This window comes from Peromyscus maniculatus, chromosome 3, assembly GCF_049852395.1.
Source record: "Peromyscus maniculatus bairdii isolate BWxNUB_F1_BW_parent chromosome 3, HU_Pman_BW_mat_3.1, whole genome shotgun sequence".
Classification (NCBI taxonomy): domain Eukaryota; kingdom Metazoa; phylum Chordata; class Mammalia; order Rodentia; family Cricetidae; genus Peromyscus; species Peromyscus maniculatus.
The window spans coordinates 86,953,310-87,092,341 of NC_134854.1; the positions used below are offsets into that span (position 1 = coordinate 86,953,310).

A 139,032-nucleotide genomic window follows, 5' to 3' on the forward strand; every position below is an offset into this window, starting at 1 on the left:
TGAATTAACAATAACGTTGTTGGAGAGAAATTAGATGTATCATGGCAAGACCTTTGGTACATCACATAATTGATAAAAGACGTGAGTGATTCTGGGGCAAAATAGCGGCTTCATCAATGATCCTGCAGGGCAGGAGATGGATGTCACAGACACAAGAAAACATCAAGAGCAAAAAACCAGTAGCTAGGCTTGCAAAGATGGTTCAGTGAGGAAACTGCCTGCCAGGTGAGCTTGAAGACCTGAATTCAGGTTCCCAGAACCCACTTAAAAAGATGGCTGCGGTGGTGCCTATCTGTCATGCCAGTGTGAGGAAGGCAAAGACAGGCAGATCCTCAGAGGCCTCTGCCTAGCCAGTCTAGCCAATCAGTGAGCACAGATTCAGTGAAAGACCCCATCTCTAAAGATAAGATGTGGAGCAATGGAGGAACATACCCAATAACAACCTCTGACCCTTGCATGCACAGACAGGCATGTGCATGCAACACATGCATACACATTACACACACACACACACACACACACACACACACACAAATAAATAGATTTTAAAAATAAAAACTATTGTACAATCATTGAGTGTACAGTGAGCAGTATGGTCTAAGCACAGTGTGGTCACTAATGTGTTGGTTTTGTAACTCGCTAGTTAACAAAGCAGAAACTTGACTAGTTGCATTTTTCAGTACTTCAAGATTATATATTAGGGAAGTCCAGCTTGAATGCACGAAGAGTTATAAGAGATTTGGTACGCAATCCTGCCTTTATTTTTGCAGTTTATTTAGCATTCACAAGCAATTTTTAAATTTTACTTATTTTTTAATTGCCATACAAAGTAACAACAGGTTTCTTTATGGCATTTTCACTCACAATTTTTTTTTGCTTAACACTTCTGTACCTCCAACACAACTGCTCTTGCACAAATCATCGTCTTTGAGGTGGTGGGATGACCAACGGCTGCTACCCAGGCCCATAACCTGGGATATGAGTTAGCTCATCCCAACATGTACCCCATCTATGACCTGTTGGAGCGGGTGAAGGGGACAAATCTACAGATCCCCCAAAGCAGGGTCTCCATGACACAGGACAACAACAGGATATCCAAGAGGAGCCCCGGTAAGAGCCCGTTATCAGTGGGTGGCACAGCAGAAGTCAGAGGCCTCAAGCCAGACCAATGACTTGTGGCAATGAACACTTGCAAGTAAAGATGAATGGGCTAAAGGGTAAACTGTGGGACTCAACGGCCACACTACAGCTTCCTCGACAAGATTCTTCTATCTCTCTTTTGTTGGTTTTTTGTTTTTGTTTCTGTTTCTTTGTTTTGTTTTGGGAAGAAGGTTGCAAGGGCAGAGGGCAGACGTGAGGCGACAGGGAGATAAGTGGGATCAGAATGCATGATGTGAAATCCACAAAGAATCAATAAAAGTTAAAAAAAAATCATTTTCTGTGTCCAGCTTGGTTATTTCATTTAAGATCTGTTTCAAGTATTAAAAATGTGTAATGAGGTAAACATGTCTTAAATTACATTGTATAATAAGTGAAGGAGTTATAATCAAAGATAGTTGCAGTGTGTTCCTAGTGCCAGATGGGCCTCTGACTCAGAAATTCTTGGCTGGTGTTTTCTCTGCCTGTCTGCTAGTCTTCATACCACCCAAGAGAAATCCAGTAAGTTCATGATCACCCAGTGAAGGGATCAAGTCAAGTCTGAGTGAATGTGTATTGTTTGACAAGGGCATGGCCATGTCAAAGATCCCAAGGCCTCACACCCATGGGAGTGGCAGAGCCTTCTCATGGTAAAGCTCAGAGAGACAGCAAAGCCCTCCTCTGTTCCAAGTGGGAATGCCGAGTGTGTGCAGAAGATGTCAGTGGTAGCTTTCTCCCAGTTTTCTGTCCAGATGTCTGCATCCTGAAGACTGCTCTCCTGCAGAGACTTCTCCTACCAAGATTAGCTAAATATGCCTTCTTGTTTACCTGTATATACCAACACTGTTGCCCTGTTTATCTGTATGCAATAGCCCTGCCTCCCTGCTCACTTAATAAAATAAACACTCTTAGCTTCCAGGTACTGCAGCTTCTCCATTAAAGAGCATCATCCACCAGATCCCAGCTTTTCATTCTCTCACGACCTCTCGTCAGCATTCTGGGTACGCAAGGACGAGACAATCCAGCTAGATGGATTCTGTGCTTTGTTTCCTCTGTGAAGATTTTTTGAGGAGACTGTTTCAGTACAATTGTTTGTCTTGGGCCTCAAGGTTACCCTAACCTGGGATTTAGTGGAGATGAAGTCTGCAGGTTTTCTTTCCATACGCGCCATTTTCAAGATTTCCCAGAATCCAAACAATGTGATGTAATGCCTATGACATCTTTTTTGCGGTTTCATTTATAATGTAAAATTAGTGTTAAAACAAGCATACTTTTATTTTAAACTTAAAATGAGATATCACCCATACAATGTGCAACTACAGAAGTATAAAAATGAAGAGCTAGGTGTCTGGGCCTCAAAGAGCAGTTGACTGACTGGCTAGGTTGTTTGCCTCTCTGGGCTTCTGTTGCCTCCTTTGGCAACTGGGGGGTGGTAGAGTTCTTGATGCCTTGGTTAAACTAATAGCATCTTTAAAGGCTTTGTTACAAGCTTATTTATTAATTCATGTTTAAAACCTCATCTTCTAGAACCGCCACAGTAGGCCTTCTTGCCCCTCCTTGTCAGGTGCCTCTGGCTTTGCTCCTCAGTGACTGTGACGAATTTTGCAACATCTCTGGGGCATCCTACAAAGAAGAGAGGCAGTTGCAAAATTTTGCATAACTAGGGAGGAAAAAAGCCACACTAGTTGGTGGTCCAGTTCCTACAGCAGTCCCCAGAGGCATCTGCTTTCATCTAGTAACTGGCTGCCATGGTGGTAACAGATGACTTTGAAACAGCTGTCAGGAGCTCAAAACAAAAAGCCACCCTCCCACACTGTGTCTAGGTAGCTCGCCAATAGCTGAAGTGAGTCCTTCCCAGAGATCTGGGACAATCAGACTTTGGGGGCTTGTTGTTATAATTCAACAGAAATTCAAAAAATGCAGACAAGTTGCCCTCGTGTTCCTCACAGCCCCAACTCCCTACATTTTCTAAAGGGATCATGGAAAGTACTCGTTTCCAGAGGCATTTTAAATGTGTTAATTGCCTGCAGGAATTGGCTTTCAAAATATACAGGAGTCTTCCAGTTCTTTGAATTCAAGTGTCTGGTACGTACCATCTGAGGCACCATGCTGCCTGTGCAACTTTTGACACAGTTTGGGTTACTAAGTTGCAATTAATATTTAATAGAAAAAAAATAAGGACAAAAAATCGTGTCTTTTAGTGGTAACATCACTAATTCTTCTGTTATTCTAAAAGTCATGGAAATAATTACTAACTCCCATTGAATAAAATCTGGAGTAAGTGGCATTTTAGGAAAAAAGGCCTTGGTGGTACCGGGTGGTTAGGCACTCCTGGACAGCTTGTCCCTACAGTGTGGCTAGTTGAATTGCAAATATGTCAGCCTTTCAGCTTCAACAGTTTATGCTTTTCATGTTGGAATGCCCAGCCTTCTTCTCTTTGTTACAGAACAATTTCTCTCTGTCATCAGAATCTTCCTTAGCTGAAAGGTTGAGTCTTTGCTTACACTCAGTGCTTTACCCTTTCGCTGAAGCAGGCAGAGGCATGCTTGTGGTCTATTTTCTCATGACTAACAGCACTGAAAATAAGACATGAGACTAAAATCACGGCTTTTGATGGAAAACGCATTTAGCACTTAACAGGTGGCTTTCTCTCTGAGACTCATAGACTCTTCTTCCCACGAGACACAGCTGAACTTTGTATCCTTTGCATTTATATATTTTGTCTTTTAGATTCCACGTCGACACCTCACAAATGAGAAACATAACGAGACACTGGTAACCATCACCCACCAATGTGAAGATTATGAAAGGTAACAGCAGCGTTTGACTTAGAGCTTACATGCTCTGATGGAAATATTCTGCTTTTAGCGTTTCTGTTTTCAATAATGGTGTGTCTGTTAAGAACTCTGCAGAGTCTGCTGGATGGAAGAGAATGAGGTGGATAAGAGGAAAGAAAGGTGGTGGGTACAAGCATGAACCATTTAAGATTTTATCTTATTATCTTCTTCTTCATCATTGTCATCATTATGAAACAGGGAGAGGGACACAGACAACACACACACACACACACACACACACACACACACACACACACACACACACAGAATGCTGCATGCCAAGGCATGTGTAGGAAGGTCAGAGGACAACTTTGAAGACTCACTTACCTCCTTCCCCTGGTGGGCAGGGGTCAGACTCTAGCCATGCAGTGTGCACAGCGAGTGCTTTCACCTGCTGAGCTCTCTCACTGGCTCCTGATGTGCATGACCTGAGCCCGGTTCCTTTCATTGCTATCCAAGAGGCCAGAAGCACGGTGGGCCATGGAAACTTTGATTTTTAAAGTATTTGGTGAAGTTCCATAGAGAAGCGTTTGTGCTGGAAATGATTTCTCATTATTTGTCCAGATTTTGCCTAGGGAAGCAACTCTTCCACTAATAAGGTGAAGAAGTGTCTGTTCTCCATCAACTGATTTGCTTACTCTTTAGCTCAGGTTCGGGGTGAGAAGTCGGCTGCCTCCCTTCCTCAACTGCACCCTTCATCCAATCAGTCTTTAAAGGACTTTCTCCCATCTCCTTCTAGTCACTGTCCCAGTGACTAACTCTCACTTCTCACTTGGCACCTTTTATGTGCTGGATGCAGTGCTAGCGTTAGCTGCTCTCAGGAGGCCGAGACACAGCCTTGCTGCCAGCTGCTTACAAGCAAAAACTGAAAATCTACCTGCACAATGAATTATAATATGTGATTAAATATTTTCCCTCATAAAAATGGCACAGTACTGGATGTAGTGGTGCACACCCGTAGTCCTAGCACACAAAAGACAGAAGAAGGGGAATCTTTCCAGTGTAGACCAGCCTGGTTCTGGCAAGGTTTCTACACTTAAGGATAGACATGTATGTAGAGGTGTGTGACACACAGTGGTAAGGCGAGTTGAGCAGGGGTGTCAGGGTCAGGAAACAGGACATTTGAACTTGTTCATCTTTATGTGAAGTAAAGGGTAGCTCAGATGAGGTCCCATGGAGAAGCTGAATAGCTAAGGATTTAGTCTATAGACGAATATCTCTCTGTTCCTGGAGACTCCTTTTTATAATACCTTTCTTTTAAACAAACAGTCTAGACTTGATTTCATCTATCATTCTGGGTGTGTGGAGGTCAGAAGACAGTTTTATGAGTCTGTTCTCTCATTTACACCTTCTGTCGATTCTAGGGATTGAACTAGGTTGTCCAGCTTAGCACTCAGCACCTGTACCTGTTGAGGGAGCAGGTCAGGCCTTTAATACCTTAAAAGTGAGAGATATTTAAAAACTTACTAAACCTCAGGTGCTTAACGTTGGTTTTCAACAGGAGACATTCTTTCAGATTCTGAGTTTGTGAACAAACTGTTTCCAATAGGAAGATCATGGGTGTGGCCAGGGGCTCTTGTTAAAAAGCTTGCACAGGGACCTGATGGCAGGAGAGTCAGCCAACAATGTGGACAAGTGATTCATGTAAAGAGCAGTAGTGTCGATTAGCAGCAGTGCTCACACTACCCCACATATGCACAGACTGGACCATTTGTGCTCTCCTGTCTTCAAGAGACAACACATGCTGATATTTTACCATTAAACATTTACTTTATATATGTTTTAATTACAGCAATTACTGTTATATGATTCAAGCAGAGGGGGTAATCCTAAAAGCAAAAGCTTGAAATAAAAATGAAGTTTCCAGCAACCTTAGTCAGTGGCTGCCTTCTTCTAGAGAGGTACTCAATAGTCTACATGGACATTTGCTTCTCATCTATTTTTGATGATCCTGGAGTCTTGTATATGTGCTTATAAATAGTGTACGTTAATTAATTATATGAATTATATAGAAATAAAATGTGTAAGACAGTTGTATGCTCTGAATTTTTTGTTAATAAGCTTTTTAAAAAAATATATCACAATATTGATTTCTCCTATTCCTCTAAACTATTTAAATTCAGTGTCTTTTATAAGTATATTAACTTCAATTGCAGAAAATTTAGTATTTTGGTATGGACTATTTATCATTCTATAACAGTGATGTGTGTGTCTTGCCTCCTTGGTAAGACTTTATCTACCTCAAGGGAAAGAGTCCCCATGCAACAACCAAGCTACAATAAGTTTTAACGAAATATAGTAAGATGTGCAGTAGTCTGCGGATTAGTCATACTACAACCTCTGACATTAGCAAAGAAAGAATGAGTGGAGTAAGAACCGCGAGGGGCACACATGTCCTGGCACTTGGGAGCTAGAGGCAGAAGGTCCAGGAGTTAAAGGACAATGTAACAAGTTTGAGATCGGCAGAGGCAAGATGAGACCTTGTTTCAAAAAAGACAAACAAAATGAAAGAATGAACAGGGTAAGAGAGATGGAAGTGGGAAAATGGAGATACCCAGCGTTTGAACAAAGAAGTGGAAGATATTCCTGCCCTATCCCTTCTTGGTATAATCTTCAGAGCATCAGCCTATGGCCTTAAGAATAAAATGAATCCAAGTTCTCAGACTGCTCCTTTTTATGTGGCATTAAATTGACTTGCTATAGCCATCCTCCAAGCTGCTGTTAAGGTGCTATCCAGCATATTAATACTTAACCTGTTTACCCTGCCTGAAAGCCACACGGATGCCAAGTTTGCATCATTTTCATACAGTGTTGAAACTCTTTCTTTCTGAGAAGAAGAGATAAGAGTGGGCCCGTTTTAGGTTATTTCTAAAATGTGCAGATAACTGGCAGGTTAACCTGTGTTGTGTGTGTGGCCAGAGGTTCAGAAAGAGGGAAGAGGGGGTGAGGCATATGCTGCAGTTGTATCTCTGTCCTGGTGGAACTGGAAGCTGGAAGGACAAGGTGAAATGAGAACAGAGAAAGTAGCCCAGGGAGTTACTGGATCAGCCATCTCTCACTGCTTCTGAACTAAGTCCTTTTGCATAGAAATGTTTCCCGTCTACAAGAGCAAAACTCAATGCCCTTGAAGTTTTAGGGTTCATATATCAAGCTACCTTTTAAAGGAAAAGCAAGGATGAGGTAGAAGCAGCCTTGATATTCTCCTCTCTCTCTCTCTCTCTCTCTCTCTCTCTCTCTCTCTCTCTCTCTCTCCCCCTCTCTCTCCCTCTCTTGTTTTCCATGTTTTGTTTTGTTTTCAAGATAGGGTTTCTCTGTGTAACAGCCCTGGCTGTCCTGGAGCTCACTTTGTAGACCAGGCTGGCCTCGTCCTCACAGAGATCCACCTGTCTCTGCTTCCCGAGTGCTGGGATTAAAGGCGGGCATCACCATGCCCAGTTTGCATGATCCACAGTGTTTTTTAAGTGGACTCACACAGCATGCCAAGATCCTGGAGTAGGGGCTTCGTTTAATTTTTGTAAAGAAGACATTTCTCTGATTTTTGCCGTGACATTTATTTTTAATATTTTAAACAGATTGTGCATTCCGAAAATTACAGTTAGAGCCTGGCAAGGAAACTCTAATGATTCATCTTAGTCTAAAGCAGAGCTCATCTCAGAAGAAGGAGGTGAATGTCAGTTCTTGTGAATTGCCTGGCCTTGAACTCATGCCCTATAGCAGTCTTTGGCCCATATTATACACAATTAATACCAGCTATTCATGGAGCAAACCCTGTCTTCTGGTAGCAATATACTTGTTTTCAGAAACCCTTAACGGAGCTCTTCTTTCTGCACATCCAAAGCATTCAAGTATCTTTTTTGCAAAACATTGGTGTACTTTAAGAAAATTAAACAATGGGATGTTTTTTTTTTCTCCATGTGAATAGCATACTCCCTTCCAGATGCAGTGTTTAGCAGCCAAACAGCTGCTATCTATTTAAAAAAAAAAGTCTCTTAAAGCTCCATTTATTTGCTCATAAAGGGAAGAGAAGTGTAAGTACGTTTATGGGGTGACAGGCAGATGTTTGGGTTGGAGCAGGACAATGGTGGTGGTAATCAAAAAACTAAAATGATCTCTTTTATGGCATTGTAAGCAAATATTTTGGCCTCTTTGTTTTTAACTCTCTCCTTTCTTGGTTAAAGATTTAACTACTATGGACAGGCAGAGTAAAGGGGCTTCTAAATAGGTATTTCCTCTACTGCAGAAAAGTGAATTCTGTTTTATGTAGAGGAAAAAATCTCTTTTGAAGAGCTGAGTAAATACTTTCATGATGTAAGGAACATGATTGATCGTAATTGTTTTACAAATTGTACTAATTTTATTTGCTATAGAAATGTGTCAGTTTTTTGGAAATTATATTTTTTTCCAAAACAGTAAACAAACATCAATCCCACTGGATTTCTGACATCAGTTTAATAAGTTCTTTTTCTTTCCAAACTAAGAAAGACATGTTTCAACCATGTGCTTATGTGCAACATAACACATGAAATTCATCTTTAGTTGGTGGAGAGATTCACAGACATGGGGCTGGGGAGCCATGTGTTTTTAGGAGGATTCTGTAAAGCTCACTGTAGAAATGTTTTCTGTGCAGTTCATCTGTTTCTGAGGCCTCACTTGTATGGAAAGCCCAAGCAGCTATCAGTGATGTATCTTTGTACAGATTTTAATAATTTGTGCTTGCTCAAATTTTGGACCCAGTGCGCCAATCACTTGTAAAACGAATACCGTCATCCAGGAAGTATTTGGGGGATGTTATTGGAAAATATAGAGCTTTCCCAATAATCAACTCACTATGAACCTAGAAAGGAGCCTCACTGCCTCTTCTAATTACAGAATTTTGTGTGTCTGGAGACTGGAGACTACACAGTTTCTCTCTCTCTCTCTCTCTCTCTCTCTCTCTCTCTCTCTCTCTCTCTCTCTCTCTCTCTCTCTCCCTCTCTCTCTCCCTCCCTCCCTCCCTCCTTCCCTTCCTTTCCCCTCTCTTCTTTCAGCAACTCTGAGTCATCTCCTTTTGTGTAAGGTTTCAGAATTTATGCTGAATTGTCTCCTCCAACCTGATAAATACACAGACCCTCTAGGGTGAAAACACTCCTTCTCTGTGGCTTGAATCCGAGGCAGTTCAAAACCAATCAGCACAATGAAAGACACTGTAGAAGCAAAATTCCAATTTTCAGGGTGTGTTAGAAACAGGAAATTCAGAACTCACCCATTTTCTGACAGGAAGCTGTGTGAACACACTGAAGAAAGAGCAGGTAGAGCAATGAAACGGACTTCGGAAAACTCAGTTTGCTTTTGGTTTGGACAAGTTCCTTTTTTGAAAATTTAGCACCCTGAGGGGACCAGGTTCCCTTCTCTGGGGGCTTCTTTCAGTAAACTCACAAAAGCCTCTGCTCAAACATGGCTTTACCATGGAGACCAGGAAATTATACGGAGAAGTCTTTTGAAATACATTTTTTCTTCCCTTTCAGAAATGTTTGCCACTTGCTAGATTCCTATTGGCATAGACTGTAGGTGACATCGTGTATTCCAGTGTTCTCTCCCATTATACAGGTGTGCAATGATTCAAATCGTGCGTCCATTCATTTCCAAGCCAACCTAATTAGAGACATTTTTCTTATTCACATCTAGGAAATTTTTCTAAATCAAAGATAATTTTTGTTTTTCAAACCCATTTATTCTCATTGTTCTTATCATTAAAATTTCTTTAATCTTTTAATAGTTACAGATCTGTGTTTTTAATTGTCACAGAAAATGCTAGCATGTGAAAAACAAACTTTATTTTGAGATGCAAACTGATTGTTGATTTGTCCTTTGGCTTCATTTTTCTCCCTACTGTTTCACTATTTTAAAAACAGCAGTAAGCTAAACTCTCACACATAAATCACAAATTAAATATAAACATCACCAGTAAAACTCAGAGACATTTTATACCCCATAGCATCATGATTACTAACTGGAATTGGACACCCTTGAGTGCTATTATTCCCAATCACACGGTATGTTAGTATAAGGTTGTGCACCATACGGACATTAACAAATTTAAAGTAGCTACACAGAAAGGGGCTCTTTGGTCTACGATTCTTCATCATTTCCCATCACATCCATGTGGTACCTGTTGCTTGGTTAGCTGCTCACAGGAAAGCACCTAATTGCAATGAGTGAGGGATAAATGATAAGTGGCCTGCATTCGAGGTTTCTCTGAATGTACAAATTATGACATTGCCATCTTCTTATTCTTGTTGTCTTCTACTTTTAGAAGTAGTTTTTATTTTTCTAATAATAAAATCAGGATATGGCTTACATCAGTTATTTCTGTGTGCACCAATTCTAAGAAGTGCTGCATATATGCAGAAGCATTAAATGGTTGTGAAATATAGACAACAAGAAGAAAAAAACAAAACACAACACAATGTGTTTAATCCCTCATCCAAGTTAACTTGTAATAGAATATTTTGGGTGTCTTGTTTGTTTACAATGAGATCATCAGAGATGATATTTACTCTGCTTCTCTTGTTTTTGGTCGAACTTGCCAGGCCCTTCTCCTAGAACCATCGCCCTGCTTGACCCTGGCACAGTGAAATCACTGCAGTCCCTCTTCTTAGGATGTCACAGTGACTTTCTGCTCACCCATATTTGCTCCTGAAAGCAAGCATTGTACTAGCTCCTTTTCCATTATTCCTAACTTTCAACATTCAAATCAGGGTCCAATTAAAAAGGAAATTACAAATTTGTTAACATAACTTAGGCATCACAAATTTAGAATAAACAATTTGTGTAAAGATTTAAAAAGAAAATAATGGGTATGGGCCAGAGAGAAGGCTCAGTGGGGAAACCCAGTTGTCACCAAGCTGGACAACTTGGGCTTGCTCCCCAGGACCCACAATGTGGAAGGAGAGAAACATCTCCTCCAAGTTCTCCTTTAAGCTCCACATTCAAACTGTGGCACATGCACAAGCACCACATGTATACACATACACAAAAGCACACACACTGTAAATACACACAATAAAAATTATTTTTAAAAAATGGGTGCATGATAAAATGATTACATCTGAATTCTTCTTTCAAATATTTTTGATTTTATATGTATGAATGTTCACTCTGCATTTATGTGCATGCACCACATGCACACCTGGTGCCTACCAAGTTCTGAAGAAGACATAGATTCTCTGGAACAAGTGTTAGAGATGGTTATAAGCAGCAATGTGGGTGCTGGGAATTGAACCCAGGTCTTCTGTAAGAGCAGCAAGTGTTCTTCACCATTGAGCCATCTCTCCAGCCCCAAATCTCTTTCTAAAAGACAAGTTATGAAAATTTGCCAATTAAGTATTTACTTGAAGAGTATCCAGTCATACGGTTCTATGGATATTTTTGTAACCATCAGCTTGTTTTGAGAAATTTAGCCTGAATTTAGTCATTTAACACTAGAACCAACAATGTAACAAACATATGAAATCTTTGGGTACATTCATTTTTATTTTTTCAGGGTGAATTCCTAACAGTGGAATTGTTGAGTGAAAGCATTAATGAATTTAAGGAGTTTGATAGGCAGTTCCCAATATACGTTTTTTTAGCAAAATGTAACACATAAAACCATCTCTATAGAATACTATTTTCCCTACATTGTTTTTTGCTATAAACATTGTTCCCTATTGAATCAAGTAATTCAATTATCATTTTTTTCTAGTAATTGTACTATTTAACATCAGAGTTAAGAAATGACCTTCTACTGAAGTTGGTTGATATGATGGTCTGTTTTGGTTCTGAACTCCACTGAATCAAGAAGGCACAGATATTAGTACAACACACTTCTTGGACACATGAAGAGAGGAACTACCATGATTATGGTTGACACCACCCAATGGGTTCCTGGCAGCTGGCATGGACTCACTCTTCCTCTTCTCCCTGTCCTCCCCTTTTCTAACTATTAACTCCTTCCTGTCAGCCATAACAGCACTCTGTGCTGCAGACTCCACCATGGTAGACTAAAGCTTCTGAAACTCGGAAGAAAACTGAATCCCCCCTCCCATCTGTTGTTTATGCCATATTTGTTACATTAACAGGAAGGGGTGACTAACACTGCTTTCTACATGTCCCCTCACCAAGTAAAAATAATGTCTGCCAGGTTTTCTCTTGGCCCATCTCATTGCTCACCGTCCACCCACCCCTGCTCAACTCCCCAACTCCTTGAGCTCCGCTCTCTCCAGTCTGGGCTGGCACTCTATGGCTTGAAATGTAGCCCTTTTGCCCAGAATTTTTTTTCACCACCACAGGATTCACAACATTGGGTTGTTTTCTGGCTGTTCAATTTTGTGTTCTTTTCTGCTGAAGATGCAAAGCTATCTAAAGTGAAGGAAGAAAATTCAGACCACTGTAGTTGTCTGTGTAGAGGTTGTGACCCTTCACTCCCTCCCCAATCCTCTTCCGAGCCTCTTTTCTCTGACCCAAAGGCTCTGACGTCCACTTCTCTGGCCTATCTACTCTTGGGTAGACTATCGAGCAGTGTTGTGTGTGGGTTCTATCTTACGGAATGGAGCTTAACTAAAATTAGATACTGGGTGGTTACTCCCACAACCTTTGTGCCACTATTGCAACAGCACATCTTGCAGGCAGGTCACTCTTACAGATTGAGTGATTTGTAGCTGGATTAGTGTGCCTTTCTCCTTTGGTAGCATGCAGAGCACCTTCCAGCATGGAATACTAGTCTATGGGGGTAAAGATTCTAAGGTCAGCACCAGTTTGACTTCTCTATGCTCAACCAGTTGTATACATGTTGTCTTCAGCATAAATGTACTACATTGTCTTTACTCAGTCATTCATTGACATACATCTAGGTTGTTTCCAATTTCTGGTCATTATGAACAAATAGGCAATGAACATGGCTAAGCAAGTGTCTCTGTAGTTGAAGGATCCTTTGGGATTATGCCCAAGAGTGGTATAGCAGAATATTGAAGTAGATCAATTCCCATCTTTCTGAGGAATGATCACACTGATTTCCATAGTGACTGTACAAGTTTGCACTCTCACCAGCAACAGGTGAGTGTTCTTCTTATATCTTCACCAGCATGTTTTTTCTTTTGCTTTACTGATCTTGACCATTCTGGCTGGTATAAGGTGAAATCTCAAGGTAGTTTGGATTTGCATTTCCCTGATGGTTAAGGATGTTGAGCATTTCTTTAGGTGTTTCTCAAGGATTTGTTTCCTTTTTTTGAGAATTCTGTTTAGATCTGTACCCCATTTTCAACTAGGATATTTGGTTTTTTGATGTCTACTTTTTTGGCCAGCACCATTTGTTGAAGATGCTGTCTTTCTTTGTGTGCATTTCTGGCTTCTCAATAAAAAATTGGATGGCTTTGGATGTGTGGAAGGTGTGTGTATTTCTGGGTCTTCAATTCTATTCCATTGATTAGCATGCCTGTTTTTGTGCCAACTATATTTTTATTTTTATAGCCTGGTAGTACAATTTGAGGTCAGGGATGATGGTACCTCCCACAGTTCTTTTTTCATTCAGGAGTCTTTTAGCTGTCCTGGGTTTTTTTTGTGTTTCCATGTGAAGCTAAAAATTGTCTTTCCAACCTCAGTGAAGAGTTGTGTTGGAATTTTGATGGGGATTGCATTGAATCTATAGATTGCTTTTGGTAGGATGGCCATTTTTAATATATTCATCTTCCTAATCCATGAGCATGGGAGATCTTTCCATCTTCTGATATCTTCTTCAGTTTCGTTTTTCAGTGTTTTAAGCAAGATAATTTATTGAGGAAGAATAAATAGCTAACTCTTGAATGTCCCTATTTCAGAATGCTGGGTCCTTTCTTCCTGAAGGCCATTATATCATTATGCATTGCCACCAGAATCCAGTGATTTGCTCCTTTTTCCAATCTGGAAATCAGCAGAACCTGCTGTGACAATATTCCTAAACCTAGCTTTCTTGGTTTGGGATTGAAAATTAAAGTATTCTGCTTCTTCACTCAGCCATAAAATTGATGTTTCCATCAAATCCCTGACCTTGGGGCTCAGAAAAGATGGCAAAAGAGGAGGCAGAAAAAGTATAAGAGCCAGAATGGATGGAGGAATTAAAGCCTTCTAAACACAACCGGGCTGGCGCACACATGAACTCACAGCGACTGAGGCCGCGTGCACAGGGCCTGCACAGGTTGGTACCAGATGGGAGCCTAGAGCTGAGTGAAGTGGACCCATGCACCCATCCCTAACCCAGAGATCATCTCCAGCTGATGACCTTTTGCAAATAAAACAGTTTTCTCCAAGGGAGTCTCACGGGGCAAACAAAGTACTCTAAAGGGTGGTCCCGTCCCCAAGCCTGGCAGTAGATAACCAACCCAAAATGATCTCAATGGCATCTTTGGAGGTTGTTTGTCTCACAGTTTTAAGTCAGGGCAGATTTGGTTTTGTTTGTTTGTTTCTTTTCTAACTTACAGGTCCTGTGCACATACACTGTGCCTTCCAGCTTTGGGTTTTCATGAGATTTCTGTGTGAGCAAACATGTGTGTCTCTGCACCAATGTGTGTTTCCTGTTGTGCTTGGACTTTTTTTCTTGTTTGGTTGTTGTGGCATATTCTGATTTGTTTGGTTTTTCTTTATCTTATTTTATTATTTATTTCTTAGATGCCTGTTTGTTTTCTAATGAGAGACAGAAAGAATATGGATCCAGGTGGGAGGGAAGGTGGGGAGGAACTGAGAGAAGAAAGGGGAGGGGAAACCATCATCAGAATATATTGTATGAAAAAAAATCTATTTTCAATAAAAGAAAAAAAAGACAGCTCCTCACATAAAATAAATGAACATATCCAGCTCACAAGCATATGAATTTGGTTTTATATTTAATAAATGGTGAAATGATTGTGTGTGCAGTAAATAAATAAATCAAATCAAATACTCTGTTGCTGTTTCTAAGGCCAGACAAATGCTGCCCTAGTGCCTTGTGATGGTATTTGGAGACAGGGTCCTCTGGGGGATGATGAACCTCTCTGTGCTCCATCTTCTCAGCCCTGATGAGATAGTAGCCATCCTCAAGCTCAGAGTAGAGGCATTCAGATAACAAGGCTGCAGAGTACGAAGTGGCATTCAATTTCCCTCTCTTTTATTTACTAACAGTGTAATTTATTAGTGGTGGTAAAAATCTCACCAGAGCTCTTTCAGCAGAGCTGACACCATAGCTCTTATTTGTTAACAAGTGATGAGCACTCACTACCTCAGTGATACCACTTAGAAACAGTACTGTGGTTAAGAGTGTGGTTTATTGAGTCAGACTGTCTGAGTTCAAATCATGTTTTTTAGGTAAGTCATTTAATCTCTCAAAAAATCTTTTTTTTTTTTATTTTTCCTGGTAGATCTAATAATAGTTGTTAGGATTAAATGAGGAATACATTCACAGGCCCTGCTCTGAAGTAAGTATTCAGTCACCATGCGGGTGTCCTCAAAACAACTAGTCGAGGTCACCATGTAGAGCATGGCTCACTGGAAAGCATTTCACATTTCAACCAGTTTCTTTTAGAAGCAGTCATGTAAAAGTAGATGCTGCTGGATACATTACCAGAAAGTACTTATGAGAAGAATATATTGTTAAAAAATGTATCTAAGGGAAATATATAGTTAAAAAATATTCATGGGAAACTTCATAAACATTTTCTGGGTAGGTGAATATAATAGTAATTCCACAGGGCATCAGGGAAACCCTTCTGTGATAGCTCCCATCCTTCATTGGCTGGGTGTGCAGAACTCACCTACAGCACCCCACCATTGCCACCTCCTCTGGACTCACCATTCCTTCTCTGGATAATGCTGCTTGCTGGATTCATGTAAGCCACTTACATATCAGTGTCCTCCTCCTCCTCCTCTTCCTCCTCCTCCTCTCTCTGTCTCTGTCTCTGTCTCTGTCTCTGTCTCTGTCTCTCTCCTTCTCTCTCTCTCTCTCCCTCTCCTGTCAAACGTGGGCTTTTGTTTTGTACCACTTCTCCAAAGTAACCAGGCATCCGACAGTTCAGTCCATTATCAGCTGCCAAGTGTAGGTTTAAGTGGGGCTCCCTCAAATTTGATCATTTCCTAGAACAGTTTGCTAACTTAGGAAGGCACTTATGTTTTCAAATTTATTATAAAAGATAGAGCCCCGACGTACACAGATGTCTACAGCAATGAGTGGGAGGCAATGGACCGGGGAGGGCTTTCCTGCCCTTCCTGAACCACCCTAATCTATCTGTGTGTTGTCAACAGGGAGGATCTGCTGGAGATTGTGGGTTAGGGAGACATACTCATTCTCCAGGAGTAGGTGTGCTCTTACTGGTTACCAGACCTCATCCTGAAGCTTTGAGTAGACTCCACAGAGTCACTTCATTACCATAAACCAAGGTGTGTTTCAGAGGGACTATTTATAAACAATAAAGGACAGGAAATCTCACTTGTCCAAAGATCTTTGTGCTGGGCCAGAGACAAAGACCAGTCAAATCTCTGATTATATTAAGTTTTGGTCCCCTTCTCTAAATTGTCCTCTCTTTTGTGCCCCAAGTCTTCAAGTTTACTCTTGCTTTTATTCCCAACACCTTCCCTTAGTGTTAGAACAGCTAAACAAAACACTTTAAAGATTACCAAAATGATGAAGTCACACAGTGTACAATTTTAAACAATTTTTTAATTTTAAATTATGTGTAGGCAAATATGCCACAGGAATATGCAGAGGTCAAAAGAGTCAGTTCTCTCATTAACCTTTACGTAGGTTTCATGAATCAAACTCAGGTCACTGGTCTTGCATGGCATGATTTTAAATTTTTATATATATATAATACACAGTGTGTGTGTAGCCAATCATTTCCTCCATTAACATTTAACTGTTATACTTTATTCCATAATACAGACTGATATCTAGCAAACTTCAATAAAATCCACTTAAAAGGAGTCCTTGCCCCCTCCTGGACTTGTTAATTTTCCCTTTGATTCAAGAATTTCTCTAAGCAAAGGTTAATGAGCTCTTCATGAGTTAAAACACGTTGCTGATCTGTCTTTTGCACTTTTGAGATTTTGCTGGGTTCTTAACAGTTCTTTATACTTCTGAATAATTCTCTGAACACCCCAGATCACTTCTTTTTCAATCTCCAGTATTAACATCAGCAACAAATACAAACAAAATGAAAAGCAACCCAAATACGTCTCCATTTTCACAAACACTGCTGTAGGAGCATCTTTCCCCCTGCCTGACCACCTCTTTTTCTTGGTTTTAGCTTTTTGCTCTTTTCAGTTGATGCTTAGATGTATAGTTTGTTTTTTTTAATATAAAGGCCAACAAGGAACGTTCATGAACACAAAGTTGCATAGCTCTGCACCCTAAAGAGTTTTCTACAAGAAGTCTTGGGTTGTGCCATATTTAACATTTCAACAACTTGAAATAAATTTGTGCATAAAAAGTGAGAACTTGGGCTGGACACAGAGGTTAAGAGCACTGGCTGCTCTTCCAGAGGTCCTTAGTTCAGTTCCCAGCAACCACATGGTGGCTCACAACCACCTATAATGAGATCTTGTGCCCCCTTCTGGCATGCACGCATACATGCATGCAGAATACCATATACATAATAAATAAATAAATCTTAAAAAAAATGAGTGAGCACCAATATATAAGTGATATATATCTATGATAAGACACCCGTGACAGGATAGGTATGGTGGAGCCTGATGCTCTGCAAACTAAGACAGGATGGTCAAGATTTTGAAGAAGAAGAAAAGGACCTCATGTATTCTGCAAGCATCTGTATGGACACATATCCATGTACACACTTATTTGTATGAACACAGAGAACAATCTGACAATGTCCTCAGGATACTGCACATCATAGTCCAGTAGGAACTGAAGGAAGAGCAAACATGGTTTCTTTCTTTCTTTTTTCTTTCTTTTTTTTTTTTTTTTTTTTTTTTTTTTTGGTTTTTCGAGACAGGGTTTCTCTGTGTAGCTTTGCACCTTTTCTGGGACTCACTTGGTAGCCCAGGCTGGCCTTGAACTCACAGAGATCTGCCTGGCTCTGCCTCCTGAGTGCTGGGATTAAAGGTGTACACCACCACCGCCCGGCGGTTTCTGTCTTTTCTAATGTTTGTATTTGTATGATGTGAAAATACCCAGTAGTGTAAAACCAAGGGTCTAGGAAGAGATGTAGCTCAATGACAGAGCCTACCATGTATAAGACTCTGAATTGGTGGCATTGGGAAATCCTTATATAAATAAAGCAAAAATAAAACAGGCTACCATATAAAAAATATGGGATCCAGTAAGTAAATAAATAAGCCAATGTAGCAGAGTGGATTACCTAGATTTTTTTTTATGCCAGTGTCAATAAAATGTGGCATTTAAGATCAACAGCATGATTTCAACACTGGAATCGATGTAAGTTGTTCATTTAACTTACGCATGAGCAAAATGAGATTTTCATGCACTCAGTGGGTTCTTTCAATACAAATGTTAAATAAGTAAATGTATGTGCTAATATGACATGGATTTATGAGCTGAAAGACTTTGTAAACCACAGCTGGCTAGTGGCAGAGGTGTGTCTAGAGTCCAGCTCTTCCAGTTGCATTCTGGGACTCTCTCCATGTTGGCACATGCTCTCCATGAAACACAGATGGGCATACACAGACTCGGCTCTCATTTGCCTGAGCTAATGGTGAACAAGTATGATCATGTCTCTGTTTTAGAAATGCTAATAATACAGAATAATACTTAGAAAGTGAATGCAAACACATGAGACACAAAATACTGGGTATTGATGGGACATGCCACTGTGGAACCCCCGCAGCTGCAGGAAGCCACCCGGATGGAGCAGCCTCGGGGGGTCTTTGTGACATCATTGCAGCATCAACTTCAGTTTGGTCACCAAAGTTGCTCCCTGGTGGAACATCTGCCTGGCAGGGGGTTCTGGACTTTCCTCACACCTCAAAACTTTCTTTCCTGCCCCCTACTCATCGACACTCATCATTAGAGCCCATTCACAAGTCAGCCTTAGTTACTAAAGCCGCCGGATTTCCCCTTGACCTTCAACTCCCACTCTCTCCCCCAACACCAGGTTGCACTTTTACTTGCAGCCAGTCTCTTATCACAGAGTGACCTTTGCTTTTACTCTAAGCTAGCAGATCAAAGAGTCAGTTTCCCTCCGTGACACTGCCCTTCTGGCTCAGTGACTGTCCAGTTTGTGCTCAGATCGGGGTCTCAGGAGAGCAGCTGAAGTGGCCAGTGAGGCCAGGGAGCCAGACATCTACTGGGGGGGGAGGGGAAGCAGTATGCTCTCTGAGGATGTTAAAAACAAACAAAAATCCCGTGGAAAAACGGATGGGAAGGTAACGGCTGGCGAATGACTCCCTGATCTTTAAACCACAACCGGCAGTCAGCCACTGCTCTTGGAAATGAAGTGTTCCACCAAGGAAACAGGGCGTAGTGTAATCAGCAGGCTATGGGCGGTTGGTTACCTAATGCTCCCAGGGAAACTGCTGGCCTGGGCATGTGCTGGGCCCCTTCATACACGCACAGATTCTGGAGACTCGGCAGCTGCCAACTGCCACAGCTCTGTGTAAAGTTGAAAAACGCTGCTCAGAAGTGTGGAAAACCCCGCAGCCTGGCGAGTTCTAACTAGGTACAGTTTTGAGAAACTGGGTCTAAATAAGGAGTAGTGAGGGCCTTCCTATAAAGTTTTTTGAGAAATCTTAGATTGTTAATATTCTACTTAGTTCAAGATTATGCAAAAAAAGACTCTGATTCTTGTAGTGCCTTCTTTGCAAAAAAGTCTTCCACGGTTGGTAAAGCCGTCGTTCTGCATCCTGCTGGTGTGGTTGCTGTCCCTGGTTTGGGTGGTAACAAAGGTAGGGGAACTTCAGGAGGATATCTCTGTCCTTTGGGGGACAGGAAAGGAACCAAGTAAAAGTGGTCACATCATCCTATCTTACAAACAGAATCAAACAGAATAAATGCCAAATGTCACCCCAACTGTGACAATGTCCATTAAAGTGGCCATGCACCATCCCCTGGGCCTCACTGGCCTGCCTAGCCAGCTCTTTTTTCCCTGGGCAGGAACACCACTCAAAGGTTCTGGGCTTGACAAGCAAACAAAACAAAACAACAAAAAAAACAAAAAATCTCCACCATCACCCTTCAAGCCAGGTGTGGGTCAGCAATCTCTAAGGTAGACGAGCCACCTGATACATCACCTGCTGTGATGTCACCTCACAGCTTCCTGAACCTCAGTGTTTCCCTTAGGGTACCACAAGGATGCTCTGCCTGACACATTGTGATTCAAGGTGTATGTATGAGCATCTTCTCTTCTTTGGAGCACTGCTTTCTGGCTGCTGCAGCTTGACACCCAAAATCAGTTCCAGTTGAGTGCAGGGGAATTGAAGGAGATAAGAATCAGTTCAGTGAGAAACTTAATCTCCTTATCTTGTCAGGGGTTAAAATCTATAACTGCTGGTTACCAATTGTCTTTCCCTCTTCCATCTCCTGAGCTATGCTTACATCCAGGGCCTTCTGGGTGTCGGCTTTTCCTGTGTATCCACTGAGCCACCCAGAGATCCTTCTAGGCGACCCTGGGGTATTCCCAAGCCACAAGAGTAGCAAGAATCTTTTCTGACAGGCCCCGTGCTGACTCCTTACTTGTTTTCTGGGACAGGCTGCCCTTAAATTCCTGTCCCCTCTCCCTGCCTCTCCAGTGCTGGGGTTACAAGCATGGGCCACTGTGCCCAGGTCACTTTTTGTTTGAACCATGTGTAATTCTCTTTGAGGCCAGCTACAGCCCTCCAGGTTGTTCAAGTCTGGCTTGCTCCAGAATTTCTCTTTCTCTTAAGCTGTTTTGCAACTTTGCATCTCTGGCTTTCAGCAAGGACCCAGCAGATCTACTTACAGATTTATACTTAATTTAAATCTCTTTGGTTATTCTCTTCAACACTTTGTCCTTTAAAAAAAAAATCAAGTTTAAACACCCGAGGACCATGTCAATTTTTTGAGGCATAGTACTGTAGATGTGGTCACTTGAAACATTCGCTTTTCACAATTTTGTCGATACAAACCATCTCTGAAACTACTTAAATTTTCAAGTATAAACTGTATTTTTGTTTGTTTGTTTGTTTTAAATCTTTAGGACAATTTCACCAGAGATTAGATTTGAAAGGAATAACCTTGGGGCAGGAGTGCTGTAAACCTCAGCTTCCACCGAGCAGTAGAAGATGAAGGGAGGGAGAAAAGGGATGCTTTTGAGTTAGGCTAGCAGCATTGGAGGTCCGCAAGCAGCCACATAGCACAAGGCTACTGTGATGCCAGAGGGGAATGGGATGTGCTTTCAAGAAAGAGTCGGAAAGCCTCATGTGTTGGGGAAAGCATGCTTAGAAAATAGATACAAAGAAGAGAAGAGAAAGTTGTGCAGAAAAGTAGGTAGACTCACAAAGCTTCATGTCCATGGCCTCATAAGCAACTGAGTGGAAGCTGGGATTTCTAAGAAGAAAAGTACATCCTCTCACTAAACACCTAGCCATTCTTTCTATTGGTTTTAACATGCTATTTTTAAAGGGCTATACTAATTGTGTGAGTGAGTATGTGTGTGCTTCCATGCATGCATGTGTATGTGTGTGTGTGTGTGTGTGTGTGTGTGTATGTGTGTGTGTGTGTGTGTGTGTATGCACATTTAGGTGCATATATTACCCTGGCACACCTGTCATAGGACAACTTTGGGGAGTCAACTCTCTCCTTCCATTTGAGTGGAGTCCAGGTGACCTTTCAGGATGAGTTATCCTCCTGGCCCTATGTTAAAAATGGTCAATTTTTAACTCAAGACAATCAGCCTTCCTTATCTTTGTCCTCCGCCTTAACTAGGACTTCCAAACCATGTTTATTACAGAACTCAATTATAGTTTCACTCACTACAAGATTGTTTGGAGGCAGGATGGAGCTGTGGGTTTTGTTGGTCTTAACACAGACCTCAGAATGTGTGTTCTACAATCCTGGGTTTTTTGTTTGGTTTGGTTCCGTTTGGTTGATGTGTTAGCCTAACCACCAAGAAGTCTCTGGCCCATCACTGTTGAGTAACTATTTGCAGGATGGATGATAACATCTAATCCTAATTTTTCAAAAAAAGTTTTTTCTCTCTGCATTGTTATGATTGTTCATTTTGGATGTCTTTTAAATTCTTTGTAACTGAGAGTCTAGGCCCATCAGTTTTGGGTTAAACTTTCTAAAGGTAATTCTTTACAGTGAAGGTCGTGTGCCACTTTTTAGCCAATTATTATGTTTATTCACTTTCTTATATTCTTTTTGCTTTAACATTTGATTCAAAACGGTTAAAGATGTCACTGTGCATCTTTCTATTTTAACTGAAAAAAATAAACCTGAATGAAACTTGTCCTACCCCAGATCCTTGCCACATATTCACACTTACTCAGAAATGTGGTTATTACCCAGTATCCTTTACTTCTCTTCTAGAATCTATTTTTTAAATAGATTTTTTTATATACTCAATATTTACATTTTGTTCTTTCCTTTTTTTTATTTTCTTTCTTTTATGTGTGTGTGTGTGTGTGTGTGTGTGTAGATATCTAGGTATGAAATGCAATGCTTTGTGCATGGTAACAAAGCACCTACTCCTGGACTCCCAGCTCAGAAATTTAAATGGTCTTTGCTTGGACTGGACCCTCAGTGAGGGTCTGACATCTGTGTCATTAAACAAGGTTTTCCTTACAGAAGCTACAGTAAGACATTCTGCTGCCCTGCGATAAGGTCTTTGATTTCTTACCTAGGTCTCCTTATTTACCAGAACCACACAGCCAAGCCTTTCCCCCCACTAGCCCTTGAACATAGCCTCGAATTCCTCTGGATTCTTGGGTGAGTCCCAGTGTTTTGTCTGTGTTTAGCTTTCTAATGAGGTTAAGGATAGATCCACTGTGTGCTTAGCTTGGACCTGTGTTCTTTGGAGTACCTCAGTCCTAACGCTGAAGCCGCAAAACAGGTTTAAGAGCCATCTGCCTGAAGATTTTGAGGTGGTTTCTGTATCGCCCTGGCAGTAGATCGCTGTTTTCCAAATGATTTTCACTTGTCATTCGTATCTTTAAAAAAGTGCATTGTCTTCTTAAGTTAACTCTCATGTGAATAAAATCTATTGGTGTTTGTTCCCAAATGCCTTGAACTAAACATTTATCCTAATCAGCAGTCCATTTCATATAGTGATTTCTCAAGGGGAATCTGAATAAAATGGGAAATTTTTAAGATGAAATTTCTTACTTACAAAAGAAAAATCTTTCCATGGTCTGGTGATGCATTAATTAGAAAAAGTAAAATATAAGACATTATCCAAATTCCCAAGTTTTGAAGAAAAAAATATAAACATAGAAAATGGGGCTGGTGAGATATCTCAATACATAAAACCTCTTGCCACCAAGTCTGACCACCCAAGTTCCTTGCATCCATGGGACCCATTTGCTGGGAAAAGAGAAGAGAGCACATCCAGACACAGGTTAATTCTTTTTATAGCCTTAGTTCTAGGTAATTTGTTAACTATTGTCAGCCATCTACAAGCACCAATTTGAAATTTATTTTTTTCACATCATTACTTGTAGATGCAAAATCTGTAACAGTAAATAGAGGAATGCGTGCCTTCATTCTACACATAGAAAATGCATCGTTAGTTCCTATGTGGAATGCTGTGGCTTCGACCTTGCCTTGGGCAGGTGACTGAATCTGTGGACTTCAGCTTCCTCACCTGTAAGATGGGAGGTGGTCCTGACTTCCAGAGGCCTCCCAGGTTCCCTTGGTTTAGGTTGAAGCTCTGGGCCTTGCACATGCTAGACAAGCTGCTCCTCAACGCTATTTCCCTTACCCCATCCCCATTTTAAACAATAGATTATCTGGCCTGAGTAGATTATTCTGGAAATTACGGTTACATGAAGCTCCTCTATCTTTTAAAATATTCAAAATGCTTCAATTTTAGAACTATTTCTTTCAAAATTTGTGTAGTTACAGTTCCACAAACATGAAACTGGCCTTTATATCAAGCCTAGGAAAATTAATGAAGAAAAGCAATTAGTTTTACAGCAAGTATTTTCTTTGCTAATTCTTCATGTGAAACACATTTGATAATTGTCATATGTAAACAATATCTTAACATTCCATGAAAGTTAAAGAGGACTCTGTTTGGGCATTCTGTTTAGGAGTGAACAATCCATTCGCTTTAGTCAGAAATGAGTAGAAAATATTGTTTGGGCAGCTTTTGCATAAAAACAACACTGTACTAAATATCCACTTATGTGATGCTCTCTGGTGTGTAAAGTCATAATGTTTATATTTTAATAAAAAGTATAATTAAAAAATAATTTTATGCACATTTCTTTTATCTAGACTTCATTAAAATAATAAAGATATATGCAATCAATTCTGAAAGTTAATGGGCCATACACAAAGAGGATTTATAGAAAGTTTGTTGAGTTAAAACAAATCGTTACTCATTTCCTTTTTTTCTCATGAACATGGAGCCTGGTGTGTATTTCAAGGGTAGGCTTCTGTGAGAGGAGTTCCATGGAGAGGTCCACAGGGAGGTGAAAACCTTCCAGTTCTGAGTTTTTGTTTATGTTGAGTATTTTACAATTTGGAATTCAAATATCACAATGGGAATATTCCTTTCATTTTCTGGAATATTTGGTGCTCATCAGTACAAAGTGACTTAGTGATGGTCCTTTATTTGTTTAGTTTAGTTTGCATTAACTTCACAAATCCCAGAGAAAACTCTCTAAGTGATAGTGTAGGGAAACTGCTGGACTATACCAACCTGTGGGTAAAAAGGTTTATTGGGGATCAAACCACCAAGGCCATTTATGAAGGGCAGAGAGAAGAGCAAATGGCACAAAAGTAAGCATATTTTATATGACAGCCAGCAAGGTTGGGGATCTGAGCTGATTGATATAGACTGTTGACCAGGAACTATCTGACCTTTGGCAAAAGGTTAAGGGGGTTCCTGAAAGATTAAGGGTGGTTTCTGGCAAGCAGAAACCCATCTTAGGGGATCTGCTTTTCTGTAAACCCACTTTTTAAGGCTTGTTTACCCGACAATAATTGTTCTGAATACCTGTCGAATTTCTTCTGTTTAGGACAATGTCGTCAGCATTGCATTTTTTTTTTTGAGGTAAGGGGGCAGCTTTGGACCTAATAATTCAGCCTTTTGTTGGTAAGGGATGATGAGTCTTCTGGCTGCTTCTTGGTGATGGGGGTCTTGAGAAGAGTGGAGTCTGGAATGCCTGTCCAAAACAGGGGATAAAGCTGGCAGGTTATGGTAAGAAAACTAAGGAAATTCCATCTGAAGCATCTGGTTTACTGACCTTTGGGTAATTTCAACAAGAAAAGACAAAGAACAACCATTATGAGAAGGATAGCAACCAGTGGGCCAGGGAGGCAATAGAAACCAGGGCCTCACAGAGGACCATAGCAAGAATTCCAAGTTGGAGTCAGATCTTGTAGGGCGTAGTTTGCAAGACAGTTCTTTTTCACTTCAGATTGGTTCATATTGGCTTTCAGCAAGTCCAGGGCTTGCCAGTTCTGCAGGGTCACCAGTGGCTAGGGAGATGAGTCTGATTTGGAGCAGATTCAAGGTCATAGTTGATTCCTGCATGGTGTATGTCAGCTGAGTGGAAATCTGCTGGGACAGAAGGTAAGCTAAAGAGTAGCTCACCTGCTACTTCCAGGTCTGTGTCTTTGCCTGGGAAGTCTGGAAGATAAAGAGAACACACATCCAACAGGAGGGGAGAAAGGGGTCTATTTGATCCATGACAGATGGATCCAAGTCACAATCCTTAAGAGCTTGCATGAATTTTTTAAGGTGACAAAAGAGATGTTTTAGAAATGTTAGTATGACCACTGTCTGTAATCTGCACTGGAATCCTTATTGTAGAAAAAGCAGTTAGTAAGTGCCTATAGAGAACTTGAGCAGACTTATACCTTTGAGCCATAGCAAAATAAATCCTGAAATTATTGCCTTTGTCAGCATTCTATTGCTGTAATGAGACACCACAAACATGGAACTGTTGTAAAGGAAAAGCATTTAATTGGGGATCACTTACAGTTCCAGAGGTTTAGTCCATTGTTTTCATGGAGGGAAGCATGGTGGCACACAGGCAGACACCATGTATGTATGTTAAATTGCTCTGATTGGTCAATAAATAAAACACTGATTGGCCAGTGGCTAGGCAAGAAGTATAGGCGGGACTAACAGAGAGGAGAATTGAGGGAACAGAAAGACTGGGAGAGACACTCCCAGCCGCCGCCATGACAAGCCGCATGTGAAGACACCGGTAAGCCATGAGCCACATGGCAAGGTATAGATTTATGGAAATGGATTAATTTAAGCTATAAGAACAGTTAGCAAGAGGCCTGCCACGGCCATACAGTTTGTAAGCAATATAAGTCTCTGTGTTTACTTGGTTGGGTCTGAGCAGCTGTGGGACTGGCAGGTGACAGAGATTTGTCCTGACTGTGGGCAAGGCAGGAAAACTCTAGCAACATAAACCTTATTCATCAAATATTTGTTGTTCCTTATATAGAAGATTTTTTTTAGAAACCTGGTGTCGAACACAGTTAACAAAGACATAAGCCATCAGACATACATCTCTAAGTCAGTCTCTTTTATCCTGAGCAGACCATTATCACTTTAGGAACTTATGAACCTTAATCATCATGTATGTGCTGTTTTTAAGTCCTATTTTCCATAAACCTTGTTTGTGGTTTTATCTTCACCTGTTATTTTTCACTTTCAGGGCAAAAACCATCATACAAAAATCCATCCTAATCTAAAATATCTTGGAGGCCTGCTGTTGCCTCCTTAATTTAGGGAAATAAAATAAAATAAACTATCTTGGAGGCCTGCTGTTGCCTCCTCAGTCTAAAAAAATGAAACACATAAGCAGAGACCACAGGACTGATTATTTTATGGATGCTGCCATAGTTAGTTCACACCATGTAATCAATCAACTTAACCAAAAGGGCAAAAAGTCTCATGTTACGCCCCTCTCTATCCTTAGTAAAGATTACTGCCAGCCACACGGTTACTTCCATTCTGATGAGGCCATCAGCTAAGATGTCAGGAAGCCACATGGTTGCTACTTACCCAAGGTGAGCCCATCAGGTGCACACACTCCTGCCTTCCAATGTCTATTTTCCTAAACAAGAGTTGAATCCATGTTGCATACAAGCATGCTGTAACAGAGTGAGATTACCTGTGTATAAATTTTTAAACTATCAACCCTTTCTGTTACAAGTGTTAAGATTAACTTTCTGTTACAGATTTTACAGATATTTTAAATCACATCCAATAAATTTACAAATACTGAGATAAAGAGTTTATACAATGGTTTTACAAATTCTGAGATTAAAGCATTTATACTTAGGCAGAAGTTTTTAGAGATATAAGAGAGGGTTTATTCAGAGAGGTAAACATCTGTGATTGCATTTTGTCATTTTTAAAGATAGTAATGAAAAACCACAGAAAGGAGTGTGAGATAAGCAGTAGTGATTTCTATTGGGAACAGATTATTTTGTAGCTGTTTTTAAGCATATCATATCTTCCTGGGCTGTCCTCATCTGCTCTCCTTCTCCTTGTCACAGAGTCAGATGGATAGCCTCATACAGGACAGCGATTTTGGAGGGAACTTTTAAACAAGCATCTGTGGGTCTGGATAGAGCAGGCCACAACCCAACTCCACAGCCAGCTTTTCTAAAGAGAACAGTGTATGACAAATTCCACATATTGTCAGAATCTCTATAAGATCAGGAGGGCAAAGAAGGCTTAAAGATGCAAGATTTTTAAGAGTGGGAGAAGAGAAAGTTTAGCGATAGAAGATTTTCAAGAGTGGGGAGAAAAGGAAATTTAGAGATGGAAGATTTTCAAGAGTGGGGAGAAGAGGAAGTTTAGAGATGGGAGTTTTTTAATCATTTGCTTGTGTGGTGACAGAAGTTGTCACAATTTGTGAGAATGTGGCAATGGGTGTGCCATTTTCTGGCCATTGAGACAGATTACCGAGTTTGTACTGAGGCCAAGCTGTTTGCAGTAAGGCAGTGAGGCTTAGTGGAATCTTTTGAGACTGAGGAGGAAAAGAGATTGGAAAAGGCAGGGAAGGAATCACGACTCTAATTCTTAATGGAAAGAACTTTTTTTTTTTTTTTTTTTTTTTTGGTTTTTCGAGACAGGGTTTCTCTGCGTAGCTTTGCGCCTTTCCTGGAGCTCACTTGGTAGCCCAGGCTGGCCTCGAACTCACAGAGATCCGCCTGGCTCTGCCTCCCGAGTGCTGGGATTAAAGGCGTGCGCCACCACCGCCCGGCAGAACTTTTTTTTTTTTTAAAGGCCTGTGCCACCACCACCTGGCAGGAACGGAAAGAATCTGTGGCTAGAAACAGAGCAAGCTCCAGGAGGGAGACATCGGAGGCAGGAATGGAGACAACAATTTCCAGAAGAGCAAAGAGGAGGTGGGAGAGACTTAGGAAAGGCCCGCAGGACTCCTGCCCAGAGGATTCTAATAACAGGAAATGAGACACGGGAGGAAAAGGAAAAGTGCCGTGATGACAGCCTCAATTCCAGGATGTCCGCAAAGAGAAAGAGACCTCTGAGAAAGATGTCTAGGATCAGTAGAGAGGTACCCCTCCTCCTCAGAATAGGGTGCCCATGAGGCATAGAGAAACTACCTGACACACAACTTCTGTAGCAATAGTAGTAGGTTCCAGGAACCAAGAGAAAGAGAGAAACGGGCTCCAGTGAGCCAGAGAGAGAGAGAGAGAGAGAGAGAGAGAGAGAGAGAGAGAGAGAGAGAGAGAGAGAGAGAGAGAGAGAGAGAGAGAGAGAGAGAGAGAGAGAGAGAGAGAGAGAGAGAGAGAGAGAAGGCAGCTACAAAGTGGTGCTTAGCAGAGTAGATGAGGAAGTACAAGTGGTTAGAGCAGGTGGAGAAATGGCCGAAGAGGCGCTGTGGGAGGTGGGAGGCAGCAGAAAAAACTGATTCAGACCCAGGAGGGTCTAAAATGGGCAGTTTGGTTTAGCTATGAGGGACAGGGCTTTTGGGAGGAACCCAATGTCCCTCCCAGGTTTGGGGCACCAAGTATCAGCAATGGTGCAGAGAAACAAGTTCCCTCTGTGGGTAAAAAGAAAGGTTTATTGGGCATCAAACTGCCAAGGCCATGGGAGGGGGTAGGGCATGGCAGAGAAAAGAACAACGTGATAGAAAAGCAGGCAGATTTTATATGACAATAAGCAGGGTGGGGATCTGAGCTGATACTGGCTGTCCAGACTGACCTCTGCGGGGATGTTAAGGGAGGGTCCTGGAGGATTAAGGTTGGTTCCTGGCAAACAGGAACCAGCCTTAGGAGATCTGCTTTTCTAGTAAACAGACACCCAATTACAGGCTTTTTTTACTGGATAACTATCCTTCTGTCTAGGACAATGTCACCAACTCTGCCATCTTTGGGGGATGGGGCTTTGGACCTAAGGGCTGCCATCTTAATTCCTACTACCTAATGATCTATTTCATCTTTACAACATGGCTCCTACATTGAACATAGGATAGTTTAAGTATTAATTAGAACTTTTTAGAAGTTTAGTGTTCTTAAGGATAATAGTTTGACTTTTAAAATAACTCCAAACTTAAGATAGAATTTTAAAGAATTATACAATTTTTTTTTTTAAATTCAGTCACTTGGATGTAAGTTATTTCTGGATGGTTTTCTGTGTGGTTCCTACACGCAACAACCTCTTCTAATAGGACCACAAGAGAACCATTAAATCAGAAGATGAACACTGACACAAAACTACCTCATTCAAGTTTTACCAATTCCCCTGTCAATCCTTCATTCCAACAGGACTAGAAAGGACTCAGTCTAGGCTCCAGCCTGACATTTACTGTTCCCTGTTTTTTTTCTGTCTTGTACTCTGTGAGAGTTCTTTGCTCTTTCCTTGGAATTCATGACTGAACTTACAGAACATTACAAATTAATGCCCTGTAGAAATTCTCTCAGCTTCTCTGCACTTATATTTTCCCATAATATATCCTGGTTTTAATTATTAGCAGAAATACTGTGGATATAAGCTATTTTAATGTGTTCTATTATCTTATTATAATTTGGAATTTTCTGATGATGTTTGACTATCATTTGTATAAGCTGCAGCTATGTACCAAGATTCTCATTTGCACATTCCTGTGTGCATGAGTCTGTGCATGTGTGTGTATATGTGTGTGCATGCACATGCATATATATGTCTGTGTGTGTGAGTATGTGTACAAGCATGTGTGAGTGTGCATGTGTGTGCATGCACATGTGTGTGCACACTTGAGTGTGTATAGGATAAGAGGCTAGCATCAGATATCTTCCTCAGATACTTTCTACCCTATTTTTGACAGAATCTCTCTTAAATTGGTCAGCAGTGAGCTTCAGGGATCCTGCCACCAGCCCTCCAGGGGCAGAATTGCAGGCTCTTTCCATATCTGGCCTTTTCGGTTTTTTCTTCATGTGAGGGCTGGGGATCGAACTTGGGTCTTCATGCTTGCATGGCAAGTGCTATACTGACTGAGCCGTCTCCCCAGCTTCAAGAGTCTCTAAGTTATTCTTTAGTATTGACTTTAATACCAAATAATTTTTTGATCAGGATATAATGAAATTATACAAACATCCCCTTCTTCATAAAAAATTGTTATTGGCGTAGATTAATAGTTTATTTGCTGATTATAGTGCCCTTGCTTGTGCTGTGGACTGAACCCTGGCACTGAGCACATGTTAAGTAGACACTCTACCACTGAGCTACTCTCAAGCCCTAAACTGTGACTTTATTTTTGTTTACTTTGATGTTGAAAGTACGCAAGCAGTTCTTGAAAGAGGATTCCCTGTTTTCTAGAACAAAAAGAAATCCTAAGTTCATAAATTTCATATCCATATGAAGATGGTGAAGAGAAGAATATCGATCCCTACAGTCTAGGTTTACATATGTGACAATTCTTTTAATCTCAGGTAGCATCTCCCTTCCCTTTTGTCATGCTATTAAGAGAAAGCCCCTGTGTTAGAGATGGAAAAAGTTACAGAATATGCTCAATCAAATCATCCCTGGATGCTACTTCATGAGGGGTAATTCTATACATTTATCAAGACCTGTTGAAAGGTTCCATGGAGCACATAGGAAGACAACTGCTTTATAATTCTGCTGTACACAATATCCAACATGGGTTGTGATTGCAAAGATACTTCCTTTTTTTTTTTTTCAAAAGAGAGGTGCTTTCTTTGGTTGTCCAGCTACTAAAATCGTGGCAATTTAAAGATTAGCATGGTCTCTGTACAAAGCAGAAATGCTAATTCATGATATTTGAACCAAAATATTTTTATTAAAACTTTAAAAATGGATTAAAATTAATGAGCCACAATTTTTATTCACATGTAAAGCACACCTTCTGCCCCTCCATCTATCATCCCTCCATCCTTCAACAAAATGTTGGGAGTTAAAATTCAAGATGAAAACCTCAAGGAACCAAAGTCAACAATGATTTCTAAATGAACTAGATGCAGAGCGCCCTCTAGAGACACCAATAAATTAGTACAGTATTTCCAACTCGAATGAGCCAGGTAGAGATGAAAGACCAGACAGCAAAGGCAGCCAGAGTGAATCTGCTCTAGTCTGGCTTCTCTGTGTTGGTGGTTCTTCTAAACATAGCCACAAGAAGTTTGCCCTGTGCATGTGATAACAGAAGAATGATCTGGTATATCTAAAAATGTAGGAAATATACGTAAGAATCCAGCCAAGAATGCTGGAGGGCAATAACAATGTTCACATCCTGGTCACCTGGACATTAATGTCAGAAATGAAAGGCAATTTTAGAGCATTATTTACATTATTAAAAACATATCACATTGGAGAAAGCTTTGGAAACATTTCTTCTTGCCTAAGAACAATACTACTTTACAAATTATCTGAGGGTCATCCTGGGACTGGGCCAGTAAAGGTGATTGCCAACAGGCTTGCCTGATGGCATCCTGTGGCCCACATGGTGAAAAGAACTGACCCCCATAAATAAATAAATGTAAAACTAAAAAAAAAAGCCTTTAAAGACTCTATGCTTTTTCTTCTCCTGCTTTTCAAGCCACAACTCTTAATGTTTTCATTAGCATGGTAACTAGAACATTAAGACTTAATAACTTAAAGCACCACATGCAATTCCTTTGTTGACTAATTAATTTTTCCTTGAAAAGCCAAGAACATATGTAAGTATCAATCATACTGTTTTGTGACAATGTTCTTGAGGAGCTGTGGATGAAAATCTACTCATCCCAGATAGGGACCCACAACAAACAAAAGGAAGGGTACCATCAAAGTCCAACTTGGTGAGCCAATTAATTTATTAGGGTTTCATACAGGAGTTCAAGTAAGGCTTCACATCCAAAAGCAAGAATTATTCACATAACTGCATCATCAAAATTCCAGCATGGATGACAGGTCATGGGAGCTGGAACCCTGAAGCACATAGCACAATTTGCAGGCAATTCTAGATGTGAAAGTGTCTCTTCCTGGCTATTTAGTTGGTCTGAGCCTCTTTCTAGGCAGTCCCACTGGTCTCAGAGAATCTTCACATTCCTCGATGAGTATAACCTCAGAGAGGGAGAAGCCCAGTGAATCTAGTCAGCTTCAGGGACTTCTTGAAACCTTTAACTTGTTTTCCTTCTGCGTTTTGATGAGCTTCCCTCCAAGACAATGTTTTATCTCGGATGAAACTGTTAAAAAACATATACTAGTAAAAACTATCATGTAGAACTTTAAGACTTGATAGCATCTATTGGGCCACACTTCTCTGTCTAGGTTATCTACTCCTGGTCTTGGAGCAACAGGAAGCATTTCCATTAAAAAAGAATCTACTGCCGGCCAGCGGTGGCACATGCCTTTAATCCCAGCACTTGTGAGGCAGAGGCAAGCAGATCTCTGTGAGTTGGAGGCCAGCCTGGCCTACAGAACAAGACCCAGACAGGCACCAAAACTACATGGAGAAACCCTGTCTCGAAAAAACCTAAAAAGAAAAGAAACTACTGCCAATTTTTCCTTGTTACATACTTCAATCTTGGTTTTCTAGAATCTTTCCTTTGAAAACAAAGCTTGTAACACAAGACAAAAGCTCAAATTGTGACTCTAGCAGTGAATGGGCAGGACATGTGTACACTGAAGGAGGAAAGCAATAACTCTGAATCCTTGTCCTGGCTTTACTATCTGCCCTTTGCTCTGCTGAGACTGGCTTCTCTGTCACTTAGGAGATGAACTAAGAGGTCTTCTGGTGACTTCCAGAAATGTGGTTTTCTGTTGTTTGTTTTTTCTCTTTTGGGGGGCCTGCCGCATAGCTCCCAAATAAATTATTCACAGAGGCTTATTCTTAATTATGAATGCCTAGCCTTAGCTTGGCTTGTTTTTTGACAGTTTTTGTTAACTTTAATTAACCCATCTGTCTTTTGCCTCTGGGCTTTTACCTTTCTCTATTTCTGTACACCTTTCTTTCTTACTCCATTGCTGGTTGTTTAGCTGGGTGGCTGGCCCCTGATGTCCTCTTCCTTCTCTCACTCCTTTTTTTTCCCTTTTGGTTTCTTTAAGACAGGGTTTCTCTGTGTAGCTTTGCCCCTTTCCTGGAACTCACTCTGTAGCCCAGGCTGGCCTTAAACTCACAGAGATCCACCTGCCTCTGCCTCCCGAGTGCTGGGATTAAGGGTATATGACACCACCACCTGGCTTCACTCTTTCTTCTTTCCTCTCCCAGATTTCTCTTTCTATTAATTCTTTCTGTCTGCCAGCCTCACCCATAGTTTCTCCTGCCTTGCTATTGGCCATTCAGCTCTTGATTAAACCATCAGGTGTTCTAAACAGGCAAAGTAACACAGCTTCACAGTTAAACAAATGCAACATAAACAAAATAACACCCCTTAAAATAATATTCCCCATCAGTTTTCTGTTTTGTTTATTGAGTGTTGTTATTTTCTCCAGAAATTTACCTACATGCCAGTGCTAATTAAACAGCTATATCACGTGACCACGAAACCAAGTCCTCTTGTTTGAGTTGTGTGCTCACTGTACACCACCAAGGCCAGCAAGAAAGAAGCAGGTGCCCAGTGGTGTTAACATACAATGTGCAAGAAGCTGAAAGCATGACTCAGGCACAGGCTAAAACGGACATCTGCCCAGGGTTTTATTCAACTCATGAATAAACAAGATATCCTGTAGGTGGAATTTTCTCATTGGAACTGCTGTCTCTGAGAATAACCACACAGAGACTTACTATTAATTATAAATGCTCGGCCAATAACCCAGGTTTATTTTTAGCTAGTTCTTATAACTTAAATCAGCTCATTTCCATTCATCTATGTGCTGACCTGAGGCTCCCATGTTGCTTCTTCAGCATCTGGTGGCTGACTTCCAAGATTCTGCCCTTCTTCTTCCCGGCATCCTCCTGCCCCCCAAATCCTGCCTAGCTGCCAGCCAATCAGCTTTTTATTAACAATGAGAGAAACACATCTTCACAGTGTAAAGAAGAATTATTCCATAGCAGTATCCCAAAAGATAAGGCAGTTCAGTCACAGAGAACTTGAAGAATTGCATGTATGTATTATCAACTAATAAGGAAATGCTAAAATAAAAGTGTTAGGTTAGACACAAAGCTTCCCTTAAGCAATAAACCATAGTATTTAAGAGTTTTTTCTACCAGAAATGATTCTACAGGTTAGCAATGGCTTGGCTCTGAGCAACTCATAAAATTTAAATAATTAAATGACCCTGGGTGAGCGTTGTAAACAATGGCATTGAAGCCAGTCATTTGGGGGCTTTGAATGTTTTGAAGTGTTTCTACTGGAAACCTTTGCACTAATTATGAAAGCACAAGAACTCCGACTATTCCTGGCAGTTACTCATCCCTCTCCCCGTCCTCTCTGGTGGTCCACTGTGCTCCAGGGTGGATAGTCCTCTGTGGAGAAACAGCTCACACAATCATATAGAAGTGAGGGGAAGCTTGTTCTCAAAAGTTCGTTGTCCAATTGGCTTAGCATACTGTCCTCACTTGTCTCCACTAATTTCTATAACTATGTGATGAAATTTTGCTTTAAGGTGGTCATGAGTGTGTGTGGTGTTTGTGTTGGGGGAGGGAGGAATTTCTATGCACATTTATATCAAAGTTACAACGACAACCTGAGGTCCATTCTTCAGGCATCATCCATCTTTTTTTTCTAACATATTCTCTCACCAATCTGGGGCTCAGCAAGTTGACTAAGACAGCTGGGTAGAGAGCCCCAGGACTCCACATGGCTTTGCCCTCCTAGTGCTGAGACTGTGTTTGGTGTGATGTGGCTTTGAAGTTCTGGGGGACAAATTCAGATCCCAGGAAAACACTTAAAGACTGAGCTGTCTCCCCAGCTTCTCTGTTTTTTGTTTTGTTTTATACCCCACTGCAAACCACAGTTCATTGTGTTATAATAAGGATGTAACTATGTGGACACAATTCATTAGCAACCAAAAAAGAAAACAGGCATCTCCCAAGGTTAACAATTTCTGCCCCAGTTGTCAGGATCATTACTCTATAGAAAAGAAGCAAGTCTGCATTTCTCTTGGTTTTAGGGAGCATTGAAATTCCTAAAACATAAGGGATTATGATAATTAAAAGCAAAGTGCAAAATATTTTCACCTACTTAGTTCTTACATTGATTAGATAATATTATTAAAAATGTGTTAATATTCTTACAAAATCTGAATATGTTTTCTTATATCCAACAAGGCCACTAAACATTTTATTATATCTTATGCCAAATTGAATTTTTGTGCTTTTAAAGAAAGAACAGGAAAGAGAGACTAGAAGACAAAGTCAGGAAGGCAGTGAGGAACCAGACCTTTTCAGGACATGGACCTCAGAGTGGGTCTTCTCAAGGGATCTCCCTGCCTGTGGTCTCAACACTCAGAACCATGTTTTTCTACCAAAGGTTGTAATACCAGGAAGTAGGGTGGCCTCTAGGCAGGCAAGTCCGGATCACAATATAGGTCTGAAAGCAACCCGGAGGGACTGGCCTTCTGTGTCCTTCAGTCCTGCTTCTTCTTAGGAGCCTGATGAAGCTGAAGGTTGTAGGGTAGTTTCTGTGGTGGTTGTGATATTCGGTTGACTGATTTGAGAGACACCTGGGGGACTACCAAAGCATCGCTCTGGGCATGTCTGCAAGCAAAGATCTGCCCTCAGTCACCATCCAAAGGACTGGGGGCCCGACGGCCTGGCAGGCAAAACAGGAGGACAATTGCTGGCAGAGCCATTGTTTGTTCTGCTGCCCAGCCCTCACAAGACTCATCTTTACTGCCATGTTAGCCCCCCCCCCCCCCAACACCCATCCCAAAGCAACTGATCCAGCCGGCCCTGGACAGAAACCTCTGGGACACTGAACAGAAACACATCTTTCCCCTTATCATTGTTCCTCTCGGGTATTTGTTAGGGACAAAACGCCAACATGGTTACTGAAGGGGTTTTAGGAGCTCTCTTAGAGGAGTATGGGAGCCTTGAAGGGAGATTCAAACTCTGCACTGTACTTATTCAATCTTTCTGGCTATGGAAGGTGCTCAGTGGCCCAAGCAATTCTCTTTTGCAGCAGGGTGCTGCAGGGTGTATGTGACGGTGTAGGGTACAGGCATTGCACAGCCTGCGAGGAACATGAAAAGAAATGTGATCATCAAGTTACATTATTTATTGATTTTTTTTTGCTACAAATAACAAAAAACGGGCAAAATTAGCTTTGTTGTTTAAAAAAAGAGAGATCATTAATTCTAGACATGGAGCAGTAAGGTCAGTTGCTTACTTTGGGTCTAATAATTATGAGCAAAGGCAAATCTTATCATAAGCCTAGATGTTACTGCTTCCTCCTGGGAGCTACTCACAAAAAAAGCACAGGTAGAGCACACAGCCCAAGCAGCCACTGCCATGCAGATATACTGATAGGCCTTCCATCTCTGTGTTTATTTTATTTGGAGACAATTTAGAACTCCTTCTTAATCTATGGGGCTCAAAGTCTCTCTCTCTCTCTCTCTCTCTCTCTCTCTCTCTCTCTCTCTCTCTCTCTCTCTGTGTGTGTGTGTGTGTAGAAATACCACAGTTAATGTGATTTTTTTTTGAGTTGTGTTTTAATGAGAAGCTTTTTCTTTCATGCCAACACAAATGGGAAAGAATACTGATCTTGTGGGCTGGAACAGTGTCTCAGCCTGGAAAGGTTAGGCTCACAACCAAATAGACAAGAATACTGGGCTTGCACTGAAGGGCATGCTAAACCCTCAGTGCCATCAGTGACTGGCCACTGGATGGAGCACAGCTCACAATGGTGCTCTGCAGAATGAAACAGAATTAGATTCTCCTTACAGTAGCTTCAATATACTCCTCAGCTATGAAGTGGCCTTTCCCTTGGGTGGGATTTGTTGTCAGGTTGACTGAAGATATTCAGAGAAAAAATAGTTAAGAGAGGCTACAGAATGGAAATAATATTTCTGGAATTTCACAGTCATTGTGTATAGTGTCCCTAACAAATCCTTTCTTTGGCTCCTGAGATGCTAATTAAATGTACATTATACTATAATTCTATCATATTAACTTTTCCAGATTTGTTGCTTTTAGGTTTCATTGATTTTTTTATTACCTATGTTACATTTTACTAATTCTCTCCTCAAACTGTATTCATTTAATCTTTAAAAATTTAGTTCATATGCTTCTTCGGAGGTCTTGTCTGGGGAGATGACTCAGAGGGTAACGTACTTGCCACAGAATCATGAGAATCTAAGTTTGAACCCACATACAGCCAGTCATAGTAGTATACATCTGTAATCCCAGAAGCCCCAAGGCAAGATAGGAGGAGGAAATGATAGTCCCAGAAGCTTGAGTGACAAAGAGCTCGTCTCAGACAAGGTGGAGGGGAAGACCTAACTAATACCACCAGCCTCCTTATGCCTGCTGTGACATGTGCACATGCATATCATACAAACTCACACACACACACACACACACACACACACACACACACACACACACACACACAGTTAATAGGTCGTCCTATAGATACAATTTTGTCCTACAAGAGTTACCGGGTGTGATTTTACAGAGCAAGACAATATCCTCAAGTTATGAACTCAATGAACTCAAGTTAACATAGCTAAAATGCAGGTAACAATGACTGTGAGTACAGCATTTCGTTTTTCTTATTGCTAAAGAAAGATTGCAGAGAGTCACCCTACACAAATGCCATCTTCCTATCCTCTGCAAGCTCGCTGCATCCTTGGATAATTTTAATCAACTTTGTCCCATGTGACTTTCCTGCTTTCTCCTTGCCAGATGTGAGAGCATGGAGCTCGATGACAAAATCCGGGATCTGATAGCTGGCACCCCAGAGGCCACATCCAGTCACAGAAATGGCCACTCTCCAAAGGTAAGGAGCTATTTTCTTTCTAGTTTATCTCAACACGCACTCAACAATTTGTTCACCCAAATCATTTATGGTCAGCCATGAACTTCTTTGATACCTGAGAAGGGAGTGTGAACCTGCACAAACCTTATCTTCCAGTCCGTATAAGGCCCCTGAGAAGGGGAGCCTGAAGCATCAGGGGGAGCCTGGAGCAGCAAGGGGGAGCCTGAAGTGGAGCACCATGGCTTCCAGGAGAGTAAGAAGGACACCAACTACTAGAAAGAACACTGAATACAGCAAAGCCACCTTTGGAGAATGTGACCCAGTTGGTTAAAATCAGCACAATTCACGCCCATGTTTGTTTGCTGTTGATTTTATTTCCCTCTGCATTGCTTTAATGGTGGGGGTGTGGGAGCACTTTACCGATGAAAGGAATTATTTCAGCTTTTAATTTCCTTGTCTTTGAAGATGTTTGTTGCTGTAGTTATACTCTCCTTTAGGCCACCAGCTCACAAATAACAACAAAGAGACTTATTAATTATGAAAGCTTGGCCTTAGCTTAGGCTTTTACCCCAGCTAGCTCTTATAACTTAAATTTACATTTATATTAATCTACATTCTGTCATGTGACTTGCTTACCTCTCCTCTGTACCATATGTCTAAATTCTTCAGTGTCTCCTGGCATCTCCACTCACCTAAATTCATCTCTTTCTCTCTGTCCCCAGAAATCCCCACTATCCTCTCCTGCTTAGCTATTGGCCATTCAGCTCTTTATTAAACCAATCAGAAGGTGCCATGACAAAGACACATCTTCACAGTGTACAAAAAGATTATCCCACAACAGCACTGCTATGTAAATAGAGAACACTTAAGGTTAAACTTGAACTGAGGATGCGGTGGACAGCTTTCCAGGAATGCATCATAAAACACCAGGAGCTGTACAGCTCTGGATAATCCACAGTTAGAACCCACCTCTAGCAATCATTTATAAGATCCAATGTGAGTACTTTTGCACTTATGGCTGATGTTGAAAGCTAAACACCTTAGATTTTATTAAAAAAAATAATTTCAGTCTGTATCAGTAATTAATAATTTTGGGGAAAGTATTTATGGATTAGCAGAGAGAAGACTATCAAACTCAGAGACAAATATTTACTGTAGAGCAAATGGGGACTGGATGCCCCTAAGAAAACATTTACTATCATAGATAATTTACAACCATGAATTCACATTCTTAAGTGACCCCTGTGAAAGGATTGTTCCTGCCCCCCAAAGGATTGTGACCCACAGATTGAGAACCACTGGGTGTGACCTTGCCCTTGTGACTGTTATAGCTTGAAGTCCTTAGTGACAGCTGTCCCTCCTACTACTCCCTCCTACTATTCCCTCCCTGTCTCTCTCTTTAATCTTCCTGTTCCAGTCTCCCCCTCCTAGGCTCTCCATGGCTGTATATTCTATATCTTCCTTGGGTGATCCTTTCCCCTACCCCTAGTCTCTTACTCTATACCTAACTTCTGTGGTTATATTGATTGTAGCATGCCTACTGAAGGCATAAAAGCTAACATGTAAGAGAATACACATACACATACACACACACACACACACACACACACACACAATTTGTCATTTTGAGTATAGATTACCTCACTATATGTGATTTTTTTTAGGTCCATGTACATCCCTGTGAATTCTGTGATTTTTTTTAAACAGTTGAGTAATGTTTCATTTTTGGAAACATACTTCATTATCATTTCTATTGAAGGGCATCTAGGTTGTTTCCATATTCTCACTGTTATGAATTGAGCAGCAATGAACATGGTTGAGTAAGTATCTCTGAAGAAAAATGGAGAGTCTTTTCATTAAATGCCCAAGAGGGATATAGCTGGATCTTGAAGTAGACAGATTTCCAGCTTCCTCGGTGACTGCCATACTGATTTTCATTTCCTGTTCAGAATGTCTTTTCCTGTGTCAGTGAGTTCAAGACTACTCCCTACTTGCTTTTCTATCAGATTTAGTACATCTGGCCTTATGCTGAGGTCCTTGATATATATATGGAATTGAGTATTGTGCACAGTGATAAGTATGGCTCTGTTTGGATTCTTCTACTTGTAGCCATCCAGTTTGACCAGTACCACTCATTGAAGGTGCTGCCTTTCCTCCCTATGTATTTCTGTCTTCTTTGCAAACAATTGCATGCCATTAAGCTTGTAGGTTTAAGTTTGAGTGTTCAATTCCTTTGGTCAATATTTTTGTTCTTATACCATTATCATAGCTGTTTTTATTACTATAGCTCTGTAAGACAATTTGAGATGAGGGATGGTGATAACCCTAGCAGTTCAGGATTGTTTTAGCTATCTTGGGTTTTTGTGTTTCCATATGAAACTGAAAATTGGTCTTTCGAGTTCTGTGAAGAATTGTGTTACAATTTTGTGGCTGATTGTATTGAATCTGTAGATAGCCTTTGGCAGGATGACCATTTTCACTCTATTAATTCCACTCATCTATGATCATGGCAGATCTTTCCATTTTCTGATATCTTCTTCAATGTCTTTAAGTTTTTATTATTCATTTGCTTGGTTAGAGTTAACCTAAGATTTTTTTTTTTCAGACTGTTGTGGTAGGTATATTGTTTCCCTGCTTTCTTTCTCAGCCTGTTTATCATTGGTATATAGGAGGGCTACTGATTATTGTGTGTTAATTTTGTATCTGGCTACATTAAAGAATGTGTTTATTAGCTATAGAAGTTTCCTGGTGGAGTCTTTAGGCTCCTTTATGTAGAATATCATACTTTCTGCATAAAAAGAGATTTCAACTTCCTTTCTTATTTTCATTCTCTTGATCTCCTTTGTTTAATTGCTTTAGCTAACACTTAAAAGTACTATATTGAATAAGATAGAGAAAGTGGAATGCTTGGTCTTATTTCTGAATTTAGTGGAAATACTTGAGTTTCTATCTCTTTATGTTGATGTTATCTGTGGGCTTTTGGTAAACTGTCTCTATTATTTTGAAGTATAACCCTTGTATCTCTAGTATCTCCAAGACTTTTAACATGAAGGGGTGTTGGATCTTGCCAAAGGCTTTTTCGTCATCTAATGAGATGACCTGTGTTTTTTGTCTTTCAGTCTGTTTATATCAATTTACTTTACAATTTCATCCCTGCATCTCTGGCGTGAAGCCTATTTGATCATGGTGGATGATGTATTTCATGTTTTCTTAGATTCAGTTTGTACTTTATTTAGAATTTTTGCGTCTATGTTCATTAGGGAACGTGCTCAGTAATTTTCTTTCTCTGTTGGATCTTTCTGCAGTTTAAGTATCAGGGTATTTGTGGTCTCATAAAAAGAATTGGGAAATGTTCCTTCTGTTTCTATTTTGTAGCATAATTTGAGAAGCATTTGTGTTATTTCATCTTTGAAGGTATAGTAGAATTCTTCCCTGAGTCCATTTGGCCCTGGCCTGTATTTGGTTAGGAAACTTTTAATTACTGCTTCTATTTTACAAAAGGTCATGAGTCTGTTTAAATTGCTTATCTAATCTTGGCTTAACTTTGGTAGATGCTATATATCAAGAAATTTATCTATTTATTTTAGGTTTTATAGTTTGCTGGAATACAGATTTTTAAAATATGTCCTTATGATTCTCTAAATTCCTTAGATGTCTGTAGCTAGAGTTTTCCTGCCTTGCCCACAGCCAGGACAAATCTTTGTCACCCACCAGTCCCACAGCCGCTCAGATCCAACCAAGTAAACACAGAGACTTATATTGCTTACAAACTGTACGGCCATGGCAGGCCTCTTGCTAACTGTTCTTAGAGCTTAAATTAATCCATTTCCACAAATCTATACCCTGCCACGTGGCTCGTGCCTTACTGGCATCTTCACATGTTGCTTGTCCTGGTGGCAGCTGGCAGTGACTCCTTCTGCCTTCCTGTTCTTTCTTTTCTCCTCTGTTAGTCCCACCTATACTTCCTGCCTAGCCACTGGCCAATCAGTGTTTTATTTATTGACCAATCAGAGCAACACATTTGCCATACAGAACATCCCACAGCAGATGTCTGCTGTTATGCTCCCATTTTGTCTCTAATTTTATTAATTTGGAGCTACTCTGTCTTTTAGTTAATTTGGCTGAGTTTGGCAATCTTACTAATTTTCTAAAAACACCAACTCCGTGTTTCATTGGTTCTTTGCATTGTTTTTGTTGCCATTTCTATTTTATTGATTTCAGCTCTGACTTTGATTATTTCTTGCTATCTACTATTTTAAGATGTTAAAATTTTGTTTTGTTTGAGAGATTTCAGATATACCATCAAATTGCTATTATGAGATCTCACCATGGTTTTTTTGTTTTGTTTTGTATTGCTATGATCTTGCCTTGTAGAACCACCTCCATTGTGTCCCATTAGTTGCGGTATGTTGTGTTTTCATTTTCAATCAATGCTAAAATGTTTTTATTTTTTTTATTAATTTTGTCTTGACTCATTTTTGATTCAGTAGTAAGTTGTTCAGTTGCGATGAGCTTATATACTTTCTGTTGTTGATGATATCCAGCTTTAAGATGTGGTGGTCAAATGGGATGGAGTGTGTTACTTCAATTTGCTTGTATCTGTTGAGACTTGCTTTGTGTCCAAGTATGTGGTTAAGTTTGGAGAAAGTTTCATGAGCAGCTGAGAAGAAAGTATATTGCTTTGTGTTTGGGTGAAATATTCTGTAAATTTCTGCTGGGTTCACTTCATTTATGTATTTTACTACAGCATTTCTGTTTAGTTTATGTCTCTCTGTATACACTGTATACAAGTCAATGTGTTATTTTAGCTGTCATAGTGTTTCTTTTATAAACTTGTATACCCTATGCTTGGTGTATAAATGTTTAGAATCACAATATCCTCTTGTGAATTTTTCCTTTGATGAGTATGTAGTGTCCCTTCATATTTTCTTCTGATTAATTTTCATTTGAAGTTTATTTTGTCAGATATTGAAATGGCTACACAGGCTTGCTTCTTAGGTCCATTTGCTTGGAATATATTTTTCTATTCTTTTACACTGAGGTGATGTCTATCCTTGATGTTAAGGTGTGTTTTTTGAATGCAGCAGAAAGATAAATCCTTCTTTTCTAATATAATGTTAATCTATACCTTTTTGTTGGGTGAATTGAGACCACTAATGGTGAGAACTATGAATGAACAGTGTTTATTTGTTCCTATTATTTTGTTGTTATGGTGTGGGTTTTTTTTCTGCTCTTCTGATTTGCTGATCTGGGATTATTGTGTAGTGCTTATATTTTCTTAGGTGTGACCAACCTCTTCATATTCAACTTTCTCTTGCAATGCCTTCTGTAGAAATGGATTTGTAGTTAGATACTGCTTCAAGTTGGTTTTATTGTGGAATGTTTTTCTTTCTCCATTACTATGATTTATAGTTTTGCTGTGTATAGTAATCTGGGCTTGTGTCTGTGGTCTCTTAGAGTCTGTAGAACATCTTCCCTGGCCCTTCTGGATTTTAGAGTTGCCACTGAGAAGTTAGACGTCAATCTAATGTAACTCCATTTATATGTTACTTGGTCTTTTTCACTTATGGCTTCTAATATTCTTTCTTTGTTCTGTATGTTTCATGTTTTAATTATCATGTGCATGGGGAATGTCTTTTCTGGTCCAGTCTATTTGGTGTTCTCTTTGTTTCTTTAGGTTAGATAATTTTTCTTCTATAATTTTGTTGAAAATATTTTCTGTGCCTTTGACCTGGGTTTCTTCTCCTTCCTCTATTCTATTATTCATATCTGAGGACTTTTCATAGTGTCCCAGATTTTCTGGATATTCTGTGCTCAGATTTTTATTAGATTTAACACTTTCTTTGAGTGTGCTAACCATTTCTTCTGGCTTGTCTTCAGTGCCTGAGATTTTTTCTTTCATGTCTTGTCTGTTGGTGAGTCTTACATCTGAGGTTTTCGTTTGACTTCCTATATTCTTCATTTCTTAATTTGAGTTTCCTTTGGAGATTCTGTTTCTACTTTAAGGTCTTGGACTGTTTTCATTATTTCATTCCACTCTTTGTGTTTTCACAGACTTCATGAAGTGATCCATTCATATCCTCTTTAAAGTATTTGATAATATTCATTGTGATATATTATACTTTTATGTGATTCTAAACAACCTACTTTTAAAAGCATATTACCAGCCAGTGAGATGGTTCAGTGGGTAAAGATGTGTGTCAACAAGCCTGATGACTTGAGTTTGATCTCTGGGACCAGCATAGTAGGAGGAAAGAACAACTCCTTCAAGTTATCCTCTGATACTCGCCATGACGTTTATGCACAAAATGTGTGTACACATCCTCAATGTAGATTTTCCTAAATGGTGACAGCAATAAACAGCTTGTTCATTGACATGGGTCATAGTAGGGTGAGATTAAGAATAAACTATGCTGAGAATTTTCTTACAAATCATTTTCAAAACCCCCAGGACAGACTAAAGTACAGTGTACCCATGATCATGTTTTTGTGTGTGTGACAAATGACTGAGAGAATTTTTAAAAAAGGAAGATCTGTTTGTCGCAGTTTTTGAGCATCACTTTTTCTGAGCTGCTATGAGACAGAACAGCATAGCAGGAGGGCACAGAAGAACAACGCTACTTTCCTGGTGGCGGTTAGGAAGAAGAAAGCTTTGGGGAGGTAGCCAGGGGCAAGGGTATCTTTCCAGGGTATGTACCTACTGTATAACCCACTTCTTCCAGATAGGCTCCATGCCCTCATTTCCAGCATGCCCTAATAATGCTGTCATGTTGTGAATATATCCAAGAATTAATCCATCCATCACTTAAATCAGAGTTCCCAGGACCCAATCACTTCCAAAGCCCATCAGTTTTTAGCATATGAGACTTGGGGAGAGCACTTCATACCCAAACCATCCCACTCACAGAACCAGTCTCCCTGTTCTCACATGGAAGTTGCCATGTGATCTTTCTTATTTCTGTCTCCTCTGTCTGCTAATGGTTTTCACACATATACCCCTTACTGAGATGCTTGCTTTCTGAAGCACTGGCAGGTAACCTTTCTTGCACCAGGCATTCTTAGGGTAGGATATGTCCTCTGAAGTCTCAAAGGCAACTGCACTCTATGGCTTCGACCTTTGAGGGTGGGGGGCATTTTTCTCAACATTTTCTCAACATACAGGCTTCTCATGCTATCTTTTACTTTTAGTATTTCCCAGAGAGGTACATCATCACATTCTAATAGCTTCTTATTGTCTGGGTCCTGGGTGCTCTCTAGGTAGTAACCATTCTGAGCTAGCAATTTGCAAAGCATTTTTTTCTACATTCGCCCACTTAATCCTTACCCCTGTCCAGATGAGGCACAGGTTCTACAATGTCAGCTCAGGCTGGTGTCAAGAGTGACCCCAGCCTCTTTTGAGCAGCTTCTCCTCCTCCTGGCCACCTCGCCACACATGGTTCAACCAGTACGCCCCTCCCTCTCTCTCAGAACAACACAGCCTTGGAAATCTTCATTTTTCGCCCACTAGACTGTCCTCTGAATGTGTCTTCAAATATTTGATTCTTTGAGTCAACAGCTCAGTCTCCAGTGGAAGTGGCTGAACTGTGGTTTATGCAGAAACACGCAGAAGGAGGCAATCCTCCACTCAGAACAAAACAAACACTTTCACACTCTTACTGTGATAACGACAGAATGGAAAATATAAGAAAATTTCCATTCAAATAAGATTAGGAGTGGGCCAGTTGCCTGGGGGCTGTGGAAGGCAGCTCTAGTTCTCCTTTGACTGGAGTCATCGTTAGAACAGTAGGCAGGCTCTTTGTGCAGGAGCTGAAAATGCATTTATGACTTGATGAGGTTGGAAGGTACTGGAATGGAAGAGATATAATTGAATGAAAGTTTCTGAGACAAGTGCAAAGTTCTCCTTTTCCTCAGCTTCTATTGCCAAGAATAAATAAAGAGAGTGGAGAACTGCAAGAGAAATGAGCAGACTGACTCATTGTGTGGAGGAAATGGGAAGGTGGTGAGAAGGAGGCAAGGAACTGTATCAGAATGAAAATGGGCTGTAATATTATAAGAGAGCCTCTGAGGTACATTGCTGCTAGATGTAGGTCACCTTCAGGGAAAAGGAAAACAATTGCCTAAGTGAGAATCAAGCATCATTTCTGTGTAGAAATTATACCTGAGGTACCTCAGAAGGCCAAGAGATTATGTGTAGAAATTATCAGTTATAAAAGCCCATTTAAAGGCATACAAGGCACATAGGATCCTGAAAATAATTTTTATAAAAATAATTTTTATAAAATAATTTGGGAACTTAACTTTCAACTGATTGAGCCCTTAGAGCAGAAAGAATTCCCCTTAATTTTATTGTAGTCATTATACTCGCATCTTCTCTGGGACAGGTAATGACTTCATTAGGCAAATTTGTACTGGTGCTCTTTTCCATGGAAGGATTCCTTACTATAGTTAGGCTAAGTGTTAGTTCAGGACAATTGCACACAAAAGTCATGTTTATTGCCAGATTCCATGCAGAACTTCATCCTAACGTTACTTAATGTTAAGTTCTTGATCTGTTTGGCTTTGCCACATCTAGAACTCTCCTTAGAGACTCCAAACCTGACCTGGAATTTAGATTTTAACACCTCAATAAGCCCTCTTTCTTAAATAAGCCTTCTTATTTCCAGGTTCACTGAGAACCACTTTATAATGAGTTTGGGAAAGTTATTAGAAAAACAAATCGGGTCACACTGAGGAATGTGCATCGTGTGCTAACATCCACTTCTACCTGGAAATGAATTTTAAGACAGTTTCTACCTCATTTTGCACCCCTAGAGAGCATTTGACAAGGTCTATGAAATACATATGTAACATTTTCTGTGGGATTTTGGGATAAATAGCAAAAAGTCTCATAAATAATTCTTTTTATTTAATGAGGAAAACAAGTACACTAATTACTTTTTAAAGTACATATATGGACCAGAGAGATGGCTCAGGTAGCTTGCTGCCAAGGTAAACAAGGAGTTCAAACCCTGGGACCCGCGTGGTGAAAAGAGTGAACCAATGTCTGCAACTGTCTCTTGACCTTCTCTGACCTCCACACATGTGCTATGTCAAACCCACAAATGAATAAATGTAGCAAAAAAATTTTAGAGACCATTTTCATTTATTATTAAGCAGATGTTGGCAAATGTTAGCATATCTCATTCTAGCATATTCAAAGATTTTCCTTTGATTTTGATATAAAATTCCCTTGATGTGCAGAAAAGCTCCTTGGGTTCTTCCTGGTTTTAGTCTTCACTCTAAACCTCTAATACAAATACTTTGTCTTGTACATACACATTTTCAGTGCTTTTATAATGATAGTTAAAACAATGTCTGATTGTTGGCACAGTTTTGAAGGTTTAATTCAGACTCCTTGTGTAATGTTTTATTGTGGAAAGTTTCAAATGCACATAGAAGTCAAAAAGCATTGTATGGTGTGCAATGATATTCCCACTAACTGAATCTGCCATTAACACTTTAATCTACTTACTCATCAAGTATATACATATCTACCATTTTGCTTTCAACCATCAATCAATGTCTGTTTTTGAGTTATTTTCAAACAAATTGAACAGAAGATTTTAGCCTTTCCAACATCAACAAAATTCATTTCAGAACTTTGTTCATGTATCATTCTCTTACAGGAAAGCCTCGCTTGCCTCTGCTTCTCAGAACACAATAGGATCCAGGGATAAGCACAGTTCTGCTTTGCTGGATGGAGCTGATTTTTCCTCCTTTTTAGACTAAGATCTGCTTAACTAGTCTTAAAGCAAATGACAGTGCTTACTGAGCAAAGAGACCTAGTTACAGAGAATGGTGAGCAGTATGTGCAGTGAAGAGTCATCAGTCTATAGGTCAACATATTGCTTCAGCTCCTAAGATCTTATGAAGTTCTGTGCAGTGAGGGATCGTTACTGGATATCATGGTACTGCCTTTGAAAGATCTCACATAGATCCGGTCACTTATAATGTTTACTCATTCAATCTCAAGCAAGATTAAGGAAGATATTTTAAGGATTTATATTGATCTAAAACTGAGGTGTGGAAGGACAGGTGTTCATTTACAAGTGGAATGTATACATTAAGGCAGAATAGCTCCATAAAGATGGGTTGAAATTCCTACTTGACCACCTCTGGTTTGCTGGTAAAACATCCAACTTTATGTGTCTTTGGATCCTACAGTGTTCTAAGAAGCAGAGACAAGCTAGGACTTCTGTAAGAGGCTGATACAGGGACAGATCCATTTCTGGGGACACTACTCTGTACCCTGAAGGTTTTATGCTGTTTCAGTGTCTAAACAATAAATACCAACCCCCTCTTCAAGAGGATTGCATATGGGGAGCAAGTAAGTAAACCATGATGCTAAGTGATAGGGTGGATGAGTCATACAATACCTTGAGAGCACAATGGAGTACGTAGCCAGCTCTGCTGCTCTGGAGGAGAGAGGCTTTTGCTAAGTTGTGGAATTCTGAGAGACATTTAAACAGGGAGGTTTCATAGACTACAGACTAGTCAATGAAAGTTAGCTATTTTTTCTCTGTATAAAGTGCAACAAAAACTACAAGTGTATAATCAAAACATGGAAACTCTGTTCCCATATTACATGAGAAAATTGTTACAGATTTTCCCAGTCAGAAGAGTTATCATCGAGAAAACAGGAGAGAACAAATTCTGGCAAGAGTGCTAGGAAAAGGAAGCCTTATTCACTACAACTGGAAGTGGAAATCGGAAGAGACACTGAAAATCAGTGTGAGGGTTCCTCAGAAAAGTAAAAAAGAGAATGAAATATGATCTAGCTATACCATTGCTAGGTAATAACTCAACATACCTCAGACACACTTGCTCAGCCATGTTTATTACTACCCTGTTTACAATGGCTAACAAATGGAACCACCATCCATCAACAGCTACAAGGAAAAAGAAACTATGTATATACACAATAGAATTTTATGTACCCTGCTGTGGAATAATCCTTCTGTACACTTGTGAATACATGTTGCTATGATTGGTTTAATAAACAAGCTGACTGGCCAATATCTGAACAGGATAAAGTTAGGCAGGAAAGCCAAACTGAGAATACTGGGTTGAGGAAGGGCAGAGTCAGAAGAGTCACAAGGAGACATAGTGAGAAGCAAGATGGACATGCCGTACTGAGAAAAGGTACCAAGCTGCCAGGCAGAGCATAGATAAATATGGGTTAATTTAAATGTAAGAGTTAGCTAATAACAAGCCTGAGCTATCAGCTGAGCATTTACAATTAATATAAGCCTCTGTGTAGTAATTTGGAAGCAGCTGCCAGGATAGGAAAACCCTGCCTACAGTATTCACAAAGAAAAATATCATCATGTCATTCTGGGGGAAATGGGTGATCTGGAAACCATCATGTTAAACAAAATTGGCCAAACTCAGACACATACCTCTCATTTTACTTAATTTGCAGGTTCTAGTTTCAGGTCTTTATATGATTGTGTATTTTTGTATGTGAATTCCCACGTATGTGTAGAGTGTAAATCTTGAAAGCATAAAAGGAAAGAAGAGATCTTAATAGATAAAGGAGAGAGACAAGGGGATGGAGTATATGTGATGTGGAGGTAGAGAGAGAGAGCTATTTGTAGAGGATAAAGAGGATCAGAAAGTAGAGGAATGGAGTATGGGGGAGAACACCGGAAGAGGATGATGAATAACAATAAGTTAAAGTAACTTAGATGGATTAAAATGTCCTAAGGAAACATTATTACATATAGTAACTTAAAATTTTAATATATACATATACATGTATATATAAATATGAGTTCTGCTTTCACTCCAAGTCAGGGATGTCACTGGGGCACAGATGAGGAACAGGAACATTAAAGTCTCACAGTAGCTACTGTTCTGATATGGTGGGGTGGGGGAGTGCAGGGGTGGGGGGGTGCAGGACGGTAATCAGGACAGGCCTTAGGGTCTTTCAGTACAATGATGGCTTGCTCTTAGTCCAAAGACTCGAAGCATCTTAGACAAAGCAACATCACTAGTGACTAATGGGACTATCAAGTGACGGAGCCAGGGATTGGTCACTGTTGTACAACATCTCCAAAGCATTCCTATGAATAAAACCAGGGGGCAACTGTGCAAGCCCTCATCCTGAGCAAATTATGAAAAGGTCTATTTATTTCATTGCCACTTGTCAGTCATCAGTCATCAAACTGGGGATTCTCTAGGTTTTGTGGAAATGGAAAGCTCTTGTTTGGGGTCAGTCTAAAAAATGTTCATAGATGCTGAATACAGGCACTGAGATCCAAAGAGGAGTTAAAGATGATTCCAAGATTTTTGGCCTGGGAGAACAAGATTTCATTAACCGCAATGGGGGAAAAGGGTCTCATAGGTGTAGACACATGGAAACAAAGGGGACTCTGTAACGTCCCCTACAGAGATGACAAGATGGCTATTAGCATGGGGTGTTGGAGTTGGTGATTGAGTTCTTGATCAACTGGTTCTTAAAATTTTTGATTGGCATAGGATGCTACATATTTTAAATATTACTTTTGCCAGGACCTATTAACTTGTGTGCAGCTGCCCATCTTTCCCATTTAATACACATTGTACATCTGCAGGCTTTTTTTTATACTAGAAATCCACTTTGATCATATAATTGCTATGTTTGAGGCTCTTTGACAGAAGGTCAAAAGTACTTACTCTGAAATTGGAAGTATTACATAGTTTCTATTGCTAGACTTACATGCATGAACCCTCCTCTAGTCAAAAATGGGCTTTTTAGACACTCTGTGCATGGCTCTGGCCATCTCTGTAGTGTTTATTAAGCTGTCCTTTTATTGCACGACCTCTCAGCTTTCACCATCTGTACAATCCTGGACATCGGGTCCTTCCATGACTATTAATAGTGGGGAAGGGGCAACCACTGTTCTGAGCTGTCACTTGCTTTAATGGCATTAGCACTTTGGTGGCTTCCACTTACAGTCCAGTTTACATATGTGTATCATACCCAAGTTGCATAAATTCATGTACATATACTTGTAAATATCTGTAGACACGCACACACATTACAATGTCATTACAAGCAGGGATTTTTTTTTCTTTTTTGCTTACTTTCTTCAGAACTCATTAATTTCCAAGAGCATAGTGAGTGATACACAAATTATGGATGGCCGTTTTCATTTCTCATGTCATCTGCTTCATTGGCCCAAACATCATATTGTGATCATTACCCAAGGATTTATTTGTGCTATCACAGCCATTGTAGAAAAAAGATGCTACCACTATCCCGTTGCATAATGTTGGAGTTGAGCCTCGAACTGCTGAAACAACTTGCCCCATTACAGGTCATGAGGGATAGAGCTGAGGTATGAAGCCAGACAACCTAACACCACAACTGGAACGTTTGTCCCTTCCGGCTCCTCTCCCCTATGGAGATAGTGCACATGCTTCAGCATCCACACATATGGGTTCAGAAAGCAGGGGGTGGGGATTGGGGGTGGGGGGGTGGGGGGTGGGGAGGTGTTAAAAGAAGTCTGTTCCTTTGGCCTGTCAAAGAAGGCCTCCAGGCATCAGTAGACACGAGAGCTTTCTTCTCAGGCTAATTGTGAGAGAATTACTGTCAATACCAATGAGAGCTGCAGATTAGTGGCTGGTAATTCCTGAGGTTAATTTTCTCCTACCTAAGATATTATTGTAGCAATTTCACGATTGACGAATCTTTAAAATTGCTTTGGAAACATGGAGGTGACACTCAAGTTTCTCTGAAAGTCACCTCAGTGGGTGAAACTTCTCATGAAAGAAATGGTGACTGGAAGCCACACCTAGGAGTGGGTAGAGCCAAGGCCTTGAGGCCTGAGGAGCAAAATCCTCTCTTTTCATTTCTGGAGCAGGCCTACTGAAATTCCTGTTTTCTTCTACAAAAGTTGTTTATTCGTACGAATTGGGACTGATAACTCAGTTTGCTATTGATCTGTACAGCAGAAGAGATGGAGGAGTCGTGATGAGAACTGCAAGGCTGTAGGATTTGGCATGATAAATGCCATCATACCTCATGCAAGGAGCATGCATATGCATCAGGATGCCATGGCAGGGAAGACCTCAGGGACAGAAATGCAAAGGATAACATTTGAAGAAAATGTTTGTAGTGGTATTGTGTTCCCCAAAATATTGTGCACTCTAATAAACTTATCTGGGGGCCGAGAACAGGACAGCCACAATATTAAACATAGAGGATAGGCAGTGGTAGCACACACCTTTAATCCCAGCATTCCAGAGGCAGAAATCCCTCTGGATCTCTGAGTTCAAGGCCACATTGGAAACAGCCAGGCATGGTGACACATGCCTTTAATCCCAAGAAGTGAGCCTTTAATCCCAGGGAGTGATGGTAGAAGGCAGAAAGATATATAAGGCGTAGAGACCAGAAACTAGAAGATTTTGGCTGGTTAAGCATTTGGTTGGTTAAGCTTTTAGGTTTTGAGCAGCAGTTCAGCTGAGAGCCATTCGGATGAGTACTCAGAGGCTTCCAGTCTGAGGAAACAGGATTAGCTGAGGAATTGGCAAGGTGAGGTAGCTGTGGCTTGTTCTGCTTCTCTGATCTTCCAGCATTCACCCCAATACCTGGCTCCAGGTTCGTTCTTATTAATAAGACTCTTTAAGATTCCTGCTACAAATGTTAGTGGGTTAATGTTGCTGCATCTACTAACTAGTATGACCTAACACAGAAAAGCATAAAGAACGTTTAACCACATGCCTCTTACTCTCTGAGTATGTGTGTGTGTGTGTGTGTGTGGGGTTGTGGGGGTCAGGGTGTATGCATGTGTGTTAGAATAAAATTACTTTTATATTAAGGATATTCTGTATTTTTGATGAGCATGTCTTGGTGTGGATAACATTCAGTATCTGTTTCTATCCTCTAAATTGAGCAAGTGCCATAACTTTTACCTTTAGAACCCTGCAGGAACACGTTGAATCCCACGTACATTTTTGGATATTGCTCTAAGGCAACACACTCTCCTTCACCCATTTTCAAAACAGATTCCCCAAATAGCAGGAGGTAAACAAATATGCTTATAGAAATCCACAAATTTAGAGTGTAGTATAGTGGATATTCACCAGTTTGCTCATTTAGCAAGATATGTTGAATATGACAAGGGCAGTATGCATGCAGACATGAATACGGGAACAAAGAAATGCACAACTAAGGTGTTTGGTGAAGTGCTGCCTCTGGTTGGGAAGAAAAAAAAAGATAAACTCAGAGGGCAAGGGAGGCATTGGCTAGGTTTTGTGTTCACCAGTTAGATGGGAGGCGTTATGAAAGGGCAAGTTCTGTATTGGCAGAAATAATAAGCTTGCTCTCAGACTTTATAAATACTAACTTTTCATAGACTGAGTTCAAAATTTTCACCAAGGCACTTGTTTACATCTTTAAATCTATTTTTCTCCAATGTTTTGTTCTGTCTTAATTAAGGATCACAAGGCAAAGGAGAGAATGCCTCATTTCAGGATGTAGAGGTCACCCAGTATGGTGAAACATGGAGTAGAGTAGGGAAGGTGAGAGATAGATGGAAAAGAAGAATGGTCAGACCTTGGACACGCATCGCGTTTCCACAGTTTTTTGCTTTAGCCTACCTGTATGTGGGTTTCTCCATGGAAGGCTCCAGTCACATGCCTCAACCTAAAGAAGTCTCCCTTTTCCTTTCAGCAACTCATTCTTTTCTTGTTTCTATTCCAGAAATTACAGTCCAAAGCACATCTCCAGTATCTCCATCTCCACAGCCCTTTCTGTGGCACACTTCTTGCACCACTAGCTGAAAGGTCTGTAACAAGGCAGGAGTCCACCAATTAAGACAGAACAAAACATTGGAGAAAAATAGATTTAAAGATGTAAACAAGTGCCTTGGTGAAAATTTTGAACTCAGTCTATGAAAAGTTAGTATTTATAAAGTCTGAGAGCAAGCTTATTATTTCTGCCAATACAGAACACTTAATGTGCAAGCAACACACATTTTATTTTGTAATGGATTATTTTCTCCCTGTGTTTCTGTAACAGCAGCACTCACAGGTCAATGTGACTCACAGTGCCCTCCCTACACAGCTCAGCTCACATTTCGAAGACATTGCCAGTAAATCACACTGTAGGAAACAAGAAATCAAGCTGTTAAAAAGCAACGGTGACTTAACTGCTCCGGAAAATACAGTCGATTTATGACAGTTAGGCCACTGAAGAAAAGCTAGGTTTGCCCCGGGTACTCTGAGGGTAGGAACTTCCTCCTGCAGTGGGAGAAAATGCCAGAAAGGAAGAAGCACAATTTACATACACAGCAAGTCTAACCTGCCTCAAATCTTAGTCACAGCCTGCCTACTTGAGACACCCTGGGAAATCCCTGTTACATGGAAGCCAATAAAAGTTAAATCACATTGCTCCTCTTACATCCTTGTTCTGTGTGATTTGCATAGAGTCACTTCTGCTAATGAGAACTTGGTATTTTCTATCCTGAGTTAACAGAGACATAGGTTTTTCAGGGTTGGAACGTTCTCATCCTAAAAGGTACCACAAGAGTTTTTCTTTTTCTCTTTTTCCTTCTGCCTTACAAGACTCTCCGAAAATCAGCTGGCTCATCTTCCCAGGACATGGCTGCACGGAGCGGGTCAGGAGCTTATACAGAGCATGCGCAGGTAAGAACGTGTCAGGATGAGGTGGCCACCCAGAACCAAGAACACAACAGTAGACAGTATGATGATTAAAGAGCAGTGGTAGCTGAACCTCCTTCTTCAACTAGGACCTGCTCTGTATTTTAACCAGTGTTATTTGACATATGAAAGATCACTGGCGACCATTGCACTGCCTTTGAACTCACTGAGCCGGGCTGCTTCTACTGGATGAGAGAAACAGCTGCACAGATTCCTTTCGCTGTGCTGTGTGCTTTCTATTTCGTTCTTGTGTAGAAGAGCTCAGTTCCATGTAAAATTTAATAGGAATACTGTAAACATGTGGTTAGAAATAGAACATTTAGCAGTGAATGACTTAAAAGATTAATATATTCAACTAATGCTATAATTTTGTTCAGTTACTACAATAACATTCACTATTTCAATGAATTAATTATACTTTCTTAATGTTTTGCTATATTTCTATTGCTTTATATTGAATGTGTGCACACATGTGTGCCACAGAGCAACTGTGGAGGCAGAGGACTACCTGCCAGAGTCAGTCCTCTCCTTCTACTGTGTGGGTCCTAGGGAACAAACCTAGTTATTTGTCTTGGTGGCCTGTCCTATTACCCACTGAGTGAACTTGCTGGATTTTTAAAAAATTCTTTTTAAAGAGATAACTGAGACATAATGAGAAACTAAGTGGAATTCATTTATTCCTCTAGATATTTAATTTGCTCTGTTACAACTTGAATGTCTTAGCAATTGACTAGGATGTTTTGGTAGAGGAAGAAATATCCAGACATTTTCAACACAGACTGCATTTCACAGAAAATAATAATAATGAGTTGCTTAGAAGGAATAATTGTTTCATAAGTAGGCCCTTTATAGAACCCAGTGACTAAATATCTTTGTATGTACTGTGATATATGGTGTCTTTGCTAGCAAGCAAAATGAAAAACAAATGCACACAAAAACTCATGAAAATTCGAATTCCTTTATGTTTGATTGACTCGGCTTGGTTTTATCACATGTATCCAGGGCATACAAACCACGGCACAATGCTGATTAATCTCTCTAGAAATATGTGCTGATACATTTCTTCCTCATACTCTTCCTAGCCATTGTGTTCTTTATTATCTCTTCTCAATGCCTTCTGTCAATATTACTGTTTCAGAATCTTGTAAGACAGTACTCTATGGTTACAAGTAGATTTCCTTAGATATCAAGTACAGAAATCTTACTTATAAAATAAAAATCCAGAATCAATGTGTTTTATATATATGTTTTTTTTTTTTTTTTTTTTTTTTTTTTTTTTTTTTGCGTAGAGAAAATTACCCGGGGGTTATAGTATGCAAGCAAGACCATGTAAATGTTTCCTACTCACAATTTTTGTATCACAAATAGAAGAATTTTAGGGGATCTAAAGTTCACATTTCCAAGCGTGATGTTGGATGTTAGGAAACTTATCATTAGTGGGAATTGTGATGCCCTCTGACTGGAACAGTGCTCAGAGTGCTTCACACTTCCAGGGTTCCCCTCTGATGTTGTCACCCTGTTGGGGAGAACCACAAGTTTAGAATCAACTTCAGGGCACCTCTGCCTCTCGAAGTTCAGAACATGATGGATAAGATGGATTTATAGGACTTTCCAGGTCGAGGCCACTTCATGGCTTTATCAGTTCTGATCCAGAATGGGTCTGGTTTCTTAGAACCATCCCCCACAACAGAAAGTTCAGTTAGAATGCCTGGCATTGCTGCCACTTAGGTTTTGATGTCACGCTTCGGGTTTAGCTAAATGCTTCCCAAGGTAATGAGCTAGTGTATCACCCTGTTTCTTGACCAACAGAAGACTGTCCTTAAAATGTGGTCTGTTGAGAACCCAACTCTAAATTAAGAGACATTTAAAAACAAGAACAGCATCTAGTCTGTGTAAGATGTTATCAAACCCTGAAATATTGAGACATAAGTTAGAAAACTAGTTTTATAAATTGTTTCCAATGGAAAAAGTCCTTGAAATCCCCAAGTGATTACCCAACAGTCACTTCCTCTGACCACTTTCGGTGAAGACCAGTAAGTCTGGACAATGTTTCTTAGTTGTTTATGAATGGCTTTCAGGGTTGTGGTTCATGGTAACTATTGTGCCTGAAACTAAGCATAGAATTCAGGACCGCCTTGATCACCCCATTCATTGAATTACTTAATGAGTTGGATGGGATGTACATAGACTACTGAGTTACAGCAAGGAAGCAGTCTTTTCTGTGAGCTTTCCTGGAGGTCATCCATTTGCTAGATGGTGGGCAGTTTCTAGAACTTTAACCTCTTCTTTGAATAATTATCTCAGTCCCTGTGGGAAAAGTAACTGAAGACAAAGGTTATTAGTTCTCATTATGCTATAATTTATTATTAATCTAAACTGGTATTCTAGTGCCCTGCCCAAAAAGGCTGGCTAAAATACATAAGGCCGGATAATCTCTACCCACTTCTATAACATACTTGTGCCATGGCCATTGAGGTAGTAAATTTATTTGTAATTTGTAACCAATTTGATGCATTTTAGCTGTATGTATTAGTCTTGCTCATTTACAATTTATTAGTGAATTGTTTTAGTAATTAATTAAAATAAACGATTAAGTAGATAGTATATCAGGCTGGTCCAACAGCTTGTCACTGTGATGAGAACTTTGTCAAACTCAGGGCCTTGTGCCCACTAAGCATAGGCTGTATCACAAGACACATATCTCCAACCCCCATATCAAATATGTTTTACAAAACACAAAATTTGGCTAGATGCATGATGTGTTTGAAGAACAGAATCTCTTCTCTTTATTTTGTAGGCTGCTTAATCTCAGTCTTTTTTTTTTTTTCTTTAATTAAAGTGTGCTCCATCAAGAAGACAGGACTTGACAAGTTCTCTTGAACAAAAGATAAGGCACTTAGAAAAACAGAGGCAAGAGGTAATGTAGAAATATTGGATAAAGTCACATAGCCATGTATTAAGCCTGAGAATAAAACAAGATATCCTTAATTTCTTTTATCTCTGTCCTTAAATCACAGTATTTATCTCTAGAGTACTGAACCACACTATTTTAAGAGAAAAAGCTCTTAGAAATCATGGTTTGTGCGATGATGAATGAAAAAGTGTTGATGTCATAAATGTGGTAATCATAACCCTACTTCCCCAGTTGTTGCTATTTCTACCACTTGCATCTGGAAGCTTACCACCTATGACCTTGCAAACTGACTTATGATGGGATTTGAGCTGTTACAAGCTTATGGTCAGTGAATTTAAGTTCAGTGACTTTCTGTGTTGAGCACCTAAATGACTGTGGGTTATAGAACACTGTCTAATAGGCTGGAGAGATAGTTCAGTAATTAAGATACTTGTTGCTGTTGCAGTAGACCCAAGTTCAGTTCCCGGCACCCACATGATGGTTTATAACTATGTGTAACTCCAGTTTCAGGGGGGTCCTATATCTTCTGTGACCTCTAAGAGCAACAAGCACACATGTGGTTCACATACATGAAGGCCAAATATTCAAACAAATACAATAAAAATTAAAAATTGATCTTAGAAAAGCACACTGCCTTAGACAGAAGATGATTTCTAAAATGCTGCTGGGAATTAGCAGATGCTGTTAACTGTACTGTGTTCTGCCTCTAATGGGTGTGAGGACTCCTTCCTCTTCTTGACAGAGGAGGTGAAGAGCAAAGTAGATGCATCCCACATTGGGTCCATTTGCTGCCTCCTTCTGAACATTTCATCCTCCTTGTTTTCCTCCGCAGCACCTTCTTCTCTTTGATGGTGGGTAATACTGTGTCTGGGAAAATCACTAAACTCTTGCAGAATAGCCTCTCTATGTCATAGTCCTACATAGCAATGGACCGACTATTTTCATAGACTATTATACACCTGAATACTAAGTAACTAAGAGTTTCCACCTGAGTTCCACCACAAACATAATCTAATGACTGTCACTCTGGATTAGGATTTTGTTGTTGTTGTTGTTTTGTTTTGTTTTGCATTTAAGTAGAAGTTTTGTATTTTTTTTTGACACGGTGACTACTCTCTTGATATCTACCTCATGCTGCTAATTGTTAAGATTTTTTTTTCAACACAGAATTGTGAACCTCTCTTACAAGAAAGAGAAATACAGACCAGGATGTTATTTATTCCTTCTGGCTAGCAGAGAGTTTTAAATGTATTTCTAACTGTCTGATGACAAAAACCATTACTCCTGAAAATCCACAGGTTCAGGAAGATTTTATTGTCCCTTCATCCAGGAAGAATTAAAAGTTTATCTATAGGATGTAAAGATGGCTCAGTGGTTAAGAGCACTGGTTGTTCTTCCAGGGGATTCAAGTTCAATTCTCAGCACCCACATGGTGGCTTATAACAGCCATTACAGTTCTGCTCCAGGCCCAAGATGCCTGACACCCTCGCACAGATGTGTATGCAAGCAATACACATACAAATAAATAAATTATAAGAAACAAAGCAAGTAAATAGTAAAATTAAATTTAAAAAATGTCTACATCTCAAAGCATGCCACTACAAGCAAATGACTTCCAATTAATAGAGTTTAAACTTCAAGATAAATTCTTCAAAAAAGCTGTCATAAAAAATGCATTTATTAGCCATATTAAACAAACAGGAAAAATATGGAAAGAGAGCACTCCTATAATAATAATTCTTACAAAAATAAATACTTACAAAGTTTTATCAGTTCCTGGTTGAACTAAACAAAGATGAAAACTAAAATAAGTAAGACAAGTTGAAATTTTCTAATAAATGCCTCAGCTGACTTGTTAAGCCGTGATTTGACACTTAGTAATTGTTTATTCAAGAGCCAGTTATGAAAATATGAAAATGTGTCCATCTAAATTGCCAGCTGTAGAGCTGTGGGGGACACAGCCCAGCACTGCTACCTGCAGCTTGAGGTATCCCCTTAGCTTGTAGGGACCACCACTCAGAGGAAACCAGATCTTTGACTTCACCACAGAAAAGAATTTCTGGATGAGCCAGTATGAACTGGAGTCTATCACAAAGGAAGTTAGACTTAGAAGGGGTTAGTAGGAAGTGAAGCTCTCAGGGAAAGAATAAGGTACACTCCAGAGTGTGGGTATGGGCTCCTCACAAGAGAGCTGTGCTTACTCTCCTAGTGGTAGCCATTGCATACTATTTTGGTGACTCAAGTTACAACTCACAGAGCTGCATAGATTCCTTCCCTCTCCATCTTGTTTTGAAAAGAGAGGCTACAAGATGGCGCTCGAGGTGCCCCGGATGGACTGTCCTGTGATAAAATTAAACAGTAGATCATAAGGTTTGCACAGAAAATGCTAAGGCATGCACTGTAGTGTAAACGGGGTTTCTAGGGAGATTACAGCTGGGAACAGAGAAGAGCCATTCACACTCAGGCCTCGAGCATGGTTCATGGCTGTTGTAGCAATCTAACTTGAAACCTCTCTCTATAAAAGGAAGTTTGTCTTTATACAGACTTCTTACAGTTAACGGTGGAGGTCTTGACTTAGCCTGGCTGATGAGAAAGAGGCTTCCACCAGACTATGGGGTGAGAGGTTCCTCTCCCACCCATGTCCTCACAATTCTCTTTCTAGCCTGCCTCAAAACCATCTCCATCCAACCAGAACTTACAAGAGTGCTGCCTCCATCCATGGCTTCTAAAAATCTCATTAAGTTCAAACAGTGATCTCTCATTTCCTAAACTTCCAAATGGGGGGAAAGCTTTTGTCGAATCACCAAATTTTAATAATTTCAGCTCCTGGAAGTCAATCAACAATGGGACCAACAATTCCGAAATATGAAACAGTTATATGAAAGAAAGGTAGGAAACTCTTCATTTGGGGTTTTCTTTAATCCCGGTAGGGTCAAAGAGATTTTTGTGGATCCCTAACTTCTGGCAAATGAGGGACCGAGTTCTATCATCTTGATTTGCCTCTTGGTACTGAGGGTGGATGCAATGTCAGTCTGTTGCTGGAAATGTAGCCTTGGTTCAGTCCAAGCGTTCCAGTGAGTGCTCCCAGCTCTGCGTTGTTGCTGAGGCTGAGGTCGGATTAAGGGAAAGTCTTCTAGATAATCAGCTATCTTCCATCCAGTGGTGACAGTCAGAGTGGAAGGGAAATGCCTCCTCCTGCTTCCTTTAAAGCACACGCCTGTGGAGAAGCTTTTTAGACACAAAGGAACCTTTTTGGGGGCAAGTTTGTAATAGATTCATGTTGTTGTTGTTTGAAAGTACTCCACTTTCAAAAAGACAGAAGAGAGAAAGTAAGTTCCCCTAAATAATTCAGAATGAAGAAAACTGACCACAGTAACGCAACAGCGCTTGCATTTTCTTCCTCATTTGATGCTCAGAAGAATTTAATTTGGAAGCAGGAAGATCGTGACCCACGGCAGCAGTCTGGCTACCTTGTTCTGTCCATCCTGAACCAGTCCCTGGCTCCAAATTTTAACGACAATGTCCCCAGAAAGAATGTTTTTGCAGCTTCCCAGACTGGCCAGTGAATCCAGAGAAGAGAACAAGTGCAATTGTCAAATTGGAGGAACAGCCATGTCTAAGGCTCTAGCGCAAGACTCTATTTTGATTAGAGGAGGAACAGCAGATACCCCAGCCTGGTGGGTTTGCCCTTTGTAGAGGTCTATACCCACTTCCTGACCACCTGCGGCTTTGTCTTGCCCTGGCCTACTAGAGGCCAGGCACAAAGAGCCCTGCACTCTCTGCTCTGGCTCCTCCATTCTTTGGAAGTAGAGGCGGTTTGGAGAAAGAAGGGGAGAGAGCAAGACGCCATTTGGGAGTAAAGTGTGTGCTTTTTTTGTGTAGAGCAAACCCCCTTTAACACGAAAACATGCTGATGTGTTTTAGGGAAGAACTTTTCCTTGGGAGATTTCCTGAACAGGTGGGGTGGGGATCCCCTGTTCTCAAGTGCACTGGGCTAGATCGTGGTGTGATTGTCTGCAATTATCTCCTGAACCCCTAAGGTCCTGGAGCTGAAAACGAAACTGGCAGCCACAGAAGACATGCACATCCTAGAGAAGAAACAGAAACAAAGCGTGACAGAGGGCGACAGGCAGCTAGAGGTGGGTAGCCCGCGACTGGCCTCTAATTGAGCAATTTAGGATGGTGAGAAACAGCTCCTCTCTAAGGAACCACCGCAGGCTCAGTGCGCTGGGTGGGTGAGGGGGGGGGGGGCTGTGCGCTTGCCTTCAGTGACCTGGAAATTAGAGGCCTGCTGATTGGGTGAGAACCTTCCAGGGCTTTGCAGCCTCTCCTGTGACTCCCTTTTATTGTTAATGACAAAGTCTCAGGAAATCTCCCACGAGTGTCACCTCTCTTACCCAGAATTGGCTACTGACTCCAGGCTGGCCTTGAGCCTGCTCTTCTCCAGTCTAAGTGTCCCAAGTGCTGGCATGGCAGAAGTACTTCACCACATCTGGGTACACAGAACACTTAAAAAACCACTTCACACTCATTATCTCATTCAGTATCTGGAGCCTAGCCTTGAACAGGTCGGTCCTAAGAACACGGAGACCTGAACCCCGGCTCCAGGCTGAAAGGATGAGTAGGGATGGGTTATTTTATTTTATTTTTGATGCAGGCTTTTCCCTCAGTTGTTAGACTTTATGAAGTATATAAAAGTTATGCTAAATTCTAATGACAGCTCTCTGAAGACATAGTAAGAATAAAAACAAGTATATGTATTCTCATGGGAAGTCTGGCCACTACCGTTGTGAGGTACTGGCAATGTATTTAAACATGCTGGAGTCTGACAATACTGTTAACAGAGCTTCTAGGGTGGGAGTCTGGGTCCTGGTATCCCTGACAGGCAGGGCTTAGCCACTATCCTCAATAGGCAAATTAAAGAGACAGTCATGAAAAGCAGATGAAGGAGATTTCGTCTGTGTACTCACATTGGGAAGACCAATAAAGAGGCCCAGTGACTTCCAAGGTCACCTTCAGGGTCCTGACATGAGGCTGAGTTTTAAATAGAGGTGAAGAGGGGTCCACTACTAAGCAGTCCTGGTTAGGGCATGGTTCTTACCAGATACTGTCATGTCCTGCTTCAGTCTGCCCTGCAAGATGGTCTGACAAAATTGTCAGCACCCCACAAAATCTCTTTGGCTAGCACCAGGCTTCATTTCCAGCATGAGATTCTTGGGGAAATCCCAAATCCTTGGGGGCATTATCTCAGTAGTCTGACAGTCAACCAGGAGGGCAAGAGTGCCTCCCTGAGTGTCTTCGCTCCTGCCAGGAGCAATACCTCCCAGACCATAGCCCAGGTTTGCTCACCTTGCTGAGGTTACTGTCAGGGTGAACCAGGAAATGGTTGTGACAAGTCCCTTTCTGCCATGAAGCACACACTCACTTCCTTCTCCAGCTACACCCTAGCTTGGAATTTCAGTAACATTTTCCTCATGCACTTGGGAGCATTTTCTAGATGTAATATAATAATATTCTTTTAACCTCTGCTAAATTAGAAAGTGATTGACTCATCTAAGTGCGTAGGGTCAGCCTACGAAAGTAAGTGGTAATGAGATGTTTTCACTTTCCAAGAAAATAAATTGCCTAAAATTGATTTCTTAAATTTAATAACTATATTGGAATGTGACTAGAATAGCATTTGAATCCCTGTATTAGCTACTTTTGATCTTGAGCTATCTATAGTCTGCAGTATTTATTTTTCTAGACTGGATTCTCATTAAGGATCCAATTTACTCTATCAGATTTTGCTATCTTCTGTATAAAATGAAGACCTGAGAGACATGAATTAGGACTTTTAGTTGTTTGAAATGGTGAATTTCTTGGAGACTGAGACACCAAGGCATGATGGCAGCTAGAAGGCTAGATTTCTGCCTTTTAATGGTAGTTGGGACAATGCTGTGCTCTGAATATTTATCTATAGTGAAGGTCCTTATTGGTCTAAAATTTATTGCTCTTGTCCTGGCACAAAATGGTGCAGGGGACCTTGAGCTATTTAGGACCAGGTTATTTCAGTGACTTCTTTCTTCTTTTCCTTTCTCGGCCTTTTAAATGTTTATAACCAGTCCCCTAGGAACAGGAAGTAGGTTGTTCTGCAGACCCACTGACATGAGTATTGAATGTGAGGATTAAGGTTTTAATTCCCCCCCTCCCCCTGGATCACCACAGTATCATTAAGTTTTGATAAAGGAAAATCCGTTCAGTAACCCTGTCCTCCAGGAATATTGCTTAAAAAATGTTAGAGAAAACCTCACAGGTCCTATTTGCTTAGTTTGGGGAATGACTGTCTGCTAGAAACAGCCAGTCTTTAAGGATTTCTGTCTTATCTTTCCCTTGGTAATTTTTGATCTGGGCCATGTTTTCTTGTCTCTTTCTTCATAAGGAGAAGGAAAGCCTAAGGGAAGAGTTGCAAGCGCTGAAGAGGGAGAATAAGCTGTTGAAGGAAAACAATGCTCTCGAGAGTAGGAAGAAAGAACATTATGCATGTGAAATTAAACGACTCAACAAGGTACCAGAGCAGGTGAAGCATGGGGGTAAACTGATAGCCGAGGCAGCAACTGAATCCTGCTGGGTCACAACAGAATGGAGGCCACAGTGTGCCTCTTTTGCATCTCGTGAGGACACTCTCTCAGGTTTACACAGAGCTCCTAGCCACAGCCTGCGGCTGGCCACATTTGGCTAGGACACTTTAGGGAATTTATGTCCTTGCAAAGGACTGTGAAAAGGAGAAATGAAGAGAAATTATAGACGTCAGTAAGAATTTTTTCATTTTTTTAAGAACCACGTAATGGCACTGGGTGTTTGTGAACAATAACGTATCTCTTGGTCAACCACAAAAGCTTCCTGAGGAAGCAAGCTGTTCTTTAAAGTGATGGCTTTGGAGCTGGGTGTGATGCATGCATGATGCATAGAAGCATGCTCAAGGCTGAGATGTCTATTGTCTGGGGAGTGAGCCTGAACCCACTGTGAGTAGGAACTGGTAACAGAAAGAGGCAAGGCTTTTGGGGCACACACATGGCTTTGTAGACAAGCTCAGAGGAGAAACTAAATTGTTGTAAAAGGATGATGATAAGTGTGTGAATGTGTGCATATGTTTCTGTGTGTGTATGTGTGTGTGTATATATATATGTGTGTGTGTGTGTGTGTATGTGTGTGTCTAAGTATATATGTGGGTATGTGGGTATTGTGGGTATGCATCTATGTGTAGGTATGTATGTATATATATGTGTATGTGTATATGTGTGATATGCGCATGTATGTAGTGTACATATGTATATGTGTATGTGGGCATATGTTTATGTATATATGTGTATATGTATATGTGTGAGTTGATTAATAAACTAATGTAATATTTTGGAAAATGAGAACAATAGTTCAGCACAAAAATGTAAACCCAATACTATTGTTTTCCCAGAGCTAAGCTAAGAGTAAATACAGGCATGTTGAAATATATGAATGAGTTGAGATCTATATCACCCAATTAGGGATTTCAAGACCAAAGTAACAGAAATGATCTTCTACAGCAAAAGAGAACAGCTGACAGGCTTCAAAATATGCTCAGTCCTGTAACGTTGGACTGCATGCCAGCTCATGCTCAGAGGTGCTAATAAAGACCCCGGGTGAGATGTGTGCTGGTATCATTGACAGAATGCTTACAAAGTAGATTCAGCATCAGGTCTGCTTGTAGCACAAGTCTATCTTTATATGCACCATGTGTAGGAACTGCCCTCAGATTCCAGAAGATGCCACTAGATCTCCTGAAGCCAGAGTTACAGGTGATTGGGAACAGCCTGATGTGAGTACTGGGAACTAGACCTCAGGACTCTTAAGAGTTTAGATGCTCGGATTTTGTGATGAATCCTTTTCTTTTTTATTATTGTAATGAATATGGAGATATTTCTAGTATCCCTCAGAGCACAACCTTGGGGCCAATCTTTAGCTACCTGCTAACCCATTCACTCAGCAGCGATACAAGGTTAAAAAATGAGAACAGGAACAGACAGTAACACGAGTAATTAAAATGACCTTTTCAAATGTATGCTTGTACTCACTCAGTTCCTTTGTTTGGAATAAAATACCCAAGGATTTCTGCCAATATCAAGTTCTTACAGAAATAAGATACTTGTTGGATACTTAACCAGAGTGAGAACTGAGACTAGTCAGCTGGTGCTATCCTGCCCAACATTGGCTTGTCTGCCACCTCACCATTTTGGGAATGGATGGATTGTTTAGTGTGTCAAAACTGATAGTGAAAATGACTTGACTAATCTACAACAAGTTCAAGGAAGTTGGAAAGCACCAACAAATGCTGATTCAACTCACATTTCATTCATGACTCATTTTAAAATTTCCTGAATAGCATTGAGGGGTAAACCAGGAAATTAAAAATATGGTATCTGCAGAAGTAGTCTAGTTGTAGGGACTTGGCATTTCATTAGCACATTTGATCATAGTCATTCATTCATGTCACCCTCTCTGGATTCTCTCTGTGATCGTTGACACAGCTTATATTATGCACAACTTTTCTGATTTTCCTTGAACTATGTAGCTTGTACATATTACAAAAGGACTAAGTGCCATTTCTGTTTCGCACTAGTAAGGCTCCCCAACACCATCATAAATAAACAAGTGAATTAAGATAAAAACCACCTTACTTCACGACTTGGTTCTTTCTCTAATTTTCTCCTGGAAGAAGAAACAAAGATCTTTCTCCTGCACAGTTCTGAAATTTACACTCCTATCAGGCTAGGTGGTATGTGTAGATTCCAAGACACATAAGTAGGAAATTCAAGTGTGTTCAAGACTACAAGCTGGCTTTCCCTTTCTGCCTTTATGACCATACTGTGTGGTAGTGGAGGGAGTGCACTGTCACTGAGATCATCCATCAGCCTCACTAAGTTTTGTAAGCTTTTCACAGAGGATGTGAATTCATAGACCTCTGAGAGGAACCTTTTCTATGTCTAGAGTCCTCATTTGACTGATGAGTAAGCTGTCAAATGGTGGTGCGGAGGAACTCATGGATGAGAGTGCCTATCACAATGTTGAAAATCATTTTTATTAAGCTCGTCATGAATTGTAAGTCTCCAAACAAGAGTGCATAATCCAAGTATGAACATAAAGCACTACAGGCTGGTGATAAATGATGAGAATTCACTAGCAATGAAAAGTTTCTCTTTGCCTCCTCATGCCATGGTGAAATCATAAAGTTATAGCACATATCATCACATATAGTCATGAGTAAATAAATGTTTTGGTAAAGCATAAATATGGCTGGCTAGGTCAGGGAATAGAGTGCTGGAAAATGACAGAACAGAAGAGAAAACAGCAGAGTCTGGAGGCAGTGGCTGTACAAATGATCAAGTGATAAGGATTTCCTTGGAGATATGGAGTGGTTATATAGCAGTGTTCTTGGATCCCCACTAGACCTGTGGATTCAGAATCTCTGGAGAGAGTGCCCAGGGAGGATATGTCTGCTTTCTTTGATACCCCAAAGGTTGAGTAACACTAAGGTCCTTGTAAACCTCCTATCAACAATGTGCTTCATTTTTAATATAGGCTCTTCAGGATGCCTTGACAATTGGGAGCTCTTCTCTTTCTGAGGGCTCAAGGAAATGTAAAGGCAGGTGCAGCCATGCAGAGATGAGGCCAAAGGTGGAAAGTCACAAGCAGCAGGTAAGAGGCTGAGGCAGAGGCGGGAAGTGGTATGATCATGGGGAGAGCATAGGCTCACTGCCTGTGTGCCTTTGGACATGTTTGCATGTCTTTCGATTAAAAAGGTAGTAAAGGTTTTCTGACTTAGAGTTATTCAGTTTTAAAACTTTATAGGAAATATGGAGATGGATTATTTCAGCTCCACTGTTCATAGAAGAATTCACAAAAGAGGGGATTGAATTTCACATGGTGAAGGGGCTTTACCCAGGATCACTTAGTCAACAGAGTGGCAACTGCATTACCCCGTGTGAAATTCTGTCCGCAATGAGTCTCGAGAGTCTCATGTAGATATGCTATATTTCTACAACACTATTATCTCAAACTCTGGACCTTTTCAGAGAATGGTAGCAGTAGGACTATTCCATTGTAGCTGTTGGTCTCTGGCTGGCTGAGTAGTAAGTGAAGTCCGTTAAATGGCCTTTATTTGTATGTGTGTGTGCAAACACATATGTCACATGGTTTCTGTGGAAATCAGAGGAGGACATTCAGGAGTTGGTTCTCTCCTTCCACTGTGTGGGTCTTGGGCATTAAACTCAGTTCTTCAGGCTTAGAGGCAGACCTTTTACCTACTGAGTCATCCTGCAGGTCCCAGCTAGTGTAGTCTGAAAAAGAATCCCTCTCTTTCTCTGATGTACTCACTGGCAACCAGACTAGCTAGATGACCGACAGTTCGCTGATAGATAGCAGCTTCGTCCTCCCACTGCCTCAGCCTCTCTCCAGCTCACCAAGTGAACTTCATTACTGCAGCATAGGAAATAGACTATCTGCAAATTAAACTGTAAGGTTTGATCTTCTTTCCCAGCAAGGAAAAGTATCTGGGTAAATAGTTTAGTTCAGGTTTGACGCAGACAATGGCGGGTATACATTGGTTCATAACAGCAAAGAGGAAACTGAAACCCATCTCCTCTGTATCGCTAATGTCTTTAATTTTCATTTTAACCATCATGGAGTGCCACATGAAATACATGTGGTGTATGGAATTCTGTGGCTTCACTTAGGAGTTATTGCCAGTTAGTTCTGTTTTAGAACTTGAAATAGTGTTCAGACATTAAAGTCCTTCATAGATATGGTTGACTTACTCCACCACAACAGTGCCTGAATTTGGCCAGTGGTCCACGATCGAAGATAGAACAAAATAATAAGTAAAGACAAGTTTTAAAAACTATCCATGTTGGCTTGGTCCTGTCTTAACTGGGTGTACAAGGATTTGCTGACTCCTCATGGGAGGCCTTGGAGGAGGAGATGGGGGTGCGCTGGGGGAGGGGAGCAGGAGGAGGGATGAGAGGGGGATCCATGGTTGGTATGTAAAATTAATAATTTTTTTTAATAAAAAAAAACTAGCCATGCTTCTTTACATCTGAGCTCCAAATGTGTGCTCAATAATAAAGATTTGTAGACTGGCTTTCCACACAACCAAAGATAAAATTATAATCATAGGAATCTCTATATACACCATTAGGGAACATTCATGAACAGAGATTAAGAAAGCTTTAGGTCGAAAAAAACACAGATAGTACCTTCTTTTAAAAAATAATTTAAATACCTAAGAGGGAAAATAAGTTCTCAGTCCCTGTTGGAAAGACTGAACTCTCAGGTGTAGGTTAGAACAAAGAACCTTTGGCAAACATATGTGTGTTCTTTTTTTAATTTCTTTTTTTTAAAACCTCAAGTCCTTTTGAATTCTAGTGATTAACACTTGGTATTTTAAGAGGTTATTACTGGGGGTGAAATCATCTCCATACATTCTTATAAGGAGATAGAAACTACTAGAAATTCCTTTTACCTTAAGTGTATTAAAGAATTACCCAAGACACTGGGTCCCAGACTATTTATGAAATAAGAATTCTTCTGATCTTTTTCTTATAATATTTGTCTTGGTAGAATTGAGAGTTTAACTGCCTACTATGCAAACACAGGCAAATTGTTTTGAAGCCTTTTTCTTAGAAGGGTTGTGCTGGAATGTGTCTGCCTTACAATGCATACATATTTATAAATGCCATGAACATGACCAGTGAAATCCCAGGTTTTCCTCAGTGGATTTCCAGAGTTAATGGAACTGGTGCACTTCCAAGGAAGCAGGTTTCATGAAGAGTATATTAAATGCAAGCAAGTCAAGTGCAATAGAATATATTAAAAGCAGACTAAGTAAACTACTGTGATGAGAAAATACTGACGTTAATTAAAGAAAATGTAGCTAACATCATGTTTTTATTAATTTTGAAGTTAACATACACTGTAAAGGATTTCATTATATTTTCATAAATATATTCATCTGCCCCTCCTTTGCCTGTCTCCCTTTTCCTGGTGTTCTTCCTCCTCAGATGCTTCATTGCTCTCAGATGCTTTCCTGCTCTCAGATGTTTCCCTGTTTCCCTGCTCTCAGATGCTTCCCTGCTCTCAGATGCTTCCCTCCTCTCAGATGCTTCCCTCTTCTCAGATGTTTCCCTGCTCTCAGATGCTTCCCTGCTCTCAGATGCTTCCCTGCTCTCAGATGCTTCCCTGCTCTCAGATGCTTCCCTGCTCTCAGATGCTTCTCTGCTCTCAGATGCTTCTCTGCTCTCAGAAGCTTCCCTGCTCTCAGATACTTCCCTGCTCTCAGATTTTTCCCTGCTCTCAGATGCTTCCCTGCTCTCAGATGCTTCCTTTCTCTTATGTCCCGTGCATTCATCCCATATGCTTTCTACCTCTGTCCTTTCTCCTTTAAGATTTCTCTCCATCCTTTCATGACTTCCTTTTAATTTTAATATCTTAAACACACACACACACACACACACACACACACACACACACACACACACACACCTTAAGTAATTTGATTTATACTTAAATAGCCAGAGCTTTTTCCTTGGAAGCTGTGTTATGCCTCCAGTGAAGAGGGAATTGGTGTGAGACCTGCTATGATGGCCATTTAGCTTCAAAACTTTTCAGTCTTGCAAGAATTAATCATTCTTTCCTTAATTCACAGTAGATTGTGAGTTAAATGTTGCTTTCTTGACTTTTTTTCCAGTACTGACATGAAATTCCCAATTTTACATGTGAATTATTTTGGCAGAACCATTTATAAGAATTTAGAAATTATTTTATGCAATAAAGAAAAAAATTAAGTTAAAAGGGATCAAAATATAATTAGATAATTTTGTGAAAATCATTTATTCATTCTAATAAGTAACATAACAATGGGTGAAAAGTTCTAATTGTTCTTAGTGAACAAATTACTCTCTCATTTATTTCTTACATAGGAAGCTTCTTTAATTCTTTTTGTTCAAGCACGAATTATTTTATTTCCTACCATATTTCATTCCTACTATATTAAATTCAGATTGGTGATAACTCAGTGTTGAGGTTTGGCAAGGTACTTTCTGTTACAGAGCTCTGGTCCAGTCAAGAATATATATCCATCTGTTTAACATTATGGAGAATGATCCACTATTAAATTTTATTCACATGACATCTATAATTTTTATTCATGTCAATAAAACAATTAGTTGTCTAAGAACAATATAGCATAATTGTGTTTGTAAGCAAAGAAACATCCTCAGATCAAATATCTTAATTCTATCAGAATTTTTTTCAAACTATGACAGCCTAACATTTTTAATGTCTCTTTCATTGTTGTAAAACAGTAATAGAATTTATTTAAAAAGAAGCGCAGGAGACAACTTGGTCTTGTTACATGTATTGACAGGGACATGTGACCATACTTTATAGGGATGTGGAGCATGGGGTGTAGGATGTCAATGATTTGAGTAACAAATCAAAAACATCTTCTTCTGGGTGTGTCAGATATGGAAAGATCCCAGGCTGTTGACTTTGAAAGATGAAGTTGGACCTTAAATAGTAAAAGGACATAAAGCAAAGCAGTGTGACTCTGAATGGCATACCTTATCTATCATATGGTGCAGAGAGGCCTGGTGAGGCTGCTGATGGTACAGAAGGTGCAAAGAGCAGTGGCGGTCCTGTGATAACACATACCATACTTCTCAACAGAGAGAGAGAGAGGATTTCAGTGTCAGGCTGACCAACTCCCATTTCATTTAGCAAGCAGTCGAAGTTTCTGGATTTATATCCAAATAGCTTTACCAAGACAGAATGATATGACCTGACAAATTTGTTTAACAACTTAAAGTTATATGACTTTCTAACTTGCACTTGGGAATTTCAAGATAGAGTCAACATATCACAAGCAGGGGCAGTCCCTTTCTGTTGGCATTACTGCTAGCGACACACCCACCCTTGGGCTTCTGAGTGAGCAGTTTATTCATAGCTGGGTCAAAACCTCCTGAGTAATATCTTTTTTCAGTAGATAAAATCTTGTCAGATGGAGAAAGAAAAACCAGAAAAGCAAGCAACTAAAATGGATGCCTTGGCCCATACATAAGGCCTCTTGTCTTTCATCCACAGGGTTTTCCCCACATTTCCCATGGTGCCAATGAAATCTTTTTCTAGTAATGCAGTAGATGGTCCAGAACCATCCACATTTTCACTAGTCCTAAAAATGTCAGTGAATAGATAGTACTTAGGAATTACAGAGATCATGGAACCCATGTGCTTCTCGGAGTATATCACAGGCACACAGGATGTGTCAGTATGTTCTACAGAGGTCGTGGAAACCATGTGCTTCTCAGAGTGTATCACAGGTACACAGGATGTGTCAGTATGTTCTACAGAGATCATGAAACCCGTATGCTTCTCAGAGTGTATCACAGGTACACAGGATGTGTCAGAATATGTTTTAGCAAATGCAGATTCCTTCACAAACCCACAAGCACCTGAGAAAGTCAATTCTTAGGTGATTCTCTCAGTCACTGGCACAGTGCAGACTGGAAAGCTGCATCAAGGACTTTGTCCCTAGAGAACAGAATGTCTTCCTGTCACTGAGGCATCCTGCTCTACTGATTTTCTAAAACAGACTTTATTTCTCTTCATTACTAATTTCCTTCCTGGAATCTCACTCCATCATCTCTGTCTATATAGTTTGCCTTTAGGAAGTCCCCTCTATGGAAAGAACTGACAAACAAAGCCATCTGCGTGTACTTCTCAAGTGTTTCCAATTTCCTTAATGAAAGTGCCGTCTTGGGTAAGACTTACTTCATGAGACACTTCTATCATACCTAAGTTTTTATTGACATTTATTGTTTTGACCAAGCATTATGCTAGATTAGGCTAGGCCTTCAAATGCAAACAAAGGCTGGTTGTATATAGCAAGTGTCAGTGTGACTTCTCAGTTTTACCTTCTTGCAGTAAACTGACACTATTGCTCTCCCCAGATGTGTCTCCCAGTCTGTAACTGTGGCCTAGTTTTCCATCTGCAGAACCAATGGGTACCAAAAAATCCCAGGGCCAGTACAGCATCCATGGGAGAAGGCAGTGAATAAGGATTCCTCTTCCAACATAGGAATATATAGGAATCTCTTTTGGTAGAAGTGATGTGCATCTCTGAAATTAGAGCATCTCTTTCACATAACCTCTGATTTGCAGTGTTCCCCTGGTCCATGTCCACTATAATTATCCTTGGAACACTGAATGCACAGGACATATAGATATAAATAGATTAAGTAAAAGATAACACATTGAGCTCTAATTTCTTAAACAAATGTATTTTATATGGGCCATTCTTAATTATCACACACGATACCATCCAAAATACATTTTTTTTTTACATATAAGATGAACAAAGTAAATATAGCCAAACCAAACAACTGTGATGTTCCCTTCAGTTATAAACTGGTATTGAAATACTATGAATATTTCTAGGTACATGCAAAAGAGTTTTGACCTTTTCCAGTTAAAACGATTGTCTCTTGGAAGATCCAAGACAGTAGCTCACTAAAATTCTTTGCAGGTGTGTTTGCCAGGACAGCTGAGTTATTATTTGTAAGTGGAATTGATTTGGACCATCAACCTAAGTCAGTACCAGAGTGTTCTTGCTGTCCTTCTGAGGAACAATATTCCCCACCCCTATGATCACTGTATTTGATTCTACTCTGCTTTGTCAGCATGGACAGAGTCTTCATCCATGTGGAATGGTCACACATTCTCTGCATCTTGGGATGACCAGACAACTCTCCCTGCCTAGAGGTTTTATGAACAATGTCTGTAACCATGCCCCATCTCTGATATTGAAGTAGGGTTTTCCTAGCAAAGCACTTAGAGAATTAATTTCTCCTGGTTGCCTGGAACCCTGGTAGTTTTGTATTGGAGTATAACTAAAATCTTTCTCTTGTGGGAGCAGATGATGTCTGTCTCTTTTTGGACCTGCTTTGGACCTTCCCTGATGTGGTCAGTTGCTAGTCGAATCTACTCCCTCTCTTTGTTACCCGCTCTCCTGCTCCTCAGTCTTCACCAGAAACACTTCTGGGCCTTTTCAACCTCAGCCATGATTATTTTAAAACTTTCCTTTCAAGGAGGTAGAAGTAAATTAAATTTGTGGGAAACATAAGGAAAAAGAGTTAGCCCTACAGTTCGGGAAATCAGATACTCTTGTGAAATACAAGGTACAAAAATAATTCAACTTTATGTAGGACTAGAAATGGTTGGCTGCTGCTGTCAAACCTTCATTAACAGGAAGAAGGAAGAAATTCATGTCCTATGGTGTAGTAAACTTATCCTGTCAATTAGAAGAGGCAAGGAATTCCAGATCATAAAATCATCACCAAAAAAGGCCAATATTTGATTAAGGCAATGTAAAGGCTTACATTTTAAATAGTATTCTGTTGGATGAAATCAGTGTAACAAATCCTCAAGGTGAGTTTTAAAAGATTAATTCACCTTTCTTTATATCTAAGCCTGAATTAAATCACATCTAACAATGTTGGTAAGATTACACTTTATTACCTTCTTTTGGCAGCTCTTCTAGAGTATAAAGCTAGGGAGTACACCACTTATCCTATGTGTTACTTGAGACATCTAAAAATAAATGAGAAGATAAAGAAACAGAGCTGATCTCATTTCCTCTTGTAGCTCTTTCATGGACCAAGGAAGCTAAGAGCCTAGGTGCCTGAGCGGTGAGGGAGGTTAGACTGCAGGGGAGGCAGCCTTTTTGGTAACTGAACTAAATAAACAAGGATGGTTGAGCTTTTCTGCTACTTTTTGTATTTGCTATTCACTACAAATTGCTGTTGTGGCAGCCTTGCAAATTCTCCAAATTGGCTAATTTTCCTTGCATTATATTTAGGAGAGAATTAAATAATTGTGCCCAAGCCTGCATTATCTGTGGGAGAATGGGAAAAAGGAAGCAGAGTGAGAGTGAGCAGAAAGCTAGACCAATTCTAGGGACTGGAAGAGCTGGTGATCCTTCATTTCAAGAATTAAATACAAAGACAGTGGCTTGCAATTTTCTTGGCAGTTTCAGACAATAAGTGTCTTGCTGCGATGACACAAAATGACCAATAGCAACTTAGAAGGAAAAGGTTTATTTGGTTTACTTATTCTGAATCACGGTCCATTGAGGAAAGCCAAGGTAGGAACTCAAACTGGTCAGGAACCTGGAAGCAGAAGCTGATTCAGAGGCCATGGGGAATTGCTCCTTCATGGCTTACTCCTGGTGGCTTGCTCAGCCTGCTTTCTTACAGAACCCAGGACTACCAGCCCAGGGTGGCACTGCCCACAATGTGTTAATTAAAATGCCCTACAGGCTTGCCTACAGCTAGATCTTATGCAAGCATTTTCTCAATGGAGGTTCCCTCCTCTTAGATGACTATAGCTTGTGTCAAGTTGATATAAAACTAGCCAACACAATAAGGTATCATTTATTCAATGCAGCTGGTTTATTCCCTGATAATCAACATTTAAGTCCAAACTTAGGAAAGTTTAAGTAAGAAAAAAGTCTAATCCATCTAGTGCAACTGCTGTGTAATGTAGAGACCACCTTCCGCAGAGCCTCAGCATGAGGGAAGCTTTGTCCTGCTTGGCCTCCTGAACTTCTCTTCACTGCCTTCCCAAGATACCTGTACCTTCTTTTGCAATCCATTAGAAAATATTAAATTTGTATTTTGTCCCTGGCTTTCTTATTTTCTATAAGTGAAGGTTTTAAAAATAGTATTTATTGACAGCAATCTGTTTTATTTAATTTGCAGGAGATAGTAAGTTTTTAAAAGTGTTTATAGTTCTTCAGAGATCCAAACACATCATTTCAAGACAGAGAGAGGGAGAGAGAAAGAAAACAGAGAGAGAGGAAAGGGATGTTTTGGATACTGTCTGTTGCTATCATAAAACATTGACTGAAATCAGCTTGGGGAAGAAAGGGTTTATTTGGCTTACACATTTGCATCACAGTTCATCATTGGAGGAAGTCATAGGAGGAGTACAAGGCAGGAACCTGGAGGCAGGAACTAAAGCTGAGACCATGAAGGAATGCTGCTTGCTCCTTCCAGCTTGCACAGCCTACATTCTTATACATCTGCCCAGGGGTGGCACTGTGCACAATAATTTAGGCCTTCCCACATCAGTTATCAGTGCCCCATAGATATGCTTACAGGTCACTCTGACAGAAACAATGCCTCAGTTGAGTTTCCCTCTTACCCTGTGATTCTACTTTATGTCAAGTTGACAAAACTTAACCAAGACAGGAAAGAGAGAGGTTGGAGGAGGGAAGAAAGAAAAGAGAAGAGAAGAAAGCAAGAGAGGGGAAGAGGGAAAGAAGGGAGGGGGAGGAGGAAAGGGACAGAAAATGTACATCTTCCAAGTCACTTGAACTCAAGCCAGCCATGTGCAGAAGAGCTGAGGTAAAGGGGTGAGATGAGGAAGATCGGCAAAGGTGTATCAAAATGACTCTTTTTGTATGTTGACTGCATCATGAAATGCACAGAGTATAATTATATCTTAATGTGTCACAATGAGTTTTTTGAAGTCTGTATTTCTGTAAGAGTGCTTTATATTTCCCCACAGCCAGAGTATCAGTGGAATGTCCTTAACCAGCTTCCTCCACATGTACAGCACAAGGCACATGGTAAGACCACAGCTTTAATGGCCATTCCTTCATGTTTACATACAAATGGGATCTTTAGGGGAATGCCTACTCCGTATCCAGCTGTACTAGGGAAGGACTTCCTGTGAAGTTCTGTCACACACATAACTCTAATTTGGTGGTCTGGAGTGAACTCCTTCAGACAATGTTAAAATGCCAAAAGAAATGCATGTCTCAATTCTCTCTTCTGCTCCTATTACAGACTCAGAGTCAGAGACTTAGAAATGAAAACTTTAAGTAAAGCCATATATAGTAACATCAACAACACCCTGATTGTACCCCCAAGGACAGAAGCAAACCCACACAGCCCAGGAGGATTCCAGACAGACTGTTCATTTTGTTGGCCTCATGTAGACCAATAGCTTCAAACCCACTCTGTAGCTAAGGATGAGCTTGAACTCCTGATCCTGCTATGGTGTCCTAAGAGCCAGGATTACAGGTGTGCATCACCAAGCCCAGTGAACAGTGGGTTTCCAGGAGTGGGTAGTATGAACTGAGTTATGGTTAGAGTCCCTCTTTCATTCTCATACACTTAAAGCCTTCTATGACACACACTGACTCCACCTTGTTCATTTTGAGATGCGATTTTTTTCTAGAAACCTCAAGATAAGCTCTGTAGCTTCAACTTGTACTTGAAATGTTATCACATTTGTTAATTCAAAGCTGAGACGATTTTAGTTTTTAACATGTTCCACCCCTCAAGCTCTGCTATCTGCAGTGCACATAGCTCCTCTCTTGGCCCAGCATCAATCCATGTCCACAGGTCTCTGTGGCAAGTATCCCACGTTCCTGGCATCTCCAGTATCGTAGAGTCTCTATGGCCACCTTTGCTCTACCTTCACAGCTTCACACAATGGTCTTTGAAGACCTCCTTGCAGGGACTTGGATCTTGCTACACATTGCCTGGCTTCAGCTGCTGTCTGAAACCATGGAATGGAACAGGACTCCATGACGCTTTGTCTTTCATGAACCTTGTCTTTCATGCCACTAACCCAACACCACATGGATGACATTGCCAAGCTCTGCTGCCATCATTAGATATAACCTGGGATGCTTGGAGCACAGTTGCATCAGCTTCTGTGCTCTGAGCCTGGGAAAGCTCTCTCCTGAGCTTCCACCTCTGAGGAACAGGAAACTCTCTCAGGTGCTTTCTTAGTCCAGGCTTTCTCTTTTTGTGTAAATTTGAATTTTTATGAATTGGAGCCTTTAACAAGTGGGTCTTATCTTGAAGTCACATTTTACATTGTTCCAGTGCCGAGTGCCATCTTTCTTCTCAGTGGAGCTGCTCTACTGAACGAGTGTAGGTGCTTTATTGTCTGCACTCTGTGTGAAACTGTAAGCTCACTCACATTCCTTCCTCAACCAAAGAAATCAGTCCATTGTCTATAAATACAAGTTCTCAGGACACAGCTAGAATGTAGTCATAGTCATGTTCTTTGTCAAAACATCACATGAATGCCTCCTAATCCTTTTCTTTTCTCTCTCTTTTTTTTTCCAAGACAGGGTTTCTCTGTATAGCTTCTGTGCCTTTCCTAGAACTCACTCTGTAGCCCAGGCTGGCCTCGAACTCACAGAGATCCACCTGCCTATGCCTCTCGCGTGCTGGGATTAAAGGCATGCGCCACCACCGCCTGGCTAGTCCTTTTCTAATAGAGCCCTCATTCTCCATTGAGATCTCATTGTCTTCATTTTTCTTAGCATTTTTGTTTCCCAAGATCCCAGCAAAATGGCCACCAAGCTCTCCTCCAGGATTCTAGGGCTTTTGTAGTCCAGAGCACCAAACTATTGTCTGTTTCAGTGATAACGCAGTTCCAGAGACCCAAGAACTGCATTCTTACGTTTACACAGGAATCCCCCGACTTCTCTTGTAGGTACTAATTTTTGTCTAATTTCTCTTCTGTTGTGATAAATGCTCTGACAAAAGCAATGAAAAAGGAAGGGTTTATTTGAGCTCACAGTTTGAAGTTAAACTGTGTAGTTATGGAGAAGTCACAGTGGCTGCAGTATGGGATAACTTCTCATGTTGCATCCAGTCAATAAGCAGAGATAGAAATGACAGGCATGTGCCCCCTCAGGTCCCTCTTCCACTTTAGTACAGGATCCCATCTAGGGAATGGTGTCTCTCACAGTGGGCAGTTCTTTCTGTCTCAATTAATGTAATCAAAGCAATCTCCACAGGCGTACCTGGAGGCTTTTCTCCCAGGTGACTCAAGACTTTGTCAGTTTGACAATGCTGATCACCATACAGCAGCCCGAGAGTAGTAAAGGCCATAGGTAACATTAGTATGACAAAGAAACATAAAAAGTGGGAATTCTATGATAAAGTATCCAGATATTTTTCAGACAACTAACTCGACTTTCATTTTGCTTTGCTTTCTACTACAGATAGATTATAATACAACCAGCAAGGTTTTGGGCTCCTTCCATAATGGAGAAATTTATTTGAAGGACATATTGTTAACCAGGACCATTGCATAAGGTCTGCAGTTTTGAAATCCAGTGAATTGCTACATGATACAATTTTCCACTTTCTATTGGTCTTCAATGAAAATAAGCTATTATTTCCATGTGCTACAGTTTTAGTCACTAGAAAATACAATACAATACAATTCTCTATAGAGAATTCACTAATTAGTCACTTATAAATCACTACTGCAGTCCTCTTAAACCAATGTTATGGAAAATAATAGTCACATAAAGTGTGAATTAGTTAATTATATTCATAACTTAAATAAAATAAATTAAATTAAATTTATCATCAGTCAAATAAGATCTATTGACATATCTGCCTAAGAAAATGTAGTGAGCTTTGTGATGTATAAACTTGTAACATAACAACAGTAGCTACAAGAATAACATTATAATCAAGAGAAATACTTGCAATATACCAACTCCAGTAGTTTTATAACTGTTTATTTTAATCTTCTGAGCAATACTATAACATAAATTTGTTTTATGACATATGTAAGGAAATGAGCTGCAGAGAATTTTAGTAACATTTAAATTTCACAGGGCAATTTAGCACAATTTAGCACTAAAAATTTAGATTCTTTTATACACAGGATTGCAAACCTTGGGATTTCAATTTCAATCAACAGTGTCTTTGAAAGCCTACTCCCATCTCTATATTAGATATGTGAAAAATGAGAATGTGGGCTCTTATTTGGATAATGTTTAATTCTCAAGAATTTCATCTTCCTATGACTCACAGCATGCATTATAGCTTTCTCTAAAATTTTTCATTATAATTAAAAAGTAATAAACTCATTCTATAAACAACACAATTGCTCCAAAGGAGGGGATAAAACCACTATGTAACACAAATAGAAGGTACTGTATTTTCTTCATCTGATATTTAGACTATCACAGGTAAAAGACATAGTACTGTATATAATTACTAATGAACGTATCATTACCTAACCAGTGCATGAAAGGCCTGGCAGAACCTCGCAGGGTAGCTGCTGTTGAAGCCTGTCATTCTCTGTCCCCACACAGCCCTGTCACTGACTTTGGCTGGATACAGCAGGAGGATGAGTATCTGTGGGTTACTAAATAAGTTCCTTACTTGGAATTAACTGCTTGTGTTCCTGCTGCCCCCTGTCTACTCTGTAATTGTTTCAGAACTCACGTTAGGCTGTATTCAGGAAGTCTCTGAATTCGTCCTCATCACAATGATTCCTATGTGGTCATTAGCTTTACCAGTGCATCTTGCTGTGCTTTGGTTTATCTGACTGAGAGTCCCTTTAGGTCTGTAGTTTTAACACAGTTGTTTAGAATTTTCACATAACATAGCCGGGCAGTGGTGGCGCATGCCTTTAATCCCAGCACTTGGGAGGCAGAGCCAGGCGGATCTCTGTGAGTTCGAGGCCAGCCTGGGCTACCAAGTGAGTCCCAGGAAAGGCACAAAGCTACACAGAGAAACCCTGTCTCGAAAAACAAACAAACAAACAAACAAACAAACAAACAAACAAAACTCAAGCATAAAATAACCTAAAAATATTGCCGGGCGGTGGTGGCGCACGCCTTTAATCCCAGCACTCGGGAGGCAGAGGCAGGCGAATCTCTGTGAGTTCGAGGCCAGCCTGGGCTACCAAGTGAGTTCCAGGAAAGGCGCAAAGCTACACAGAGAAACCCTGTCTCGAAAAAAACCAAAAAAAAAAAAAAAAGAATTTTCACATAACAGCTTAATGGTAATGACTACTAAGAAAGCATAGGTTTAAATTTTTGATTATACATTGTCTTAGCTTTGCTCCTATTGCTGTGATAAAAGACCCTGACAAAAGCAACATAAAGGAAAAAGGAGTTATTTGGCTCACAGTTCTGCTTACAGTTCCCAGAACAATGGATTAATCTCTCTCTTTCATTCTCTCCAGGACCCAGCCTATGAAATGGTACTGTTCACATTCAGAGTGGCTCTTCTCACCTCAGTTAACCTAAATATGAAAATCTCTCACTGGCATGCCTACAGCCCAGCCTAATCTAGACAGTTCATTCTAGATTGTGTTAAATGACAATTAAAACTGGTCATCACATGCATCTGATTGTTTACTGATAGTAGTCCTTGTTTTAGTATCTGACTAACAAATTTATCTACTATTCAAGAACATAGCATGTTTAGATTGGAAATACTAGGAATAAAGTGAAGGAAGGGAAATTGAGTAAAAAAATTTTGATATTAGATTCTCTTTCTGATAATATGTAAACAAAAGTTACTTCTTAGAATTCATGTATATATTTTTTTAAAGTAGTTTACTTCTGTGGTCAGGAATGGCTCCTAGAAGTGTGACTATTTTTTATTTTTTATTTCTTTTTCTTAACTAATGTGTAGCTATATGTGAGGTACAGAGTGGTATTTCAGCACACATGTGGTTCACACTGATCAATCAGAATGGTTAGCACTCTGTCTACTCACCATTTCTCAGGATCTAGAATCCTTGAGATCTTCTAACTCCTCATAAGATATAAGAGGTTGCTGTGTGCTCTAGTCACCCACAGTTCTGTGTTTTGATATTCACTATCCACCTTCCTGTATTCTCCCCAATGCTAGCCATCCTTCTTAGCATCTAGTGATTACTAACATCCTCTCTTCTGTTTTGAGATAAAAGACTTTAGCTTTCATATGTAAAAGAGAACATCTGACATTTGTCTTTTTGTGTCTGGCTCATTTCACTTACCATAACCTTCAGTTCTATCCATTTGGATGTAGATGACAGGGTTTTGTTTTGTTATGATTGAATAATATTTTATCATGTACATAACCCACATTTCTTTATCCATTTGCCCATTAATAGATGCATAGTGTCTTAGTTAGGTTTTTATTGCTGTGAATAGATATCATGACCATGGCAACTCTTATAAAAAAAACATTAATTGGGGTGGCTTGCTTACAGTTTCAGAGGTTCAGTCCATTATCATCATGTCAGGGAGCATGCAGGCAGATGTGGTGCTGTAGGAATAGCTGAGAGTCCTCAGTCTTGTAGGCAACAGGAAGTTGACTGACACATTGGGCAGTATCTGAGCATAACAAACCTCAAAGTCCACCCCTACAGTGACACACTTCATCCCAAAAGGCCATACCTAGTCCAACAAAGCTGCACTGCCTAGTAGTGCCACTCCTATGAGAGTATGGGGGTCAATTACATTCAAATTACCAGATTCTACTCCTTGGCCCTCCTATAAAGTTATAACAGTATCATCATGCCAAATGAATTCAGTCCAACTTCAAAAGTCCCCATAGTCTAAAACAGTCCCAAACTTGTTTCAAAGTCTGTTCTGAGACTCATGCAATCTCTTAACTGTAATCCCCGTTAAAATTAAAATAAAAAAAGCAGATCACATATTTCCAACATAAAATGGCACAGAATAGACATTACCTTTACAAAACATAGGAAAGGGATTATAGCAAGGAAATATTGGACCAAAGCAAGACTGAAAATCAGCTGGGGAAACTCCAAACCCTGCATCTCCAATTCCTTTCAGCTTCGTTGACTGCAACCCCTTGGGCTGGTTTCACTCCCTGTTAGCAGCATTTCCTGACAGATATCCCAAGACTCTGGCATCTCTAATATCTTGGGGTCTCCAAGGCAATCCAGTCTTCAACTTCACAGCTTCACACAATGGCCTCACTGAGCCTCCATTCAGGGATATCCCTGTTACATGTCTGGCCTCAGTGGTTTTATTCCATATTCCCCTTTTTTTCCATCCTTAACTCTAAAGCCAGAGCCATGTGGCTGATGGTGCCAAGTTCTGATGCTTACTGGGGGCTGGATCATGGCCCCCTTGTTCAATTATATCTTCACTGGCTTTCTTTTACCCTTTACTGCCTAGGCTTAACTGTCCTTTAACTTGCTCTGTAGACCAGGCTTGCCTCAGACATCTGCCAGCTTCTCTTTTCCCAGTGCAGGGTTAAAGGTGTGCCCCACCAAACCTGGCTCTAAGCTTTTCTTTAGTTCCTTTTCAAATTTAGTAGGATCTTGCCCTGGGTCACCACTCTCTTTATTCCATTTATTGATCTGTTTATCCCCTTGAACACGACTTAACTCCATTCCACTTCCTAGTACTCTTTTTCTCCTCAAAATTTACATTTTGTAATTTACCCTGCTCAGCTTGCTCCTTTTCGTTATAAATCTTCATTAGAGTTAACACTAATAACCACACAACTATACTAGGTTGTTTTGAGATTTCTTCTGCCAACAGAGTTAATCTAAAACTCTTCACTTAAACCACAGGCAGACTCTTCAGACAAGGGCAAATGGCAGCCACTTTCTTCACCAAAATATCACAAGAACAATCTCTAGGCAATATACTAAAATTCTCTGAAAACTCTTGAGGTAACCCCCGACAGTTCATCAAATCATACTCAGCACCACTGTCTTCCATACTCCTACTAATATGGCCCACTATGCAATGCTTAAAGCAGTGAACTGCTTCCCTAACCCAAACTCCCAAAGTTCATATTACTCCAAACAAAATCACGGTCAGACCTATCATAGGAATACCCCAGTCCCTAGTACCAACTTCTGTCTTAGTTAGATTTTCATTGCTGTGAAGAGATATCATAACCATGGTAACTCTTATAAGGAAAACATTTAATTGAGGGGCCTTGCATATAGTTTCAGAGGTTCAGTCCATTATCATCATGGCAGGGAACATGGCAGCATACAGGCAGATGTGCTGCAGGAGTAGCTAAAAGTCCTACATCTTGCATGCAACAGGAAGTTGACTGGCTGGTATCTTATCCTGAGCATAAGAAACCTTAAAGCTCACTCTCACAGTGACACACTTCCTCTAACAAGGCCACACCCACTCCAACAAAGCCACACCTCCCAATAGTACCATTCTCTATACAATTGTGGGGACCAAGTACATTTAAACTACCACACATAGCTTGAATCCATGGTTTTGCTACTGAGGTGTCTTTTTAATACACTCTTTTCTTCCCTAGGTATATTTCTACATGTCTGAACATTTTACCTTGTGTTAGATCTACAAAAAATGTGGATATTTTGTGTGCCATCAATTGGCATGTGTAACTTAAAGATCAGAAAATACTGTTGCTCTTAGTTTCCTGTTTCTTTTTTTTAATTTCTGATTAATGGAAGTAATAAAAGTAATAATTTTTATCACAGTATCTTCCATTGTAATTATTCCTGTTATGAGAACTAAAGCTAAATGATAGGGTTTTTTAATACCTTCAATATTTATATAGAAATAACATCATACATCTTATTTTGTTCATTTTTATAAACAAGGCTACATTTAAAATTCTATTTTTAAAGTTAGCATAAAAGATAATGGGTTTCACTGTGGCATTTTTAAACATAGGTTTCATTGTCTTTTGTTCTTATTTGTTCCCCTCCCTCATCCTGACCTGTCTTCTGGTCCTCTCTTCTGCTTGCTTATCACATGTATCTATTGGCCTCTCTTCCCCATCCCATTAGGATTTCCTCCTTCCCTTCTGATGACTACAGATTTACTGGAAATGCCTTTGTTATATTGAAGTATATTCTTTCTATTGTTACTGTCTTTGGGACTTTTATCATAGAAGGGACATTAACTTTGGTTAAATGTATTTTTTTAGGTGACATGAGAATATTGTGTGATCTGTCTTGAAGTTTCTTTACCCTAATTGACTTGTGTGTATGGAACCAGCCCTGCGTCTCTGGGATGAAGCCTGTTTGCTCATGGTGTATGATCTTCTTAACGTTATTGAATTCACAACAATGTATTAAGGATTTGTGCATCAATGTTCATGAAGGAAGTATGAGCACAATTTATGCTTCTCTTTTGTCCTTATTCTGTTTGGATATTGGGGTAATATGGGCTTCACCAAATGACTTTGATAGTGTTCCTTCCCTTCTTGTTTGTCTATCAGTGTGGGGAATACTAGTGCTAGTTCTTTCTTAAATGTTTTGTAGAATTTGCCATCAATCCATCTAGTCCTGTATTTTTCTTTATAAGTAGATCTTTTATTCCTTCTTCAAACCTGTCATTTGTCTGGATCTTCTTAAGTTTTTAAAATATGTTCTTGAAATCACTTTGGTATCTCATATGTGTCAAGGAATTTATCCATTTTTTTTCTAGAGTCCTCTGCTTTTTAATTTTTTTTTTTTTGTGTGTGTAATGTTTTTTTCTATGTTTTTTCCTAATGATCCCCTGGATTTCACTGGCATCTGTTGTCATATCCCCCCTTTGAAGTATGATTTTATTGATTTAGATCTTCTCTCTGTTTCTTTTGTTTAGTTTGTGTAGGGTTTTGTCTTGCTTCCCTTCTGTAGCTTGATATATTAATTTTCATTCTTTGCTTCTCAGTCTGTGGTGTTCTTACCAGAAAGCTGTGTCTCTTGGAGACAACAGATGATTGGATCTAGTTTTCTCTTCCAGTCATCCAGACTGGGTCTCTTGATTGGTGAGGTGAGACTATTTGCATTTAAGATTTCATTCAGAGATATTTGCCAATTTCTTCAATTTTGTGGTTGTTTCTGCCTGGCTGGATTACTGTTTGATCTGTTCCTTCTGTCTGTCTGTATCAAGGGTTGGTTCGCTGTGTGGGATGTGATGAATTTCCTGTTAGTTCTCCTTTGTTTAGTTACTCCTGTCATGACATTTATTCTTTCATATGCTGTCATTGTTGAGGAGACTTGTGTTTGTGCTTCCAAGGCTTCCTGAGGGTTTAATCACCCTGATGGAAAGACGCAGCTGTGAATGTCAAGCAGACTGCTGGGCTTCAGAATTTCCAGGTTCTATAGCAGTAATCAGAAATAGATGTCTCCAGGGGTTGCCTGACCTCAGTCTCAGGACTGTCAGACTGCAGGGTTATTGACATTCATGAGATCTGCTCCTGGCAGCCCACAGCAGAGCTGGGTACTCTAGCCTTGGCATCATCTGTCCTCTAGCGTTTCACAGCTGCTTTCAGAGGCTGTCCATTGCCCTGTGGCAAATTAAATTCAGGTTTCTGGGGTCTTGTGATTTTTTCCCCCTGTGTTAATGTCACCAGGGCAGCTGTTTTAAACAATAGGTCCTTGCTGTAGATGGCACATGACCCCTGTCCTCCAAGCCATACTGAGTGACAAAATGAGATTCCTACACATTGCAGAGACCTCTGTCTCACCAGAACCCACAACTGGCTTTGAGGCTGTTGAGGCCCATGGCTTGCCCTGAGAACAGGACTGCCACTGTCTTTCCGAAGAGCTCTCCTGGCTGACCTTTTGGAGGAGACTTCTGCCTCCCTGCTTGGGGGAGCCACATAGTTGGAGCTGTGGTTGGCTTGGCTTCTTCTCTGGATAATACTTTCATTTTCTTTCTACTTTAAAAATATTCTATCACTACCTTTGTGAACTTCCAACTCTCTGTTTTTGAAGAGAGTCTTTTTTTCTTTCTTCTCATTCTGATTCCTTCCCTTCACCGGGTCACATAGAGATGCCTGTAAGGCTACCATCTTACCTGGAAATGCTTCACACACATTGTAAAAGGTAAACAAGTGATGGATGGTGAAATTTCAATACAAGCAGAATTTTTTAAATAATCAATGTCAGGTTCAAGAGTAAAGAGAGAGTTGCACACTGTACGTAAATTATAAATTACATTTAGAAATTGTTACAGTCCATTCTTTACCTCGATAGGGAACATCGCTGGGAAGAGCGGATTTAAAATGCTCTTTTTAAGCCAGTTCTCTGCCTCAGCATGAGCCTAGCTCCTTGCCCACAGGTACCCTTTTCCCTTCTCTCTAGGCTACTGTGGGCTTCAAGACAGCACAGCTGGCACATTCTGATTCCTCCCTACCTCCTTTACCACTCCACAGACAGTGTCTCCTGCAGTACCCCTAGTTCTGCAGAGACTGAGGGTATCCTGAAGAAGATTTAGGGGCATTTGAACAGGGTCTTTGGGGTCCACATTTGTGAACCAGGAACTTTTGTTTGGGTGGAAAAAATGCTCTCACAGTGAGGAAGGCTAATTGTATCTGGAGCAGGGATGGAGCTGAATACCACCTGGCATAACCCTCCAGTCAACTAACTTCCAGCCTTGAGCTCATCCATTGTCTGTGGTTAGTTTGAATGCTTTGGAGACACATTGAAGTCAATGAACATTCCCAAAGCATTGGAGAATTGCCTGCTTCCTCTCTGAACATCACAAAACAACGAGCTTTTTCATGTGTTGAAATCCACAGATGTTAATGAGCGACAGCTTCCGTTTACAAAGGTGATTTTACAAAGCAGATTTCCATCTCCTTTCATGTGCTTTGGGGGTGGGATGGGGAATTGCTTTCATATTTCCAGAATGACTCTGGCATAACAGAGTTAGTCCATCTTGAAAACATGCTGCTTGTTTGTTTTCTTCAAATGTCAGAGAGCTCTGGCTGGCTGCATAGCATGCCTGGCCCTGGAGTGCACTGTCAACTTCTCTTGTGGTGCGGAGTGGGAGTTTGCTTAATGACTTAGAAGGTTATGAAATAAGGACTTGTGACAATGTGCTAGAAGTAGAAAAGACCAGTGCCTAAACATCATAGTTGACCATTTCTACCACTCTGAACACCGGCTAGACTTGTTTTGTAGGAATGGAAATACACAGACCAAAAACTAGTTGGTTTCAGAGAGCAGAAACATTCTTCCTAGTGGTTTCAAATCAGGGTGTTGACAAGGTCATGATCCCTCAAAAAAACTCTGTAAGGGAGGTTCCTGCCTTGCCTCTTTCAACTTCTGGTAGTTCCAGGTATTCTGAACATGAATTGCTTTGCTCATCATTGTAACGAAATATCTAACAAAAAGCAACACAAGAGAGGAAGGGTTTATTTGGGCTTAGAGTTTGAGCCACCCCAGCAGGGAACACGTGGTCTCAGGAGCAAGAGCAGCTGGTTTTACTGAGCCAGCAGTGAGCAAGCGGGATAAGATGAATGCTGGTGTTCCACTCACTCTCTGTTTTATTCGGTGCAGAACCCAAGTCCATGGATGGCCCTTGCCCACATTCAGTTATATCTTTCCAGCTCAATTATACCTTTCTAGAAACACCCTCACAGACATGTCCAAGGGATTGCCTCTCAGGTGAAGAAAAGTAAACATTATAAACAGCCATCACGGGTCAGCTCAGCTCCTATTTGTACCTTCCTTTTACATGACCATCTTCCTCTGTGTTCATACCCAAAACTCCCTTTTACCTGAAATACATTGGTTCTGCTGAGTGGCAGGTAACCCTGAGGAGAGCTACCTTATCACCGCCCAGTCCCATATGCAAAGACGTATTTCCAAACTTTGGGAATTAAACGTCTCTTCTCCAGGGTACAATTCAATCCATAATACTGACCACATGGCAAACATTATTTTAGGTGCTTTGTGTATACATATAATACTTCATCAAAGCTTTATAGCAAGCCTGTTAAGTAGCATGAATCCTAATTGGTCTTAATGAAAACCAAAGCCAGATATCAGGGTAAATGCTGAAAGATCAGAGAAGCAGAGCAGCCAGACGCTTGAGTTCTTACCTCTACCAAATCCTCAGCCAGAAAGAGCTCTCAGCTCCTGTCTCCTCCCACCTTATATTTTTCTCTCCACCCAGCCATATCACCTCCCTAGTGCTGAGATTAAGGCATGAGATCCTAAATGCTGGGATCAAAGGTGTGTGCCACCACTGCCTGGCTCTGTTTCTATTTTAGACTGGATCAATCTTGTGTAGCCCAGGGTGGCCTTGAACTCACAGAGATCCATCTGCTTCTGCCTTTGCCTCTGCCTCTGCCTCCTGAGTGCTGGGATTAAAGGTATGTGCTACCATTGCCTGGTCTCTATGGCTAACTAGTGGCTGGCTTTGCCCTCTGACCTTCAGATAAGCTTTATTTGTTAGAGCATACACAAAATATCACCACAACTGTCCATGTTTTATAAATGTGGAGATTTGAAGCACAGAAAGATAACATAACTTGTTAACATGCATACAGCTTGTTATTGTCTAGGGCATAGGAAAGTCTAGGTAGCCTGACAGCAAATCCCACATTAGGACTACCAAGAAATATGGACTATCCTGAACTAATAGTAGGTAAAATAAAATAAAGTCAAACATGCATGATTTTTAATTCTAATAAATTATAATAATCTTATTTTGAAAACCAGCATCTTTAATTTTAAGTTTCTATGTTTTTATAGCAGTTTTTATATTGTATCATTATAGATAATGCTTATGGTAGTAAAAACACTGGCTACTTGACTATTTCACTGTTCCTGTCAGGATGCAAAAACAAAGTGACTATATAAATAGCAAAGCTTACTCTGAGATACAAGAAACAGGATGTTTACAATTATACTTAGGATAGTATCCAGTACAGATAGGTTATTGAGAATAGTTTTCCTTGTAAAATACATTTTCCCTTATTCTACTAGTAATTAAAATAGAAAATCTCTCAAAAGTTCTGCTTATCACTAAATGCAATGATTTTGCTAAAGAACTATTAAAGTATATATAAACATAAAAGCGATAAATATATTCCCATTGAAACATTAATTCACAAACAATGTTGAATACTTTAATTAACAACTACATATATGCACCCAGCAGATGAATAAAGTTAGATAGTGATATATATTATAAATAGATGATAACTAGGTTATAGGTGAATAGATAATGGATAGGTAGATAATAGATGATAGATGGATAGAGAATGGGTTGCTAGATACTGTATGATAAATAGAAGATATATACACAGCTGAATGATAGATGATAGAGAATATATAGAAGGTAGGTTCATGTTGGATGGATAGACAGATTATAAACTGATAGAAGGTAGATGGGCAGATAGATGATACATACAGATAGATGAAAGATAGATGTTAGAAAGATAGATAATAGATCAATGATAGGAGGTGATAGGTGATATATAGACAGTATATAGAAAGATGATAGATATTAGAATAATATGTAGATAAAGAGGGATATGTGACAGATATATTGATGGATAGAGATATAGGGTTAGCTAGGTGATAGGTAATAGATGATAGATGTATTGGTAATAGCTGTGATGAAAGGTGATTGGTAGATGATTGATAATAGATGAACAATAAATAGATGATAAATAATAGATATATAGATGATAGATAGCTATGATGATAGATAATAGAGAGTAATAAATGATAGTTGGTAATAGACGGATAGATAATAGATAATATATGAATAATTAATAAATATAGACAGATAATATATAATAGACAATATATAGACAGTAAATAGATGACAATATAGACAGATGATATATAATAGATGAACATATAGATAGATGACAGATAGAAGACAGATGGATAAATGGGTATGTTATATAATTTGTTACTTAAATTAGTAAATTGCTTATGTTCTCTTAAACAGAAACTAAAGGCTTTTAGGAAGGAGAACAAGCTGTATATTATTGCATCTCAAATGGGAAGCAGGTTTGGGAAAACTGGCCTAGGTTTTAGGAAAACTCTACCTTCCCTTCAGAAAAAAAAAAAAGGTTGACTTTGGTTTTGTCAAATTCCCATTCTGCTATGGGTTATTTCATGGCCACAGCCTCTTTCCAAAGCAAGATGATAAGGATCTTAGCTCTACCTATCGCAAAACAGCACTGGCCAAATGACAAGAGGGCCTTTTAAACATGCCTGCAGACAGGAGCCCTTAGTGTATTCAGTCCTAACCCCCTTAGTTACACTGGTGAATTACGCTTCAGTGTGACAATTATTTATCTTCTTAATGCACAGAAAGCTTCTAGCTTTGGCTTCTCTGTTGTTATGACTTACTATAATAAGAAGTGTTGTCATATTACATAATCACATGCATCTTGCTTCTCTTTAAGGAGTGTGTAATAACATTTCTGCGTCTTATTTCTGAAGGAGTGTGTAATGACCTCTCCTCTCTGTCACAGTACTTCGTCAGTTACCTTTTTTATGATGGCCATACTTTTCTGAAACCTGTTTTTTTTAAATCTTCTTGAAATGAAAATATAAATACATCATCTTCCCTCCTCCTTTTCCTCTTTTTAATTCTTCCCATGTACCCCCTCACCTTCTCTCAAATTCATGGCTTGTATTTTTAATTGTTGTTACATGTCTCTCTCTCTGTGTATATACATATATAATAAATTTACAAATATGTAAATGTGTTAACATATTTAGGAATACATATTTATATATGTTTACATATATATTTCTAAATATATAAATATAACCTGCTAATTCTATATAATGTTATTTGTTTGTATATGATTTCAAGGCTGACCACTTGGTATCTAAAACACATTGGGGACTTTTCCCTGGAGAAGGTTATTTCTCCCCTGTCAGCATACATACTTTTGTTGCCTATAGTTCTTTGCCTAGAGTTGTGGCCCCATGAACTTCCCCCTTCCATGGTAGCCTGCCCGTTGGTGTCATCTTTGGGCAGGTCATTTTTTAGGCAACCATCTGATGAGACTTCATGGGTGTAACCTCTGACCTTTCTAGGAGACACAGTCTCATAGCAAACTCCCTGTTCCTCTGGCTCTTACAACCTTTCTACCCCCTCTTCTGCTAGAATCACTAAACCTTAGATGCAGGAGCTGTGTTGTAGATATATCAGTGGGGGCTGGGCACCACATCATCACTTGTTCTTTGCGTGTTGATGGCTTGTGGTTTTCTGTACTGATTTTTATCTGTTTCATAGAGATGTTTCTTTAGATGGAAAAAACTAACATTTTCTTCATGGCTTTTTTTTTTAAACAAAGATGTTAGCTTTTTATGTCTTGGGTATTCCAAGTGCAGGCTATCAAACATAAATACTCAATATATTTCTATGTTATGATGAATAAATGAAACATGTTCTTTCATGACAACTCTATTCCTGTTTCCTGCACCCACGTGTAAACCTCTGGTTCTATCTTCTCTCTCATGCTCACTTATGCTGTTCTATCCAAAGCCTATGAAAATATGTAAACACTTTCAGCTTCAGCTTCATACTGCACTAACAAATTTTACAGATTACGATATTTTCTGTGGCTTTTACAATACAGTCAGTACCATTTTACCCTTCTTTTAGTTTTTTTGAGACTACATATTGCTCTTTAGTGCCCACTGGTCGAGGTCAACCTCCTACCTCAGCCTCTCAAGTACTGAATTCCAGGCAGGTACTAAGGAAACATTTTAACCAGCAATTGTGTGCATTTGGCAAGTGCTTTTTCTTTGGGGGGGAGGGTAAGCCTGAGAGGTAACAGTAGAGATGATTTACCTTTATAAGCAAATGCCCAAGTCACTGCAATGCCAGAGAGAATGGGAATTCTGATGTAAAATATTCTTCTCCATTCATGATTAGAATTAGACCATTCTAATTGCCTCAATGGTTAGCCTGTGTAAGTAGTTGAAACAATGACTGTCAATTGCCCACCTTTAGATTTCTGAATAAGTGTGTGGGGAGTTCATGAGTGAAATATCTCTCCTTTTGGCCAACCCAGAAGTTTATGTTTTCTATCCCTACGCCAGAAGAAAATTGAAATTTAAAAATGTAATCTGAATCATTTTCTTACTGTCTTTCATAGGTTTCTCCTCGGAAAGGAAATTCAACCAATAGATGCACACGTTAGCAGAGATGAGCGATGGGCTCTCAGCTGTGGCCACTTTGCTTCTGCAGGACAGCTATGCATGTTCTTCTCTGAGCATGGTCCCTGGTTATCTTCCCTGTGGCCCGAATACAGGAAAAATCAGGACCACTGAGACACGAGAGAGCCGAGAGACAACTCCATAACCAAGTCCCGATTCTCTCCACAAATGAGACAGGGCAGCTGATTGCATTACATGCTGTTCCTCAAAACTCTCTTCAACTAACTGCTGATGGGTTTTCAAAGATGATTCCAGGACTTACATGACTCCAGCTATGGTGCTGTGACATTATATGCTGATTGAGAATGTACAGATATTAAGCCAGGCAAGGTGGCACATTCCTGTAATTCCATGGGAAAGTGGAGGTAGGAGGATTGCAATGAGTTCGAGATCAGCCTGGGTTGCAACACAAGTGCCAGATCAGCCAATTTTTCATCTCAAAAAATTAATAATACACGATATAGTCTTTGAGAGAAAGCCTTCTTCCATAATGGCTAACTTAGTTCTTCATCGATTTGACAGTTAAGCTATTAATAAGTAATAAGTTCATTATTACTGAACTTGAAACTAAATGAATTTGAATAGACAATCAAAAGGCCTATAGACTCCCCTGATTAAAGGAGTGACTCAAACTGAATAAAATGATAAACATGAAACTGTCCTTCCAATGGATCACTTTAAAAATTGTCAGAAATCGTGAGCCTCTTTTGTCCTTAGGTAAATTGGATTATGAAAGAGTAATGTCCTGACAGGATGGTGATGGCCACTTTCTGTCTATATATATATATATAGTTAACAGGAATTGCCAAATACATGCATTGAAGTCCTGTCTCTTTGCCGTCTTGTGGATTTGACCAGTGTTTTAAGAAAACTTAATTATGACTTTTTGAACTAATTAACCTGAAAATAATACATACCTAAGTTTTACTGCAGTTGAATTACAAAGAATCTATCAGATTTCTAAAAGAGTTCCTGTTTGTAAGAATGAATGTTCCTAACAAGAGTGTGACATCTGCAAATATCTCACACTTCCGATGAACTTAAATAAAACTAGGAACATCCAGGGCATGTGAAAATAAAACAACCGGATCTATCTAGCTTCACTTCCAAAATTATGCGGCTTGTCTAACTCAAACTATTTTTGTTTTAATTTGTGGGTACACACTGCATAATGAGAAGGTTAAAAAAAAAAGTCTTAGGAAACTAAACATTTTCCTTTTGAAAAAGCAGAATGATCCTGCCTCATTAGTTTCCAAGCCCTTTGTTTATGCAGCCATTTATCAGAAAGGCAAGTCATCCTTGGGCATTACTTCATGTATTGAAAGGAAAAGTGATAGCTCAGGGCCCTCAAGACCAAGTTCTCATCGCAAAGGAGGTTTATTTGCCCCAGAGGTACAGAGGGCAGGGAATAAGAGACAAAGAGGGGGTTTAGGGATGAGAGAGTAGGGAAGGGAACCAGGGAAAGGGGTCAGGGACATTTGTCCTAGAGGACAACGGACTGCCTCTGGAAAGAGGGGAAACAGATGAGGCCCATAGGCAAATAAATGGTGGCTTATAAAGGTAAAATGGGAAACCTCATGTTAGAATGAGGTGTTTAATTTTAATTTGGCAAGTTAATTAGGTGAGCCAAAGGGGGCTTTTGATTGCTGAACTTCAATACCTTGATTCAGCTACCTTGGTGGTCAGCCTCAGGAGGAGGGATTGGCCACATAAGGGAGTAGACTTTGGTGGATAGCTTTAGGAATATAATCTAATGGTTTTTAGCAAGGCAGGGGGAATAGGCGAGAAGGGCAAGGCCTGCCAGAGCCACATGCTAGCTACAGTAGGCTAGTATCCCTTCAAGCATTTCAGAAAAACAACTGTTAGCTCTAAGAAGGCATACGGCATATTGGAATTCCATTTCTTCAGATTGTTAAGAAAATCATTGTAATGTCTGTTTCTCCCAATAAATTAAGTCTATGAAGCAAGATGTACTTATAGAATAAAAAATGTACACACAAGAAAACCCTCTTCACAGGCCAGTAACTAATGTCTGCAGCAATAAAATATAGTTTAACTATCCAATGTGACCTCATGCTATTACCAGTTAACAAGGTGCTCAACTCTGGCAAGAATGCATAAATATAAACCTAGGGGAGGAATAGCCTAAGTTAATAAGAACTAATTTCATTTTTCTCCCAGGGTGGGGGGACTGCAAGTGTGAAAAGGGAACCCTTTATGCAGAATCAAACTGTTCCAGAGAGATTTCAATCCCCACTCTTCCTAAGTCCCTCTCCCCAGTAACATGTCTGTAGAGTTCCCTGCTTGGGATCATAATAAGGTTCATTTCCTCATATCTGTGGCTCTATTTTATTTTCACATAGAGTTTGTAGACATTAGTGAGGAACAGCTGTGTTGCTTTGAAAGGAAAGGAGGTCATGACGCCTGTCTGAGGACAGAAACATGAAAGTAGGCACACTTCAAGGCTCTGGGTGATCATGGAGAATTTGATCTTCAGCTTGAAGGTATCACATGAAGGGAGACATGTGTTCTTTTTGTTTTGGTTGCAACGTGAGTTTAGAAGAAAACTGCAGGTATGGTAACACCTGGGGCAGAGGTCAGCCTTGCCTCCTCCTTGCTGGCTTCCTTCTGTTTTATTTGCTTTAGGCTTTATTTTCTGTGGTGTAGTGTATTCACTGAGCTCTGACACCACCAAGAGAAGCATAATGATGTGCTTGTGATGGCTGATCGATCTGAAGCTCACAAAAGATCAGTAATTTTCCCAGAGGCACGTGACCAGGAGGGGACAGAGCCAAGATTCAAAACCGAGCACAAAAGGGCGGCCCAGGTGTGTACATGTCACAGCTCTGTTTTCTAGGATACTCCAGAATGTTCTGTCTACTGTGGTGGTCCACTTGGTTCTCACTAAGTTCTATCATAGAGCATAGTTTTGAAAAAAAATTTAGAGAAAATACTACATATTGTATGGAATTATTAAGTTACATCTTGAGTTAAGAGAAATCTTATGTAGAGTATGTGAAGAAAGTTAGATGTGCACAAAGTGTGTGAAACACTCCAAGTATGGGCATGTTGTTGCCTTTGGATTTCAACATTTTTTTTTTTCAACTTTCAAATGTTTTATTTTTAGTGTTTTAAAACATTTTAATACAACAAAGATATAAAATAATATATATTAGTTAAATCTGGATTTAATTTAGAATCAGGTATTTACTTATATACAATACTGTGCTTCAAGGTATGGCTACCACAGGAACTTTCCTATCTTCAAGTACCACTAGTTTCTCTGGACAGGAGACCTGCGGGTGGAATTCCCTGAACTAAGCACGCCTGCCTTAGTCCACACACTGCTCTCCACTGAGGACAGTTTCGCCTCCTTTGTGCCACAGCAGAAACAGTTCATTATCCATCAATCCTGAATCCTTCAAATGGAAAAATCATTAAACATCTGAAACATGTTAATAACAACAGGCTGTTTAGTTCTTCAGAAAATCCAGTAGCTCAGATTAAAAGAGATGTGAAATAACAATGAAAAACAAAACAACTTCGTAACATTCCTTCTCTCATCAAAGCACAATGCTTCCTTATGCCAAGACAGGAAATACACAGAATGAAGAGTCCTTGTTTAACATACAGTAGAACGTATCCTCAAAAACAACTTAGTGTAGCTGGAGAAATAGCTTAGTTCATAGACATTTGTACTGAACTCGATACAATAATTTATCACATTAGTTCTGTGGGATTAGTGCCACTGAACTGGCAGGCAAGCCCACAGCCCCTTCTACAGTAATTTTAGTCATTGGAAGGAATTCACAGAGAGAAGGAGCCAACAACCCCTTTTCTCTTCCCGCCAGTGGGGCAGCTGAAGCTCTCTGAGCTTTACTGGGATCTAGCAGTCCCCAGCTGCAGAGGTATAGGGGGCGACCGAGGCCAAGCTCACTCCCAAATAGACAGCGGGGCGGCTGTCTAAACCGTCATGCCGGGTTGTCGTTAAAGCTCAAGTGCTCTGGTGGCTTTCACACTGTGAAGGAAAGCAAGTAAACTACTCCGAGGAACGTTCTTGTCTCAAGGGCTGACAGACAGGTGAGTACTGTCACTGCTTTCACTATGGGATCTCTGTCTACAAAGGACTATCAAAGAATTAAGTGTATTAAGTCAGGGAGTTCAAGTCAAGAATACTGTAAACATTAAGCATTTTGGATCTAGAATCTTTAAGTAATAAAATCGCTTTTAATATAATCAAAACAGGTTTTTGTCATGAATTTGAATTTAATCCCAGCATGGGAGGCAAAGACAGGTGGATCCCTGAGTTTGAGGCTACCCTGATCTACAGACTGAATTCCAGGACAGCCCAGGCTACACAGAGAAACCCTGCCTTTAAAAAAAAAAGAAAAGAGAAGAGAAAAGAAAGGAAGGAAAAGTTTTTGCACAAATGTTCCTAAAACAGACTGCTTCTTCTCTGCTATCAAAGGATTCTGCTCCTCTGTTCTCCGCTTATAAATGACAGATTTGTGTGAATCCCCAGTCATAACACAGGCAGGCCGAGCAGGGCTACCACCACCCGCAGTGTCAATATTATGCTCCTGGCAGTTTTCTTGGTCACAGCCCACCTTTATTAAACAGACTGATTCTAAGACTATCAACATGTAGAACCAGCATGTAAAGTAGTACTTTTGCTACAGCAATTCTGGTCAGAGAGAACTGGAGGACAGCCTCATTGGGAACTGCAACACAGACAAAAAGGTTTCTGCCAAAGTATGTGGAGATGAGAGCAAGCTTATCTTCCTTAAAACCTCCATCTTTTCCTCTGGCTTCAACCACCTTTCAAGATCCTCTGCCTTGCCCCCTAAAAGACACAGAGCTGAGGATGCAGTTCAATAGCAGACAACGTGCCCGGCGCACACAGCCACAGGTTAGCACCACAGGGAGGGCAACAATGCTGTGTCTAGACCAGAGGCAATCAATCCATCAGGGACTTCCCACGGAACCTCTACTTTGCGTCCCCAAACTCAAAGCCTTTCCTTCCTTCTGTACAAAGCTGTCAAGGATGAAAGCCTTCTACAACTGCAGAATCAAATACAAGATCCCAAAGCATGAAACTTCTCCACCCAGCCACACCATGCCCAAAATGTAAACAGAAATTCTATCTTCACTACAGTTAAGATTTCAGCAAGAGAACAGGTATGAAGACAAAAACTGAAAAACAATTTTGTCTCAGTTGTGAGACTTGAAGGTGATTAACTCATGTAAACACTGTCTTAGAATAGCTAATAGGTTATAGTCTAGCTAACCTCTTCCTCAAAACCAATGGGAGTAACTGTAAGACCACTCACAAACCACACTGCAGGCTGCTGCCAGGCACCTTCACCACCAACTGTGCTGCAGAGCTAGCTGCAGTCACTTTCCTATTTTGTTCTACAGTAGAATCCATATGGAGGAGAGAAGCCTGCTGTTAAAACAGTCACCGTTAATGCAGTGAACGTCTTAAATGACTGAGACACAGATGGTTTGGGAACAGTCTCCCAAAAGCCAACACTAGCTTCCTCCTAGCTAAGTTGGGTCCTGCTACATAGGGGTGGGGATGTGAAAGGGGGTGGCAGGAGTAGCCTTTGACCTCAAGTCAAACCACTCAAACAAGCATGGAAAACCTTCACTCCATGATTATGCAATTTCTTAACAAGAGATATTGGTGGTTTTGATCCTGGCTTGTAACAGAATCAACAATTTAAAATACTGTAAGAATCTGAAGTATAAGATTTAAAAACATCATCAAACTTGAGTTGCTTCACATCATTTCTCAAGTGATAGATGAGTGATGTTTCTAGCAGGCTGAAAACCGCTTGCCTAACATCATCCCCTCTCTGCCTAATTCACCCAGGTAGCTTCGGGGAGGGTGGTACTATGACTCCAAGTGCAATAATGGAGATTTCACTCAAACAGAGAAGGAACATGAGCATCTGCTGTGGTCTGACTGTGACCTCAGGATGCCTGCAGCATTCTCCTCAAAGTCCTTGTATTAACATGGAATGTAGAAACTACACAATTACACTACACTAGTATTCCACTTGTTTAAACTCAAGGTTAATTTCCAACTCTACAAGCAGGCTCAAGTCAAAAATAAAGTGACAAATGGTAGAGAGGGGAAATTAATTACTGAAGGTAATTTTCTAATGTAAACAGCAGCTCATTTATTTTAGTTCTTGACTGCAAATTAGGCCTATAGAAAGAATGTATGTACACAATTATTTTTTAAAATAAAAAGCAACAAGCTTTTTGTGTCCAAGTATGCCTCAGACTATTTACTTTCAACGGTCAAGAATGAGAAATTTCAGGAAAACAAAACAAGAAACCCCAAAGAGTTAACACTATGCCTACAACCTGTAGATTTTTTTTTCCACTAGAAAAGAATTCTTTGCATGCACGTTTACTTATTTACTGACATAAGAACGTTAACGTCTGGTAAAACACTCTTCCTTGTCTCACTAAATCCCGTCATTAAAAAGCATTCGACTGGGCTGCCGCCTGCCTAACTAACAGCTACAACACGAACGTCCTCCGGATGCTCCCGGCACTAAAGCGACACCACTTGACCAGTCTGAACCCGCGCAGCTGACCCCCACGAATCCTTACTCTTGTTCGCACTGACGCTTCCAACAAAACAGGAAGTGCACCTGTGGTGAAAATGGGACCCCGTATTTGCATTCGTGGGAAGGCCAGTGACACCTGACACATGGCCCTCCCATTCTCTTCTTGTTCCATGCAAGCTGCTGTGTTCAATGTGCTTTTCTTAACAGTGGTTCAAAGGGTAAAACACATTTACTAGTAAGACAATAATCACTTTCCAGACAGACACAGATTAGTTCAGTCAACAAGTGAGAAGGCTCACTTGGTAGGGAAAACAGCTTCAGAAAACCTTTCTTGACTGGAGTCTTGCTGGAAATCAGTACAAATCCACCAACCAGTCCAAGCTGATGTGCTTGAGTTCGGGAGGCGCTAAACACTCAACATGCACAGGTTAGGGCCTGATATCACCCACAGACTGGGTCTTCCTACAGTGAAGGAGGGGCAGCAAATCTGTCCTTGAACTCTCCGTTCAAACAGTTAGCTAAGGACTCTTGGTTGCTTTCTCGAGTTTTATAGTCACAGTCTTGCTCAGAACAGGAAACCTGTCAACATATAAGTCAAAATGCAACACATCCAGGGACAACCTGGGGACAAAGCGAAGTTATTCGTTTTCATTCCGTAACTACTGTATATTTAACAACAAACTCATTACAGAGATACAGTCTTCATCCAATTAGTCTTTTCATTATTGCTGGTTTAGAAAATGGCCAACAATATTCATTAGGTACTGTGCCATTAACATTGCATTCAAAGAAAGAAAACATAGGAAACCAAATTCTCGCTCTCCTACTCTGATGATAGGCTCTGGTATTGGCTAGAGTATGGTAGTACAAAAAGAGTCTTGTTGTGATATAAAAGGCAATAAACACATCAATGGAATAATGTTCATGGGCCGCCAAGATGAAGAAGATTCCAAAGAGGTTGAGAACCCAGGATAGAGTATGCAAGAAATTCCAGCTTCTTGGAGTATACTCTCCGCGGTGGGAGCCGAGCTGCCCGGACCCAGCTCGGAGCCGGGGTCCGGGGCGCCGTCGGAGTCCGGGGTCCTCGGTGCGTCGGCGGAGCGCAGCGCCTCGAGACGCAGAGCCCGGGGAGGGGAGCCGGAGCGCAGGCGGGAGCCAGCTCGACTACGCGCGGGCATCGCTCCGGCCCCGTCGGCGCCGCGCCGCCAGCCACGGCCAGCCGAACCCGGATTTCAACATTTTTAACAAAGGCCAGTCACTAGTAGAATCAGATCAAAAATATATATGGTAGGTTGTAGGTGGACTTTTCTGCCCTACCACCTGCTCGTGAAATAACCACACAGAGACTTATATTAATTATAAATGCTCAGCAGATAGCTTAGGCTTGTTACTGACTAGCTCTTACAACTTAATCCATATTTCTTATCTAAGTTCAACCCCATGGTTCATGGCTTGTTACCTCATTTTTTATATAACCTGATTTCTCTGCATCTAGCTCCAGACTCTCAGACTCTGCTCTTCTTCCCAGCATTCTCTCTGCCCCCCAAATCCTGCATAGCTATTGGCCAACAGCTTTTTATTAACAATGAAAGCAACACATATTTAGAGTGTACAATGATTATTCCACAGCAGTAGGTATTAAATATTGCAGTGTAATATTCAGTCCAACAGTCATGACTTACATGCCTTCTTATTTTAAGTGGCTCTGCTGCCTGTCTTCTTGAACTACATGTGGATGGATCCACATTTGGAGGAGAGCAGTTGCCAGTCCAAGATCTCCCCAAATTAAGGGTCCTGTTGTTCCTGTTTTGTTTGTTTATTTGTTTCTGCCATTTCTCTTTCATCCTGCCAAGATCCATATGACTCTAGTTCCTAGAGAGTGATTCTGTAGCATTAAGGTTACAGCTACACTGAGGTTTCTTCCTCTGCCCAATTGCTTGCACCCCAGTTACATACTTCAAAAGAAAAAAAAAAGGTCATTATAATGTCTGTCAGTTATTTTTGGAATCATTTCTTCTGCTTAGTTTCTCTTTCATAGTACTCATTTTCCCATCTTCTGCTCCAAGAGAGAAAGCTACTATGAAGAACACTATATTAAGTTTACTTCTTAGTTGCTCTGATAAAGCACTGACCAAAAAGCAAGTTGGGGAAGAACAGAGTTGATTAAGCTTACAGGTAACAATCGATTCAGAGAAGGCACAACAGGATCTCAAGATAAGGACCTAGAAAAAGGAGCTGAAGTAGAGAACATGCAAGGTTTACTGCCTTTCTTCCCATGACTTGCTCAGTTTGCTTTCTTGTATAATCCAGGGCCAACCAAGCATGAGTAGCACTAGTCACAGTGGGCTGTGCCCTCCCACAACTATTAATCAAGAAAACTCCCCAAAGATAGGCCCACGGGCCAATCTAATAGAGGCACTTTCTGAATTGAGGTTCCTTCTTCCCAGCTGACTCCAATCTGTGTCAAATTGACAAAACTAACCAGCATGGGCAGTTACACTCCTTTTCTTTGTGATTCTATAGGAGAGGAACTGTGTGTTATCATACACCTACACACTCCACACATCACGCACTCCCACCTACAGAACTGGCATATAAATATGCAAGTTCTGAATGTACACACTATACTTAGTGTGTGTGTGTGTGTGTGTGTGTATGTGTGTGTATCAATATGTGTATATAATATCACATAAATACAACATACATTCACACTCCTTGTTCCCCATGAGAACAATACACATTCACATAAACATACACGAAGTAAAGAACACTCTTGTTGTACTTCTGCCTCCTCAACCTTATAAACCAACCACTTCAAGTACTGTATCAAATAGGGATGGAGAGAATAGATATCCTTGTTTTGTTCCTGAATTTGGAGGAAATGAATTTCCCCTATTTGGTTGATTTCAGCAATTTCAGTAAATTGCCTTTATTATGTTGAGGTATGTCCTTATAGTCCTTGTTTCTCCAGTATTTTTTTTTATCACAAAGGGATGTTGCATTGTCAAAGGCCTTTTCTGTATGTAATGAGATGATAATGTGGTTTTTGTCTTTTAATCTGTTTATATGGTGGATTAAGTTTATTGGTTTACCGGCCACACTAGTGGAAGCCCATGAACTGTGGACTGGTGTCTGTGGAGCCCCCATGGGACTGGACTAGGCCCTCTGGATATGGAAGACAGTGTTTGGCTCAAACTGTTTGGGGGACACCAAGGCTGGGGGATCGGGATCTGTCCCTGGTCTATGGGCAGGCTTCTGGAATCCGGTGCCTGTGGTGTGACACCTTGCACAGTCCTGGGGCAGTGGGGAGGGGCTTGGACCTGCCTAGGCTCAGTGTCCTGGGGTCTGCTGACTCCCCATGGGAGACCTCAATTTGGGGGTTGTGGGGTTGCGGGGTGGCTTGGGAAAGAGGGCTGGGGGTGGGAGGAGGGAGGGGGGGTTGTGGATAGTATGTGGAGTGAGTAGAAAATTTCTTAATAAAGAATGATGAAAAAAAGTTTATTGTTTTACATATATTGAACCATCCCTTCATCTCTGGAATGAAGCCAAGTTGATCATCTTTTTTATGTGCTCTTAGATTTGGTTTGCAAGTATTTTGTTGAGAATTTCTGCATCTATGTTCAGAAGGAATGTTGATCTATAATTCTCCTTTTTTGTTGAGTTTTTGTGTGTTTTTGGTATCAGGAAAATAGTAACCTTCTAAAAAGAATTAGAAAGTGTTGTTTTAATTTCTATTTTGTGGGATAATTTGAGGAATATCGGCATTAATTCTTCTTCAAAGGGCTGGCAAAATTCTACACTGAATCCACCTAGGCCTGGGCTGTTTTTTGGTTGGGAGATGTTTTAATTACTGTTTCTATTTCACTAGGGGTTGTGAATCTGTTTAAATTGCTTATTTCATCTTGATTTAAGTTTGTATATATCAAGAAATTCATCTATTTGTTTTTTGGTGTTCTAGTTTGGTGCCATACAAATTTTTAAAGTGTGTCCTTTGATTCTCTGAATTTCCTTGGTGTCTGTTGTAGTGTTCCCCTTCTCACCTCTCCTTTTATTATTTTGGATATTCTCTGTGTGTCTATGTTAATTTGGCTTAATGTTTGTCAATCTTATTAATTTTCTCAAGATATTAATTCTTCATTTCATTGATTCTTGATGTTGTTTGTTGTTTCATTAGTGTCAGCCCTGAGTTAGATTATTTTTTCCTGGTGCTCTTTTTGGATACTATTTATTCTTGTTTTTTAGAACTGTCATATGTTTCATTAAGTTACTAATTTTACATCTCTCCAGTTTTTTGATGTAGGCACTTAGTTCAATGAACTTACCTCTTAGAATTGTCTTCATGGTGTCTTACAGGTTTGGGTACATTATATATTTATTTTCATTCAAGTCTAAAGAGTTTTTAGTTTCCTTCTTTTTTTTTTTTTTTTTTTTTTTTTTTTTTTTTTTTTTTTTTTTCCGCTTATAGAGTTTAATTAGAAACAAAGGACAGAAAGTGCAGGCCTGTGGGAAAGACACGTGCGTGGAGAAGAGGGGTAGGGAATATCGCGCAGGACTTTTAAAACCGGCTGGGGGCGTGGCCAGGTCACGTCACTACATGGTCATGTTGCGCGCTTACATCACCATGCAATGGCACGGGACTCTGATCACGCGAGACCCCTTGGCCCGGAACTTGCTAGGCGGAGGTATCCTAGCTACGGGACGCTCTTTTGATGCGGAAATGGCTAGGCGGAAGTGTTCACCCAGTAAATGTAGCCGCGTTGTGAACCCTTCATTCCCGACTCTTTTACTTTTAAAAAAAGAAAAATTGTGGTTGACTGGGTGCGGGGGCGACGTTTCTCTCAAAGACTGCTTCCAGCTGAATAGTGGGCGTCGGCTGGCTCTTGGGGGGTGGTGAGGGGTATCTTGTGAAGTCCGGGAGTAATGTTGGAAGTCCTGGAACGACGTTCTGCCTTCTCCTGGTTCCGCGGCTGTCCATCCATGCTGGTGCTGGGGACCTCCTGTGTCGTGGCTGGGGGCCTCCCATTTAACAAGATACTGTTGACATAGAGAGAGCTTAGAGAGAAAGAATCATTATTATTTTGTTTTGGAGTTGGCATTTGTCTGAGGTAGATTTGGCCTGCCCAGATAGAGGCATGTGACATTTACCTGAGGTAGATCTGGTCTTAGTACTCTGCTTAATTCCTATCTGAGACAAGCCTCATTAGAGGTAATTCATTTAAAGCACCTGCTTTGGTAGTTTACTTAAGACACCTGTTCTCCTTATTAGGTTAACACTTGGGAAACACAGGTGATCAGTTGCTGAGTATTGAACAATGATAAATTATTGTATTACATTATTCCTTACCGCCTGGATATTTTTGATGGTCCTTTTTGCCTCCGGCTCTGTGTGGCCCTGGTTGGAAAAGGAAGGGGTGGTACCTTATTCCTCTGGAATTGGCGGCAAAGCAGGGGATCCTGATGTCCTCTGGAGCTTGAGAGTGAGAGGCCCTGTTTGTTTCACTGTATATGAAGAGAGATTCTTCTGGGATGGAGGTGAGATAAAAGGTTTTAGGTGAGACAGGTGGACCCAGTGAGGAAAGCCCTCGAGTTTAGCAGCTGTAGGGGTTACAAGAATTACTTTGAAGGGTCCCTGCCACTTAGGGGAAAGGGGTGTAGGACGCTGACCCAGAGGGGAAAGAAGAACCTGATCCCCAATGTGTATTGGAGATGGGCAAGGATTGTCACATGGCTGAGGCAGTGAACAGTCCGCATAGCTTTATAGAATAGACCTTAGATGACATAAAAGAGGGGTTAACAGACTGTCTGGAACAGCTGGAGGCTTGGAAAAAAGACCTGGTGTTAGAACTGGAACAGCTGGAGGCTTGGAAAAAAGACCTGGTGTTAGAACTGGTCTGAGGAGATATTTAACTTTTCCTGCTGCATGGTCATTATATGGCCTGAGACAAGGATCCTCCTTTTGCTGTGAGAAGTCCATGCTCCCTCTAAATAGCAGCGTGGGACAGGAGGATATGAAAAGCATATTTGGAGTCTGTAGAGTTAGTGGCTAGGAGGAGGAGGAGGGGAGCCGCTGGCGCGTCTGGGATAAGGCACATGTGTGGGGCGAAAGAAATGGACGCTCCTACCTTAGCTAGGAGATCCCTCCCCATTAAAGGTACAGGGCAGCTTGGCACCACTAAGAATGTGTGTGTGAGAGGGATGCCTCTGAAAATACAATTAAGTGGCGGTGTCTGTTGAGGCAGATAAGGCTGTCCCCCAACCCCGACAATAGGGAGACGAGAAGGAGAGGTGGGCCCCCAAAACTCTCTCAGGACAGAGTAGGTAGCTCCGGTGTCCAAAAGGAACGAGATGGGGTGCCCATTAACTTTGATCACTACCCTTGATTCCCTGTGTGAGATGGGAGTGGCCGGGGCGGAAACCGGGCAGCGTCAATCCTCGTTGTAGGCCACGCCTACAAAGTCAGCCGGAGAGTCGTTGTCACATTCATCCTCATCTGGCGTTCCTGTGTCGCTTGGGACATCAGGACAGTCAGCTGACCAGTGACCCCTCTTGTGGCATTTCGGACAAGGCTTTGCCGGTGCCTTTCGTGTGCCGTTGGTGCACGCCCGTGCCCAGTGGCCTTCTCTCCCGCACTTGTAACAGGAACCAGACGGCTTTCGGGGAGCCGGTCGGACAGTGCTTGCCAGCATCTGGCAGCTCCTTCTATGGGCTTTTTCATCTCTACCATGGTACACCTTAAAAGCTATTGCCAGCATGTCTGCCTGCGGAGTCAGTGGGCCATTCTCCAAACGTTTAAGTTTGTCTCTAATGTCGGGGAAGCTCTGAGAGACAAAGTGTGTCATTAATAGCTGCCTGCCCTCAGGGCTCTCCAGGTCTAAGCTGGTGAACTGAAGTAGAGCCTTGGTGAGCCGCTCTAAGAACTTAGACGGATTTTCATCCTTATCTTGGATCACCATTTTTAGTTTTTTATAGTTTACTGGTTTTAGGGCAGCCTTACGGAGGCCTGTCAGGAGACAGGTAATAAACCTATCTCTGGCTAGACAGCCACTCTGGGTGTTATAGTCCCAGTGTGGCTCCCGGTCAGGAATCGCTTCGGCTCCTGGGGGGTGTGAAAGGTTAGTCTGATGAATTTCGTCTGCGTGGGTTCTAGCCTGTTCCCATACCCGCCTGCGCTCCTCCGGGAGTAAATTATTAGAAAGTATCATGTATATATCATGAAAGGTGAGACTATAAGATTGAGTTATATATTGAAATTGTTTAATGAAGGAAGCAGAATTAGACGTATAAGAACCCAGCTTACTTTTTATCTGAGAGAGTGGATGGAACATGAATTTTAATTATTGGTTCCTTAGCAAGATCTAGAGTCAGAAATTCTGGAGTCAGAGAATCCTCTGGTTTACGTATAGCTAGGAGCATATGAGCAGGAGAGAAGGAGACGAGAAGAGACAGTTTAGCATTGAGAGAGAAGAAAGCAACTCTTTCCATTTGCCTGAACGCTGACAGTAATTGGATAGCTCCCGCAAAACATCGGGATCCAAGGAGCCGCTTAGCGGCCCTTTTTTATTTTTTTAAAGCATACTTTGGCCATCTCATTTTTTTTTTTCAACATAAACGAGTTAGCTTAGAAATCTTTATGTGAGGCATTAAACTGAGAGGTCTTAAAGCTTCAACAAGACAGCCCAATGGAGAGGAAGGAGTAACAGAGTTGGAAGCCTTGTTTCCCATGTCTGCAGCAGAGGCAGAAAAATAAAAAAAAATAAAAATAAAAATAAACGTAATCCGGAGCCAAGACCTCAGGCGTCCCCAGAGTCTAGGACGGATTTCAGGCACAGGCTGCTTCTAGGCTCGTCAGCCAAAGAAGCAGGGGCCCCCTCCACGGTGAGGAAAGGACTCCCCGGGAGTCCAGACAACGTTTGCTCCTCCGTCAAGGATATGGACGTGTCGACTCACGTGGATTTACAGGGACGCACCCGACGGTGGCCCCCAACGCGAAAAATATCTCAGGCTGCAGGCGTGGGAGACGGCTGGAAAAGTTGGGCCAGTTGGCCAGCGATAGGGGCCGACCGCAGCCAATGAAGACCGTGGTCGGGGGTTCCCCCGGTCTCAAGAACACGTGTGAGGCGCCGAACACACAGGTGCAGGAAACCGTTTACGCTGGCCGAAAGCAATTGGCACTCACCAATCCGGTCGGTGTTGGATGGAACTTGGATGCGATTCAGGCGAATGGAGGGCGGTCTGTCGCGTACGGAGCCGATTCCCCGGTCCGCGGGCTGCCGGCGGAAAGCGCCTGGGAGCGCCCGCCGGGAGCGCCCGCTCGGGCACGGCACCAGAATGTTAGGTTTTTTGTTTTGTTAGGTTTTTGTCTGCGTTGTGTTCTTACCCTTTGCAAGGAAACGTCACGAAACACGACAGAATCCGCTTATAGAGTTTAATTAGAAACAAAGGACAGAAAGTGCAGGCCTGTGGGAAAGACACGTGCGTGGAGAAGAGCTAGTTTCCTTCTTGATTTTTGTCTTGACCCAATTTGCATTCAGTAGTGAATTGCTCAATTTCCATGAGTTTGCCTACTTTTTGCTGTTTCAATTGCTGTTGATATCGAGCTTTATCTATGATGGTCAGATAGGATACAGGGTGTTATTTCAATGTTTTTCTTTGTATCTGTTGAGACTTATTTTTTCAATTTTGGAGAAAGTTCCATGAGTTGCCAAGAAGAAAGTATATTCTTCAGTATTTTGGTGAAATGTTCTGTAGATATCTGCTGGGTCCATTTGATTTATGACATCACTTAGCTCCCGCATTTCTATGTTTAGCTTTGTCCAGATAAACTGTCTATTGGCAAGAGTAGTGTATTAAAGTCTCCCACCATCATTGTGTGAGGGCCAATATATAATTTTAGCTGTAGTAGTGTTTCTTTTATGAACATGGGTACTCCTGTGTTTGGTACATAAATGTTTAGAATTATAATATCCTCTTGGCAGATTTTTCATTTAATGAGTTTATGATAGCCTTCCTATTTTTTATCTGAAGTCTATTTTTTTCAGATATTTACATAGTTATATCTGATTCCTTCTTGGGTCTATTTGCTTGGAATATCTTTTTTCATACTTTTAAACAAGGATGATGTATATCCCTGATGGTGAGGTACATTTCTTCGATGCAGCAGAAAGTTGATTCTGCTTTCTAATCCAGTCTCTTACTCTGTCTTCTTATTGGGGAACTGAGACCACTAACACTGAGAGTTATTAGTGAGCAATGTTTTTTCATTCCTGTTATTTTGTTGCTACAATGTGATCATGTTACATTTCTTTTGTATTTTTACTGTTCTTGGATTATTTATTCCTTTTGTCTTCTTGGGTGTAGTTACCCCTTAGATCAAAGTTTTCCTTCCAAGGCTTTCTGTAGAGCTGTACTGGTAAATAAAAATAACTTAAATTTGTTTTTATTGTTGAACGTTTTTCTTTTTCTGTCAGTTTTGATTGCTAGTTTTGATGGGTGTTGTGAGTTGGCATCTGTAGTCTCTTAGATCTTGGAGAACATCTGTCCAGGCTCTTCTGACTTTGAGAGTCTACATGCAAAAGTTGGGTGTTAGTCTAATGGTCCTGCCTTTATATATGACATGGTCTTTTCCCGTTGTAGCTTTTAATATCTTTTTTGTTCTATACATTTTGTGCTTTGTTTATTATTTGTGGTCAGGAATTTTTTCTGGCCCTGTCTTTGTGATGTTCTAAATGTTTCTTGTACCTTAATAGATACCTGTTTCTTTAGATTGGGGAATTTTTTCTTCTATAATTTTGTTAAAAAATATTTTCTGTTCCTTTGACCAGGGTTTCTTCTCATCCTTCTATCCCTGTTATTTGTAGGTTTGGTCTTTTCATAGTGCCCCAGATTTCCAGGATGTTTTGTACCTGGATTTTTTTTTAATTTAACATTTTTCTTGAATGAGCTACCCATTTCTTCTACCTTATCTTCAGGTCCTAACATTTTCTCTTCCATGTCTTAGAGTTCAGTAGGTGAGGTTTTTGTTTGACATCCTAAGTTTTTCGTTTTCAGTTTGCCTTTCTTTAATGATTTTATTTTTACTTTCATGTCTTGAAACACTTTCATGGTTTCATTCCACTGCTTATATTTTCATTGTCTGCATTAAGGCATCTGTTCATATCTTCCTTAAGGTCCTTGAACAAATTCATAATTGTTGTTTTGAATACCATATCTTGCACTTAAATAGAATTTACTATTTCTAAGGTTCTATTACAGTAGGGTTACTGGCTTCTGGAGATGGCATTTTTATTTATTTATTTATTTATTTATTTATTTATTTATTTATTTATTTATTTATTGGCTATTCATGTTTGTGCTTCTGCTCTGGAATTAAGGATCTGTAAGTATGATGTTTGAGATGTTCCTTGTTGTTTCAGTATCTGGTTTTGTCTTTATTGGATGGGTGTTCCATTCTTTGTTTTTTGCTGACCACTCTAGATTCTAGGTAAGTGTGGTAGATGTAGGGTCCCTGATAAAGTATGCTTTTACTAGTAGGTGGGTGATATAAAAGCATAGAGATAGAGTAGGAGAAAAGACTGAGAGAGGCAGTTGGAAAAAGCTAGGGGGATCATAGATCTGTATCAAGAGGTTGAGTCCCAGGAAATGAAAGTAGGGTGGGAAGGGTCGATCCTCCAGGCAGGCTACAGCAGGATTTAGAGTAAATTTGGAGAGACCAGAATGGAGGACAAGAAGGAAAATGAAAAGTTGCTTACCTCCATCCTCTCTGCCAGAAAGTGTTTCAAAGAAATGGAGATAGGCTAAAGGGGAAGGCTGAGAAGAGTAGCAGGAAAGATCTAGGGAGACCCTGGGTTCATACCAAGAGGGAGATCAGGTTTTATTTTAAAAGATTTGTTTGCCTTTTATTCCTTTGTTTTATTCTTTCTACACTCTTATATATGCAAAATTGAACTCAATATTGAAATATCCCTGTCTTCTGGCTTGTATTCTGATGTTGGTGGTGATGCTCATAGAACTCAACAACTTTGGATTCTTAACAGCTGTGTTTTCCAAACATAGAGGATCACCTTGTCCCAGTGGTTAATTCCCTGTTTACTTTGCCTTTAGAGGGTAGACTTACTGGTTTTCATAGTTGAGCCCAAGCCCAAGGTCATATTCAAACATGAATATTCCTGATCACAGGACCATTCTCAGGAGATGAGGCCGAGGAAATCATGTCCAGATTTGATTCTTACTTCTAGAACAAACAACATCTTCGAAATGCCTCAGCACCAGAAGAACTGAGGTTTGAGGTTGGTGAAGATTTAGAAGAAGATTGGTAGCAATGCCCTGGTCTTGAGAAGCAGACTACTGGGGCATGATTCCATGACTTTTATGGTTTGGTGTGTTTCTTCTATGAAAAGAATCATGCAGGTATCCTAAGACTGACAAAAATATTGAAGACTCATCAACAATTTCAAGAAATAACCTTGACAATTAGTTTTGCACACAGTTGAAATGAAAACACAAGGAAATACAATGGAAGGTTGAACAAAATACTATCCAGGAAAGCCACTAGAACTACATAAATAAATTGGCATAAGCTCAGTGAACTTCGGACACTGGGCTTATGAAGAAAAGTTGCATTACAGAGGTCAAATATGCATCAAAAATTTTAAGAGTCAGTTGGTGAAGATTTAATATCAATAACTAAGATCTTTGAGAAGTCAGCTGTCCTCCTTTGTTACACTTTCCAAAGTTCTTAAGGAATGTCTTCAAGGCCACAAACACTAAGCCATTACAAAGGTGAGCTGCCATTTTCACACTGTGTCATTTCTAATCATGGGACCCCCAACCTGCTGTAACCTGGTCTCCAGACCCAGTTCTGATGCTAATGCATTTCCAAGAGGTTGTTTACTCTAGAAGTGAGAATCAAATCTGGACATGATTTCCTCAGCTTCATCTCGTGAGAATGGTCCCATAATCAGGAATATTCATGTTTGAATATGACCTTGGGCTTGGGCTCAACTATGAAAACCAGTGAATGTACCCTCTAAAGGCAAAATAAATGGGGAATTAGCCACTGGGACCAGGTGATCCTCCATGTTTGGAAAACACAGCTGTTAGGAACTCAAAGCTGTTGAACTCACAGTATGGGCATAAAAGAACTCTAGTCAATCTTTCTTCATCAGACCATCTGTAATTTGTGGCTACCTAGCTTGGCCTTATATGTGGAGTAAACAATAGCACCATCAAATCCTGACATCCTGGAGGAGGGCTAATTGAAGTCCCTTTGTGTGCACAGTCAAATAATGCTCTGCGTCCGTCTTAGCCTTTTGCATTTATATGGGCACATTCAAGACATTCACAGCACAAGAGCATAGCATATAACTGCAAGGAGAACAAACAGATTTCTTTTTTCTCCCAGTTAGAGCCATACTAAAGGGTGCTACAGAGGCCATGTCACATTGATCTGGGCTAGGCTTTATTATACCATCTGGCTCCTTTTCTAGGGATATCCTTAACTAACCCATCAGGGCCTTCACGCCTATACATCCGTCCACGTGAAAACAACAAAGGGAGTCAATTGTGCTGGTTCTCTGTGTGAGCCCCCATACCAGGCTTGTTAGCTGAAGCCTTCTTCACCCAGCCTGCCTAGCCTCCCTTTCTCAGTCAGGAGTCTTCATTTAAGTCCCTTTTAATGAGAGGAGCTGAGCGCTAACTCAATAGTTCCAACCTTCCTCTTAAAGAAACTTGAAGGGTGAACTCCACCCTCCCAGCACAGCCACTTCTTCCAACAGCATTCCTAATAAGATTCTGTAATGTTTTCCTATGGTATTTATGCAGTGCCTACACAGTTTTATTTTCAGAACCACTGTGCTCCTTTTCAGAATAACTGTTATAGGAAGCTTATTCCATTTGAAGTACGACCCATCACTTATTGCTTCCCCAAATTAGCTTGTGGATTTATATTATTATAACAACCTATGAGTAATACAGACTGCTGGAAAGGTTGGTCACTCAGAGACAAATGTTAGAGATTCCTTCTACCATACAGCTTATTCTACTAAGTCCTGGACTGGCTGTTATTTCACTGGGTAAGACTTGTTCACTGAAGAGGTATATTTGGCAATCAGAACAGGAGGAACAGCTGAAAGAGTTAGTTCTGTTTCCAGTGATCTCAGTGATTCATTTGGAGCTACGTAAGCCATTTAATCAAGAGGAGCTTAAATAATGCATGGTCCAGGGTAGCTTGCTGACTCGTGGTGATTCTTTTCATCTGAAAAGAATCCATATGGCTCTCAGACCACTTGTGACATCACCAGGAAGTCTATTCTTCCTGTTCCTTTTGTCCTTGTTCCCAACTTACTGTGTTCTTCAAATATAAATTATTGTGTACAAAGGCAAATTTCACAGTGATTCATGTTGGGGCACATGCAGGTCTTCAAACTCACCATCCAGAATCTTCATTATTTAATGGAAAACCGAAGCCAGTTGGTATTTCTGCATCTTCCATTTACTTGGCATAGCCCAACCAGTCTTGCCTAACACAGACAACTTTCTGCACCCATTAGACAGGGTTTGAAACACTGCTGCATCTGACTTGCCACTTTGCATAGGACACCTTTGGTAAGTTGTCTGGGCCAAGTTGTCTATCTTTCTTAGTAGCAGAGAAGTCCAAATGTTAACTTAGGGACTTTCCCACAAACTGCAATTTTGGCATTTCAGTAATGATTCCTTCACCGTGATGAAGTGCAACATTCGTATTTACAGCTACTGTCCTCAAAGTGATCACCAGCAGTAGCAACCCCAGCTTGCGGCTTTCTGGTAATGCAGATTCTCAGGCCATAGCACAGAATCTGGATTAGAAACTCAATATGAGAGGTCTACCAATTGGTTTTGACAACAGTTTGCCCCAAAGTATAATCACCTGAGCAGGGAGCCTCACCCGAAGAACTGTTTTAATTGCCTTATCTGGCATGGAAAAAGCCCCTGCCCCCAAGTGTGGGCAGCACCTTCTGTTAGCAGTCCAGATAAAAATGGCATAGCAGAAGAAAGATTATTTGCCTTCTCCTCCATTGCCCTTCTGTCTTGCCTGCTTTGACTTCCTTTTTACTGTTGAATTGAGTAGATTTACCCTGGTGCTCCTGCTAATTCCTTTGCTGATAACAGACCCACTGGGTTGTTATTCCAGGCTTCCAGCATTGAAGAAGGACCAGGCTCTCCAGGAACTTCCCTGTTTTTCAGTGTCAGATTGGGACCGCTGAGGCACCCACGAGACTGGACAGTCCCAGGTTTGCAGCCTCTCAGGTAAGCAGAAACTGTTGCTACTACTTCAGTGTGTTTATTTAATAAATTCTTTTTGTATATACTCATCCAATCAGTTCTGTTTCTCTAGAGAACCCTGACTAATTCTCTCCCAAAGCTTTATTGACACATACAAATACTTAAGAGTGGACCTTACCTGCCCCTTAACTTGGGAATGTCTTACTGTATGTGTATTATTACTCACAGCTCAAAAATACAGTAGCCAGAATGCCAGAGGAGACTTGAATAATCTTTTCTTAAAACCTTTGCCTTTAGTAAAAAATGCTGAATTTTAATATTTTGATGTTTGTAATCAAATGCATTTCAGCATGTTAGTCATAATCTTGCTTCTGGAAAGGGAGCCCTGTTGAAAGGGAGGGACCAGTTACGAAACAGTAAGGCAACCCGGATGGTAGTGATGTATGTACAAGGCAGGCATTGTTCCCCAAGTGCCTCTCAGCTTAAAAACCTACGTGTGTTTTAAACATTGAGTCATAAGAATCTTCACCTGTGAGATTCTTATTACTAATTACTAATTATTATTACTAGTAATTCTTATTACTATTCACATTGCTAAGCTGAAGCACAGCTTTGACTAGTGTCTTATCCATAATTGGCTTTCTTCTAGATGTTTTCGCTCCTTTTGTATCATCCAGTCATCTTGACTGGGACTTTTGGTACTGTGTGATCTTCAATCTAACCTCTAATTCACGTCTCCTTGTCTTTTTTCTGGCATCTATTTAATATCTGACTCTATCACATCTCCTCTTCTATTAAGTAACATCCTCTAGATTCAGAGTTTAGAAGAGCAGAAAGAGGTTCGGGAGAACGTTCTAAAAGGGAATTCACTAGACTGGCTTACACAAGTGTCTGCATGCTAGAGAAGTTGAGACCCCCAATTACTGCTCAGTCCATGCAGCTGGATGCCCCAGGATCCCAACCACTGATGAATGCCTGGACGATTCCTGGGAAGTCACTACTCTTCATGTTGGAATGCCAAAGGGGCTAGGCAGCGCCTGACATCAGCCAAGGCAGTAGTAGTAACAGCAGGAGGAGGGATACATGCCCTCATTCAGCAGGAAGCAAAGACAGGCAGCACTTAGCACTGCTTGTTTCTCAAACTTCTTTGTAATCTAGACCACAAGGAGGGAGGTGCCACCATTTCAAAGGAAGATCCCCTTTAGTGATTCCTTCCTGTAAGACCTGATCAGAAGTGTGTCACTTGAGTGATTCCAGATCCTGGTAGGAAGACAATCAAGATTAGTCATCATACCTCCCTTTGAAGGAAAACTTTCAGCATGGAAAAGTACCAAGAGATCAGGAACAGTTTGCTTTTAACATATTGAGGCACCTCCAATTCTGTGTCATTGCCATCTTTGTATGTATCTTCCAGCCTCTGGCATAACCCATGCCTTTGTGCAAATTATAAGGAAGGGGCACTCTTGACCAGATTAATGATATGATGACACAACCCAGAGGACAGAGTGTGTCATCGATCCCTTTAGATGGATACTATGCAGAAAGACAGGTAAACCCTCCTTAGGGAGGTCTAGCCTCAGGGATGGCTGTGTATGAGGTGGACTGACCTGAAAGCCCAATTTTCATGCACAGCCCATCCCAGTGCTGTTCTCACGCCAGCTTGTGCAAGCTAATCCACAGTCCCCATCAGCTTTCTGCTGCATCCAAAGGTATGTCATTTAAAGCATCGTTCTTGGTCCAGTGGTACTGTGGCCTAGAGACACGCTGAAACAAAACTGCTGAAACTCTGCTGTAGACTTGACTCAGAAAGCAGCAGTTTGTAACCACATCCTGCAGAGGACTGTGCTGCCTGCTAGAGGGGTGTAGGGTTCATAGCAGTCCTCAGTAAATATCTATTCGTTGAATAAGTGAATTCCTCATTTAAAGAAACCAAGCTGGATTATGCTTTCCCCTTGAGCAGCCCCTTTACCACATGTTTGCTTCCACCCTTTTCTCTGTTCACAGGGTTCTGGAATACGGTGTGATGAGATTTAACCACTGTGTAAAAACTGTCCTGGCTCTTCCAGTGATTTTACATCTGAGGCCCAGGAACTTTTTCCTAGAGACTTCATTTCTGTCATAACCATGCAGTGCCTGGGCCACCATAGAGACTTAATTCACTGGGAAAGCAGAAGAAGGAAGATGGAGAAATAAGCAAATGGGAAAGGATGGCACCTACCTGTCAAAAGTCCAGGCTACGGAAGTAACTGTCATTATTTTTCTGAAACAAGTGCCAGTTCGGCTTCCTTGATTGCAGGTGGATCAGCACATTATGCTGCAACACAAGGGATAAAGACACATTATCATCTCAACAGACACAGAAAAGCCGGGACAGAGTTGACGATCACAGAAAACACAGCGTTCAATGGAGCAGCTGAAGCCTTGCCTGGTCTAAAGCTAGCTCATGTAAAAATACTTTTTACTAGGCTCAACAACAAAAAAACTCATGGAACTAAAAAATAAATTCAATAAAGTGGCCGAATACAAAGTTGGAGTCCAAGAACCAGGGTCTTTCTATGCCTGGACAACAAGCTGTTCAAAATGAAGCTAAGAAAAGAATCTTATTTATAACTGCAACAACAACAAAAAAATAAACATGGGCATGCAAGATGGCTCCACAGGTAAGACTCTTACCAAGAAAGTCTGGAAACCTGAGATCAACCTGAGAAGCCACATAGAAGTGAAAGAAGAGCCGGGTGGTGGTGCACACCTTTGATCCCATTTGGAAGGCAGAGGCCAGCCTGGTCTACAAAGCAAGTACCAGGACAGCCTAGGCTATTACACAGAGTAATCTGTCTCAAAAAAACAAACAAAAAAAGTGGGAGAAGAGACCGACTCCACATCAAACACAAGTTGTATGATCTCCACATGTGTGTCACAGCAGAAGATCTGACCTACAATAATAATAAATAAAAATTAAATTCAGTTTTATCTGGGTGTCCTCATTAGGGTTACTATTGCTGCAATGAAACACCATGACCAAAGGCAGTTTGGGGAGGAACGGATTTATTTGGCTTATGCTTCCACATCTATGTTCATTAATGAAGGAAGTCAGGACAGAAACTCAAACGGGGCAGGGACCCGGAGGCAGAAGCTGATGCAGAGGCTGTGGAGGAGTGCTGTTTATTGGCTTGCCCCTCATGGAATCCTCAGCCTGCTTTTTTGTTTTGTTTTGTTTTTCGAGACAGGGTTTCTCTGTGTAGTTTTGGTGCCTGTCCTGGATCTTGCTCTGTAGACCAAGCTGGCCTAGAACCCACAGAAATCCTCCTGGCTCCACCTCCCGAGTGCTGGGATTAAAGGCATGCGCCACCACCGCCCGGCCTCGGCCTGTTTTTTTATAGAACCTAAGACCACCATCCAGGGATGGCACCAACCACAATGGCCTGAGTCCTTCTCCATCAATCACTAATTAAGAAAATGCTCTACAGCTGTATCTAATGAAAGAATTTTCTTAATTAAGGTTCCCTCCTTTCAGATGACTCTAGTTTGTGTCAAGTTGACATAATACTAGCCAGCACAATGGACAAGGTGATTCATACCTACAATTAACTCCAGCAGTTGGGAGCTAAGGCAGGAAGTCCGTGAGTTCCAGGTCAGCCGGAGATACACAGTGAGACCCTGTCTCAAAACAATCTCTCTTCCCCAAAACAGTTCATTAGAAATTTCTAGTGAGTGAGACAGCAATAAAAGAAGCTGGTATTAGGGACAGGGTAAGTAAGCTTCATGGTAGAATGCTTGATTAGTCTGTGTGAAGCCCTGGGATTTGGTCTCACTCTCTTCCTGGGCCTGTAGAAGAGCAATTTCTAGCCATTAGCATGAGTAGTACGTAGTATTTCTAAATGACCACTTATTAAAACCACTAGATTTTTCTATGAATCAAAGTGTTTTCTTCATCCATTGTCACATCTGGGTTTTGTTCTCAGTCTTTGCTTTACTGGTTCTTGGGGATTTTATTCTATTTGCTTACATAGATTCCACATCACCTTCCAATTTATTAATCTGTAGCATTTCATTCTCCAAGTTCTCTTCTGCCAGAACCATTTAATGAGATCTTTTCAGGATTCAGAAGTATTCATGCCTCAGTTACTTTGCAACTCATAATGTGGAAAAGTACCAACTAGTAACAAAGACATTCAGTTACACATTGTCCATCCTAATGAAAGGACAAGGCTTAACTTCTTGAAGCCTACAGAAAAGACATTCAAGGATTATGTCATTGATTAGGATTGCAGGCTGGCATTTTTGTATAGGAATCCTTAGAGAGAAAGTAGCTCATAAGCCTAAACCCAGGCTAGGAATGGTCCCAGGGTATGCAAAACAGATGCAGTGATTTTTCCCTTAAACTAGGGTGGCCCTTCTGGTCAGGTTGCTGGCTGTGGCTTGAGCCATCTTGGTCCAGCAATGTAATCAAGATGCACCATGCCTCTTCCAGATCTTACCATGAGAACTCAGACTGTATGTTTTTAAAGATTTGTCTGGTACAATCATTTTGGTTTTGAAACAAAATAAAAGTAAACAATCTAACCAACTGTTGATGTTTCAGAATAAAATTAATTCTGGATCTGTTTCATAGAACCATTCATAGAAGGTTTAGATTTCAAGTTCACTGACAGTGAATTCATACACACACCAAAAAAAAAAAACTGTTATTACAGGGTTCTATATTTGCAGTATTCTAGTTGTACTACAGGCTTTCCATCCACTCTTAGGGATAGTGTAGTTAGAACCAACATTCAACAGAACCAATACAAATTTCAACTGGGCTAGCAGTTTGAAATCTTTGGCATGGCTTGTGTTTGATTTAAGCATCTGAACCAATTTGCTGCTTCGAAGATTATTGATTATCTGAGGTGGAGTGCTTTCATTTTTCTTTTCTTTTTAGTTTGCCAATGGTTCACTTTGGATTATTGTCAAGTTTCAATATCAAGAGCCTCACTCGAACCACTCCACTAAAATACACTGAGTATCACACAGTAACAGTCAATGCTGTTGGAGTGAATAATGAATGAATAACTCAGTCATGCAGTTTTGAGACAAGACACATTTTAAACAAGTTGGTTTGTTTCTGGCTCTAGTCCACTGGGCCTTTTGTGTGGCTTGGCTCATTTTAGTCGCAAATTAGATAAATCTGTACTAAATATCAACTCATTCCTAAATACTTGAATTTTTTATTAACAGATAAATTCTTTTTTTCTGCTAATCCATTTGATATCTATCTTCTTCATTATGAATTTACTATTCTCTGTATTATTTTCATTAGAAGAGAAAACTAACGTTGGCTTCAAGGGTTTGTTTCTGAGTCAAATGTCCACTAGATGGAACTATTGTCTCAAATGAATGAAAATTTGAAAAGCCCTATTCCTAACTTTCCCTGTTGTCAGGGTATAAAAACCTAAGGGGTGATTTCCCTCCGTTTCTCTGGTGTCTTTTTTGTGTAAACAACATTAGCACTTAGAATGCATGTCATCTGACAGCTAATATTCACAAGTGTGCCTCTGTTAAGACTTAGATGGCCCAGCACTGAGCCCTCCCAGGTCCTTTTCTGTTTCGTAGGCTTAATAATAACAAATGAAAACACTTTGATTAAAAACTACACCTTAAAACTAGAATTCCGGAGACTTTATTAGTGAGTCAGTAATAAAAAGTTCACACATATATAAATAAAAGCTTTCAATACAAAGTACCAGCCAGAAAGATGAGGAAGCCCTCAGGACTGGAAACACAGTTACAAAGAGCAAATTCTAGGGTCTGTCCCACATGTCTATCAAATTTTCAAAAAATATCATTATGCATTCATTCACGCACTCTTAGCCAGTGTATACAAGTTACTACTTAAATTGCACATCTTATCTTACCTAATGAAAATAGGGCGGAGCGAAGTTGCAGAGCTCATTTTGTTCATATTTACAGTTGCTGTCATGAATATGAAAATCTCATGAAAATTTTCATGAATATGAAAATCTTACTAAAACTTACCATGCTTTGCAGTATTTTAATATATTTAAGCAGTTTCATGAGGGGCTTTTGGTTTTTTTTTCACAATAGTATTTATAACTAATATTAAAAATATTTATTCAACCTCTTATGGCATTGTATACTTTATAATAATATATTAACTCTAGAATTAATTGTTGAATTTATTCTTAGTAGATAACAATTCTATTTATGAAGCAATGCAGAACTATTTTAGTTGGAGCATCAAACTTCTCACTTAATGACAAATTTCCCCTACACATCACACCTTGAATACACACATTCAGCAGCTGATAAGAAGTCAACTGGCACCCAGGAAGGAAATCTCTTAGAGATACCATTGGGAAATAAGAAGCATTGTATGTTTTAAAAGCCAAGTGCGAGGCACTGTGATATCATTGAAAATACCGTAGTTCTTTTCTCCCCTTTTTTTCTATGAAAGCTAAAGGAAAGAAATGTAAATTAAATTAAAATGTTACAATATTTAATATTTTTCAAGAGCTCTTATAATCAAAGGAAATATTAATTTTTAAAATTTTAAGATATACATTCTTCTTTACATTTACAGTCAAAATAGTATACCAAATAATCTAAGACTCTCAAAAACAAACAGGATTTTATATTCTTCCTTTAAATCAATATGAAATTTCAAACATTAAATTTTGACTTATTGTTACATACATAAAAACAGAAGTAGTTCACACTCAGTAAATTTTTAAGCTCTGTATTTTGAAAAGCCTAGAAATCCATATTCTGGTCTTAGATTTGGATGCTACATTGGTCTCCTTAGAACTCAAAGGCCAGTTGGTTGTCTATCTGAGACCACTGTTAACTGCAGTGTAGGCAGGAGCTGGTTGACAGCCCACAGCACCGAGGGCGTTAAGCAATGCAGGCCTCTCTGTCTCAACAGGATGACTGTGGCACTGCTTTCTCACCCATGCAACTACTTCATCATATATTAATCAGTTTCTGTCTAATGCTTTTATATGTCTTTAGAAACACTCAACACCTTGATGTCTTTCATTTCAGTATGCCATCATATCTTTCTAATTCTCAAAAGTCCTGAGTTTCAAATATGGGGTGGGGGGGGGGGATCTTCTATGACTTCCCATTATATTTTGAAACAAGTTGAAACTCCTAAGTTTGAGACATGTGGCTTTTTTCCATACAGCTCCAGTTTACATTCTGAGACGTAGTATCTGTCTTTCAACATATATAATACCGCACTGAAATCATTCACCATTCTCCAAACACTCTTTTGATATTTTCTGTTCACTGATGTTATTCTCCTACAGCAGACATAATAAGCTCCAAGTTTCTCACACATTTAAGACAAATCTCAGATGTCACTTTCCTCTCTAATCATTCTTTTTTTTTCTTGTTTTATTTATCTATCATCTCTCTTTCTCTATCTATCCTCTGTCTGTCTGTCTGACTGTCTGTCTGAGATAAGATCTTGAATCATAAGCCTGGTTTGCATGGTATTCACTGTGTAGCCAGGACTGGCCTCAAATTTGTACCCTACCAAACGCTGGTAATACAGCTTCACCTCACCTTACCTGGCTAGATGCCATCTTCTTGACAAGGTTCAACTCTTTCTAATCAGAAACAACATTTCCAGGTTTTATCTTGTAAAGGCTTTGACTCATCTTTCAGGTCATTTATTGGTTTCTACTTGAGTTGGTTAGTTCTTTTTCAATCTCACACAAACTAGAGTCACCTCAGAAGAGGGAAACTCAGTTGAAGAATGACTTCCACCAGACTGACCTGTGGGCTTTCTCTGGGGCATTTTTTTAAATTAAAAATTGTGGGAAGGCCCAGCTCACTGTGGGTGGTGCCACCCTTGGTTGGGTGGTCCTGAGATCTATCAAGAAGAAGGCTGAGTAATCCCTGGGGAGTAAGCAGTACTTTTTCATGACTTCTGTTCCAGTTCCTGCCTACAGGTTCCTTCCTTGAGTCCTACCCTGACTTGCCTTGATGATGGACTATGACATGGGAAGTGTAAGCCAAGTAACCCCTTTTTTCCCCAGGTTGATTTTGGTCATGGTGTCTATCACAGCAATAGAAAGAAAAACTAGTACAGTGCTGTGTAACATTTACATATGTTATGTTTTCTGGTAATTCATTTTCCGCATTGAACACAACATAAACTTGATAAATACAAGTCTGGTTATGCCTTTGACTGAACATATTAATTACTCTAATGTCTTGAAGGACCAAGTCAAATAGCCTTCAGATGGTTTTTAAGAGTGAGCATAATATGACTGTTACCCCTTACCCTCAACCATTTCCAGTTCAATAATCATGTGCATTTAGCTTGAGTTTCCTCAACTTACAGTGGACTTTGTCAGACCTGGGTCTTTACATACATTGTTTCAACCACTCTCAATCTTAGTTCATGCCAAGCATGGCTAAATCCTTGTTCGCCATGCTTCTGAGCCTGCATGTCTTCTTCCACAGCATACTAGCATTACATCTTTGTCCAGGATCCATCCTGTGTTTTTCCAGAAGCATCCCACACTTTATGGACTGTATTTAATTGGTTTTACCCATTTCCTTTCCTGTATGCTCATAAATTAGTTTGTAGAAACTGTGTTTATTTCATGTCCAGGTATTATCATACTGTTTTTTACATAGCAAAAAAAAGTTACACATTAAAAAAGACTTGTAGGCGTCCAATCATGTATATAATATGTGATGAATATTTTATAGTAATCAAATGTATTAAATTTTGGAAAAAGGGATGTTTCCTGGTTGTCCCGATGGTTTCATTTTCTGTAAGACAATGCTTCTATTAAACAACAATGGTGTCATCTAAGCAAGTCAATAATAAGTCACACACATAGAGCGATTCTATCACAATTGCTTTTGCATGTACAGAGATGGTTTATCTATGCTTACTGTTACATCTTGACATTCAGGTCATCTTCAGATAACCAACAGTGGTTTCTAGGAGTGATATAATAAACATATTGGCCCCAGGAAAGTCTGTGCATTAGCTCATGTGTGTTAGCATATCCTAACACATTAGGAATAGTATTTCTCATAGGTTATACTGAACTACTGAAGAAGTCACTTTACTCCCTGCTGAACCACTCTTCATCATTCAGAAGATGAATAGTCATCTACATAGTAAAAATCAATAAGCAGTAGTGTAGCTTGCTCATTTAAAGTGTCAGTCCTCACCCAGCAAGAGCTAGACAGAGGGTCATCCTCTTCAACTTCTCTATTATACATTCTCTCGAGGGAGGCCCAAGAGGTAGGGTAGCATTTTAAAGTATTTCCCACCACAGTAACAGATTGGGCATTCAGCATGTGGGTGGTCATTTGTTGCTCACGCTCACACTCCCTGGGTCCATTACACCCTGCTGCTATTACCACTCCACACAGGCCGAGACATCCTTCGCTGGCCCCTCATATTCCCATTCCTAAGACACCATGAATGCTTTTCAATATATATTTTCATGGGATTATAAACAAACAAAACTAAAGAAGTGTTATCTGAAACGGCAGTATAAAACAGAAAGTCAATGAGCAGATTTCTTTCAGGAAACTTAAATCTTTTTTTGTATGAAAGACTTCAATGCTATTTTAAAGGTCCTAGATATTTAAGGAGAAAATTCTGAAAACCCTTCCAGAATGAGAGAAGGAGATATCAAGTCATAGACATTTTGGATTCTGCCACTCAACCAATTCTAGTGCTACCCTTTGGCACAGAATCAGCTGATATGGCAAAATGTACTTTGACAGATGCAAGCTTTGCCCTTTTTAACCTAACATACTGGTTATATGACCTTTCTGAACCTCAAAATTTTCTCCATTTGCAAAATCTATATAAAACCCAATGTCTGCACTGGTTGCTTCTTTGTTTCTTGTTTGGTTCCAAAGGGAATTATGGCTATGAAACGCTTTTAGAAACTTAAAAAAGCAACACAAATATGAATTAAACATATGGTTTACTTTTACTTTTAGGAGATAACACATTAATGCTGCATACACTTCTAGGAGTGCAGATGGATATTGAATGGCAGGCAAGTGTCTCCCTCCTGTGAGTACCCAGCCATTTGGGAGTGGGCTTTCTTGGGACAACAGAGGTGATCACACTCTTGCCTGTCCTCCCATGGGTATATTTATGTGCTAGTTATTATGGAAATTTTCATAAAACTCTCCAAGTGCTCCTTTACCGTTCTCCAGCCTGAGGCTCCCCTTAGCACCTTGAAGCCAGTGACATCCATGGCTGACACCTACAGCTGGCCTTCTTGCATGGATAACTGCATTTACTATTAAGAGCCTTTCAGTCAAGGAGAAGGATTCTGTCTGCAAAAGACATTATTCAATTCACACAGGACCACTCTCCCACCCCTGCTGCGCCCTACAGGACCAGTAGGCAAAAAAAGCCCAAAGTGGTAGATCTCTTCTACTTGGAACCATAACTAATCTGTGTCCCTCACTCCATATACTCCATCAGGGACTGAATCTCAGTACCCTGAAGATAGACTTCTTTTCTTCTATAATCCCTTGTTTGACTTAGTTGCATACAAAACTTATAAATTTGGATTTTCTGCTATAGTTTTTAGAAAAAAACTTATTTGAAACTATATTTTAATATTTCCTGGTTTATGTGTATCCTATTTATCTTGCATTATATTCATGAGGCTAAGAGGCAGATTAACCACAGATATCAATATTATAAAATCTACCCTTATGTGTTGTATGTGACTTTAATATTATAGTCTATCTAATCTTAAAATATATATAGTCTATCTAATCTTAAGAATTTTTTAGTCACATTCTTCTCCTTTTAATAGGGTATAGTTACCAAATAAAAGTAGTTCATTCAGGATATAACATCAGGTTATATAATGTAGAAGCAACAACATGTGCTTCTACATTATGAAATCACTACATGAGATTAATTTAATTACATGCTCATCTCACATACTTTATGCTGAGAATATTATGATCTAGTATCTTATCAGTTTTCAAGTATGTCTATCATTTGCAATATATACAGTAGAGCTGCAGAATGAATTCATTTCACTGAATTAAAACTCTGAACTCTCTGCCAGCATCTTCTCCTTTCCCACCATAATGCCAGCCCCAAGCAGCAGCCATTCTACTATTTTTTATTATAAGTTTGAATTCATTGAAACATTGGTGTTTTTAAATGCCCCATATAACCGACATCAGACAGGATGTATCCCTTTGCCTATGGCTTATTTCAATTAGCATAATGTCCTGGAGGGTTGTCAGAAGATGGTCCATGAATAAAGCTATGTGAAGGGAATTATGAGTGCTTCTGAAAAAACTCCAATAAAACAAGACAAGAGTCTTATGACCTCAGTTTCTCCAAATCACATAATTGTTTTTGCAATGTGTTTTCATACCCCTCCCAGGTGTAGTGGACAGGAGTGCATTTACCTCAACTTTTGTTATTCATATGCCTTTATGGGAAGCATGTTTTCAGCAGATGCAGCTTGTCCTTGTGATTGTATATTTTACTCAGGTGATACTTTGCTTTTGTTTTTGTTTTTGAGACAGGGTTTCTTTGTTTAACAGCCTTGTCCTAGAACTCCCTTTGTAAGCCAGGCTGGCCTCAAACTCACAAATCTCTGCCTTCCTCTGCCCTTCTCTGCTGGGATTAAAGGCTTAACCCTCAGAGTAAAAATTGTCTGATGCTCTGAATAAAGTTGACTATTGCATGAGACTTTATTCTGCCTCAGTTTTAGGCCTTGCTAACTAAAGGTATAACAGAGGGTGGTCCATCTGTTGTGAATGACAGGCTAGTTTTACAGCTGAATGGTATTTCATTATAGTGTATGCATGAGTGTGTGTGTGTTCACATTCAAGTCTTGATGCCGTATTTTGTCTATTGTAAGTAGTGATGCTACAAATGTGAGAGTACTAAAATGTAGAGGGTCCCTTTGTCCCATGTTTTTGCCAATGATTATTACTGTTTGTTTTTCATAATAACTATTTTAAAGAGTCTGATATTGTATCTTCTCGAGCTTTGGACTTGCATTTCCATGATTAATGCTGTTGAACTTTCTATCTAACTGTTGATCATTTATGCCTTTGACCCTTTGAGAAATATCGAGCCCTTTACCCATATTTAGTAGAGTCACATCTTTTCTTGCAAATGAGATTTTTGAGCTCCTGACATATTTTGAGGAATGACTCCTTATCAGACATATGGGTTGTAATTTTTTTTCTCCCTGTACATAGATTGTCTTTACTCTGTTGGTTGTTTGCTGTGCAAATGATTTTTAGCTTGCTACAATTCAATTTAGCTACTTTCCTTTGTATTTTGGGGGTCATGCCCCCAAATCATTGATCATATCAATATCATTGGTATTTTCACAATGCAGTTAAAGTTTCAAGACTGGAGGATGAACATATGGCTCAACAGTGAAGAGCACTGGCTGCTCTTCTACAGGACCTGGGTTTGATTCCCAGCACCTACATAGCAGCTAACACCCATCTGTAACACCAGTTCCAGGGTCTCCACTGCCCTCTTCTGGCCTCTGTGGAAACTGTATGCACGTGGTGCACAGATACACATACAGGCAAACCACCTATACACATAAAGTAAAAATAAATCTATAAAAAAAGTTTTAAGACTACATTTGTATTTTTAATCAATTTTAGCTACATGGTTCTAGTACATGACATGACACACAAATCTAATTTTATTCTTCCATGTGGTTCTTCCCAATACTATTTATTGAAGCTATTCTCCACTGTGTATCCTTGGCATTTTTTGGTTGAAGGTCAGTCAGATATGTGTCTTTCTTACCTCTGCATTCTGATAGGGCTTAATGGCATACTGCTCTCTTTGTGTTATTAAGAACGTATTTCACGTAGTAAATAAGATGTAACTGTCAAGTTCCAACCATAAGACAGAAACCACAACTATTTTTAAAAGTTTTTTTTCCCACTGATTTGTTATAAGAACTGAAAAGCAAAAGGTGATCACAACATAACCACACAGGATGCAGTTGGGAAAGAAGTTGCAACTTGTGGGATGGAAGACAGAAAGTGCTAGAGCCCCCAGCCTGGAGATGGACACATGGAGCCCATGTGAGGTGCAGCTATGATCTCCAAAGCTAAGTCATTATTTACCCATTTCTGTTGTCTTCGATCCTTGAAAGAGCATTGAGCCCCCAAGAGAGAGTACTGGTCATTTGGTATTGATATCTCTGAGGAATTGATGAGACTGATAATAAATGTTGGAAAACAAACAAACAGACAAAACCCATCAACTGTAGTCTACAAAATATTGTCACTGCCTGAAGAAACATCACAACAGAGAAGCAAATGGCAGTAGGTAGTAAAAACGGGTTCAAGAATGAAACAAGGAAAAAATCTGCTCCTTCTTCCTCCAACCTGGTGCTCCTCCTCCATCACCAGTCACTGGAAGAGTCTAACAGAGCAAGCAAAGCTGAAATATGCTATACAGAGTTCATCCTTAAGACCACCAGGCAGAGTGTTAGAGGTATATTGTAACAGAGTAAAATTAGATTAACATTGGGTACAAAATGGTACAGAAAATTTTTTTAAAAAGAGTTTTGAATGTTTAGACTTTGAAAAAAAAATAAGCAGAAAAAGAACCCTTTCCAAACTAGAAATGAAGTTTAAAAAATAAAACTTTTTATTGGTTTAGGCAGACTTGGGAACTTCTCATTGCTTCTTAAACATTTGTTAGTAAAATGTCAACACTGTCACTTTTTCTATACTTTTGAGATGTCAATATCATTCTAGAAGTGTTCAGTGAAGTACTATCATAGTAATTAATTCTGTGCTTAGGAATTAATAAGTGAATTATGTCCTCCCTCCAACTTGACACTAAGGCATAGGTTCTACTCTACTGATTGTGTCTGCTCAGATGGCTGGAATAGTTGTTTGCCCAACTGAGAGTCTTTAAATAAAACAAGGTAGTTTGTATTTTGTTCAGATTGAAATAAACTAATTTGATTGTTAATTTGGTTCTTTCCATCTGTAGTATAAGTATGGTATTCTACCTTATACAAACAAAATAATGGCTAGGAGTTATGTGTGTATACATATGAGACAGGACCTGAGATTGGCATCCCCAGCTGAACAGAGTAAAACTACAGAAGTCTCCCTTTTCTTCATTATCTGATTCTGTAAAGTAGGGTATGTCTTTAAAGGAGTGCAGAAATGGCATTTCAAGTTACCAGAACCTCTTCAGTTATGCTGCTGATGCTGTACTCAGCTAGACTGAGCTTTTAGCATATGATTATAGGAGCTGTGGTAGACTAAACATAACCCAAATATTTTTGTTCTTCCATGGAGGTAGAGTCTAACTCCGTGTGTCTGGAATCAGACCATCTTTGTGAGTTGCTTTGACCAGAAAGGGTACAAAAGCAACCAATCCTGTCTATTCTCTCTATGAGATCTCAGGGGCCTTTCTTCTTGCCTCCTTCCCCTCAGCCCAGCCATGCTCCCATTGCAGACTTAGTACTCTGCCCATAGCTCTGCTGTATTTCTTGCCTCCTTAACCTCTTTCAGAGACTTTTTACCACTGCAGAAGCCAGACAAGAGTTCCACCTTCCTCACAGTCTACAAGTATCTCACCTCTAACGCATACAAGAAACAATGACATGAGGGTATTTAAAGGGATTCTACTTTTATAAAATGTTTATTTTAATGTGTATAAGGAAAAGAAAAAACATAACCAGCACATGACACTGATATTGCTGTTTAGGTTGTTAATTTCCTCCTAAAATAAGCGAGTTCATAGAGAGGGGGTCTACATCTTAAACAAAGCAATCACATAAGTAATAGTAGACGCTGTGTTTAAATACAGAAAACCTTGGGGAAATTCTACCTTAAGGCAAATTGGCTTAAATCCCATTTGGTTCAAATCCACAATCCAATTTACTTTCTCTCTTTTCACTGAAAAGACTCTTCTGACTTAAGCACTTCTGTGTCTCCAACCTCTGAGGATCTCCGAACTTGTCCTGTGATGGCTGCAGTTGCCTTGTGCTTTCAGTATGTTTTCTTGATGCATCAACAGGAACCTAATGATATGACTATGGCATTCTGGTCCAAGGTTTTACAGTATTTTCACTTCATTATTCTCTGCCTCCCTCAGCCATGTCTGTGTTTCCACCCCACCTCACACTTTCTATTCTATGGACCCCTCCCTCTGCCATGTCTGTGTTTCCACCCCACCTCACACTTTCTATTCTATGGACCCCTCCCTCTGCCATGTCTGTGTTTCCACCCCACCTCACACTTTCTATTCTATGGACCCCTCTCTCTGCCATGTCTGTCTTTCCCACCCCGCCTCACACATCTCAATCTATGACCCCTTTTGGCAGCACCACCTGTGGGGCTGACTAACTAACTATGTGGCATTGTTCTATCTTAGACTTGTTAGTTGGGATATGTTGTTGTTGATGATGATGATCTATTCTGATGGGGGTGAGATGAAACCTCAAAGCCGTTTTAATTTGCATGTCCCTGATGGCTGAGGATGTTGACCATCCTTTCATATATTTATTGGCTGTTTCTACTTCCTTTGAGAAATGTCTATTCAACATTAATTTGCTCATTCATTGATTTCATCATGTTATGTTGGCATTTCATTTTTTATTTCTTTACATATTCTAAATATGAATCAATGTCAAATGAATAGCTGTCCAAGATTTCCTTCTCTTCAGTAGACCTGTTTCTTTCTTCAATTAATTGTTTCTATTGCTGTGTTGAAGCTTTTCAATTTCCTGTAATCACATTTGTCAATTCCTACTACTTTTAGAGTCTCATTCAGAAAGCTCTTGTCTGTGCCAATGTCCTGAAATGTTTCCCTGAGGGGTTTGAGCTAGTTCTTTGGCCCACTTTGTATTGATTGACCTTTATAAATTGTAAGAAGAGGTGGGGACTAGACTTCAGCCTTTTTCTTTGGAATATCTAGTTATTAAAGAGACCACCTTTGCTTCATTTCTACATCCTCTACTCCAGGATCTTGGCTGTTCAACCTTAGTGCTGCTCATGATTTCACCTATCTGCCTTTACTTTCTCATGACAATTTTTAGTTCTTAATTATTATCTCCTTTTCATCCATCCTCCCCCCTTTCTTCTCATAAGCCTGCTATCACTCATTGGCAGTATTGTTCACTTTATTGTGTTTTTTTTTTCACTACTTTTATGTCTTGTCTTGAAGTAAAGATAAGGAGGAAATGGATTCGTGAATCTCTTGGGGAAAAGAGGAAGAGAGTCACATTGCTGCAGATCTGAAGTTCTGTCTGAATTTGAGTCATGGCTGGAGTGTATGTATGGCCTCCTCCTTCAAGAATATTCACAGTATTGAAAACTCTGGTCCAGAGTCGATTGGATGTAAGTTTGCCTTTTGTTTGTGAATGACATTCTGTATTTAGCACAACTTGCTCATCACTAAGAAGGTGATTTGAAGTTTCTCACAGGGGTGAGTTGTTTTAAGTTTTTCTTCTTTCTTTTCTGTCTTTTCCCCCTGCAAATCAAAATGCTTTTCCCTTGTTTCGAAAGATGCACAAATAAATTTAATATTCCAGTCATCTGAGATTCAAACCTATTTGAATTCTCATTTTGTTATTTTTCCCTAATTACAGGAAAACATATTACCTTTAGTGTCTCTTTGAACTGGAACTCCATTGGATTTTGGTTGAGCTGTTTGAACTTGGACATGAGAAGTGACAGAATACTGTGATTATCACATTACTAGAAATGCATGGCTTCAAAAAAATGTACAAAGGTACCAAGAAAAGAAGAGGAAGGAAAGAAATGCAATTCTTTGTATTTGGGGAGAGAAAATTGCATATAAGTATTAAACCAATGAAATGAAGGGGGTTCAGGCTAGATTAATCTAAACATATTAGAGAAAAATCAGATTTTTCCCTCTGGAATACCAGTAATTTTCAGTCACATCAGACTCTATTGTTACAGAAACTCTTTTGCTAAAATCACTTGACGATTCAATTACAATTTATTATTCAGGCAAAATGGTTTTACTCTTGTGAAGTGGCCCAAAAATAATACAATTTTTCCTTCAACAGAGCATAATGAGGTTGGGAAGTTATGCTCAGGGTTTGGATTTAGCTCAGTGGTAGATCACTTGCCTAGCAAGCACAAGGCCTTGGGATCAGTCTTCAGCTCCTGGGGGAGGGAGAAGTTATGCTCAGGGGACAGGAACAAACCCTTGTTCCTTATTACATCCCACATACAGACTGTGAAATCTGCAGTGTAGTGTTCATGCTTGATGGAGTCATCTGAGGATCTGACTTGGCACAATAGAGGAAATATAAACACATTCTCTTCCTAGTAGAGATGGGGCAAAACATACTCTGGTTGGTTTAATGCAATAACCTTAGCATATTTGAGTCCAATAACACACATGGAAAGCTTAACATAATTTTAGAATAATACTATCCTATTAAGTTTTATTTTTGATATGGCAATTTTTATATGCCAAAGTACCAAGAAATAGTTTACAACACTTGTTAAGGTGATGAAAATTGGTTTATTATTCATTTTTCTAGACCTTTTGCCACATTTGTGAAGAACTACCCTGAATCTATCCTCCCCTCCCCCCAAAAGAGGAGAAAACCATGAGTGGCATATGTTTGGTTCCAGCATTTGGGAGGCAGGGCTATTGCAGGAATACCATGGAAACCAAAGAAAAGGAAAGAGAAGGAAGAGGAGAGAGAGGAGAGAAAGGGTGAGAAGGGAAGGGAGAGAGGGGAGGGGAGAGAGGGTAGGAGGGAGAGGGGGAGAGAGGGGGGAGGGGAAATAGGGGAGGAGAGGGGGGAAGGGAGTAAATGGGAATCAACTAAAAGCATTTCCTAAGTTGAATTTCTTCTGAGTAATCTGAGAAGTCTTGTAAAAATGGGACTCAGAATAAAAAATGGCTTTCTTGGAGCCTATTGACCACTGATGGCAGTGGGCATGAACAAGCTACCCAATACATAACAGTGACTAAACAGCCAAAACATTGATGTAGAGATGACATTTTCTTTGTAAATAACCAAGCTCCAAGGCTACCAAGTTACTTGTATTGGAAATTGGTTAATCAAGGGTACAAATATGTAATCATATGCATATATTTTACAAGGGACATGTGTTGTTTTTTTTTCTTTTAATTGCCTTTGCTCTCTTATCTAAAGTGCATTTCATAGACAAGCTAGTTAAATGTGTTCAGGATCCCCACTAGGGCAATGGCAGAATGTAATGTTTTCAAATAAGAGAGCAGAATCACATAGCTAAACAAATCAGTATGGGATGTTTTGCCTCACTGTGACTTAATCTCCTTGACTTGTGGTCTGAAAGGTTGTGGCTGGCATTGAGAGCTGGCACAGACTGGCAGAAACGGTGTCTGTGCTTGGCTCATTCTCATCAGGTGCCAACAAGGGGCTCCCAGGCCTATTTTGTGGTCAAGTCTTTTTTTTTTATGCCCATTAACATGAGAAGACCAAGAAAAGAAAAATGAATCTGAAAATAGTTGATAATTCTCCAGGCACCTTCCCTGGACTGAGTTGGTTGGGAACACCGTATTGGGAGTCACACTGAATGTGTCTCCGATCCTGGCTCAGCCACCAATGGCCTGAAGCCTTAGCTTCATCATTTGACAAGTACAAATCACTGTGCTTTTCTCACAGTGTGTCAAGGATGTGAGACCAAATTTGTAAAAGGAAGAAGTCTTGGTGTATTTTGTCAAAACTGAAGTTATCATCTGGGTGTCCAGTGTGCCAGATCCAAGTGATTCTCATACTTTGTTATTCCTTTACAGATGGTTTTCTCTCTAACCAGGAAGAGGCAGATGGTCTATGTGTTTTAGGGAAATTAAAGCCAGGGAATAAGAACTGGCAATTTTGAGTACTAATAATTTACTAGGTGCTTTACACTGACAAAATACATTGTCAGTCTTGACAATACTACTTATGAGGGAAATGTTATTGCCCCATTTTAGAGATGAGTGAGAACAGCCTCTGAGAGACTCCCTGTTTCCACGTTCACACAGCTCCAAAGCTATTTGAATAGTGGTGTAGGAAATGGTACCCAAGACTTCTGGCTCAGAAGCCTGTGCTTTTTTTTTCCCAGTCCATTTATGTCCATTCAGACATATGACATTTAAAAATAAGTAGGCTTTGTGTTTGTGTGGCCTAAAGGCAGAATGACATCACTGGCAAGTAACTTTGAGGGATTCGGCCCAAACTTCTCACATGAAAGGCATGTATTCCTTAGCTGCATCTAAACAAAATGGATAAAATAAAGTCATCTTCACATGAATTCAATTATGGAATTGTTATTTGTCACACAATCCCTGTGTCCTACTTGTGACTTGTGAAGGTGACTCTCCCTCTACTTCCTTTGGACCTCTTTATGGCTCTAGATTGGTGCTGTATTTTTCTCCTCTCTTTTTTGTGTGTACGAATCCTCAGTGGCCTCACAGAAGGTCTGCTAGCTTAGCCCCTCATGATCTGCCTTTGTGTGAGTAACACAGTGCTACACCAGAAGGAGTACTGGGGTACCAGAGGCTTAGACTCAGTGCCACCAAGGACTCTAGAACAGAGAAGGCTTTGGAAAATGTGATTCACATTCAAATACACTTGAATGTTTCTACCATGTAATTGATAGAGTATAATACATTGATTAATAAAAATGTACACAGGAAATGGGTTGAATGGGAGAATATATTCTTTGAAGTGAAACAAACAGCAATTCTATGTGTGAGAAACTCATTACTTGAAATCAGAAGAATACCTCTTTTATAAGTCATCAGCATCCTTCTTAAGTGCAGAAAATGGTATTTGTTTTCTTGCTTTTTATGTTTAGGTTTTGTTCATTGCCAAGAGGATGAAGCCCAAGCTTCTAGCATGGTGTTTCCAGTGTGCTCGGCCTACATAGCAATTTCTTCTGTGAGTTCCATTGACTAAATCCATTGCAGCAAAACGAGTCTGTCCACTGCCTCTTGAACATGCCTTACCACTTCTTCCCCTCTCTGAACCTTCCCTGCATGCCACTGCTATGATCTCTATACTCTCACCCTCTTCCCTGCCATTTCAACCATTTCCAGTAGAAAGAAGTCACGTCCTGTGTTCTTCCTTTTCCTTTGGACGTATCATTCACTGTTGGAGGCTGTGACCAGTGGTTAAAAGCCAGCTAGCCTCCATGCTATGCATTGTGCTTCCTGAATCCTATGTAAGATAATATACACCTAATACATATTTATTAAATGTCTGAGGGGGTGAAATAATGTATGTCTAATATCACTTTACAGATTTCTGGGCAAAATATTGTTTTTAGATTTCTTTACACCAAGGACTTTGTACAATGTACTGAGCTCAATACCTTAAAACATAATTTAAAATTCTGTATGGGATATTGAATTGCCCCCAGAATCTGTGAAGACTGTATCTGAGGTTTTAAATAAAAATTTTAATCTTTCTGTCTTAATGCAATGATTCTTTCTATAAGATCATAGCATTCTGATTTAAATGAAATATAATATAATGAAACATACCATAATGTCTAAAGACATTCTAATCAAATTAAGACTCAATGGAATATATTATTATCCCTATATTTAATATTAGGTGATTTTCCACAGTAGTAGTTAATTTTTCCAGAGCAGTAAGTGTCTCTGAACTTGTCAATGTTGTTTCTCTGAACAAATCTGTTGTTTCTTATTCTAATCTTTGCACCCATGGCCATGGAGCCATCTTTTGTATTTCTATTTATATTGGGGGGGTGAGACATTTGTCTAGTGGTACTGGAGATCAAGCCCTTTCCTCCAACATGCTAGGTAAAAAAGGGCTCTATCACTGGGCTACTTTTGCACTCCCACCCCGAATGCTACTTTCTCTAAAAATCCTCCAGGGATTCCATCCACCTAAGCTGTTCCTAGATTTGCACAGCATCTCATTGTTTCCTTGTACCACCTGTGAATTCCATACATCTCCACTAGCGTGCAGGTTCCTCAAGGAAAGGGACTCATTTCTTCTTTCACTCCCAGCTCAGCATGTGGCACATAGTAAATGCTGGGTCTGTTAAGTGGACTGAACATCCTTAGGAAGCCTGAATGGTGGCTGGGACTTGTCTCACCTTTACATTGGCTACTTGTGTCAGAGTGATCAAATCTTAATTAAGCTGAAGGAACTGTAGAGAACAGAGTTACAGTCCCTGCGGTGCAGGGGAAGACAGTGTATGGTGGGGAGAGAAGGACAGTTGAGTGAACAAACAGGCAAGCCCTCTGCCAGCAAGGCCAGGAGGAAGACTATATTATGCAAGCTTCACAGCTTGGAGGATGGTTTCAATCTGTTTCTTGTCCCATTGCCCCCCAGAGAAGAATGTCAACTGTTACATGCTAAAGAAATACGTTTGCTTACTGAAGGACATACTTACATTTGGTGGGTGGGTAACAAATACATTAAATTACAATGGAGACGATGATATTCAATAAATCTGGATATTCTTCTTCTTCAGTGTGACACCAAAACCCAGCGAGTACTGGGTTCTTAAACCTGATAATTGTAATGTAAAAAAAATGAAGCTATTTCAGTTAGCTTCTAACACTGTGTTGCATTCGAGCCCAGTGATTTATTGTGCATTTTGAAAGACTCTTTAACTCAGGGCTGATTCTATGATTCATCATTTGGAAAATACTGGCTCACTGTTTTATGTAAATCTTGCAAATATGGATACATTTGATTATACAAAATAACCTCAATTTCAGTACAGAGAGCTATCAAGTTCACTGTGACAGACTCAAGTTCTGTAAATGCTCAGATTTTGTTTTCGTTGAAAATAAATGCTGCTGCTTATTACCTCGATTAGACGGGTATTTCATTAATTTGAAAAAGGTCCATCAGTATACAAATCAAAATAGCACAGAATGTTTACCAGTTATTCTTTAGGTCTATATTTCAGGCAAAAAGCAGTTTAATCTCACAACTCAATTATTGAAATACTTTATTTCAGGATAGACACTGTGTGTACTTTAGTATGCAATAGAAGAGTTTATGTGCATTGCCTGTTTTGCCACAGGGACTATTAAAAAGACATAGAGCTGAAATTTCAATAAATGAATATTTTTGTTGTTACAACAAAGGTGTTCTTAAGGGTAACTGAAATTTGTGGCAATGAAAATGAAATAACCATGAAAAAGGTTTCATGGCGTTGCTGCTTTCAATCAGGTACTAGCAGATTTTCCTACCAGTGTCTTTGTACTGTTAGTATGAACATCACTACAGGAAAAAGGGCAAATAAGTATCTTACAATTGACCTAAAATTAGTCTCCCCTAAAAGGAGGCAGAGACATACTTGGGGGACTGACCCTAACACACAGACTTGAGCTAAGAGTCCTCCCAAATAAATTTAATGTCCACTCTGAATTTTCTAATATTTTTCAATTCATTAAATATAAATTTTGTAATTTCCACAGTAAAATTTGGGCAAAAATGAGCAAATACCTATGAAGGACCTTAATATGTAGTACTATTCCATGAAACATACAAGTTATAACTTGTTATATTTTATATTCTGAAAACATTAATACTCAGAGAGCTTTTTTGCTCTCTACAAGTAGTTGTCAAGACTAGAATTAAATATGACTGGCTAAAATAATGCATATTCTATCTAATATGGCATAGCGCCTAAGTCTTCAAAACATACAGAGAACACGTGAATGTGAAAATACAATGCCACTGGTTTCATTTTTTTTTTTTGAGAAATGAAACATTTGATGATACATTTTTAAAGAAAATAAATACATTGATAAGTGCAAATCCTGACTTTTGGAATGGACATTTGTATGCATTCCCATTAAAAACATCTTCACTGAGTACTTACATATTTTCCTACATGGACTCAGGTCTGTCTTTAAGGTGCATAATTAATAAGTCCCTTTAATGTCCTTTAGACTTTCTTCCTAATTTAGAATAATTTCAGAGTTATGGGCTCATTTGAGCACTCCATACATCTTATGAAATTTGATCTGGTAGACTTGGCTGCCTCCGTAATACTGACCTGGAAACGGACTCTTGGAGAAATGGTAGACCTCTCTCCTGCATCTTCAGGTGTTCCCTGCCCTCCTGATTTTTCTGTGCCTCATGTAATCCAGACCAGGTGACTCACAGAAGAAGAAAATGACAAATGTTACAAAAATGTATTCCTCATAACTCTTTCCTCTAATGGTCAGATAGTGAAACAAATGAGACCAAAGTCTCTATTCTGATGAATTTACTTTCTCTCTCTGCTATTGTCTGGATGGATATTTCATACATGGGCAACACAAAAGAGATGTCAAGGTCATCCATTCATGTAGTAAACAATGAATCAGGATTCTAGTAGAGGATTCAGAAACTCACACAGTTAAAGCCCCCTATGTCAACAGCATACATTGAAGAAAAGACAGCTTTAAGTTACAATGCTGGAAATTATGTTCCACATGAAAAAAAATGAGACTAGATCCATATCTCTCACCCTGCACAAAAGCCAATTAAAAATGAATCAAAGACCTTAATGTAAAATCTGAAACTTTAAAACCACTAGGAGGAAAGACTTCAAGACATAGGCAAGGAAGTTCTGTAAAGGACTCCAATAGCACAGGAAATAATCCCAAGAATTAACAAACAGGCTTAAATGAAATCAAGAAAATTTTCAGCACAAGAAACTTATGAGCAAAGTAAACAGCCTACAGAAGGGAAAAGAACTTTCCAAGCTTCACATCAGACAGAGAACTTACATGGAATATACATAAGGAACTGCAAAAATCTAAGCACCACAAAAAACTCTAAACATCAAGATTCAAATAACATGATCCAATCAAATATGCTAATGACATGAACATACAGTTCTCAAAAGAATTATAAATGGACAATAAATGTTTTAAAAGACATTAAACATCCTCAAGCATCAAGGGAATGCACATTAAGACTGAGTTGAGTTTCCACCTCACCCAAGTCAGAATGTCTATGATCAAAACAAACAAACAAACAAACAAACAAACAAAAATAGAGTAAATGGTGTTGGGTTTTGGAAAGAACTCTAGTCATCACTGATGGGAATGTAAAATTGCATAGCCACTTCAAAACAAAACAAAACAAAACAAAACAGACAAACAAACAAAACCCCTGAAACTAGTTAGGGCTGGACAAATGGCTCAATGGTTAAGAGAATTGGCTGCTCTTCTACAGGAACTGGGTTCAGTTCCCAGCACCAACATGGTGACTAACAGTCACATGTAACTCCAGTTCCAAGAGCTGTGACACCCTCTTATGGTCTCTGCATACCCCAGGTACACAAGTAGTGCCTAGACATATTTGCAGGTAAAATACCCATGCACATAAAAAATAACTAATTAAAACCCAAAATAGAACTAATTTATGACCCAGCTACACCACTCTTGAGAATGTACCCAATGGGCCCTGAGTCAACATACCACAGAGATAATTGCATATCCATGTTTATTGATACAGTAATCACAAGAGCCAAGAAGTAGAAGCAGCCTAGATGTCCATTAACAGATGTGAGGATAAAATGTGGTATATATATACACAATGGAATTTTATGCAGCCATAAAGAAAAGTGAAATCATGACATCTGCAGAAAAAATGGATACAACTGGAAATCATTATGCTAAGCAAAATAAGCAGACTGGGAAAGATAAATACTGTTTCCTCTCACATGTAGACGCTAGATTTGACGTTATTTATATGTATGCAGATATGTATGTGTTTATATGTAACTGAGGGGAGTAACTGAGGAAGTAAAGGGAAGAGAGGGATCAGTGGGGAGACACATGAGAACAAGGAGAAACTGCACATACATATGGGGAATGTCACCACAAACCCCACGCCATTGGGCCTGCAGAGGTGGCTCAGTGGTTAAGAGGGTGTGCGACTTCTGCAGAGGACTTGGTGTTTGGTCCCCAGTGTTCATGTTGGGTGTGCCCTAACAACCACTAACTCCAGCTAATCTCACACCTTTTTCTGGCCTCTCAAGGACTAATCTTTTGTGCATAGCAACACACATACACATCACTAAAAATTAAAAACTTTAAAGACTTTTAAAACATTACTCTGTGTGTTAAGCTAATTAATTTTAATAAAACCACATTTCAGTCAGATTATATTAATCTGTCTGTCACATCCTAGAACAGTGACCAGTCCCTGACTCCTTTGGCTTACCAGTTTGGCTTTCTTTCTGGTCTCTCTCTCTTTTTCTTTGCCAGGTTCTCTTTCCTCTCCCTATTTCTGTAACACTCCTGTCCTGGCATGGCCAATCCCCTGTTTTCCCACCCTGGATGCCTCCCTTCTCCTTCTTCTCAGACATATAAAACTCCTGAATGCTGATGACCCCTAA

At 40.1% G+C, this 139,032-nt stretch overlaps 1 protein-coding gene across 3 annotated transcripts; it reads left to right on the forward strand.

Moving 5' to 3' along the window:
* Positions 1–3,651: 3,651 nt before the first annotated feature.
* On the forward strand, positions 3,652–93,471 carry LOC102905526 (TNFAIP3-interacting protein 3). 3 transcript variants are annotated; one of them, XM_042273426.2, is made up of 11 exons: positions 3,652–3,777; positions 3,868–3,947; positions 38,355–38,448; positions 55,018–55,098; positions 57,953–58,030; positions 60,851–60,916; positions 62,068–62,166; positions 64,449–64,574; positions 67,622–67,738; positions 76,664–76,724; positions 92,755–93,471. In XM_042273426.2, the coding sequence occupies exons 3-11, from the start codon at positions 38,365–38,367 to the stop codon at positions 92,784–92,786; spliced, it is 744 nt and encodes a 247-aa protein (XP_042129360.1). In that variant the 5' UTR covers positions 3,652–3,777; positions 3,868–3,947; positions 38,355–38,364; the 3' UTR covers positions 92,787–93,471. The 3 variants fall into 3 exon arrangements, with proteins under 3 accessions (XP_042129360.1, XP_076422998.1, XP_076422997.1); XM_076566883.1 differs by lacking the exon at positions 3,652–3,777 and having other exon boundaries at positions 3,851–3,947; XM_076566882.1 differs by lacking the exon at positions 3,652–3,777 and having other exon boundaries at positions 3,946–4,074.
* Positions 93,472–139,032: the final 45,561 nt, after the last annotated feature.

Bases quoted from the DNA above. Each gene is read 5' to 3' on its own strand.
- LOC102905526 (XM_076566882.1), top strand. The intron at 55,099-57,952 runs GTAAGAACGTGT...CTTTAATTAAAG, and splicing joins CTTATACAGAGCATGCGCAG to TGTGCTCCATCAAGAAGACA. The intron at 67,739-76,663 runs GTAAGAGGCTGA...ATTTCCCCACAG, and splicing joins TGGAAAGTCACAAGCAGCAG to CCAGAGTATCAGTGGAATGT.